Source organism: Salvia miltiorrhiza, chromosome 4 (genome assembly GCF_028751815.1).
Source record: "Salvia miltiorrhiza cultivar Shanhuang (shh) chromosome 4, IMPLAD_Smil_shh, whole genome shotgun sequence".
Classification (NCBI taxonomy): domain Eukaryota; kingdom Viridiplantae; phylum Streptophyta; class Magnoliopsida; order Lamiales; family Lamiaceae; genus Salvia; species Salvia miltiorrhiza.
The window spans coordinates 6,519,171-6,663,349 of NC_080390.1; the positions used below are offsets into that span (position 1 = coordinate 6,519,171).

The window sequence follows — 144,179 nt, forward strand, 5'->3', positions numbered from 1 at the left end:
CTCTTAACATACAAGCTACAAACTTCTTGCACTTAATCTATAAAATAACTGTACTTGACTTATAAAGCATCTTACTTTAGTGGTCTTGGGTTTGAATTCCAAAAGTAGCATAATTACAGAATAATTTATTACCACGAAAATGCATGCAGTTACTTTATACGTTAATTGCAATAACTCTATAGGTCAAGTGCAAGGTTCTTAGCTAGTTTTTATTTGTATTGAAACTCAACCTTATATATATATATATATGTGTGTGTGTGTGTATATGTATGTTTGTAGGGAGAGGTTCAAATGAGAACCATTATATAAAATGAGAGCAAAGAAATTATTCTCAATCATTTGATCGTGAAGATCAATGGTGTAGATAAATGCAGCGGCATATGAGTTCGAATCTTAGAGCGAGTGGAAATTTTATTGTTTTCGACTGCATTAAATTAATTAAATGTTAGTGCATGCATTCATTTTATAGAGAAAAACATTGTTCTCACGTTCTCATATATGATAACCATAACCTATGTTTGTATATATAGAGTTTGTATATATAGAGTTGAAATCTAGTGAAAATTATACATGAACAATTCTACGAACTCGACATGAACAATCATTTAATTAGTTGAATGTGTTCATGTGTTATATTGATATGTTTATATCGGATTTTATTGATTTATTTGTATATTTTTATTTCTAACAGAGGAAGAATGAGGAGACGGTGGAAGCTGATGATGTGAAGGAGTCGTTGCTGGAGCTGACGAGAAATCCGTCGGGAATGTGGGGTGGTCACGGCGGAGCTGCAGAATCGGAAACCAACAATGACGAGATGCACCACTCCTTGTGCACTTCCCACCATCATCAACACTAACCACTACGAGCCTCTCTCTTTTTTTTTCTTTTTTTTTTTTCACTTTTTTAATTACACACACTCAGATATGTCTTGAATTATAATAATTAAAAAGATTATCGCCTTGATGCAAGTTTAGGCGAATCATAACTGCCGATGGGTTTATCCTTGGCCATGCAATTAATAGTTATAGTGTCGTTGTGCTAACTACTAACCATCCATCACCAATTTCAGATTTTCTACGTAATTGGTATTTAATTTAAATAGCATTTGCACCCCGTGCAAAGCACATGATTTTTTTTTATTTATATAAAATTGATACAACTCAATTATTATATTTATAAATATAATAAAAAAATTAATTTTAACTGAATATATTTGAGCTGAATATTGAAAAAAAAAATTCACAATAGTGAAAACTGATATTATGAAAATAAGAAATAAAAATAAATAATTTTAAAAATAGACCTATTTAAAAAGGATGAGAGAGGAGAGAGATTTTTTTTTTAAATTTTAGTCTTTAAATAAATATAATTTTAACATTTTAAATCAAATATTTGCATAAAATATATCAAATTAAAGCTCTTATCGTGATCTTTAATTTGATATGCATATTAAATATTGTTAGTAGTGAATTCGCGTGAATTCACAACCAGTCGAATTCGCGTGAATTCACAACCAGTCGAATTCACAACTAGGGCTGTAAACGAGCCGAGCCGAGCCGAATACAAGCAGGCTCGAGCTCGGTTCGTTTAAATATTCGGGTGTTCGAGCTCAGCTCGAGCTCGATTCGAGCTTTTATCTTGTTGATCGAGCTCGGCTCGTAATCCACTTACCAAGCTCGAGCTCGGTTCGAACTCGGCTCGGGTGATGCTCGATAATGTCGAATTCGAGCTTGAGTTCGAGCTCGACTCGTTAAATGTTTGTATATGTGATATTCGAGCTCGAATTCCTTATAAATTTGGGAAAAGCTTCTTAATTAATGTTATTCAAGCTCGAGTTCGATTCGTTTAAGGCTCGTACAATAGCTCGATTGAAGGCTCGACTGAAGGTTCATGAATAGGCTCGCAAACATGTTCGCGAGCTCAACGAGCCAAGTACTATCAGGCTCGAGCTCGGCTCGATAAAAAATTCGAGCTCGAAATCAGGCTCAAGCTCGGCTCGTTTACTATCGAATCGAGCTCCGAACGAGCTTTTTTCGAGCCGAATCTCGAATAGCTTGCGAGTAGCTCTGTTCATTTACAGCCCTATTCGCAACCAGTCGAATTCACAACTATCATTAATTTTGGTTGTGAATTCAAACTTTAAAACTCGAATTCACAACTGAATAACTAGTATTGATTGTGAATTCAAGTTTTAAAGATTGAATTCACGACTAAAAATAGTGTTAGTCGTGAATTCGAGTTTTAAAACGTAGTCGTGAATTCAATCTTTAAAACTTGAATTCACAACTATAAAAAGTGTTAGTCGTGAATTTGCGTGAATTCACAACTAGAAATATTATTAGTAGTGAATTCGCGTGAATTCACAACTATAATTAAATACTATTAGTCGTGGATTCAAGTTTCAAATGAATTCACAACTAAAATATTGTTAGTCGTGAATTCAAGCTTTAAAACTTAAATTCACGACTAGCATTATTTCTAGTTGTGAATTATCAATCTTTTTGATCAAGAAAATAGCTTTTATTAAGAATGCTTGGTACCAGAGGTACCCAACATAAGCTACACAATAAGAGACGCAATGTTTCTAGAACACCAGGAGGAGGAGGAGCTTGGCTCCAAATCTAACAATTTAAAGCTTTTGTTCCAACTCCACATTCTAGCTTTAATCTCGAGTATCGGTTTCTTAGACTCCCACGACTTACCTTCAAATCTACTGTCGTTACGCCTCTTCCACAGTTGCCATATAGTACACATCCAGAGTGTCGTGAATTATCATCAAACTAATTGTGAATTAATAGATTTGGTTGTGAATTCAAGAACATTAAGTTGTGAATTCATAGATCTGGTCGTGAATTCAAGAATATTAAGTTATGAATTCATAGATCTGGTAACGAATTCAAAAACTCTAGTGATAATCAAATATTATGTCCAACCAAACAGTGTTTAATATTCAAAAATCATGAGAAAGCAAACAAAAAACTTTGAAAAAATAACTTAAAAGATTTTACACAAACACTAGAGTTTCCAAATTTACACCAATACTATTGCCCCAGTGATGAACAAAAGCATGATAGGTGCAATAAATGTTGTGAAAATTTTGTGAGCAGTTTTGATCACTATTTTATTAGCGATAAAAATACCGCAACTAACACGGTATAATCATAGCATAAATAGTAAGTAGAGTATCGTATCCACGAGAACTGATAAACGAAAATACTTTAAGTAATCCTATCAAGACCCTACCAATATCCAGGAAAAACACTAAAATGAATGAATGAGTAATAAACAGAGCAAATCAGAATCAAATATAAAATTAGATAAAAAACGACCCCCCTAGGGATGTAAATCCATCAATCGAATTCACATAATCAACCTATTAATCATAATTACCAGTTTAATCCAGCTATGATGAGAGATCACACAAATAATCAATTACTCGATCTCGCTAGAGCAGCAATGACAGTAGATTAGTAAATTATCTATTTCTGTTAGGTCTCAAGAAAATCTACTAACTCTCAATAGCACCTAAGAATAACTCCCTATGATTCACCTATCTCCGTTAGGTCTCAAGGTTAAAATCATATCATACATTCCTGAATCCGCTAAACAGTTATCTCCGTTAGGTCTCAAACCGAATAGCTACACATGCAAAATATTGGCCAGATAATCCACAAGAAATCAAGCACCAATAATTATGAATCATAAACTGAAAGACAAAAAGGTATTAACAAGTTAATCACATGAATTCAATTAATTATTTACAAACCCTAGAATCAGATGAAGAACTTAGCCAGACATAGCAAAATAAAACATAAACATAATTATAAAGTCAGCAATTGTAAAAACTGAATTATATAAAAACCCGTAATAAAACCAAAGTAACAATCTTGAATCTTCAATCCTTGCAGAAATCCAATTCAAGCTCTAAATTCTAGAAAGCAAAGAAAACTAAAAGCTATAAAATTAAATAATAAAGTCTGGACCCCTAAATAGGTCAATAATGAGCCCTATTTATAGGCTCAGGGAAAAACCCAACTTAAACTCGAAAATACAATAAAAAAAACGCAAAAACTAGAAAACGCGGACGAAACGACGACCAGAACGGCGGGCGCTATTTGGGTCGCCGTTTTCCTTCATAAAAAAGTCCAAAAACGGCGGGCGTCGTTTTTCAGTTTCCAAGTACAAAATCCGGACAGCAGGATCGGCGGTCGCCGTTTTGACCACCGTTCTTCTTCATCAAAATGCCCAAAATTGGCGACCTCTCCCAGTGGTCGCCGTTTCATCCCTGAACTCGGTTCTTCCTCATTTTCTTCATCTTGTTTTAATATCTTGGGCCGTTTCTGGTCCATCTCTTCCCTTAGACACATCCTCTCATCATCAATGCTCCAATAACACTAATTCCTGCATCAAATTGGCGCAAACTATACCTAAACGTGAAATCATGAAATAATATGAAATAAACTCTAAATGATAACACAACGGGCCCAACTTCGACACAATTCACAGAATATAAGCCATAAAAACCATGCAAAATGAGGGTTTATCAAGTTCATCTCCATTGAAGTAAATCTTCTTCGAAAACGCCCATCCCTGTTTCAGAGTAAACGTATCCCTATCCTTCTTCAATAGTATCTTAGTCTACACATTCCCAAACTCCCCTGCCTCCATCTAAATATCTCACGCCAACGATGAGAGAGAGAGAGAGAGAGAGAGAGTACATGAGAGAAAAAGATGAGAGAGATAGAGAGTACATGAGAGAAAAAGATGAGAGAGATAGAGAGACAAATAAGTGAGAGAAAGATGATAGAGAGAGAGAGAGAGAGTGTGTGTCTGTGTAAGAAAAAGAGAGATGAGATCTGTTGTGATATTTTTTTTTGAAAATATGTAGTGTATTTGTGATGATATATTTGTGGGTAATTTTTTAATTTTAATCTTAGGGATAATTTAGTCATTTAACATAAAAATTGGCTATTTTTTAAATTTTTTATTTGAGTGAGTATTTTTTTTAATTTACTATAAGAAATAGACTAGTTTGATATATTGACTCATTTAATTATTCATTAATTTGTAATTTGGTATATATAGTGGTGAAATCTGTCTATGATGATCTAATTTCTTAATTATAATGACATTTTAGAAGAAACTTTTTTTGGGGAACAAATAAAATAGGGAGCTCTATAAATAAATTTGTAGATACTATGTCCATTACATGTATTTGTTCATCACAAATATTATATATTTTCTTTCGTCCCATTACAAATGTCCCACTTTTTATAATGAGATGCCTCATTACAAATGTCTAATTCATTTTTTGGCAATATATTCTATACCTAATATTTAAATAATCTCCACCAACCCATTTTATCTACTTTTTACACAATTCTTAATCTTCGTGCCCAAAAGTAATGTGACATTTGTAATGGGATGGAGGGTGGTGAAGCAGAAAATAACACCCAATAATAAAATAATAATCGAGACAAGATTTACGTGGTTCGGTCATTAAGACCTACGTCCACAGGAGTTCTTCGATTTTCACTATACTTCGATATAATTACATTTTACAAGTGTTGCTCTGAAATAAACCATGATCCTCCAATGCTAATGCTAAATTTTTATTTATAGATGTGAGAGTGAGCCCTAAAGGCCTTAGGCCCATGAACTCTAATAATTGGATTTAGGCCCTTTAATGCCTTAATACACTTAACTTTAGTCTTGGTTTGACCCATCCGCGTAGGGATGGCAACGGGCCGGATCTGGACCGGATCTCATCAATACCAGATCTAGATCCGTTTTAATCTATCAGATCCAGATCCGAATCCAGATCCGCGGATCTGAAAATTTTGGATCCAGATTCAAATCCGTCAGATCCACGGGTTTGCGGGTCCAGATCCATGGATCTTCTATTTTTAAATTAAATTTAAAAAAAAGTTACAAAATGAACATCTAATTTTAATCATGAAAAATATTGCACAAAATACATTCATGCAATACAAAGATAAAATAAATTTTTAATTCTTAATTCTAATTCTAAATGATAGTGTATTGTTTATAATTTTTAATATATTTAATATTATTTATAAAATAAATACAAAATATAAAAAATATATATTAAATAAAACGAATCCATGGGTCGGATCTGGGTCGGATCCGGATCTGAAATTTTTAGATCCGGATCCAGATCCGTTTTTAAAATTGAGATCCAGATTTTTAGATCCGAATCCAGATCCGTTTTTAAAATTGAGATCCAGATCCGTTGGGTCCAAAAAGTTGAGATCCAGACCCTGAAAAATGGATCTGGACCGAGTCCAAGATCCATTGCCATCCCTACATCCGCGCTTGTTTGACGGCGCCGAAAGCTTCGCTATCTTATGACTGCGCCGAGACTTCAAGTTCTTTATACTGCGCAGGTGCTTCGAGCTCTTTAGGTTGCGCAAGCACCTTGACTTCTTCGGCTGGTTCGGGTAATGATAATAGAATTCCCTCGTTGCCCGTGCTAAGTAGTCCCCTTGAGCTGCGCAGGCGAGTCGTCCCTTTATTATCCGAGGTCTTCAATTAAACCTGCGCTGGTTGGCTTCTTCAATAATAATAATAATAATAATAATAATAATAATAATAATAGTAATCAAGTAAGATGTTCTTGTATTGCTAAGCACATCGCTGATGAGTATTACAGTCCTCATCAACTACTCCCTCCTAGTCTGGTTGAACTGTGTCATTTTTGTGTTCAACCAGTGGTGCGTGGTGTAGAGTCGACGCTATGATGTTCTCCCAAGTCAACTAAGCATATATAATTCCTTCCGACTTATTAGATAAAAATTGTCAATCTTTGCAAGATAAAGACAAAATATTTTAGTACTACAAATGAACTAAAATGAACGAGATAGTAATTTTTCCTTTTGATTCTTTGAATATCATCAAAGATGACCGACTTAAAGCTCTAATACCCGCAAAGCGGCTGATTTGCCACTTAAGGCTCAAATACCCGCAAAGCGGCTGAGTTGCCACTTAAGGCTCATCCCCTGTCTAACTTTCACGGCTTACGATATTCCTGCGCGGACCGGAGCATAGACATTGAGGCCTACCATGAAGGCCTAAGTTTTGCAATTGATGTTTGAGTTTTGCAATTAATGCCTGAGTTTTGCAATTTATGCCTGAGTTTTGCAATTGATGCCTTAGTTTTGAAACTAATGCCTGAGTTTTGCAATTAATGTCTTAGTTAAGATAACTTAGACGATCTGCGCCGAAGATGACTTAGGTAATCTGTGGTAGTCTAGACTAGACAATCACACTGACTCCGCTGAGATAGCCACACTGGCTGCGCTGATACAATCACCCTGATTGCGTTGAGATAATCGCACTGACTGCGTTGAGATAATCGCATTGATTGTGTTGAGATAATTGCATTGACAGCGCTGAGACAATTTATGCAATCTACGTTGCAGTTGCAGATGACTTAGATGAAGATGACTGCATAGGCTGAGATGACTGAGATAGTTACGCTGATAATGTGAGCACTGATTGTACTGAGATAACTGAGATAGTTCCACCAGCCAAGATAACTGAAATAACTGAGATGGTTGCGCAGGCTGAGATAACTGAAATAACTGAGATAGTTGCGCAGGCTGAGATAACTGAAATAACTGAGATAGCTGAGTAGGCTGATAATTGAGATAACTGAAATAATTGAGATTGCTGCGCAGGCTGATAACTGAGATAGCTGCGTAGGCTGAGATAACTGAAATAACTGAGATAACTGCACTGAGAAAGCTCAGATAAATTCTGAAGCTTACAGTTCCGGATCGTGGCTAAGTTACCATTTAAGGTTTTAATATCCGCTACGCGGCTGAGTTGCCGTTAAGGCTCAAATATCCTGCTAAGTTTTTTTGAGAAAATACACATGGTGGCATATACTCCACTTCCCCCCTTAGTAACATGTGCATGATTAAACTAAACATGTTATGTGTATACTTGTGCTTGGTGTCCTTACTTGTGATGCTAGTGGCAGCGCCGACATGATTATAGTCCCGAAGTAAGTTATTCAAATTATGTTTCAAGCCCTAGCATATATGCAGAAGGTATGCAGCTTCATGTACTTAGTCAATTTATATTTCAAGTCTAGGCACATATGCAGAAGTTGTGCAGCTTCCAAGACATAATTATTATAATTTCATAAGTACTATCAAGGACAATATAAGTCATGATTTTACCCAAGTGTTAAAGTGTAATATCTCCTAAATCTCAATCATGTTCATATGCTGAGATGAAAATCATGTAGTGGTAAACTTCAATTCTGCGAAGTACCTGAGTCGCCACTGGTTAGTGGGTTACCCTTTCGTGATATGATATTTATCATATTTGTTTAAGTATTTCTCCAAAATCTGTTTATCATGTGCTGTAAGAATTCTTAAATACAAAGATTAGTAAAAAATGAGAGGCTCTTTTAACAGGATCGTAAACTTATTGCGAAGATAATCCAAAACTTTGACCGTGTAAATCATTGCCACACCTTTGTTCACGATAAAATAACTAAGATCATGTAATGACAAGTTTTCATTCTGCAAAGTACCTGAGTCACCACTTGTTAGTGGATTAGCTTTCAAGTGATGGTGTTTATCATCTTGACTTTCCTCAAATCTGTTTATCTTGTGTTGTATGGTTTCTTAAGCACAAACGTTAGAAAAATATATGAGCCCTTAATGACAGGGCTGAAGAACTCATTTCTCAACGTCATGCTTGGCCAAGAGTTCATATTTAAGAAAATCATTTTCATCAAATAGCAGATCATTCTTTAATTCCCGTTTCAAATATATATTATATACACATTGTCTGATTGAACTCGTGGATGAGATTAGTCAAGCGAGCTAGATTATCAATCGGTTCCCAAACATTTCGTCCAATCAATATTTTTAAATAAAGGTTATCAAAGCTTCTTAAACTTAATAACACAATCCCCAATACAATCATTAAAATTCAGAACCCGTTTTATTCAATCCCACATTGTTGTTGCACATGCAAAAAATGATATTCCCAATAAAAGTAAAAACAACTCAGGAAGTTAAAGAGTGATACAACAGTACCCGAATCATGAATTGGACATGTACATTATCAACGCACCTTGTAGGTCTTCCAATCATATCGGATATTCAAAGGAATGGCGTTTCTTTCTCTAGTCACTCCCCAATGCCTTCATGTTCCATGCAGAAGAATATCTTGCAACTGCGCTGCAGTCAGCTTCTATGTCGATCCTGAAGACGAGAAGGAGTACTCCACTTGCACGAAGTACCTGCGCTGCCTTGGTGTCTTCACCGAGAGCTTAATCAGGGCGGCTGCGCAGATCGCTTGAACTTGATCAGGGATCCAGAGGAGAGGGGCGAGCCAGAGCTGGCTGTGCGGCTGAACAACAACAGAGGAAAAGGGCGAGCCAGAGCTGGCTGCGCAGCTAAATAACCATAGAGGAGAAGGGCGGGCCAGAGCTGGCTGCGCAGCTAACTAACAATAGAGGAGCAGGGCGGGCCAGAGCTGGCTGCGCAGCTGAACAACAAAAGAGGATAGGGGCGGGCCAGAGTTGACTGCGCAGCTGAGCAACAACAGAGGAGAAGGCGAGCCAGAGCTGGCTGCGCAACTAAATAACCATAGAGGAAGGGCGGGCCAGAGCTGTCTGCGCAGCTGAACAACAATAGAGGAGAGGGAGGGCCAGAGCTGACTGCGCAGCTGAACAAGGCCCCTATTGCAACATGTTGTACCCTGCTTGAAGTCTTTGTGATCGGCTGTGAAGGCCGAGTCAGGCTATATGGGATCAGGTGATAATGTCGTCGCCTGAAATCGGAGAAACAATAGAAGTGCCTTAACCCAAAAATAATTTTCGAAACTTAAGAGATCGGATTAAGGTGATTTCGAGTTGGTCGAAGATTGAGGGGATGAATTACGAGATTCACCCAATCCCAAGTGCATTTAGAGAAATAATCACAAAATGCCATTTCGATTTTCATTTTCCCTAATTAATTTGATACCAGATCAAATTCAAAGAAAGACAGTGATAACTTAGCTTCGATTGGATCTGAATTGGGAATTTCTTTCTTCATTCCCTCTCGTGGGTTTCAACGATCGGAGATGGTGATGGGAAACGACGAGCTCCTATTGTTGTTGGGGCAGAATCGCGCAGAGCGCAAAATGGTACGACGATTTGGAGTTCTCCTGTCGACAGTGGATGAAGACCTTCGATGGGCTGCGTGGTGGTTCCGGTCGTGACGACGGCGCAAAATGGGTTTCGGGGTTGTTATGGCGAGATCTTCGCCCAGGTTTCTACAGCTGGAATTTCTGAGATCGAAGTTAGGGCTCGATCCCTGCTTCGATTGTGTATGCCCCGAGAGAACTGAGACAGGCCAGTGGTGATAGAGCCCGATTCAGACCTTCACTGGAGTTGGATGTTGGTGGCCGATGGCACGTCGTTGATGACGTTGCTGTGAGGCGGCGGTGCACGGCCCTTGCCTCCAAATGAGTTGATCCCCCATCTTTTTTTTTATCGAAAGCCCCCCTCTTTCCCTTCTTCATTTTTTCTTTGATGATGAACAATGATCTAGCTTCCAATCCCCCTCGATGAACAATGATGAATAGTGACCCAAATCCCCAATTTTCCATTTTTATTCGATGAACAGTAATCTCAATCTGAAAATTCCGAAAATCGAGAAAAATGTAAGATCGAAACTCACGCCTTAAGCTCAATTTCCCACAGACGGCGCCAATTGCCACTAAAGGCTCATCCCCTGTCTAACTTTCGTGGCTTACAATATTCCTGCACGGAGCATAGACAATAAAAGAACTCTGTCTAACTTTCGCGGCTCATCAGAGGAAGTATTTGATACATAGGTTAATTAACTAAGTCCTTCTCCTCCTCCTTAATTTAAAAAAAAAGCAAAAAAAAAACAAACAAACAAACAAACTAACTTTTATTTTGATTGTAAAATTTTCATTGAAAATCGATGAATAAGAAAATATTATCTTTTCATCCCTTTTTATCATATGTTTATTAGAGATAAAAATTTGAAAAATGTTGAAAATATTTCACACCACTACCTAAAGATAATATTATCAAATATTAAAGAAAAATAAATTATCATAATAAATATGTGAAAATGATGAAAACAAATGTATTTTCTTATTTTTCTTAAAGTAAACACACCCTGAGAAAATAAAAACAGAAACAAAACTAACCTCTTCTAGACTTGTGGGGGTCGAACCAATTATCTTGAATCACAAAAATAGATTTTGGGCCTTGTTAGTAAAGGGCCCATTAATTTTTATATATTTTTTTTGAATTAAGGGTCCATTAATTTTAATATTTAAATTTGCATCATAAATAGCTCGTGTTTAAGGAAAGTATAATATTTTTTTAGGGAATACACACAAAAACAGATCTAAAAAACAATCTTTGTGAAATTTGAATTTATGTAGACCTTAATTTTGTCCGGGCAGCTACCTCTAATTTTTTTTTTGTCCGGGCAGCATTGTTTTGTAAAATTCCAACCCGCTGGAGCTTTTATTTTCTGAATAAAATAAAATTAGTAGCAATCGAGCTTAGATGGAGATTCACTTTACCATGATTGATAACAGCATTTGACGTGCTATATATGTACTACTACTATTTTATTTGGGGAATAGTTCGTATTATACACTTGAGAAATTTGTAAAATAACTCATTAATGGCTTCATTTCATTGTACACTTGAAATTGGAACGTCACACGTGATCCATGTGTTACGTTTTCAGTATATAGCATGTCAAATGCTACACCTAACTTTTCTTTATTAATTACATAGAGGAATAGTAATAGTAATTTTTATTTACTTCCGTGATTATTCGAATTTTGACTTAATGAACCGTACAATAAACTAGATTTGTCATATCGGAAAAACTAGATTTGTATGGTTTGATTTATCATACGTTTCAAGCATACGATTTGATTAATAATTTTAATAAATTACTATATGATTTATTATTAGATTTATTTTTCAAAAAATTATACCGTAATATAATGTATTTATTATTGATTTATTTATTATCATTATTTATAACATATAAAATTTAGAGTTCGGAATATTTAAGAAAATAAAATTTAATACATCGGTTGTATATGTATATAGTTTTTATTTTGTTAGGGCTTTGCTACGTGGTATGGAATAAGACATAATATCATTGACTGCGATATCTAATATATCATGTTTGGTAAGATATATTCACTTCCGTCCCATTATTCATGGCACGTGCCTTTTTGGCATGAAGATTAGAGTTAATTAAGGAAAATTACATGTTTAGTATATTTTTTTAATTAAACTTAAATCCACACCCAAAGAGCAAATCAAAAGAATCCCTCAATCCCTAAATCCACAAATTCCTAAATCCACAAACCAAAAAAATCAAATCTAGTGTAGGATGGAGTCCTACGGGCCCAACCAAACTGCTATGAGCTCCACGAAAATCAAATCAAAGCCGCCGAGCCATTGCTACGAGCCACGTGGAGTCTGTGAAGAAGAAGCGGCAGCGTCAGCTTCTAACTGCCGTTCGCCGGAAATCAAGAGATTAAGAGGGAGGCGATGGCGTGGGTGCTCAACTTGAGGAGAGGGGAGATGGCGAAGACGAGCAGAGGAGAAAAGGGGCCGGAAGAGCCGTAGACACCAGCGCGCACGACATCTGGCGCGGCGTGGAACAGGGGTGGTGGGGACTGTTCAAGATGGAGAAGATAACGACGAGGTTGGAGCAAGGGCGGTGACAAAAGAGACAGAAGAGAAGACGAAAGCAGGGGTGAGGCGGCAATATGTTTAGTGAGAGAGAGTGAAAGAGCGTGACTTTGAAAAAATAGTAGGGTTTAGGTTTAAATAGTTAGTTTATTTAAATTTTTAATTAAATTTTAATTATAGTAAAAAAAAGAAACAAGTCATGTTACTTGGGGCAGCTCAAAAAGGAATATATCCGATAAATAATGGGATAAAGAGAGTATAAAATAGATTTTACGCTATTACACCTCTCAGGTGTGATACAGAATCCAAAAGACACATATATTAAATAACATACCATTAATTTATAAAAAACTTTGAATGACGATAAAGCGCAGTCTGTTGGTAAGATGTTTCTCCTCCAACCAATAGGTCGAGGGTTCGAGTCACCCTAGGAACTAGAGTGTGAGTGGGTTTTTTCCTTTCTTTGGTTGTAACAAATATCATGGATAATAAAGGACTTTGAATTTTGAGGCAAATATAATAAATTAGAGTGTTATGGGTAGGGCTGTCTAAATGGTTATCGGGTTTTGGGTATCCAATTAACCGAACCGAAATTCCCGGGTTTAGATATCCAATAACCGAAAATTTCGGGTAATGGATCGGTTTCGGTTATTATTTTTTTGGAAATTTCGGTTATCGGTTAACCCGAAAAACCGATCGGGTTAACCGAATAACCGAAAATTATTTTATTAATTATTTAATATATATATTATCAATATATCATATATAATATATTATAAATTTGTAAATTTATAATATATATTGGTAAATTTACAGATATATTATATATATAATATATATTATATATTTACAAATATATTATATTTGTAAATTTACAAATAATTTACATATATATTATAATATATTTGTAAATTTACATATATAATATATATTTGTAAATGATTTAATATATATATAATATATATTTGTAAATATATATTATATATTTGTAATTTCTTTTAGAGTAGATAGAGCAAAAATTATTTGAATTTTATTTTTTAAATGAGTATTTCGGATACCCAAATAACCCAATTGGTTAACCGAAGCGGGTATTGGGTAACCGAACTTCTAAAACGGTTCGGGAACGGTTATTGAAATTTGGCAATTTCGGATTCGGGTAACCGAACCCGAACCGATCGACAGCCCTAGTTATGGGTATCTGTCTCACATTTATTATACATAGTAAACTAGCCCTTAATTTATAAATATCGGGTGTCAATTAAACTCATGGACATAAAAAGCTTAAAACACTTGATGATTTTTTTTTGAAGTATGATTTTTTTTTATAAACTGCAAACCAAACTGTTACTACGATTTGATTTGGTCCAACTTGGATACATATCCAATTTAAAATGGATCTCATTAAATCATCAAATCATATTTTATAATTTAGTTTGATTTTAATAATATCACGCCACGTCGCGAGCACTCCTAGCTTTTTTTAGTCAAAGAAGAAAATTTCAACACCGCAAAATAGAAAGTCACAAGAGCTCGAGGGTAAGACTCGGTGTATGTTCCTGCTGGTTCAATTACAAGAGCTCGAGCCAAGAAGTTCAAGCATAATTTGATGATCTTAGTTGAAGAAGTTTGGAAGTCAGAGTTGATGAAGAAGCCAATCGGAGATTGTGGAGTTGGCGAATTGAGCCCATGTTTGATTAATCTTATTACATGCGAGTGGGCCGAAGTTTGAAGACTTTTATTTATTTTTTGAAGACTTTATTTAGTTGTTTTAGGCCCATTAGTTTGCAGCCTTGTTTAATTTTTGAAATTAATTAAGAGAAATAAGGGCTTTGTTTGGCTGATTAGGGTTTGTTTAAGTTTGTTTTCTTATTAGATTAGGTTTAGTCTTTGCCTATATATATGGCATATTTTTGTTGGACGAAAATTCAGCTTTTATCATTAATCAAATTGTGAGTTTGTTTCTCTCTTGAGAGTTTTCGAATTTCTCTTGATTTTTTCAAGACGAGTTCAATTATCCAGCGTAACGGCGAGTCAACCAACCCTCGTCGGGTGTCATCCATCGTCCCCGAGTTGCTGCGTCAACGTCACGTTGGGATATAGGGAAGTCATTCGCCTATATAATTTCATGGGTTAGATTAATAGGTTTTGGGATTCCATAGTTTGTTTGTTTCAGTCTTCCGTTTGCGTATCGTTCGATCGGTCTGGCAAGGATTGTATCATTTGGCACCAGAGTCACGTTTCGTATCCAGGTTTCGTTTTCGCGTTCTTTCCTTGGTCAAGGGTAGACGACATCATTAGGGTTTCGTTTTTGTTCCGTCTGCTGCGTTTGGTTTCGTTTCGTTTTTCTGTTCCGTGCTATTCCAGTTGTTAGGGTTTCTGTTCTTGAATATTTTTCGTGTTTCCATATATATTTTCTGTTTGTTTTCGGTTTCATATATCTCATATATATCTTCCGTCTGTCTGTTGGAGTGCCATAACATACACGCCCATACACATCCATACACGCCCATACACATCTATACACGTCCATATACATCCATTCATATCCAACATCCGAAATTTTTGTTTCGTTCTTGATTTTTTTCTGAATCCATGTTCTGTAAGGGTTGAAAAAAAAGAAAAAAAGAGTAAAGAAATTTCCGAAAATCATCTTGTGCAGTTTTTGTTCCTTGATTCCTTGGGTAAAATAGAGCCTTTTGGGGCAGTTTCTGTGTGCACCATTTCTGACTTTCGATTAAATCTCGTTGTGTTTTCTGAGTTCCTTGGGTAGTATAGAACGTTTTGAGCCTGTTTCTACGCAACACTTTTTGGGTTTTTCAGTCTGCATTTCTTTGAGTTTAAAGTCTTCGTTAGGTAGCATAGATCATTTTAGAGTCTGTTTTGTTGCTGTGGTGTCTTGCGGGATGTTTCGTTGAGTGCTCTCGTTGAGTCAGTTTGGTGGTTTCGTTTGTTTTTGTTGGTGATTGAATTCAAGTGGTAGATTGAGGGAATTTGATTCGAGAGAGAACTTGAGTGGAAAAAGGCAAGAGAGAGTGAGATTATTATAGTGAAAAGAGCCATAGTTTGAGTGATACACGAGTGCTGAGTGAATCATTATTGAGTGATATACACGAGTGCTTGTAAGGTGGTGAGGTTCCTACTTTGTTTTTACTAACCGTTTCTTATTTTCTATGTCAATATGTCAAAGAAAGATGATCAGGGTTCGAATTTGGAGGATCAACCTGTCACTGATCCAAAGGCGAAGTTCATGATGGAGGCAATGAGATTAGAATTGGGAAAGATTCTGAGGTCCGAATTGGAAGGGGTGTATGAGAGGATCGATCAGATCGAGCAGTCTCAGTCCAATTCCGCTCGAGGAGGATGTGGTGATCGAGGAGGACGTGGTGGTAGAGGAGTTCGCCAGCAGTTTCGACATACTCACCATCATGAGGAGTATGTAGAGAATTCTGAGTATGAAGAAGAAGACGATGGGAACTGGCGTAGAGATGGTGGACAGAATTATCAAGATAACAATTTGGGCAACATCAAGATGAACATTCCCTCATTCCAAGGGAAAAACGATCCAGAATTGTATCTTGAATGGGAGAGAAAGAAGGAGCTATTGTTTGACTGTCATAACTATTCCGAGCTCAAGAAGGTGAAGTTGGCGGCAATAGAGTTCTCAGATTATGCACTTGTTTGGTGGGATCAGATGGTGACGAGTAGGAGGAAAAACGGTGAACCACCTATTCAGACTTGGCATGAGATGAAGGCTGTGATGACGAAGCGTTTTGTGCCTAATCATTACTACCGAGAGCTTTTCAACAAGTTGCAGAATTTGAAGCAAGGGAGTATGAGTGTGGATGAGTATTATAAGGAGATGGAGGTTGTCATGATCCGAGCTAACATAGTGGAGGAGCGTGAGACGACCATGGCGAGATTCTTAGCTGGTTTGCCTTGGGATATTCGTGATAAGGTGGAGTTGCAACACTATGTTGAGTTGGAAGATATGGTCCACATGGCTATCAAGATAGAGAATCAACTCAAGAGGAGGGGCAACAACAACAACAATCAAAGGCAGGCCAATTGGAGGCAATCCCAACCAGCTTCTAGTGGTTCCTCGTTCAAAGGGAATCAATGAAAAAAGGACGCGCCGCCGAGAGACGAGAAGAAGCCGTTTTTTAAGTCCCGAGTAGAGACTTCGAGTTCAGCAAATCAGGCCAGTCCAGCAGTTCCCGATGGTCGAAATTGAGATAAGAGGTGTTTCAAGTGTCAAGGATTTGAGCATATTATGAGTGAGTGTCCAAACACGAGAGTTATGATCATGCGAGATGACGGTGAAGTTGTTACGGATGGTGAGGAGACCAATTCGGAGATGCCATCGGAGATTGTGGAGTTGGCGAATTGAGCCCATGTTTGATTAATCTTATTACGTGCGAGCGGGCCGAAGTTTGAAGACTTTCATTTATTTTTTGAAGACTTTATTTAGTTGTTTTAGGCCCATTAGTTTGCAGCCTTGTTTAATTTTCAAAATTAAGAGAATAACAGCCTTGTTTGGCTGACTAGGGTTTGTTTAAGTTTGTTTTCTTATTAGATTATGTTTAGTCTTTGCCTATATATATAGCATATCTTTGTTGGACGAAAATTCAGCTTTTATCATTAATCAAATTGTGAGTTTATTTCTCTCTTGAGAGTTTTCGAATTTCTCTTGATTTTTCCAAGACGAGTTCAATTATTCGACGTAACGGCAAGTCAACCAATCCTCATCGGGTGTCATTCATCGTCCCCGAGTTGCTGTGTCCACGTCATGTTGGGATATAGGGAAGTCATTCGCCTATATAATTTTGTAGGTTAGATTCAGAGGTTTTGAGATTTCATTGTTCATTTGTTTTAGTCTTCCATTTGCGTATCGTTCGATCTGTCTGGCAAGGATCGTATCAACTTATGTGAACTTTGACAAGAGGTTGGAGATCTCATTCAATTAATATTTTTCAATAGATAACATAATATTTGAGTTTGGAATTTATGTATTTAATAATCTATATGTACACATATATATTTACATTAAGTTTTTATATATACTTCGAGAATATTCAAAACAAGGAAACTCATCTGTATAAAGAGTGAGGTCAAAGATTTAAACTTCATGGTCCCTCTTTCCCTTAATAAAAAAAAATGCTATATGTGCGTGTGTGTACACTCCAAAATACTACTTTTGGGACAGAAATAGGTGGATTATTACTTTTTTATTATTTTTCTTTTTAGTTCTATCAAAAATTTCATCTAATTTAAAATGGCCACATCGGATTGAATGCATGGACATCCAATGGAACACGTCAAAAATAAGCATTGGAAAATTCTGAAGGGTCATAAATAAGAAAAAATAATTATAATAATTTATTTTGTAATTATCCTTAGATTGAGATAGTTTTTAAAAAAATATTAAAATGATAGATTATAAAGAAATATTTCCCCTTTATCTTATGATGTGTTTCGATTTAGCTCTACATTGCAAATGAAGTTTTGTGGGGGATCGTGACGGATGAAGTGGAGATCCACAACCTTGATTAATTTGGGATTAATATATCGTATTATTGTACAACTTTTAATATATTTATAGAAATAGAAAAGGTAGACGTGCCCTTAAAAAACTCACAAAAACTTGCAGTAAAAAAAAAAATAGAAATAAAAATCACACAAACCACCAAAACATTCAAAAATTAATAATGCATGAGTAATAAATTGCATATTTAATTATTAATATTCAAACTCTAAACAATAACTCAAGAGAGGGACTTGCAGGTCCGAAGCTGAATTAAAATTTATTGAGAAATAAAAAACTTATAAATCCATTGATAGCAGAGAGACGCTAACTAAGGAACGAAGAGTAGATAGATGGTATATGGATTAGAAATCAAGTGAGCAATCTTCCGAATCGCACATATACAAATTAATGACATTCAAATAAAATTATTATTTTAATTAATTCGTTGCGATTAATAAGTAAGAGAAATAATAACCCGATCGATTAAGCTAATCTTACTGTTTTTAATTAAGTATTTACTCTTTCCGTCCCCCAAACTGCATCTTTCTAAGAGACGGTGACACGAGTTTTAATAAAAGTTAATTGTGTATTTGGTGAGTGGAGAATGAATATTATTTTCAAAATAGGTTAGGAAGATGTTTTGAAAACGACTCAACATAGAAAGAGAGAAAAATGTTTGATGGGCACAGCAAGTACCAGCTACTTTGATTTCCTCATGAACTCAGTTAATCAAGCTACATCGTTTTCTATTTTTCAATTAATAATACACACATTACAACTATATATAAGAACACAAAACAAAAGGTCCTTATTTAATTTTATTTTTTTTAGTTGGATTTATGGTAGATTGGTTTATTAATCATTAATCACTCACCACTAATTCGATGAACTAACCACTAATTATCAGCACATCACCGTATATTTGTTTTTACCAACCAGCGCATTGTCAAAATACTTCCTATGTAAAAAGCACCATTTGATTTATTTTTTTAATTAGAATTATAAGAGGGACGTAAATATAATTAAATAAACAATCCACACAAAGGTTAGAAAAATAATCGCATACAGATGAAATCATTATCCACACAAAGGTGAAACACTACCCATATAAAAGTGAAAAAACTACACCGCATGCAGGCAAAATTGAACCAAAGACCTCTCAGTGCTCTCACAATAGAGAGACTTTGAGTGCCTCAACTTTGCCACTTGAACTAGGCCTTATTGGCGCACCCTTTGACTTTCATTTGGACGAAGTAAAAGACCACTTTTTTTTAAGGGTGCATTTACTTTGATGGAAAATGAGAGAAAATGTATGTTTTCATCTATTTTATATCATTTTCACATATTTACTATGATGAAAAATTTTCTCTGGGCAGAGTGAATGTATTCTCGGACAACTCTTTTTCACTTATTTTCTCTTCAATGTAGGATAATATTATCTTAAGGTAGGAGTGTAAAAATATTTTCATATATTTTTTTTAATTTTTTCATCTCTAATAAATATATAATAAAAAAATAAAATAATAATTTTTTTAAAATTTTTTCTTATTCATCATTTTTGAATGAAAATTTTATAAGACACACGTGGACTTTTCATGAATCACGGGTTTCTCGGGCATTATTTTATTTTAACAAAACATTTGTCGTGCGTTATATTATGCATGTGGTCAGCTTAATTTGACCCCGCACGCTGTACACACACAAAGTGCTATAAATGGATCTCCATATTTCTTGATTTTTGCATCACATTGAGAAGAAAAAAAATAAAGAAAGAAGAATCTTGGAAAAATGGGCATCACCAAAATCCTAGAAAACCAACCCAACACACGATCACCAGCTGAGCTAGATGAAGTAACCCAAGAATGCAGAGAATTGCTCATCACACTCCCAAAAGAGAGAGGTTGGAGAACTTCAAATATCTATCTGTATCAAAAATTTTGGTGCCAACCAAAAGAAATCGAAGCCATCATCTCCATGCAAAAGCACTATATTGCGGAAGACTCCGATATCATAGTCTCCACCATCCCGAAATCCGGCACCACGTGGCTGAAAGCATTGTGCTTCGCGGTGGCCAATAGGTGCCTCTACGCCGGCCACAACACCACCCACCCCTTGCTCACTTTCAACTCCCACATGCTTGTCCCTTTCCTCGAGTATAAACTATTTGCAAATCAGGAGATCCCTGACATGTCGCGTCTGCCAAGGCCCCACCTCGTGGGGACCCACGTGCCTGTAGGGGCCTTGCCAGACTCTGTCAGGGAATCCCAGTGCAAGATTGTGTACATGGTGAGGAATCCTTTTGACACATTTGTTTCCATATGGCACTTCATGAGTAAGCTGAGGCCCGATTCTATGGGCCCGTTATCATTCCAGGAGGTTTTCGACATGTACTGCCGGGGAACCATAGGGTTCGGCCCGTACTGGGACCACATGTTAGGGTATTGGCACGAGAGCCTAAGAAACCCTAACAAGGTTCTATTCCTGAGGTATGAGGAGATGAAGGAAAATGCGGGGTTCCACCTGAGGAAGCTCGCGAATTTCCTAGGGTTTCCTTTCAGTGCTGAGGAAGAGGAAGATGGCGTGGTGGATGAGATAATTAAGATGTGCAGCTTTGAGCAGATGAAAGAGCTAGATGTGAACAAGAAAGGGAAGGGAGCCATTGTTGATTTTGAGAACAAGAATTTGTTTAGAAAAGGTGTGGTCGGAGATTGGATGAACCATTTTAGTCCAGAAATGGTGGAGAGATTGAGCAAGATCATGGAGGAAAAGCTAGCTGGTTCTGGTTTGTCCTTCAAGATTAATTGAGTACAATGTATTGTATACTCCATCTGTCTCATAAATACATGAACATTTGTAAGTGACACGAGTTTTAAAAAATGTTAGATAAAAATGTATTGTGAGTGAAAAAAGGGTGACACTTTATAAAAAGTAGAGATGAAAAATAAAGGGATTGTGGTGGGATAATGTACCAAAATAAAAATGTTTATGTTTTTGTGAGACAACCCAAAATGGTAAAATGTTCATGTTTTTGTGAGACGAAGGAAATATTATATATAGGGATCAAACTCAAATTGATTATCATCAAGCATAAAATAACAAACATCTATGTGTGGTGCATGCTTATGATCATATATATATATGTGTGATATTAAATGCATAATATTGTTATACATATTATACGCGAGTTAGATTATACCGAGAATTAATGACTATTTTCATGAAAAATAAGAATAATAAATAAGTCAATATAAATTAAGCTGCTTATAATGCACAAATAGCGTATTCAATTAATATGATAAAATTTTTGTCTCCTCCAAAATTTGAATCCAGGTTTGAACAACTATTCATACATTACGAACAACTTATTCGTTATTTTTTTTGCACGATAAATTTGAATAAATTAATATTAACAATAGAATTTGAATATTTAACGTTTCAAATTCATTCTCATTTCCCACCACATTCGATCATTCTCACTGAATCCTTACTCTATTATACATATATATGTATCGTATATGTAATCGACCGGGGTGATTCATCATATCGTCTATCATATAATTAATCAAAAATAAAATCATTCTCTTTCTAGCTGTCACGAGTTGTAAGATCAGAAAGGAAATACTGTATTTTTTTCTCTATTTGATTAGTTCTTATGTATTATTGTTTTCCATGTGCAGACTTGTGCATATCGTGAATTTTGTACAAAATGAATATAGCCAAAATCTAGTTGATAAATAAACTATAGAAAATTCGTTTCGATTAAGTTAAATCTCAAAGCTACGACTTAACTTCATAAATTAATTAATCTCCTAATCCTTGCTTAGGATCAAAACATGATGAAATTTGCAATTTAATTTTTGGCCAAACATAGAGTGAAAATGGCATTCCTGGAGGCTGGAGATATATTTTTTTTGAAGCAGGAGGCTGGAGATATATACTATAGCTAAATTCAAAAAATTATACTAATTAATATTGTTGTGAAAGGTGGCTTCGAATTTTGCTGCAATTTCGATTCCTCTGGCGGTCGATTCCTCTGGCGGACGATTCCTCTGGCGGATGATTCCTCTGGCGGTCGATTCCTCTGGAAGATGATTTCTCTGGCGTCATTCCTCTGGAGTCATTTCTCTGCTCTGGAAACTTTTCCACGTTGGTCAGAGGAATAGCATGAGTTGTGCAGATGAAGTATTATAAGTCGTGTTTCTTATTTACTTCATGTATTACGTTTCTGATGAAGCGGTGTCGTTTCTAGCTCAATGTTAAGTGAGTTAGTTAGGGTTATAAATTCGATCTTTCACAGTAGTTATGTACTGTAACAAGAAAGAAATGAGTGTAGTTGGTGTGAGTGCTGTGTAATCTTCTTGAGTTGCGTTTCTCAAGATTTCCGGTCACGTTCTGTAATTCCGGCGAGCTCTCAAATCTGTCAATAAAATTTCTCTTCACCCTCCGTGGACGTAGGTCGTTAGTGGCCGAACCACGTAAATCTTCTTCTTCGTTGCATTCTGTTATTCTCTGTTTTGATCTTACATTTGGCGCCGTCTGTGCACTACAAGAAAACTGGTCGAACACCGACGGATATCACCGACGGACTATTTTCCGTCGGTATCTACCGACGGATCACCGACGGACCGTCTTCCGGCAACATCGCCGGAGCCGGCATCTATTTCCGATGAAAATACCACGGACTACCGACGGAATCACGACCGACGGACAATATCCGTCGGTAAATTGGGTATTTTCGATTTTAATAATTATTTTTATTTTTTACCGACGGAAGACCGACGGAATCTCTACCGACGGATTAAACTCCGTCGGAAAATTGGGTAATTTCGAATTTAATAATTATTTTTATGTTTTACCGACGGATTACCGACGGAATATTCCGTCGGTAATTTCAATAAATATTATTATTTTATTTTTATTATTATTTTTTTATTTTTTTATTTTTTTATTTTTTTTAATTATTTTAAAAATTATTACCGACGGATAAAGTCCGTCGGTAAATTATTTTTTTATTATTTTATTTTTTTTATTTTTTATTTCTTATTTTTTATTATTTATTTTTTTATTTTAAATTATTTTAAATTGATTTTCTATATTATTATTATTTTTAAATTATTGAAAATATTGTTAAAATTATTTTTCTCTTTTTAATAAACGATAATATTAATTTTTTTTATTATCTTAAATTCGATCATATATTTACCGTCATTTTTTTGCCGGCACCACAAGTCTTAGATATCATCTCGACATATTCTAAGATTATGAATAAATGATATTGTATATTGAAATAGAGTTTAAATGAATTAATAGGTGCTAGTTATATCAATAATACGCGTGTTCTCTACTGGCGACCACTCGAAAGAAACTTTAAGGTTAAGCGTGCTTGACTCAGAGCACTAGTAAGATGGGTGACCCACTGGGAAGTTGGCCAAATCATATGCAATTAAGTTCAAAATACATTAGAAATATGAAATACTTGTAGAATACGAAGATAGGTTGATAAAAAAAAAATTAAAATTAAAATTTAAAATTTAAAATAATAATTAATTTACCGACGGAATTTTCCGTCGGTAATCCGTCGGTAAACGCGCCACCTACCACAGCCAACGCCGGCGCCGGAGACTTACCGACGGCTAATCCGTCGGTATCCACCGACGGACAGAAAAAATCCGTCGGTAAATCATTTACCGACGAGCGTTTTCACGACGGGTAAAATCCGTCGGTAATCCGTCGGTATCTCCATTTACCGACGGAATTTTGATTCTTACCGACGGAATATTCCGTCGGTGTTCGGCCAGATTCTGGTTGTGGTGGGAAGCTGATACACAACGATGACTTCGACTCGATTTGATTTCGAGAAGTTCAATGGGAAAAATGATTTTTCCATATGGAAGATCAAGATGGAAGCTACGCTCATTCATCAGGGATTGGATGATGCATTGAATGCCAAATTGGTGGATTCCAAGGAAGATGAAAAGGGAGGCAGGATGAGTCGTCAAGAGATGGACAAGAAAGCCCGCATCGCGATCCTCCTATGTCTTGGCGATCGAGTTTTACGTGAGGTGTCAAGGGAAGATACCTCAATCAAGGTATGGAAGAAACTCAATTCTCTCTATATGGCTAAAACCATGGCGAATAGATTGTTTGTTAAACAACATCTATTTCAGTTCAAAATCTTGGATGATAAGGATTTATCTGAACAACTTGATGATTTTCAAAAATCGTTGGATGATTTTGAATGTGTTGATGGAGAGATGAAGGATGAGGATAAGGCATTGTTATTACTGAATGCATTGCCTAAATCCTATGAGCATCTGAAAGATGCTCTGTTGATTGCCAAGGAGGATCTGATTACACTGGAAGATGTTCTTGGAGTTCTCAAAGGAAAGGAAAAGAACAAGAGTGCAGTAGATAAGCAATCTTCTCAGCATGAAAGCCTAAACATTCAGAAGGGAAAGCCCACTAAATTCAAGAAAGCAAATTCTCAGGGAAAGAAAGGTGCTCAACAGAAACACAAGGATGGTGATGGAGAAGATGTGAAAATATATTTTCACTGCAAGAAACCGGGGCACATCAAGAAGAATTGCTATTCTTGAAAAAGAAAATGCAACAACAGGGCACAAATCAGAACCAGAATTCTGCAGATGTGGCTGAGGAGACAGAAAACAATGAAGCTCTGAATGTGATGAAATCTACTGTGGGAGATTCTTGGATTCTGGATTCTGGATGTTCCTTCCACATGTCACCCAACAAAGAATCGTTCATCGACTTGAAAGAGGAGATCATGGGAACAGTCATTTTGGGGAATGATCAGATTTGTCAAGTCAGAGGCATTGGGAGTATCAAGATAAGAGTTCACAACAATTCTATAAGGACCTTAACCGATGTTAGGTATATCCCTCAGATCAAAAGGAATCTGATATCCTTGGGAATTCTAGAAAAGAAAGGTTTTGATTTCAAGTCACATGCTGGATCCATCCTTGTTTTGAATGGATCAAATGTGATACTGAAAGGCATAAGGAGAAATGGCCTTTATCATATGGATGGAAGCACCATTGTTGGAGAATCAGCAATAGCATCTCATGACAAAGGGAAGCTATGGCATGGCAGGCTGGGGCATTTAAGTGAGAGTGGCATGAATCATCTGGCTAAGAGAGGAATTCTTAATGAAGGTGGAGCATTCAAACTTGAAAGCTGTGAATACTGCACTCTGGCTAAGAGCAAGAAGCTCCCATACCCTGAAGGCAAGCATATTTCAAACAAACCTCTTGAATATGTTCATGCTGACTTGTGGGGCCCCAGCAGAACTGCCACGATTGGAGGAGGAAGGTATTTCCTATCCTTAATAGATGACTTCTCTAGAAAACTGTGGTTGTATGTGATGAAGTCAAAGGATGAGACCTTTGTGAAGTTTAAGATATGGAATAAATCTGTTGAAATAGAAAAGGAGTTGAAGTTGAAATGTCTGAGAACAGACAATGGTCTTGAATTCTTATCAAATGAGTTCAAGACCTACTGTGATGCAAAAGGGATCAAAAGGCATACTACCGTTCCAAGGAACCCTCAACAAAATGGGGTAATTAAAAGGATGAACAGAACAGTCTTAGAGAGAGTAAGATGCATGTTGCTGTCAGCAGGACTACCAAAGACATTTTGGGGGGAAGCTGCATCTACTGCGGCCTATCTAATAAATAGATGTTCTTCCTCTGCCATCAACCATGAAGTACCAGAAGAGAAATGGTCAGGGAGATCAGTAAACTACAGCTATCTCAGAACTTTTGGATGTCTTGCCTATGCTCACATTAAGCAAGACAAGCTGGAAGTAAGAGCAAAAAGATGCTTATTTCTGGGATATCCTGAAGGTACAAAAGGGTACAGACTGTGGTGTTTAGAGCAGGGAGAAGGAAAGATCATTATAAGCAGGGATGTAACTTTTGATGAAGGGAAGATGCCCTATCAAAAATTGACTGATATTCTCCCTGAAAGACAGACAGAGGTAAAGCAAAGGTGGAGGTGGAGCTGAATCCACAGCCTGATGATCCTCAACTCCAACGTTCCTCAGATGATGAAGATCAGGGATATGAGTCAGATATCCCAACAAGTCAAGAGCAGCAGGATCTTGGTCAATACCAATTGGCCAGAGACAGGGTGAGAAGAACAACTCAACCACCTATCAGGTTCAGAGATGAAAGTCTCACAGCATATGCACTAATGGTTGCATCTGATACTTTGCATTCAGAACCAAACAATTATTCTGAAGCAATTAAGAGTCCAGATAAAGAGAGGTGGCTGAAGGCCATGAAAGAAGAGATAGATTCTTTGATGAAAAACTTTACATGGATTCTTGTGAACAGACCACTTGATCAGAAAACAATAGGATGCAAGTGGATATTCAAAAGAAAGATTGAGATGCTGAAACAAGAGATACTAAGATTCAAAGCCAGATTAGTGGCAAAAGGATACACACAGAAGGAAGGGATAGACTACAATGAAGTTTTTTCACCTGTAGTCAAGCACAACTCAATAAGAATACTGTTGTCCTTGGTTGCTCAGTTTGATCTGGAATTAGAACAGTTAGATGTTAAAACTGCTTTTCTTCATGGAGACCTTGAAGAAACCATCTACATGGAGCAGCCTGAAGGTTTCATCCTTCCTGAAAACAAAGACAAAGTATGCTTGTTGAAGAAGAGTCTCTATGGTCTGAAACAAAGCAGCGGGCAATGGTACTTGAAGTTTGACAGCCATATGAGGAAAATTGGATATTCTAGATCTCAATATGACAACTGTGTATATATAAAGAATGCTGGACAAGATACAGTATCTTACTTATTGCTTTATGTTGATGACATGCTTATAGCAAGTAAGAGCAAAAGGGAAATTCAGATTTTGAAGAAAGATCTTGAATCTATATTTGAGATGAAGCAGCTTGGTGATGCCAGGAGAATATTAGGGATGGATATCAAGAGAGACAGAAAGAATGGGAAGCTGTGGCTGGTGCAGGAAGCTTATGCTCAGAAAGTTGTGAAAAGATTCAACATGCATGAAGCAAAAGTGGTCAGCATTCCTCTGGGGCCTCAGTTCAAATTAACTGAAAAGCAGAAGCCTAAAGATCAGAAACAAAAGCCTGAAATGGATAAAATTCCATATGCGAGTGCAGTGGGTAGTATCATGTATACTATGGTCTGTACAAGACCTGATCTTGGTCATGCTATCAGTGTTCTTAGCAGATATATGGCAGATCCAGATTCATGTCATTGGGAAGCCATGAAATGGATTATGAGATTTCTGAAAGGTTCTTCATCAACTGGTATTCTGTTTGAAAGGATAAAGGACTTCAATGGGGAAGCTCTAGAGGGATTTGTAGATTCTGACTATGCTGCAAATGTTGGCAGCAGGAGATCACAAACTGGCTATGTATTTTTACTATATGGTTCTGCAATATCTTGGAAATCCAGTCTGCAAAGTGTAGTATCTTTGTCTACAACAGAATCTGAGTACATGGCTCTCACAGAGGCAGTAAAGGAGTCAATATGGCTTAAAGGAATACTAAAGGAATTTGGGATTCGGCAGAAATCAGTGAATGTCTATTGTGACAGTCAGAGTGCCATATGTTTGATGAAACATAGCGTATTCCATGAAAGATCAAAGCATATAGATGTCCGACATCATTTTGTCAAAGACATTGTTGCTAAAGGGTTGGTCAAAGTTCTTAAGATTGGAACAGAAGATAATCCAGCTGATATGTTAACCAAGGTTCTTCCTTCTACCAAATTTAACCACTGTAGAAGATTGATCAACTTGGTGTCATGCTCTGATCTCTAAAGTGGAAGGGATGCCCTGTAGTGGGGCATGGTTTTGAGGGGAAGGAGATACATATTTTTGTTGGCAGCAATTTCTTGCCAAGGTGGAGATTGTTGTGAAAGGTGGCTTCGAATTTGGCTGCAATTTCGATTCCTCTGGCGGTCGATTCCTCTGGCGGACGATTCCTCTGGCGGATGATTCCTCTGGCGGTCGATTCCTCTGGAAGATGATTTCTCTGGCGTCATTCCTCTGGAGTCATTTCTCTGCTCTGGAAACTTTTCCACGCTGGTCAGAGGAATAGCATGAGTTGTGCAGATGAAGTATTATAAGTCGCGTTTCTTATTTACTTCATGTATTACGTTTCTGATGAAGCGGTGTCGTTTCTAGCTCAATGTTAAGTGAGTTAGTTAGGGTTATAAATTCGATCTTTCACAGTTAGTTATGTACTGTAACAAGAAAGAAAGGAGTGTAGTTGGTGTGAGTGCTGTGTAATCTTCTTGAGTTGCGTTTCTCAAGATTTCCGGTCACGTTCTGTAATTCCGGCGAGCTCTCAAATCTGTCAATAAAATTTCTCTTCACCCTCCGTGGACGTAGGTCGTTAGTGGCCGAACCACGTAAATCTTCTTCTTCGTTGCATTCTGTTATTCTCTGTTTTGATCTTACAAATATTCGTATTACTCACCTAGAAACTTGTATTATTGGCGTTAAATAATATATGTTGATAATATTTTCTGGAAAAATATTTATAAATTTAACTGAGACAGATTTGTTATAAATTAATAGTCGTTTAGTTTTCAATAGTGAAAAATAGATTAGCCACAAATGTAACTTATAAAGTTGGTTCTTCTGGAAAATAAACAATAATATCATTCAATAATGCAGGTGCAGAAAAAAAATAAAATTAATTGCATTATTGCACGACTATTGTTCATTCGTGCAATCTTCGTAATTTTTGCAATATTCATGCAAACATCTAGTCTTAGGTTTCAACCAAAACAAACACAACTAACAATATATACTCCTAAACCAAACTGTCTAAAGCAACTTTGCAGTGAATCAATTTTCTTTATTTAATAATTGCTAATTTATCAAAAAAAATAAAATACTTTCATAATTCAAATTGAGATAGTGGGAGGGAGGGGAACAAACGGGCCAGTGGTTCACTTACTAACTATTTATGTTTTATTTAATGAAAGATATTTTCAACAAAGAGTAACTAAAATACATATAAGTTTGTACCTAAGAAAATCATCACTATAGTCAATGAGGACTTGCTCTAGTGACAAAGTTGAGGCACCCAAAGACTCTTATTTGTGAGAGGCCTTAGGTTCAATCCAGCCTACGTGCGGTGATGTTTTTCCATTTTAGGTAGTGTTGTATTCCCGTCTAAGTACAGTGTAGTTTTCCCACAGTTGTGTGGTGTTGAGATTCCGCATGCATGTGAGTTGCATAATTGATTATATTCAGATACCTCTTATAATTATAATTCAAAAAAAAAAAAAATCATCACTATTCAAAATGATTACATTTTTTATATTATCTCAATTTAAATCTACAAGTCATACCTTTTGATTGGGATTACTATATTTGGTTAGGTAATAGGTATAATATACACTAAGAAACGTCACCTAATCCAACTAAAATATCTGTACAGATTCGATAGATAGTGTATAAATTTGGATAGAACGAAGTTAGAGGCTATTTTAATTAATTCAAATCCTCTATTACTTTCTAATGTGACATCTCTTATTGATTATTAATATACGTCAACACTACTCCTCAAAAAAAATATACGGCAATACTATTTAAAGGTTTAGGGTTTTTCCAATGAAAACAAAAGTTTAAGATTTAAGATCTATAAAGAAAAATATAAACCCAATATTCGGGACCAATCCAGAAATTGCTAGTAGGAGACTTTTAATCATGCCCAAGATATTGGATTTTTATCATGTACGCTGTGAGGCGAATAGAACGGCCCATGAGCTCGCTAAGTATGTTTTTTCCTGTCAGGATGTAATGATCTGAAAGTCCGACTTTCCTGTATAGCTCTTGGATATTGCTCTTTTCGATTCTGAGTAATATAAGTTCATTTTTTCCCCCTAAAAAAAGGTATTTGCACGGGGTTCGGGGGCGAAAGTTCTTGAGCAATTTTTTTTAGCATTTCATACAATTCATTTTTATGTTGAAATATAATCTTAATGCATTTAGAATTAGAATTTAGTTACTTACTATAGCAAATAATTGTTCGCATCCCATTAATTAAGCCCACATTTGGTTGGGTGTTTTTAGAGGTTGGAAAGAGAATCAAGTAAGTGAATCCATTACTTGTTGTTTGGTTTGGGTAATGAGTTAACCATTACCCTTACTTGAGGGTAACCCAATTACCCAATTTGTTACCCCTCAAAATAGAGGGGAAACAAAAGAAAATGAATCCCTTACAAATGATTCATTTCCATTGTTAAACCAAACACTCAATAAAAGTTATGGTAATTGTTACCATTCTACTCCTTTATTTGATTCCATTCCCTTTCCATTCCTCTACTTGAACCAAACGAGCACTAATTCAACAAATACATTAAAAATATATAAAAACATACCTCTATGCATTTTCTTATTTTTTTTTAAATAAACTATTTTTCATTATTAATAGTTCATAACTTTAATTTAACTTAAAAAGTGACTCAAATTCAACATTGAAAATTAATTAAAAAAGAGAAATGAGACAAAATAACACAAGTTTAACAAATTAATATAACAACTAGGCTCCACTAGGCTCAAGCCACCGCTAATATTGAACAATCTTAAACCGCTGGGAGATCATTGGTTTAATTATAACACTGAACAAATGGGTAAAAAAAAAAAAAAATAATAACACTGAACAAAGTTTGAGGCCCATAAAAAAATTTTACAACAAGATTATATAAAGTACAAGCTATTATTCACAAATAAATCGAATCATAAGAAACACTATAAAAAAAAAAAATTCGAATCATAAGAAACTAACAGCATAATCCTATGAAGATTGAGAACAAACATAAATACAAATACGTAATGTTTCATGACCGTTGGCATCAATGCCCCTTGCGACGCAGATTACAACAGACTTAGCCGGTTTTCTTCTGCAATGCAAATAAGCCATTTTCATCAACTTTCTAATGCATATATGTCTATGTAATGTTTCTATTTTCACACATACCATATTAAGAAGGCCAATCTTTTTAGTTTTTTGCTGAGCTTTAGCTGCTTCTTGATCCAAGAGTTCAAATTAAGCTCGTTTCGAAATATTGGAATTACATGAAGCATTAGAACCTCAAGGACCAAAACCGCTCTCCGATTGTATAGCTCATTTAGAAACTCCAGTGCTCATGGAAGGTTGCAGTTCTCAAGTATTGCACCTGTTGACAAAAAGCAGATTATCATTATTATCCTAGGATGTTAGCGTAAACATAAGTTGAGAACGTTGGAGCTTCAAACACGCACATATGATGCTAGTAAGGAATTTAGAGGAAATGGACATTGATTTCTTGGGTAATTGAGAAAGGGAAGGATAAAAAAGTTGTAAAGGTAACTCCAAATAGGTTGAGATAAACTCCAAATAGTTAAAAAAAAGAAAGAATTTAAGCAGTCTGGACAAACGCTCCACTAGGCTCATTGATTGATATAGAATTTGTAAATGGAACATAATTGGCTTCAACTATGCAAAGGATTTATATTGCAAAGATAACATCACGTACTTACAAGACCTCACAATGGCAAAGTTCATATTTCTTGACTTAATTCCATGGGTTCTAGGTGCCTTTGAAGCTGAATAGCAGGTGGACGCCATGAATTCCCTTTCTCCTCCAAAGGAATAAGATGTCCGGCGTATAAGCACTTTATGATCCAGTAAATTGACTGCATCAAATTCAAAAGTCTTGTGTCAGTATCCCTGAGAGCAGGAGATGTTCTCTACCATATTTATGATACCAGATCATTTCTTTCGTAGCATGTCTATTGTTTTTCAATTTTTCAAAGTTAAAATGAGTGTTCATTGCAGCATGAGAGTGATGACAGCAATAACTGACCGTTACATGTATATTCTGCTCCATGGCACAGTGTCTCAAGTGACGAGAAGCACAGGTCTCCTCCTCAGCAACAAGTACAGCCATTGAAATTCTCCCAGACTCAAGAGTCTGTATCAAACTTTGCAGAGTTTTGAAAACCTGCCCACCACCATGCTGACCAGGATACAGATAGAACCTTAAGTACATCATGAAAATGAGATAGCCAGATAGTATCTCAACAAAATGAATGGCGACATCTTATCATACGCGGGTGCCAAATTGTGAAGTTGAACAAATTTATGCGGTTTAAACCTCATGGACATATTATGAGTAAACAAGAAACAAAAAAGAATCTAATTCCAAGAATGAATATATAATTGTCTAGGCCTCTTAAAAATTATATGTGGGGGGCAATTACTTCACCATTCCCACCATCCAATTTTACAGGATGTCATCAGCAACAAAATGAGATAAAAATTACAAGAATCCCAATCTCTTTGGCATGCATTTCATTTTTTAAAATAATAGTCTACAAGCATATGTACCATACCTTGACAATGGTGGTAATGTTTGTAAAATATTTGGTCTTTCCATGAAGCATGACTCCAAGATTGTTAAAGACAAGAGAATGAATATTGTACTTGACAGCTGTATAAACTTGGTCATTTCTGCTAATATTTCTGGGTAGGATCATGTACCTGAGAATTTGAAACATCAGAAACATGATAAATGAGAAGCTGAGGGAAAATTTATGAAGCCTTAAACAAGACTCAGAAAATTTGGTTGCATGTCATAATTCATAGGATACATGAGGTCAAATTGATAAAGAGAAAAGGAAAAGATGCAAAAAATTTATTAGTTACAAAGCCAAAGCACTAGCTCCATGCAATAAGCTGGATCACCTGTCTTGGCTACAATTAGGCCATTTTAAGACTACTTATGTACAAAGAGGGCAGGGTTCAAAATAAATCAAGATGATAAAAGCAAAACCTTTTGAACATATGTATTAAGAGAAGGTATGAGATATATGGTCCTTCAAAAGATGGACCAAGTATAATTATGTCCACTGTTATTCATTGATAGGTATTAAGTTAGTGGAGTATTTTCTCAAGCAATGCACATAATGCATAGGGCTTGTAAGAAAAGTTGAAACATAACCTCATAGTAATCACTCGCTGTCCAATTGTGGACTGTCAAATTGCACAAGCTTTATTACGTGCAACAAGCTTCCTAGTAATTTAGAACGTGTAAGGTATTTTATGTCAATTTAATGATCAGACTTTGCCAATCACGAGTCTGTTATTAATTCTCCGGGCAACTTTCAGGATCAGAAAAATACATATACATGCAGCAATCATGTCAAATGTCAAGTTTATTGGTTATGCTCAAGGTATTTACCCAAAAGAGACATGAACGAAAATATCAGTACTAGCAAGATATGGCAACACGTCACAAGCATACCTGTTCGGCTGCAAGACAAAACCTGCTGCAATGGAATCAATAAGCCAATTAACTCTCAGTACATGTGCATTCACAGCACATCCGTACAAGAACTTGACTGATTGTATCTGAGTGGCAAAATAACAAGAATTAGACATTTCCACACTGCAAGAGAATATTAGCAATTAGTGTACCTCTTTTGGGTGTAGAATAGTGCCAAAATTTATAAAACAATGTAAAAAGAAGCTCAATATTTATGTTGGGTGTAGAATAGTGCCAAAATTTATAAAACAATGTAAAAAGAAGCTCAATATTTATGAAGGGAAATATCAGGTTTTGTCAAGTAGATACCTAATGTAGGAACATAGTCTTCTTTCAAATAAGTCTTGTATGCCATGTATTAAATGTCAAAAGACAATATACATAGTGTTGCATTCAAATTGTGTTCATTACTCCCATTTATTACTAAAATTTGCAATTAGGAAGAAATATCTAAATCCTCAGAGTGTAGAGAAACTAAGATGATCAAACAAAATAGAAGCAGGTGCTGCTCAACTGAAGTTCAGCAAACTCAACTTTCGCTATCTCTTCTGCTAATTCCAATGCAGGAAACATGATCTACATCTCCAGTTACCAATTGTAGCCCAAGACCTTTAAAGAAGCTACGAGCCTCTTCATTGGTCATGATCCTTATAGTTACACTTTTATTGAGTTTATAACTAATAAACTCCCCTAATAATCCTCCTAGACTCCTAGTGAAATGATAAGTCTACAAACCAAAAGATTGTTCATTGAAGTTTACCTTCTTTTCTTGATATTTGATGGGCAGCTTTCCAAAAGACGGGATAAAAATTGTGTAAAAAAATATAAACATGCATTAAATATACAACTGAAGATTGAAAAAAACATTTAAAATTGTCTCTGACCTTCTTTAAACATAAAACAATTGGAAGGCCCCGAGACTTAGACCTAGAGCTTCTCTTTCCCTTTGCGTTTGCAGATGGAATTTGAGGGAGGACTATGCCACCATATTTTCTAATGAGACTGTCAATTTCCTTTTCCTTTTGCTGAGAGAATCCAGTAAGCAAAAATTCCATGTATTGAAATATCAACCTTTTCTTCTTCTTATCCAAGTTCACTCTTAAAAATTTGTCCATCTGTTGAGCTCTAGACTCAAGATGAGCACTGGATCTAGTTAACCTTTTTGCAGCTCTAGTAGAATAGCCTGCAAAGATGTTCAAAGTCATTAATGTAGAACTATCAGCAAATCAAATTTATATGTCATGTGAAAGTTGGGATCTCTCTTACAAGGTTTTGATGCAGTTTGCAATTTCCAAGCTTTTTTGTTGTCTGGAATATTAGTTTCCTTTTCAGAAAAGTGAACTCGTTTCTGTGTTGGTTGCTTTTGGGCACTTTGATTTTCACATTGTAATAGCTTTGGCTGAAGGTTCTCACAGGGCAAGTGCTTCACCAAGTTTTCTGGTTGTGCTGTCCCAATTGGATTTTCTTCAACAAAATTTTGCTTACAATAAATAGAAGCATGGAAGTGGGACTCTGTTCTGTAGTTAACTACAGGAGATAGACTCCAAGCACTATTTTCTTTATTTAGAATTTGTAGTTCAGGCCCAGCCTTCACAGCTTCTTCCCTACTTCTAGAATTTGACTCCTGGAAAGTCAACTTAAAGTTCTTCTCCATCAGAAATGAATGTTTCTCATGACTATCTCTTCCAGAAAGCGTAGTGTGGCTGGGCAACAACACACTATAATCCCTAAGAGAAGCTGATCGCCTAGAAACTTTATTCCCTGAGTCATTGTTATCAGCTGTTTGCCTGGCAATATTTTCCTCTTCAGCTGGTATATTCTGAAAATAAGGGGCGCCCAGCACATTGTCTTTCTTATATTCAGTAGTTATAGGAACAACTGGGTCTCTGTAGTTTAGAGTTGGTGAGGAACATAGGTTTTCAGGAATACTAGATGGCACAACAGAGCAAAGGGGGTCCACCAAAGATTTGTCTTTCTTATATTCAATTGTAATAGGAACAATTGGGTCTCTGAGGTTTAGAGTTGGTGAGGAACATAGATTTTCAGGAATACTAGATGGCACAACAGAGCAAAGGGGGTCCACCAAAGATGCACTTGAAGATCCCACATCTTGAGAAAGTAACATCCCATCATTTCCTCGGTTAGAGAAATTTTCACTACGTATGCTCAGTTGAGAAGCTTTTACAGCCTGTTTATCATGATTCTGGACAAAGGAGTTCACATCTGGAGCAGTACATGCAGATTCTGAAAAAAAGCTTGTCTGACCAACAAAAGGTTTTGGAATGCTGTATTTCTTAGTGGCGCATATCACTTCATTCTGCAAACATAGATGTACATAAGAAAAGCAAAAGAGGGAAAGTTAAAACTAAGTTTAAGGAAGAAGAGATAAACAAAAGCACTAATTGTTAAGGAACAACATTCCCTATATATGAGAAAAAAAATGAGATGACTTGTCACTCTCCTCTTTCCAAATTGTTGCTTTAGTTTTACCAATGCATGTCTTAAGAATTTCAATTCAGATCAGTTAAAGCATTTCCTTGAGGCTATGAAGAGCCTGTACTTCTAATTCAATTCAGTTTTGTACTAGTAAACCATATGACAAGTTACTAATGAATACCGTAAGAGAAACTCAAATGATGGATTTTATGGTTAAACATATCAGAAGGTACTAAGTGAGAAAGAACTCCACAAAGTGCTTACTTGCTAAATTACGTTCAACTAAAAATTACGTAGTCAAGAGGTTTCTTGTGCAAAGATGTTCAAATTGTCAGAGACCATAATTCGATGATGATAGTTTGATAGGAAAAAAAATCCAACTTCAACTAATACTTACGTTGCTTGACCAACCACCAAGCCAGCGGCTCTGGAACCTTTGTCGAACTATATTTGGTTGACAATAATCTTTTTCTGCAAAGAGAAGAGAAATTGACTAGTTGTAATTCCTTTAGTATTTTTTTCTCAGATCAAATAAAAGAAAGGGAATAGGAAAATTGAACTGTACCCCCATCTCGAAGACTCATAATAGGAGAAGAGCTCACATAACTTTCACGTGGATTGTTTTCTGGTGTGACTGTGTTGACTTCCTGAAGATTGGAGGAAACAGTGATCAGTACATTGTACAAAACTAAAGATGCTGAAAGTTCTCCATTAAGCATTTGTATATTTAATAAATAGTCAAATCACAATAAAACAAAAGGAAAATTCTACATGCAATCAAAGTTTATTTAAAACTGCACCACAGAACTTTGAGGTTATCAGAAATAGGATATGCTTTCCACTCACTGAGTACAATTTTGTTCAAGCCTCATCAAACATTTGAGCTAGTCAACAATTTACTAATTAAAATGTACAAAGTACCTCTCAAAAAAAAAAAAATGTACGAAGTTACCATGTAACTCAATTCTGATGATTGCCATAGAAAACCAGGATAGCTGCAGCCAGTGGATTAAATAGCAACAGAGAAGCTAAGGTTTTACGATACATCGAATTTTTCAGAAGTGGCAACATTTGCTCAAAACTGAAACCTACTCCCCAGTGGCTGCAGATCAGAAAGAGAAAAGTAACACACACATCAACTGGATCTTGTGAGGCAGGATAACTTATATTGTCAGGGAAACTTTCAATGCTACACCAAGTGAATGTGCACCGGAGGCGTTTCACCAGAAATGGAATTCATGTACTCTGATATAATGTTTAATATGCATCTTGCCAACAATAAGCTAAGGTAAAAAATTGAAAGAACAGCCTGTGTATATGAATTCTTATCTAGATATCAAATTGCTTCATTGTACTATTGCCCTCCGGCCTCCCCTGAACTTTACAAATAAAAGCCTGCCTAACATGCAATGGACATGGTTTATTGAAACATACACAGCAAACTGTCAACAGAGAAATTTGAATTGGGATTAGAATTTTTCTAACCTCTTCTGAAACTGAAGGATGGCAGTGTGCCGGAAAATTAACAGCCCTCGAGCGATCATTGCAGTGTCCAGCATCAGTGCCCTGATCACAAGCTGGACTACAATCTACATTCTCTTGTGCATCACTGCCACTATATATGGCAGCCAAATCCTTTCTCAATTGTATGTCATTGTCAAAATTATAGATACCAGGATTGTCATAAATTCTGGCAGAAGCAATGGTATTCATATGTTCTACTTCTTCATTATGCTCAGATTCCAAAGTATCCTTAACATGAGATATACTTAACTCATTTCCAGGCAACTCACTTAAGTGAATCCCAGCATCTTCATACACACTTTCCATAGATATATCATCCAAGTCAGATAAATAATCCATATCACTTGTCACGGAAAATGAGTTAGCAAAGGTGTTTTTCCAGACTTCCAACCGTGCTTGTTTTAGCTTAAGAGAAGCTTCAAGTATGGCTGAAGCTGAGGAAGATTTTTCAAGTGAATCACTGTCGATCAATTCATTAATTACCAGTGCTTCAGATGCTGCAATACACAGCTCTACGGCATCAGAAGCAGCTCCAGAGAAATGTACATTGTCATTAAGCTTCAGCAATTCGATTTTTTTATCATCTCTCTCCAACTCTACCGTTTGAGTGCAGTTTACTGCACCAGCATGCGGATATGTACTTAAATTAGCATTCTTCTGAATTTTTAAAGTTCCGAGAGGTTGAGCCACAGCAGGATAATTAGGCTCTGTTTCACATGCATCATTACTTAGAGCTGCATTTTCTGAATCGCCATCTGACGACAGACAAAGATGAAAATGTACCACCTTCAGAAAGAAAAAAAAAAGAATGTAACGATTACGCACATAATATGTTTTTCACTGGGCAAAGAGTGTACTATGAAGCATAAATTTTCACAATAATGACCAAGAACAAAGTCCTAGAATACAGTCTAAAGGTGTCCAACAACCTATGGGACAATATGCGAAACATAGCATATTACCCCCAAACATAAAAATGTATGTGGCTTCAGCTTAATGGTTCCAAAGAAACTAATATAACTCAAATAGACAGAAGAAGACTGTCTATTAAGATTTAGCAGAACTAAAGTTTCTTGAATTTATTTTTTCACTAGAAACAGCAACATAACCTCATAAGCACGAACACTATTTTAGCAGTATGCCTGAGAATAATATAACGTCAGATGTATATACCAGTCTCAGTTACAGTTTAGAACCTTTATAATCATAAAATAAACACTCTAGATATCATCAAGCTTAAACAGGAGAAGAGCTAGGCACCTAACCTTTTCTGATCTATTAAAGCAGCCTAAAATAAGGCATCTTTTTAGGCATCAGTTAATGCTGGTGATATATTATAGGATAGATGGCATAACAGAGAAATAGAGGAAGAATGTGAGAATAAAAGTTCCAATGTAAGATCATCATTCTGCCATTAAATGCATACAAGGTCTACCTCTTTGTCACTCTCTTTAAATAGATTTCGAACATAAGATTGGGAACAGAAAAAACCCATAGTCACGGACAATCTCCACCCATCTATTGTAAGAAAGTTAAAGGAAAACTAAATCCAAATTACCGGAAGAAACTTACATCGTTAGCAGATTGAGCACAACTGAAGGGTGAACTGTCAGTCCCGGATATAAATAATTGACCAACATTACATCCACCTTTGTCCCTCAATGAATCTCCACTGTTAAAGTCTCTTAATTCCTGTTAAAATATATCGATGAGATTATGACTCCTGGAGATAAAGTTTCAAGTAGAATATGAGATAACTAATTTGCACTTCATAAATCAAAAGAGATCTGGCATTTGTCTGCAGCCGAAACAACAAGCTGAATTTGTGACATTACTTCTATTAAGTTGCCAGGATATAAAGAACACAACAAAACCATTTCATTCCTTTCCATGCTTTTGCAGCATCCCAATACTAACGCTGTCTAATCTTTCAAACTTCCATATTGCAACAGCTACTTCAACAAATAGTATTCACTTCACTACTCAAAGCCATAAACATCTTCATTTTAAAAGTTGTGCAGCTTGATCAATAGCACTAATTCGAGCTAGCATTGACCAAGTGAGAAATGTAGGCCGCTAAAGCATTCCTACATCTAAAAAAACAGAAACCGGCCAACTTCGAAAGTCGCAAACACCTAGTAAATGCAGCAATTAGTTTGACAAAACATATAACAGAAGTTCTTCTTTCACAGAACCTCAACACGCTTCTCAAATGTAATGTGATCTTCCTTCGTGCTCTCAACATCCAACCATTCGTCATTGCCTTGCTGAAGCCAACCAGGCAACCACGCATCCTCCTGCCAGAAGCCCGAAATAAGCCGCGAGTTTAGCATATGCCAAATACAAAGTGAATTTCTTCAGATTAGGAACAAGCATAAAAGCAGACTATAGAACGTAGTTATAGTCACGAATGGCGCACAGAAAGTTTAGAAACCGAGATACCTTAACCTGAACAAGAACTTACTTATCAAGAAAGAGAGATACAGATGCGACCACACAAAAAATTTCGCAATTTCACACGGTACATTGAAAACATAGGTAATAATGACGAGCAATATTTTGACGATACCAAAAAAATGGAATAAATCTTACCTCAGAGAATTGTGGAGGGCGAAAACCGGGTAATCTGCCCATAGGGTAGTTTGGGGGCAAATATAACTTAGTATGCCGTCGTTGAAGTGCAATTCCGGCGCCGGCGGGTGGTTTTAGGAGCGACGAATTTTGGCGCCAAGGTAAAGTTTCCCGGGAAACTGAAGTAGTGGAAGAAATATTTTCCTTTTTTCAGAAATGAAAAAACAGAAGAAAAATAAGGCCCAACCCAATAATCAATCAATCAATTTATAGAAAACAAATACCCTATTCTGTCTCTCCCGCCCCGCCACCTTTCTCAATCTCTCATTCTCTCTTCCGCCGTCCTCTCCTTCTCTCTCTGGGTATCAACAAGTTCGAGATGGTAGTGAGAGAAGACGACCCAGCTTTGTTCAATGATTTACTGGAGAAAGGGTATGCCAACTTATCGGTGCAAATGCTTCTTGTCTATTATGATTTCGATATTTGGTCACTTTAATTTTGTGTAACTAGACTGGGAATTGATAAACAAGCTCTTGCGGCCCCGGTGAAGAATGCAGTTGACAAGTTCCAATTAGTCCCTGAATTCTTGAAGGTATCATATTTTTTTTTCATTGTTTATGTTTGTAGTTGATGCTATTTTTACTATCCTAATTGAGGAAGTCAGGTATCTCGGTTCATATAAGCATGAATGATTTGGCAGAATGTGAGTGTGTTTATTTGTTCTTTTACCCCTCAATCTTATAACTTCCTAAAAAAGGTGAAAGTGTTAACTTTTTTATGATTCCTCCTCCTGTTGAAAATATTTATGAATTTCCTTTTTCTCGCACTTGCACCTCACAAAGTTCACTTGTTTCTTTTCAACTTATATTTAGTACTAGCTGAGCTTAAGAACACAGTAGAAATAGGCGGCTGTATAACAGGGGAAATGGTTGGTAATTCCTTGTGAAGGATTCTGTTTGTTCACCAAAAAATGCTTGTTTATGTGCATACGCTGGTGAGACGGCTAGTGAAATGACATTTTGACTCGTTTAATTACTTTTGAAGCATTTTATTTGTTTTGACTGCTGGTTTATGTGCATATCCAGGTGAGAGGTCTTGTCAAACAACATTTGGACTCCTTTAATTTCTTTGTACGGACGGGGATAAAAAAGATTGTTCAAGCCAATAATCTCATCACCTGCCGAGACCCAAATATTTATTTGAGGTGAAAAAATCATATTCAATAGTTTTATTTGCATTATGCTCCATGGAGCTATGCACATTAGTACATCGATTTACTAGAATTTGATCCTCTTTACCTTTATTTTAACAACCCTTTTTCATTAACTTTGTTGCAGATACAAAGATGTTCGCATTGGTGAACCATCAATGATGGGTGACACTGTCACTGATCTGCTTAATCCCCAGAAGTGCCGTCTCTATGACATCACGTGAGTCCTAGTTGTTGCACTTTTCTATCTCATATGCGTTGGAACTGGTGCAAGGAATCGTCGAAGTCACTTATCTGCTGCATATATTTTAAGCGTTAGATCTGTGTGACCGTCAAGTTCTGACATGACATTGAATAGTTATATGAGCCTTAAAATGTCCCTCATTTTCTATAAGGCAGTTTGATGTACAAGAAGAATCAAATACTATGTTAGGAAGTGCATCTTCTCAAAGCTAATTCTTAGTCTTTTCTTGCAACATAAAAGAAAAGGTGTAGTCCAGTATGAAGTTTTATGAGCAGGCTGGTTTATGAATTATTAGAGTGATAAGTTTATTATTAATCACAAAGAACAGGTATCATAGTCTTCCTTTTGCTATTCAGCTTGTAGCTCATCACTAAAAGTTTATGCATAGAATATGAGAAAGCAGTTTCCTTTAGTAATGACACCTTGAAGCTACCTTTTTGTCGCTGCAGCATAATCATGTAGACTATTAACTGCTCATATGCAACTTGGATGTAGCATTTGAGGTTCCCTTTTGCTCCATTATTCCATCTTCTATGCAAATTTCAATAATAGAAGGAGCTGATTTTAGACATTCGTTTGATACACTCTTTCATAGACTTTAAACACAATTTACTTTAGAGCATACCACACTTTTTGAAGTACGCATTTTATTTTCCAGCTATGCCGCTCCAATATACGTGAACATAGAATATTCGAATGGAAACTATGATGGAAACCGAATTCAAATGAAGGTGATTTAATATTTTATAATTGTACAGAAATGCGATTTGTGGACTAACGCTATACGCGCACTAAGTATTTGAGCTAAATTTTCCAGAAAAATGTCATTATTGGGAGATTGCCTATCATGTTAAAAAGTTGTTGTTGCGTATTGTATGGGAAGGATGAAGAAGAACTTGCCAGATATGGTATCTCCCTATGCTTTTGCAATTCAATTCTTTTGTATTTATGTCCACATTATATCACGGAGCAAGAACTATTTTCTTTGTTTCTTTGGTAGTGCTTTTCCCTCCTCATTATAATGAGTGCATCTGTTTCTTAGGTGAATGCCCACTTGATCCTGGAGGATATTTCATAGTTAAAGGGACGGAGAAGGTGACATTTTATCACATCATGGCTCTTCACTCTTGATTATGACAAGTAGACCAGTAATGACACGAATCCTTCGATTCGTGTCTATCAGCATGGCATGATCGTGGCTAAGGATTTATTTATTTATTTACTTGAGTCGGTTATTTTGTTGAGACTGGTATGTTAGAGAGTCTTAGGGTTCTTGAGTAGGATGGTAGGAGCCAAGCTATTTAGTATGCGAAAATTATGGTTTGAGGTGTTGCTATTCGCCTATTAGATTGTTTGTTTCCAGTTCAGTCTCCAATGATAGTTGTTCTTTTGTTTTTGGTGCATTATTTTGTTCTTGAGTGTCTCATGACTCTTACCAAGTAATGGCAGTTTTGATTGTGAACTTTTAATTATTTGTGTAAAACTCTGATGTGAACTACTGTGATAACCAATAATACACGCGGCATGCTGTATGTGCATTGAACTAGTTTGTTAAAAATTTAAAACTGTTATACTGAACAATTTGTAATGATGATTGAACTTCTGATTCTTGTCTGGAATTAAAGTTACTATTCACATTCACTTCAAGACATAGCTGGAACATAAGATTGGTACTTACTTTTACCTTCTTGGTTCACTTGTGCAGATTTCACTTAGACCTGAAAACCATTTAGCTTTACTTTTTGACACATGAGAGGTTTATGCATTAACTAGTTTTTTTTTTCTAAGAGGTCTAATTGTGTTGTCTGTGGCAATGCATCCCCCCCCCCCCAAAAAAAAAAAATAGCATTTGATAATGAAGTCTGTCATAATTCATTAATGCGAAGTGTTTGATTGCCCCTTGTAAGTTGCCAACAACGATGAGTGGGATTGTCTGGTTGGGACCTCGAACACAAAGTGACAGAGTGGCTCCCTATTCTGAATTATCCACCTGAACAAATTTTCTTAGGGTACTAATTAGGTGGTTAGTTGAGTTTTTTGTTAGGGTGGACAACCTTTACTTGAGTTTTGGCTCTGCACAGTAATGATGTTTGTATTATCTGAATCTTTACTTACACAGCAATCTTTATTGCTTATTTACAATTATTTCAACTCATGATCTCTGCCTACATCTCATTTTTCCATGATCATCAGTTTGTGAACTTTGTGTTTATTTTCCATCTATTCTTCCAGGTGATTTTGATGCAAGAACAACTTTCAAAGAACAGAATAATCATTGATGTTGATAAGAAAGGATGGTGAGATGTTTGGTTGTTGTCTTTCTTAAAGAACCCCTCATGTGCATTTTTATGCTTCAAGTTTATAAATGCACACTTTAGTAGTTTAAAGCAAAAAAGTTCATAAAGTTTCAGATTCCCTAACAAATTTGAACTGGGATAATAGCTAGCAGTCACTAAATATTGAAGAACTGGATCTTGTTGCAAGGTTCAGGATGCTCAATTCCATCAGTTGAATGAGAAAAATCTGATTCATTGGATCATATATGGAATAAAACTTGATACCCGTTTGTTCCACCCTTTTTTTCATATACTTGAGACAAAAGTGGACAAGTTAGAAAGAGAAATAGATCTTGGCAGTGAACTGCTCTTAGCTGCTTCCACAGAAATCAGCATGGTTTCTTGGTGCTTGTTAAAGACAATTAACTAATTACATATTGCAGTCCTTGGTTATCATGGGGAATTTATTGTGGGATGTTCTGAAAAATAGTTAAATGGGATCGACATATGTTGGTGGCTGGATTAAGAAAAGAAAGGGAAAAGCACAACAACTGAGCTTTGTGATAACTTTGATTTCTATCTTGTGATTGTTGCATTCTCTGACTGAATTCCTAGCTCCCACTCATTTCAGTGTGCAAGCATCTGTTACAAGCAGTTCAGAGATAAAAAAGAGTAAGACTGTCATAAGATTTGAGAAAGAGAAGATATATCTTCAGCTGACTGGGTTTACAAGCAAGGTTTGATTTTGCTGTTTGTCCATCCCTGCCACCATCTGAAATTTCTGTATCTTATGGTGTGTTTTACTTCCTAATTCATAATTCTAGGTTCCCATTATGATAGTCCTGAAAGCTATGGGTATGGAAAGTGATCAAGAGGTTGTCCAGATGATTGGAAGAGACCCTCGGTATAGTGAACTGCTATTGCCTTCAATTGAGGTATTGACCGAAGTATTTTGTGGTCTTTCTTAGCTTAATAAGACTCCAATGTACCTCTTAAATGAGAATCAGGATTGTTTTCAATGCAACAGAAAGGGGCTTTACAAGCCTTAAAACTACGAAGCATCAATGCACAGTAATGATGTTTGTATTATCTGAATCTTTACTTACATAAGTATCATGTCTTGATTTCAGGATTGTGTGAAGGAAGGTGTACATACAAAATATCAGGCCCTGGAATTCCTTGAGCGGAAGGTTTTGATCACTGAAGCTTTCATTTGTTTTTTTTTTTCCTTTCCCAAAAAACTGAGAAGAGAAAAATCTGAAGTGATAGGCTATCACTATATAAAAATCAGGAAGCACTTATATGAATGAATTAGAGTTTGTCACTGCCAAATTTTAGATTGATTATTTGATTTATTTCATTCAATTTTTCAACATAATAAGCCCTCCAAGAAGCAATGCTGGAAGTTATTCCAATGCAACGGCTTTCTTATTCTTTGAAGAGCCTTTGTCTTTGTTTTTGTTTTTGTTTTTGGTTTTGGTTTTGGTTTTGGTTTTGGTTTTGTTTTTCTTTTTCTTCTTTTGAGGTCCTTTTGAAGAGCGTTTGGATATTTACTAAAGGTTGAAACATAACAAGATGAATATCAATATGTGAATTGCCTTGACACACCTTAATGTTCTAATCATGGTGGTTCATCTAGCTGGTGGTTCATTCTAGAGTTGTAGATAGATATAAATCATATTTATTATTAATGATGCCAGATGCTGTAAAGACATAAGTATAGTGCCACATGTACATGTATGTATATTATACATTCACAGTCATATATTGCATGCAAAACAAAGTTTTGAATAGTTAAAACATGAAGGTGTCACATAGTAAACCCTAGGGCATTGGTGCAGCTTACTTCTATTTGTTATGTATGCATGCCATGTAAATGATCTGTAACGATTGCTCCTTTCTTAAAGGTATTATCTCTAAGGGGGTGTTTACTTTGGATTATTGATAAAATGCATGATTTGAGTATTTTTATCCCGAAGAGTAAGATTTATCCAATCCCACCCTTTCAATGGGATATGAATCAAGATTTCTCCAATCTCACCCTTTCAATGGGATATGAATCAAGCAAACTAGCTTAAATGATAGAATAATCAAGGGGCATTGGAATATTCCAAAGTTTCAATCCATCTAAGTAAACAAGGGTTTAGGCTTACTATTTTTATCTATCAAGGCTAATCCTCAAAAGTAAACGCCCCCTAAGATTTTTAGCACTGATATTATTGTTTTCTGTTGTAGACTCAGAAGTTCCAATATCCTACAGCAGTAGAGAAGGTTGGCTTACTCATTTCCTACTTTTGCCAGCAACTTTTTTCTTGTATATATTTTAAATACTTCTGGGATTCTTCTTTTGCCATTCAGGAAGGACGTGCTCTAAAAATTCTTCAGGATACATTTCTTGCCAACGTTCCTGTGAGTTCATTTCAAGGTTTTTCTGCCATTGACTTATTATAAATCTACTAATGAGATCCACCCACCTCCATGCCTCTCAAATCCAAAATATCTCATCTCTCAGGTGCATGAGAACAATTTTCGTCCAAAATGCATATATGTTGCTGTAATGTTGAGACGCATGATGGAAGCAATCTTAAACAAGGATACAATAGATGATAAGGTATTCTGTTCACCCCTACTGACTTGAGCTTAGTCTTTCTTCAGGTAATGACCATCATCAATCTACACAGTATTGCGGTTTTGAGTAACTTAAGCTTTGTGGTTGTGAAAGACAATGCTCGGGTGCATTCAAAGTTATTGCATCCTAGTTGTTCGCATGAGTGGGTCTTGCCAGAACATGAATTCTGACTCTGAGTTTCCTTGTCTGCATGCTTCAGTGTATTTATTTCCTCATCAAAGAACATTTTGTTTACCTTAGAAGTAATTTTCCCATTCACAAAATGCCACATGCCCAACCCTTATGTACCATCAGAGTTTCGGAAAGAAGTTCTTTAATGTTTGCTAAAAGTAAACTTGCAAAGTTGATATGATCTCTTTGCCTGCCATTTTGATGGAGAATCTCACCGCATCACAGATTTTCATGTGATACTTTTCTTCATGTTCATTCATCTTACATGACCTAGTTTTCTAGGTCATGTGCATTTTACTGTCAATGTTACCCTGTTAAAATATGGTCTTCTTAGCACTCTCCAGTTAGTCTTGTTTGGTTTGATCCTATCCCTTCATATTTGATCCTATCCCAGGTAGAGTGTGTTTTATTTTGTACGTATTCATTTATTAGAAATATGGGTTATGCTTATTATAACTAACTACTAAAAGAATAAATTGTGATTACAACACAGTGAAAATGGATGAATAAATATCTGCCCTGTTATTTCTTTTGCAAACACGTAACATTTTCTTATGTTGGATGGTGTGGGAGAAACCAAGAATATCTCACTCAGGCTTGCTCCACCTACAGAACTTCCTTCTATTTGTAATCTTAAAAGCCAATTATTCCCTAAAATATTGTTTCTCAAAGTACATCTACACTTTTACGTATTTCAGAGACCATCCAAGGTTTATGTCAAGGGCCAATATATGGTACCTATCATGGCTGCACTCCACCAATTATTCTTCACCCTTCGTACTGTCGTCTATCTTATACCTGTCATTTATTTTGTGAATCCTCTTAGTGGTTTTCCATATCTTATTTAGTTATTCTTTAGCAAAGACCTTACATTACGAAATTCTGGCAGCAAGAGGAGAAACCTTGGGAGCTAACAACATGCTGGCGTTTTCTGTTGTACTGGTTTGGGGGGAAAAACAAATTATTCAGTTTTCAGTTATCATATTTTAACTTGAATTCTGATTACTAGATTGGATGTTCTATTTTTGCTCAAACATTTCATCATCGAGAGACATACCCAGAGGAGCAATCAAGTTATTTGTATTTCTTGTTCAGTTGTTTGTATGACACATTGTTAGAGACTGGAGTCTGGCCATTTTTCTTTTCTGTTTTTCTTTGTTCATTGGAGCGGAAATCTATTCATGGAATGTAACCTTTATATTATCGTTCAATGATATGTTCTATTTCAGAAGAACCTCTATGCTTCTTTTGTCCATTTGTTAGGATTGTCATCTGTTCTTTATTTCAGGATTATGTTGGCAATAAAAGACTTGAGCTCTCTGGCCAAATGCTAGCGCTACTTTTTGAGGTATGTAAGTGGTCCTATTGTTAACATATTCCTTCTATGATAAGTTTGGTAAATTCTCTTTCTTTGCTTTGTATTTTAGGACTCATTCAAGACAATGAATGAGATGGCCCATAAAAACATTGAAGCCATCCTAAATAAGGCAGCTCGCTCTCGGTTTGACATTTCTGAGGTTTGTCCTGATGGCTTTAGTTAAGATATCATTACATTGTAGCAAGGTGGTGAGAAAAGGTTAAAACTTAACTTCTAATCCCAACCATTATATGCATCTAGAACATTCAACCCTAAATAGGAAGCATGAAGCTGAACGAGTTAGACAACTGATGGTGTTTATGTATATGATCCCAGTCTTTGTTAGATCAATGTTATCTTTTCTGGAGCTAATTCCTCCATCCCATTTCCTCTTTCGGTCTGTTTACTTTAAGGGCTCGATAAACCCCAGGCTGCAAGCTAAGAAAACCCGTCTCTTTAAGATAGATGACCAACTACTCTCTGAAGTAAAGAATCTCTCTTCTCCCTCTCTTTTGCTCTGCATTCCCTGTTTCACTTTCTTCTGCGTGGTGGACTTAGCACGCTACCTCCCATCTCTCTATTGTCCTTTTGCCAGTTGGGAGATTTCTTGCTCCAATTGCTCCATTTTCCACTAATGTCTGCTTCAGCTTCTTTTTGTTAAAGGAAACTTCTTGTTGTAAATTTAATTATATTGTATGCCTGCGGCCTGCCATTACTACAAGATAGTTAACATCTGAACCACTATCCTCTTTTATTCATTTGATAATTTGTTTTGTGTGCTTCTAGTATGTAACGAACGTTGTCATTACTAATGGTCTAGAAAGAGCCCTTGCTACTGGTAATTGGGATCTCCAAAGATTCAAGATGAACAGGAAAGGCATGACACAGGTGTGTATGACATTGCATGTTCATCTCTTTTCCTCTCAGGTCATTGTAATAAATATTGATATCTTTGTTTCTTTTGCTCGTTTTTACAGGCTGTAGCTAGACTCTCATACATAGGAACTGTAGGGCATATGACAAGGATTGCTCCGCAATTTGAAAAATCTAGAAAAGTCAGTGGGCCTAGAGCTTTACAGCCCAGCCAGGTAAACTGATTACATTCTCAGGGACATTCTTTATTTTGATTACCTAATATCGTGTTCGATACACTGAACCACTTCGTCTGCAGTGGGGAATGTTGTGTCCCTGTGATACTCCAGAAGGTGAATCTTGTGGATTGGTGAAGAATCTGGCATTGATGACGCATGTTACAACTGATGAAGATGAAGGCCCTCTCATTTCTCTGGTATTCAGCTTTAACTTGACCTGTGATTCAGTTTTGAATTTATTGTTGCAAAAGATCACAGCATATTCAGACGACCCCACCTAAACAATGACAGTTGATTTTTTTTCAGCGCCTTAGATGTGAAATAATTTATAGGAACTAGCGATATCTACAGGGACTTGTAACATTTCTTGCATTTGAATTTTTCATTAATTGAGGAGAGTTTTTATTTAAAACTACTGTAATGTAGCTCGTAAATCCCTAGGCTACCACTTCTATCCTAAACTTAACAAATTATATGGTGACAGAACCCAGAGCTATTAAAAGTTGTTTTACAGTAATCAAAATCCTATTTTAGGCCATACATCAGGCAGATATCTCTGAGACAGATTTTTCAAGCATAAGTCTATTGATTTGAAATTTGGTGTATTTGTTACTTATAGAGTTATAAGTACTTACTTAAATTCATGCAGAATATGCCAACACATAAAATGCAACTATTTTGCTACACATTTTCTTTTTTATCTTCTCTCTTCCTGGGCAGTGGAGAGATTCTTGCTCTAATTAGAATAAACTTCAAAGTAAAATGAGAAAGGAATGAATTTGATTTAAGCTTTAGGTTAAAGAAATTGAAGGATTTGATAAGAGGCACACACTAATTGGTTGCATCCAAATATATATCTTCTTCATATGCTTCTATTTTTCTCCTGCAAATTGAAACTAAGCCCACTGCATTACTTCTGTACTGCTGTTGCTGGATGACAATTGAGATTGTTGGCTTTATGTTCCAAACTATTTTAATGGTGCCATAACTTGATAACACTTGCATATTCATGTGATAGTGCTACACTCTTGGGGTGGAAGATATGGAGTTGCTTTCCGCTGAAGAACTTCCTATGCCAAATTCGTATTTAATTATATGCAATGGACGTATTCTTGGCAAGCACAGGAGGCCACAAGTATGATTCTACAAGCAAAATGTCCTTTTTTTTGTTATGTTTACTCAGGCATATTGTCATAACTTTTTCTCACCTTTTGATGCTAATTTGTATTATTTACTCTTTTTTTTTTAGAAATTTGCCAATTCGATGAGAAAATTGCGAAGAGCTGGGAAAATTGGCGAGTTTGTAAGCATTTTCGTGAATGAAAAGCAGGTTAGTCTTATCCTTTCAAACCCATGTCAATATACATGAGAACTCACCATCCTGATGCTGATGCTAGGCTGTCAATTGTATTTATCATTGAGCTCTGGTACATCTTTATGCTGTTGTCTCTTAAACTTAGGATGCCTTTGCCATGAATGCATAAGAATGAAATATAATTGCTTAAAGCCTTGGTTTCTATCTTTGAATTTTCTCTATATAATTAAAGGAATTTATTTGAAATACTTCAGAGCTACTATACACATTTATACATATTTGTGGCTGAAAGACTTTCCAAATCATGAATTGTGATTCATCAGAATCACTTCTACTGTTTGTTTCACTTTTTTTAGCAGATTATTACTTCTCAGTAAATATACTCTGTTAGGTTAGTTTGTGTTCCCAAAATGTGCTACTGGAGAATATCTCTTATGTTTTGATCGCATAATCTTTATCGTTCTGAAAAAGTGTTACTGTTCTAGACTTTTATAATTACTTTACTACTGTATGATCAATAGAATATATGCTCTTGCAGCGCTGTGTCTACATTGCTTCTGATGGTTGTCGTGTTTGTCGTCCACTTGTAATTGCTGACAAAGGTGTATCAAGAATTAAGGAGCACCATATGAAGGAGCTGAGGGTAACACCCACAGATGCTCTGTATATTTCTCATATCCACTTCTATCACTGTGCTGATAAATTTGTTTGCTTGAAGGATGGAGTTCGCACCTTTCAGAGTTTCCTGAAAGAAGGCTTGATTGAATACCTTGATGTCAATGAGGAGAACAATGCTTTGGTGCGCACCTGTCTTTTATAATTAGTTTTATTTAGCTATTAGATTCCCCATTGTAGCATGTCTTACCAATTACCATATACATCATTGTTAGATTGCCTTATATGAAGAGAATGCTAAAGAAGAAACGACCCATATTGAAATAGAGCCTTTTACCATATTGGGCGTGTGTGCTGGGTTGATTCCTTATCCTCATCATAACCAGTCACCAAGAAATACATATCAGGTACTTACTTTTCTTTCTTTCTTTCATTTTCTTTTGGGTGGGATGTGGTGTATCTTGACTTGGCAGCCCTGAAGCTTGATCTAACGTGTATTGTAACATTTTGAAGTGTGCTATGGGGAAGCAAGCTATGGGCAATATTGCATATAATCAGGCAAGTTACTTAACATGACTCGTCTCGTTATATTAAGCTGTATAATATTTGTATAATTTTTTGGAGATTAAGTGTTTTAACTGTTTATGACATAGGAATACGGGCTTTCTTTTTTGTTTATATTTTTCCTCATAATGGTTAGATATCATGATGGAAGTTATTGGTTCACTTGAAAGTTGTCATGCTCAGTTTTAAGGTGCTTGTTCAAGAAACTGAATAAGTGAGTAGCTGACAATTTCTGTTTGAGTGGCACGTTCATCAAACTCCTTGTATATGGAACTATATTGATCCCTGTAAACTCTGGACTGGAGAAGATTATCATAGCTTGAGCTTTTGCTATAAACAACGTCTACTGGTTGTCTTCTGGTGCTGGTGGAGTGACCCAGACACTCTGGACTAGGCATCTCAAATTATTCCACTAGCTCATGCAAAATCATCATCCCTTAAGCCTTCTGTTTTGATTGGTTGTTGGCTTCCAGTATGGAACAATTTAACTCATAAGGTGACAGTTTTGTTTAAAGCAACTTATTCATTGTCACCAGGCATTCATATTATCAAAGATTAAGCGATTGTCCAACCTATATCCTGAAAAGGAAAAAAACATGCTTGTCCAACATGTTATGTGAATGAAGTCGGTGCTCACCTTCTATTTCCACGAAAGAAGTAAAATGAAGTTGTCATACTGTAATTCATTCAAATTGAAGATGGTTAATTAGTGTATCCTTCACAACAGCACATTGAGAGTTCCAAATTCCTTCCCCCTTGCTGTGATTGTGTCATTCTTTTACCTTTTGGGGGCTATATTTCCCTATTGTGAGAAGTGTGAAAAAGTCTTTTGGGTATGTTAGCATTCTATCTTAATTGTCACTGTTGAAAATCATATACTCCCTCCGTCCGCGATATCGCTTCCACATTGTGGACGGCGCGGATTTTAAGAAAAGTGGTGAATAGTAGTAGATAGTAGTGGATATTATAGTGAGTGGAGTTTGGGTCCCACTATTGTTGTGAATGGAAGTTTCTGGACCCTACTTCTATAAATGGAAGTGGAAACGATATCGCAGATGGACCGAAATGGCAAATGTGGAAACGATATCGTGGACGGAGGGAGTATGTATTTTAAAAATAATGTCACTTGCATGGTCTTTTGATCCCGTGATAATGGCAATTATATGTTTGGCAAGTGTTAGTTACTATGAGATTTATGACATTTTCCTTGTTTGCTCAGAATGTAGAATATTGTTTTCAACCACTTACAAACATGTTTGTCATAAATATATGATTGACATTGTTTAGGTCTAACACCCAATTACAAATTTTCAGATTTGTTTAATGCAAGGAAAAAAGGGCAGTCTGTTGAACATGTATTGTACTGTCAAATTGAGATAAATGTTTGGGAGCTCCACAAACTTCTAATCCCCATTGTTCTTAAGGACTCATGGAGTCCAATTTTCTAAATTATATCCTGAAAATTTGCATTTAAGAATACACACTTCATCAAGATCTGTTGCTTAACAAGATATATTTCTAGGTCTTGCCATTTTTTTAGAATTCCTGATTAATATTGATATCACATTTCAGTTTTATACTCAGTTTCTGTACATTTTTAGTGAGCCTCTTCCTGATTTATATATAATCTCTTCTCCAATCTATCTTGAGATTGTTTGTTTTTGCAGTTGTGTAGGATGGACAGTTTAATCTACCTCTTAGTTTATCCACAACGACCGTTACTAACTACACGAACAATTGAGCTGGTTAGTGGATCCTATTGCCTTTTGTAATATGGAAGCAGTGAGCACATAACTAATGATATCTTCTCAGGTCTCCTATGACAAACTTGGAGCTGGACAGAATGCTAGTGTTGCAGTTATGAGCTATAGTGGATATGACATAGAGGATGCAATTGTAATGAATAAATCATCCTTGGATCGTGGTTTTGGTCGATGCATTGTAATGAAAAAGTACATGCCCATTTCCTTAATTAAATTTAATTTATCAGTTGAAAGTGTCTTTCCTGTGCTTTCTGTTGGCGATTCTGATATTTGTTCTGAATGTGTTCCGGTCAACAGAATGATAGCAGTTAACCAGAGGTATAGGAACGGCACAACTGATCGCATTATTAGACCCCAAAGAGACGGACCTGATGCTGAACAAACACAGGTATTACATCAATTGATGATTCTTCTGTAAACTGAACAGCAGAATAGGAAAGTTGGTTAAAGCTATATGCTCTGTAGTTTATTGGCAGCCCCCGGAAAAGATTATTTGAGAGGTCCTCTGAGTTAATGTGGTCTAAAAGCAGGTAACTGAACATGATCTTTAAGATGTTAGGTGGTCCTCTGATTTAATCATAATCTGATTCAGTAGCAGTTCATAATATTTTTCCGACTTAAGTTCATATAATTGCACTCCGGTACAGTATCTTATTGTCTAAAATTTGTCTATAATCAGCATCCGGAACCTTGCATCTGAATATTCTTCTGTGCCCAGATATTGGATGATGATGGAATAGCAGCTCCTGGAGAAATTATTCGTCCCCGTGATGTCTATATCAACAAGCAATCCCCCATAGACACACAAAATGGGGGAAATACCAGCAACACTGTCAAGCTTAAGGAGAGGTTCATTCTTAGCTCTCAGACAATATGGTTTGATTTTCTTCAGTCGAAACATACAGACTTATTTTGCATGTTGGTAAAATCAGTCAATATAAGTCGAGTAAACAAACATACAAAGGTCCTGAAGGGGAGACTCCTGTCGTGGATCGAGTGGCACTCTGCTCTGACAGGGATAGCAACTTATGTATCAAATTTATGATCCGTCATACTCGTAGACCAGAGGTAGTAAAACTGTTTGGCTTCAGACTGATTATCTTTTTAATCTCAAGTGTCTTCAGAGATCATCATTAAACAGAAATTCTTTTATATAGGTTGGTGACAAGTTTAGTAGCCGTCATGGCCAAAAAGGAGTTTGTGGCACCATCGTTCAGCAGGAAGATTTCCCATTTTCTGAACGCGGAGTATGTCCTGATTTAATCATGAATCCTCATGGATTTCCAAGGTAATAATTACTGTCTTCTTGAGCTCTTATATCTTGTACTTAAGTGTGACGAATGCTGAAGTGGAGCTTGTTGTATACCTCAATCCTCAAATAAAAGCAATGATGGTAAAAAAAAGTAAGCCTATGTGCTGTTATTATTGGAATGAAAAAAAAGTTCTGCTAGGCTATGAGTTCTATGAAGTTGGGCTATTCCCAAAATGAACGCGTTGAGCCTTCTTAATGTTGAGGTGTGGATAAGTGGTATGATACTTCTTTTGTGTGGGCTTCTTGTCCTTCTAGGCATGTGAAAATATTTAAGATGCATTTTTTTCGTTTTTCTTTCAAGGGGAAATAAACTAACTTTAGAAAGAGCATCTACCAATTGGGACAAGGTCGTCAAAGGCATGAGGCACACTCCAGTTTCAGTGTCCTTCATGCCCCCTGAGGTGCGAGGTGCAAAAATAGTGCTTGCCTATTGGAACCTGGCATATCATTTTTAAAACTATTATTTTTTGAATTATTCTTTTTTCTTTTTAATCCAACGATATCCTAGAAGAGATACTGGTCTACTATTAGAGCCATAGCATGTGCAAATATCTGGAGGATGCTAAATCCTACATCTATATATTGTGAATATCTTTCTTTGTGGATAGCTTGGTGATAGAAAATCAGTATCTCTAACCCCATAACAATCCACATTCTTATGTTGTGTACCATCAGCCGTATGACTGTCGGGAAGATGATAGAACTTCTTGGTAGCAAAGCTGGCGTTTCTTGTGGTAGGTTTCACTATGGCAGTGCATTTGGAGAGCCTAGTGGTCACGCAGATAAAGTCGAGGCTATAAGGTGCAAAATGTTGCTTACATATAAGACCTCCCTTTCACTTATCTTAAGATATTTTATCTGCATTTTCATTCATTTATTTCTCGTTTCACTCACCTTTTCTAATTTATCAGCGAAACCCTTGTGAAGCATGGTTTTAGCTACAACGGGAAGGACTTTATCTACTCAGGTACTTCTATTGTACATGTTCACATAACTGAATGAACAACTCATGTGACTTTATCTAATTAATATATGTATTGAGTTCCAACTTCCCAACTTTTTTGGAGGCAGAAGAATACGTACTTTACAGTGCATGGCCTATAGTTATGAACATGCTAATTGATATATGTACTGTATCCCACTTTCCCAACTTTTTCGGAAGCAGAGGAATACATACTTTACAAGGCATGGCATGGCATGGCATGTATAATGATTGTTACTGTAGTTTATGAAATATTAATGTGAACATATATGTTAGCATTTGATACTATCTTATGTCCATGACTGAATGCTCAAAAATGTTAAAAGAAGTTTGCTTCTAGATTAAGGTTGCTGTCGGTAATCTATATTTCTTTTGCAGGCATCACCGGTGAGCCACTGCAAGCATATATTTTCATGGGTCCCATCTACTACCAAAAGTTGAAACACATGGTAGGCTGTGATTCTTTTCTATGTACACATAGCCAAAATTATTAACGATAGCAGATGAAAAATTGTGAAATAGTAGGAGAAATTGCAGACTAGTTTCACTAAAAGGAATGGAAAAAGACGTGTGGTGGTGTTGTGTGCAAAAAAATATGAATGAATGTGCGGCTGATTGTGATGGAATGATGTATGGGAAGAAAAGAAAAACTGTTTGATGATGATGGGTTTTATGAAACCCTACTGGGACTGCGAAGTAAGCAGAGAGGGAACTTAGGGAACAGAATAATCCTTTTATAGATTTGAAACCACCTCCTGAGGAAATGATACACTTCTTCTGCCTTTCTGGACCATGCTATTATTTCTTTACACAAACAAATCTCAAATCAAAGATTAATATGCTTTTGTTTTCATTTTTGTTCTGAATTTGGCTTTAACAGAAGCTTTTAGAGTTTTTATATCGTAAATAAGCCAGAGACAGGAGGGGGTGGGGTCTTAGCTAGAATAGGTCAACTTCTGAAATTATCTAGGGGTTCTCTTTTCTTTCGTAAATGTTAAACTTCCTTGCATTTCCATCCTTGTTCTTTCTTTTCTGCATAGTCACGCCCAGTCCTGCTGTGAATTGAACCCGAGACCTCTTCCTTTTAAATGTGGATACGCTCCGATTTGGCATTATGTTTTAACATATGAATTGTCTGGACTTGAATAGAATAAATTATACTTGCTGCAAAGTGCAAACTATACGCATCCCTTGGATTTCTGCAAAGATGCCCATATCACCCATCATTCCGGGGAAAAAGCATCATACAACCTTTAATCTGGCTATTCTTTTAAGTGACTGTATTATTTAACTAGATCGAAGGCTTGGTTATGTATAATATGCTGATTATAGTTTCAAATACTTTGAAAGGTCCTAGATAAAATGCATGCTCGAGGTAATGGGCCGCGTGTTATGTTGACTAGACAGCCTACAGAAGGGAAGAGTAAAAATGGAGGTCTGAACGTCTGAGAAATAATTTTACTTTGATCAGTTCTAGCAGATGCTATTGTCTGACTGTTGAACTTTAACAGGCCTGCGGGTGGGGGAAATGGAGCGTGATTGCTTAATTGCATATGGAGCGAGTATGTTAATATATGAGCGCTTGATGGTCACCAGTGATCCTTTTGAAGTTCAGGTAAGTTTTATGTGGTAACACCTGCATGCCTTTTACGCATAAGAATGTTAATCTGGCTATTGCTTTCCCTGCATTCTGTCATTCAAAGATATATTTTAGTCTAATTGTGGATGCGGCTATCACCTAAGCTTACGTCATTTGAACTTTGAACACTGTTGACCAAAATTGGATGTATATTTATAATACTGTGCTAAATGCAATCCCTTAGTTACTCTCTTAGGCTGTTAAAGTGCATAAAATCTCATTTAATTTGTCTTTTTTCATAGAACAACGGATAGAGGAAATGCGATGGAAGCAGAAAGCAACCCAAAACAATTGAATAGAACTGAATAGGAATCCTCAAACGAGGCCTATGGATATTCTGTCTTGAACTCACAATGGTGAAAGACACGCTACTAACTTATTGAGGAACTGTAAATAATAAAACCCTAATCTCTTAAGCCCATGCACACGTTTGGCCTGACCTGACTTGTATTACAAAAACAGATAGATAATAGAAAGGGAAAATAAGGAAAATAATTAATAATCAACAACACGCTTCCCACGTGCATAAATCATCCATGGGCGGCGATGGCTATCAACAAGACTGTTAGTTTATTGATAATTTATCTAGGAATTGATTAAGGAATGCCCTATTGGAATGCACCAAATAAACTTTCATTTCAATGAAGACATCACTAAGGATATCAAAGACAGTTTTGGATGATGAAGACAGAGTTTATCGTATCTTGCTTCTCAATGCTATTTATGCCCATATGTGGTATAGTTGTTTTTTAATTATGTTGTTCAATTCTCAAAGTTATTGAAATATATTCCATGTGATAACAATCTAATAAATTTATCAATGTTAGTTTCTAATACTTGAAGAATATCGGACTTGTAGCGTGTGTTTTTAAATATCCTGAATGCTTAATGAAAAGGAAATGAAATTGCTTTCCCAAGACTCAAGGCAATTGCTTTTCAAGTGCAGTATATCCCAGAATTAGGGATGTATTTCGACTATCCTGCTGATTATATAATCTACCAAACATCTCCTGATGTTATTAACTGCTTGAATCAGAGCTGCTGTATCTTCACATACCTATCACCTTCTGTTCAAGTTTTACAAGAGAACATGATGACATCTCATTATCTCTTTAACCTATTTTCCTCATCCTGATGAGTCTTTACACTTAAAAACAATACTACTTGGAGACAATACACTGACTCTTTCTATTGCTATTGGTGCATATTTTTGGAAATGTTAGTTTGCATGGTTGTAGCTTAACCTCTGCCTAACTATGAAGAATTATATAGCTATGCTTAGGTTTGAATTAAACTATCTTCTTTTTAGGTATATTTTGAATTTATAGGACTAGATTAACACCCGTGCCATTCTATCAGTTGAGAGGCTGAAACTCAGTTTTTGTTTTTGTAATCCACTATTATATTTCATAGTTATCTACTTTTATTTTACATGACGGGACCAATCAATAATTAGATGACAAACGATGGCCTTTGAGCTGACTCAATCTATCTGAATGCACAATATTGCTCAAGTTGAGTGAAATTTTTCTGGCTTATACGGAATTTCGTCTGTTAATGATCAATCTCTGCTAAAAATATTTATGCTACGCTGTTGTCAAATTATGATGCAGGTATGCCGGAAGTGTGGGCTCTTGGGGTATTACCACGAGAAGTTCAAAACCGGAATCTGTTCGATGTGCAAGAATGGGGACAATATATCTACCATGAAAATGCCCTATGCATGCAAACTTCTATTCCAGGTAATAATGCTAATTGGTTTTGCTGTGAGTGTAATGCAGTAAGCAGGCTTCTAAATTTCACTCTGCATAATCTGAATAATAGTAGGACTAGATAGAAACTTTGCTGTTGCAAATATGATGAGCTATGAAGCCATTATTGTGATTTTGATCCGACTTACACTGCTGTGGATTTGTATGTGGCTCAGGAGCTCCAGGCGATGAACATCGTTCCTCGTTTGAAATTAACTGGGGCGGAGTGAACATGGCGTGCGGTGGATGGTGTTGCATCACTGTAAATAACAGTTTTGAGATGCAACTTGTGTTGGATCTTAGATAGGATTCCCTTTTCACCAATTTATGAAATAGTGAAGAATTAAATTATGTTATTGTGTTCATTGTTCATGGATTCCATAAGTTGTTTTTAATGTCTTTCTGCATTAGCCTCCTAAAACCCCCAAAAATTATGTTATTGTGTTCATTGTTCATGAATTTCATAGTTTTTATTGTCTCTGCATTAGCCTCATAAAACCCAAAAGCTGATTCAGAATAATGTATAGTGTGAGCTAATTTATGTATGTGGCCACCTCAAATATTTTTAGAAAAAATTAAATTTCCGACCTAATGATTGTAAGTGTTGTGCTTTATTATTTGTTTCTCACTGTTGGTTCCTATTAGATAACTACAGCGCATTCAATATCAGAAGTTTCTATAAATTGTCCTTGGATGCTACATTTTTAAAATTAATTAAATCAATTTAGTAAATTCTAGTATAATATTTATTAATTTTAGCAGAATTTTCCGACATTTGGTACCTTTAGTAGATAATGGAGGCCCCATTTCGGATTCAATTCCTTTACTATGGTTTGTCGTTTCAGGCTTTAAGATATTCTTTAAAAAAAAATGTGGCGTAATCATTCATAACTGGGTGTAAATATTCGCAAATTTATAGACATTATCGGAGCTAAACGGTATATGTATTTAATTATAAATATATTAGTCAAATAGAAGTTAATCAAGAGTTAATTATAATTTAAATGATATGTTATCAATTCAAAACTTATTAGTCTACTAGTATTAGATTTTTAAATTCATAACTAGAATTTGATTTTTTTTTCTCTCAGTTGAGAAATGGGTGAAATAATTTCATCATTTTTACATGTTTATTAAGATAGAAAATTTTCTCAAAGCATGATGAAATATTCTTTTGGACAGCTCCATTTCACTAATTTTCTCTCTAATATTGGATAATATAATCTTTAGGTATGATTAAAAAAGAGAAAAATATAATACTTTCTCATATTTTTTATCAATAATTTTTTAGTGAAAAATTTATACCAAAGTAAACGTGCTAGAGTCGAATTTGATTAAAGTGGTTGCAGCATGCGGCGTTCGCACGCTAGTGTTACTCATGTATATTAGAGGAATTACTAATATTTAAGGGTGGGTTATCAAAATGAAAGATGCAAGAAATTCTTTTTAAATTTCTCCCTCTTTTCTCTTTTACTTTTGATAAAAGAGAGTTTCAACTTTTCTCATTCTTCCTTTTCACTTCAAAGAAAAATAATATTATCAAATAAAAAATAGAGGTATAAAATAATCTCTCCTTAAAGTGAAAAGGTAGATGAAAAATGATGAAATTATCTTTTATAATAAATGATCGAAAAGAAATTCGAAATTTAAAGAAAAAAATTCTTTTTATTCCTCATTTTTTGTGATAAATTTACAATCAACAAATATAAATATGACTGACATGAAATAATCACGATTTCAAACTTAATTAGTGATGTAAATTTCTAGAATTAATTTAGTTTATTATACTCCCTCATAACTACGTCAACTATTAAAATTATCATTTGTTTTCTCCCTCAAATTCTAACGACAGGACAATTATAAGAATTCTTAGAGATGACGATCAATGTTAAAAATATGGCGTTAACAATTAAAATTTACGGTGAAAATCGATATTTAAAACAATCGAATTTTTAATCATTAATTTTACCGATCGAATTTTGGATCGTGAATTTTCGAAACAGTCAACGGATTACTATCCACCCCACATCCCACTTATTAGTGTCACTCGTGATACACATTTTGCCATTTTAATTGAGTATCTTAATTATGATAAGTTATTTACACTGTAAAAAGAGAAAATAAAATATGCTTTACTGATTAATTCAAAAAAAAAAGAAAAATGCTTTGCTGATGTGTGGACCTGCGGTTGGGATATATTTGACTATATATCTTTATTCTGTAATAAGCTCACTCCAATTACTAAGTGATTTTAAATTATTTTTAAGCGGTGGATCCACTATCAAAAGTTACAATTTTAATGACCAAAAATTTAATTGTTAAAAAATAATGGTGGTCAAAATAATTAACGATCGATTAAAGCATATTTTATTTTCTCTTTTTACAGTGTAAATAATTTATCATAATTAAGGTACTCAATTAAAATGGCAAAATGTGTATAACGACGAGTGAGAATAATAAGTGGAATGTGGGGTAGATAGTATTTTCGACCTTTTCGGCTTATGTCGGGCTTTTAAGTGACCAAACCACAAGTCTACATCAATTAATTAAACTTTTACCGAAAAATCGAATTATATAGTACTCCCTTCGTCCACGAAAAAACTTTCTATCTTTCTTTTTTGGGACGTCCACAAAAGAACTTCCTACCTATTTTTGGACTATACTCCATCACTTATAAGAGCATCCGCATTGGGGGTTCCTTGATAGCCTACTTGATAGTGTTTGTGTTATTGAATAGGTAGTGCTGCATTGGGGTTCCTTGATAGCCTACTTGATAATATTAGTTTTGATTTTATGTTTTTCATTTAAATTTTATTGCATAATTTAAATAGCATATTTTTGTAATAGTTAAATACTGGATTAAACATAAATTTAAAATTACTTAAAACATTAAAAAAAATACATAAAAATCGAGGAGGTGCAGTCAAAATTCGAATAAAATTCGAATTTTCCAATTTTTCCTTTTTTTTTTTAAATGCACGCGCCATCCATTCCCCCCTATCGAGCATACCCGATAACTCGGGTACTCCTCGAGGAGCTCCCCCCCGCATCGCCCTCCTCGACCGCCTCCCTCTCCTCGAGTACCCACTCGAGTACCCGCGTTGCGGGTGCTCTAATCCTCTTACTTTTTACTTTTTACAACTCCCAATATTAATTATAACACCTTTTCACCACTCTCAAAACACTCAACTACCTTTTATCCACTTTCAATACACTCAACAATATTTTTTCTTAAAATCCGTGCCACTCCCTCATAGGAAGTTCTTTCATGGACGGAGGGAGTATTTCACTATTTTGGCTTGACCCGATTCAATTATCACAAAAGTTTGGATTTTGATACAATCGTATGTACGGTACAATTAAGTTGATCTGTATTTAGATTTTAGGGTTAAAGTACATATCGACCTCTGAACTCCACACCCCTAGAGCGTTCCGCTCCCCACACTCGGCCCAGGTCCAAATAACTCCCCATAGCCCATAAAAAATATACACTTGAGCCCACCCGTTTGACGGCCCACAGACGTCGTTTTCTTAAAAAAAATAAAATTTTTGCTTGAGGGGCCCACCCGTGTGCCTGATGGCGCTGGCGGCGGAGATCCATCTCTCCAGCCTAAACTCCAAACAATCCTCCACCCATATCGATTCCATCCTCGCCATCGCAAACAATGAAAACATCAGCTTCACATCCGGCCCCACCAAATGCCCGCTCGGAAGAATATCCGATTCCAACGCCTCCTTGTGTTGGAACGGAGTGGGTTGAGGTTATACCTCAACGCTTCCAACACCGCGCCGTGAATGTACACCATTTTCTTCACCTCATCAACGCCAAAAACCCGCGTCCCTCTGCCCCCCCCGCCGAGCTGATCACCTCGTCCCTCATCTTTTCTTCCACCTCCAAATGCATGGAGACGAGCCACATGAGCCACGTCAGCGCAGAGCTCGTGGTATCACGCCCCGCTATCATTAGATTCAGCACAGTGTCTCTCAAGAATCTCGAATCTTGGTTCATATTCATATAAGACGACAACAAATCTTCACCTTCGTTATTCCGTTTCAAGGCGATGAGATTCCCTATTACGCCGTCCAGGATCTTCCGAGCTCGCATCAACTTCCTCTCCGATCCGACTCTGAACCACCTAAAGTTTCCAGACCCTCTCCGGCAGAACATGCCGCATGAAGATGGACTCTTCGGCAGCATCCATGGCTTCCGCGAAAGGAACGTGGGGGAGATCTGGAGATAGGCACCCGGGATCGTAGTCGGCGATCAATACACAGCTAGTGGCGAACGTGAGCCTCTGAAACAAGTCTTGCAAAACAATCACTGGTGCTGGAAGGTGGGCTCCCCACGCCAAAATTAAAATTTAATTTTTTTAAGAAAACGGCGTTTGCGGGCCGTCAAACGGGTGGGCTTAAGTGTATATTTTTTATAGGCTGTGGGGAGTTATTTGGGCATGGGCCGAGTGTGGGGAGCGGAACGCTCTAGGGGTGTGGAGTTCAGGAGCCGATATGTACTTTAACCCTAGATTTTAATATATACTTTGATTCAAATTTACATCTTGATTCAAATCGTATAAATAATATTATTCGATTATACAAATGACAATATCTATAAATGATACTATTTAGTTATATAAATGACATTGTAACATTTAAAATGTTATAATGTCATTTTAAATTTTATAGTGGCATTTAAAATACTATAATATCACTTACAATCTTATAGTGTCAATTACATAAAATATCATTTATATGTATGAATAATGTCAATTATACACAATGTCATTTTTAATATTATAGTGTCATTTATACGCAGCGTCATTTGTATAACAGAATAGTGTCAATTATATGCAGTGTCATTTGTATAATTGAATAGTGTTATTTATATGATTTTGGTTAGGATGCGGGTCAGGGTCTGGGTGCAGATCAATTCAATTGTACCAAAGACCATTTATTAAATTCTTCAGTTTTGAATATTTTGCTCATCCCTAAATAATTTGAACTAATTTAGAAATTCCACCCTCTTGTGGGTATTTTTACTATTTAATGGCCCTTTCTCTGCCACAAATTAATACGAGAATAAAAAAGCAAATTGGGCTATTAGCTAGCAAATGATATTTACGTTCTTATATTTATCATGTAACATCAGCTGCCTAATAATTTTATCGATGGATTCAATTACATATATTGTTACTACGTACATATATCAATTAATAAAATGAAATAAGATATTACTTCCATCGATCAGCATAAAATATTTCGAACACGTACATTAACGTGACGTGACCATCGATAAAGCAATAAAATCTAGCTGAAGTTATTGATCCAAAGCCTTAAGGCTTAAAAAGCCGAAATAAAACAAAATTAACTGTTTTTTTTAAATAAAATAAAATTATTAAGCGGTATCTAATAAAATTAATTAACTTTTTTTTTAAGAATGATAAGAGATATCTAATTTAATATATAATCAAATAAACAACTTGCATGCAGGCGAGACATCTACACACACTATCTGTATGCTGGCAGGATTAAAATCATGACCTCTCACAAATGAGAATTTTTTAATACTTCAGCTTCACCACTTTAGCTTGGTCTCGTTGCCAAAACAAAATTAACTGTTAAGGCTTAAGTTGATGAATTTCTCGAATCTCGATCAATTTAATATATGTTCCAAACAAGACGTTAACTCTCTTTCAAATCACATTGATCTTTACTTATATTTCCCAAATATTTTGTATCACGAAACGTCAAAATCGAAAAGGGACACAAGTGCGAAAGACTTCCATTTATTTTTTTAGGACTGATTAAGACAGGATTAAAAAAAAAAAAAGGGTTGGATTATAGTAGTTGTCTTTGATTATATTTCATATTTTATGTTTTATAAACAGGGTTGGTTTGGGTTGATAATCTTATTTGTACGTTTTAGGTTTAGTTTTTTATTCCCTTAAGTGAAGTAAGATAAGATGATGATCGATGTGAATGATTGATTACCTTCATTTTTCATTACTTAACCACAGTCTTGCGATTTAATTTATTTTTTAGTTAAAGGAATACAGAATTGAGATTCGCATCCATGAAACTCATCCTTATAAAGGTGAGAAATAGGATAGCACTAAGCTAGAGGACTTGGGTAGTGATTGTAAATTCTTAATTACAATTTATTTAATTGTTTTAAGACCGGAGGGTGATGGCGCTTGAATCCTAAACCTCTATAAATCTTTATTTATAGAGATTGTATTTAATATTTGGATGTGCCAAGATGTAATATCAATCTATATTATATTAAAAAGTTAATATTCAATTTGAAATCGGTGAAAATTTATAAATAAAATAAAATCAAAGTATTATTGATACGGTGGCAATTTTGCAATTATCATAAAATTTTAGGATTATTCGTATGCTCCTTTTATCTCTTTTTTTCTTTATATAGTGGATACTTGAAAGTTTTAATCTATCTAAATAAATAAGGGTTAATTGCATCAAAATACCTGACCTTTTCCCAAAATTTAGTTTTTTGACAAACTTTTTAATCGTAGCAAAATTTTTAGCTACGTTTCAATTTATTGCAATGTCCGTCCCGCGTATATTTCCGGCCAAATCCATTCATTTTCGGCCAATTTATTTTAGCTACGTTTCAATTTATTGCAATGGATTTGAGACGACAATGTTTCATTACCCGGCACGACATGCCACCTAAGCTTTACGGAGGTCCACCTCAGCATGGATTTGGCCGAAAATATACGCGGGACGGATATTGCAATAAATTGAAACGTAGCTAAAATTTTTGCTACAATTAAAAAGTTTGTCAAAAAACCAAATTTTGGAAAAAGGTCAGGTATTTTTATGCAATTAACCCAATAAATAAAGAATAATATTACTATTTTTATCTATCAAGACTAATTCTCTCAATACAAAAAAATCGCTAAATACCGACGGCAATTGCAGCCGGTAAACATCGGATTCCCACCGGTATACAAATCACCAGCGGCGAGGTGTCGCTGGTATTTTGCTCATCGGTGATACGTATACCGGCGGCAAATGACGGCCACCGGTAAATAACGGCGACGCCGCCACCGTTGAAAGTCGTCGTATATCGCCGGAGTTTTGCCGAAGTTTTACCGGCGGCATTGACCGCCGTTGATTAGCGGCGGCGCTACCGCCGCCAGTAATGTTGATCGGACGATGGTAGCCGCTCGCCGGACCCACCAGAGTATGTTCGTTTATTTTTCTACGAACATATCAACGAACATTAGTATGTTCATTAGTATTTTCTACGAACGTGTGGGAGAGAGAGAGAGAGCGTGAGTTTGGAGATAGGGACGGAACAGTGAGGGAGAGATTTGAGCATAAATAAAAGATTTGATTAGTTCAAGAAAGAACCACTAAATAAAAAAAGAACGGAGAACCATTTTCAGCCATTCGATCATCAAGATCTACGGTGGATGCATCATCTTGTTGGATGAATGCAGATCCTGGGTTCAAATCCTGAAGGGAGCAATTTTTTTATTTTTTTGAGTGCATTAATTTTAACAGCGAATGCATTAATTTTTACAGTGAATGCATTAGATTTGATGGTTCTCACGTTCTCACAAATAATGTAGTTCTCTCTAGAACCACACACTATATAGGTATATATATATAGGGTTGAGTTCAACAGAGAATTATCTTTTTCGAGAGAACGAACAAATCTATATATTTTACGAACAGATCAACATAAGTAATGAACAGACGTATTTAGTAAAAATATAGAAAAACTCGCCACCAGCAGGATTCGAACCCGGGGCAAATTGTTGTTCATGCGGTACATTGATCTGTTCATTAAAATTATAGATCTGTTCGTTTTTATTTTACGAATTCTCTATTCTCCACAATATTTAGCTTCTCTGTTGAACCCTTCTCTCTCTCTCTCTCTCTCTCTCTCTCTCTCTATATATATATATATATATATATATATATATATATATTACTTAAGAACTTAATTGATAATTACTAACCAGACTCTGGTGCAGGATACGAGTGGACTGAGACCCTCTAACGTGCTTGCTGATCCTTGTACCGGGTCCATCGAGCTCAGACATCCGGTTCGCACGCGCTCGCCGAAAAACCGCCCGAACATCCTCTCGCGCCCAATATTCCTTGGGCCCAGTCCAGAAATCGTCACTCATGCCCACGGGTCTATCCATCATCTCCCCTGCCTCGGTCTTCTGCCTGAGGCGACTCTTCAAATCGCACATGTTGTCACTGTACCTTTTGCGGGCATTTATCAACCACGCTCATCCTAAGGATCCCAAACATATTATTTATGTTGAAAAAAGTGGTTAATTTAATATATAACATTTTAACAATATATAATGATAAATTTTGTTGTACTAGAAATTCAATTACCTTGAATTCCTCAAAGTACGTGTCCTTCACCGTTTGCGGAGTCAACTTCCAAGAGACCTGCCTGAGTTCTGAATCCTCTTAAATGCTACGGAGCAGTTGGTTGAGATGCCCAGTGGCTCCTTCAACTCATTGTGGATATATTCCAATATGTAAAAATAATATAAGAAATTATTTGTTGTACGAGATATATTATTTAAATTAAAATACTTACCAAGTATCCATCCTCATAAAGATATACCTCCCTCTGTCGCCCCTAGGCCAATCACTCCTAATCTTGGCAATTGATCGGCCTCTGGGCCTTGTAGCCTGTGAACTAGAAGAGGCCTGGGGAGGGAGTGGAACCCTCAGGAGTCGTAGAAATGTGCGGCCCGGACCCTGAAGATGTCTGATCAGTTTGCTGCCCATCCTCTCGCCGAGCAAACATATGGAAATCTCTACGAATAGACATGTTACCTGTTTCATAAATTAATTAAATCAAACGAAATTTCGGCAGCATAACTCCACTATCCTAACTACCAAGTTCTCGACTCTACCAGCAGCTATGTTAACCATAGGTCCATAGTGGTTCTAATTTACTAGGTCTATCCGCTTCCCAATTGTTCAAGCAATACAATACAAAATAAGTAATAAAAAATAAAATTAAAAACAATCATTTGTTGGGAGAAGATCCTTAAGAAATAATCAATTTCTATCCCAAAGGGAGAAGATCCTTAAAAATTTGATTAAATCTATCCCACAATATATATAGTAGCATATCATTTCATCCTAAACACATACTAATATACTTAAACATTTATCAATATACTTATTCAACAAATTAATTTACTTAAAATTTACTTAATCTAACAAAATTATCTAAAATAAATAAATTAATCTAACAAATTCACACTTAAATTAAAACAATAGTGAATAAATTAAATCAATCAATCAAGTACGGTAGTGAATAAATTCATACTTAAATAAATTAATTAAAACAAATAGTGAACAAATTCATGCTTAAATTAATCTAAAATAAATCAATTTTAATCTAACAAAAACAATAGTGAATAAATTAAATAAAATAGCGAGAACGTACGGTAGTGGTCGGCAGCGGAGTGGAAGCTGTGGGCGGGAGCGGTGGCGCGGCGGGAGCAGAGCTAAAATGAGAGAGAGAGAGAGAGAGAGAGAGAGAGAGACACACACACACAAAAGGAAGGGTGGGAGCTTACCTGGACAGGGCGGACGGCGACGGCGGCGAGCGGCGAAGGCGAGAGGGGGTTGGAGAGAGGCGAAATTGTGTGCTGCTGGCTAGGGCACTGCTCGATTGGGCATAAAAATTAGCAACGACATGTAGCCGACCCGCATCAATTTTAGTGGTGGTGTCGAGTCTCGTCGCTAATCAGCGGCGGCTCATGCCGCCGGTAATATTAATATATATATATATATATATTAGCGGCGGCGTTCTTGTTTATCGGCGGTACTGCCGCCGGTGATCACCGGCGGCACCCTTGCCGCCGATATTTTTGCCGCTATTTTAAACAACACATGTCGTTTCCTCCGCTGTCGCTAGGCCGCCGGTAATTCTGGCCGGTAAACATGCGTTTTTTTGTAGTGTTTAAAGTAAACATCTCCTTATTGTAAAGTCTTTTCTCAATCCTTAATGAGGTGGTCTTGTATACAATCGAGTATACCGTATAATCGGATTGCACCCGTATTTAGACCTATTCTAATTTGAACACGTATCCTGATCCGAACCATATAAATAACATTATTACGGGTGCCGATCAATCCGATTATACGATACACCCGATTGTACCCAAGTTTTTATGATCCCAAATTAAATGATTAAGAAATTGAGAACATAGATTGAATCACCCCTTCTCCATTTTCACTTCTCATATCGAATCTCTTCCTTCCGATTACAACAATAAAAGAATGTTGTACAATGTTAACAAATAAGCATATAAAATTTGCAAATTCATTTTCCTATGTGAAGTCACTAGTTTTACAATACATCATAAAAATTATAATTTTATTATTACTTTCCTTCATTCAAAAAAAAATATAATTTTATCTTTTTCTAAAGTTATCTTCTAGTATATTTTAAACTTCATCCATACTCAATATTTACAAAATATTCAATAATCTAACATATCATCTTTAGTTTTTTGTTTTTTTTTATTGGGGGTATGGGGGAGGCGGAGCAGTGGGGTTCGAACTCTAGACCTCATTGTTCGTAGACAAGAAGTCGCACTGCTTGGTGTCCCCTTGGGAACAACATATCATCTTCAGTAGATTTTTTTCTTCACTCAATTTTGATGGGATCTCTTCTATATTTTATACACATCTTATGACTATTAATTATTAATTAAACTCATTCCCTTGAAATTGCACTACTCCCTCCGTCCTTGAAATAAGTTCATCTTTTTCCTTTTTGGGACGTCCCCCAAATAAGTTCCACTTTCTTTCTTTCCATTTTTGGACAACTACCTCACCACTAATAATACTTTATTTATTCTTACTTTTCACTTTTTCACCACTCCCAATACTAATTATAACACTTTTTCATCTTTTTACCACTCTCAATACTAATTATAACATATTTTTCTCCACTATCAATACACTTTATCACTTTTTTTTTAAAATCCGTGCCGTCCCCAAAGAGGAACTTATTTTGGGGACGGAGGGAGTATAATTTATATGAATAGAGGGAGTAATAAATTACATATGTTGTACTCTCTTCGTCCATCAAATGAGTACCTATTTAGGAAAAACACATAGTATTTAAGAAATTGATTAAGAGTGTGTGAATGAAATAAGAGTTTCACGTACTTTTATTATGAATGAGCTGTACGGGGTACTATACTTATCAAAAATAAAAGTGAATATTTATTTGGTGAACGAATCAAAAAAACAATATGAATAATCATTTGGTGGACGGAGCGGCTAGTATTTAACATATTAATAGAATCATCCTTTATTAATTCCACTTCACATTTTTTTCATACATATAACGAACTCAAACAGTTTTTTTCATTTATCCAGACCCACAAGAAGTTGGTTTCCCAATCCAATACAATAAGCTTAGCTAATGACGTGGATTTATTTGTATAAGCTGTAGATTAGTCTTACTTTCGAAATCATGTGTCATGTGAGACTACATTCTTAATTAAGTGCTGATTCACATTACTAATATAATAATCACATGCTCTTATGTCACTATAAGTTTCATACACTAAATTTGAATTCTCAAGTAAAATACATTATTTACCAAAAATTTGATGTAATTCAGCTATTCAAAGATATAAATTTTAATAAATAATTAGAAAATATATATAAAATGTAGAAAAAACAAAGTTGAGTTGCTAAACAATTAATTAGTAAATGATTTTGATTTGCCAAATAGATTTTTTTTTTTTTAAATATTGAGTGTGAATGAAATTGATAATATAAGAGTATGTGTACTAAAATAGAAACATAAATTGTCATATTACGAATGACATAGATTTTAATAAAATATAAATGAAATTGTGAGTGAAATAAGAGTTTCATTTTTAATTTAAATGGAACCGTGTGACCTTATAAATATGAATAGAAGTGACAAATTTTTGTGAACAGATGATCAAAAAGAAATAAAACAGTAAATAGACTAAAATAACAAAAAGATTATAAGAATGAAATATATTTTAACAATAATACAATATTAATATAATAGTACAAAAATACAACGAACATTATCGTCGTATATCTCAAGTCATAATCTCCTATAAATTGTGGATCACAGCCTCTAGCCAAAAAAAAAACACCAAATTTCTTCACTATCTAAGCTTCGAAAACTGAATTTGCAATGTCGCAAGAAAAGAAAGTGGTCGAAAGAGTTTCCGGTTGGCTCAGAGTGTTCGACGATGGCTCGGTGGACCGGACCTGGACCGGACCGCCCGAGGTCAAGTTCATGATGGACCCGGTTCCGCCGCACGACGACTTCATAGACGGCGTCGCCGTCGCCGACGCCACCACCGACGCCGGCCTCAAAATCCGTATCTACTCCCCCGAAAGACGAGACGCCGACCCCAAAAAACTCCCCGTCCTCGTCCACTTCCACGGCGGCGGCTTCTGCCTCAGCGACGCCGACTGGCACATGTACTACACCGTCTACACGCGCCTCTCGCGTGAGGCACGCGCCATCGTGGTGTCGCCCTACCTCCGCCAGGCCCCCGAGCACCGCCTCCCCGCCGCGTGCGACGATGGCTTCGCCGCCCTCGTGTGGCTGAGCTCCGTCGCCCGGGGCGGGGCCGGGCACCCCTGGCTCGACGGCGCCGCCGACTTCGGCAGGGTGTTCCTGATCGGCGACAGCTCCGGCGGCAACATAGTCCACCAGGTGGCGGCGCGTGCTGGCGACGAGGACCTGAGCCCGCTGAAGCTGGCCGGCGCGGTGCCGATCCACACGGATTTCTGCCGCACGCAGCGGAGCAAGTCGGAGATGGAGAAGGCGGAGACGCCGTTCCTGACGCCGGAGATGATGGACAAGCTGTTCGCGATGGCGCTGCCGGAGGGGGCGACGAAGGAGCACCCGATCACGTGCCCGATGGGGGAGGCGGCGGCGCCGCTGGAGACGCTGAAGCTGCCGCCGTATCTATACTGCATGGCGGATCACGATTTGGTGAGAGATAGGGAGTTGGAGTTCTATGAGGCGATGAAGAAGGCTGGTAAAGAGGTGGAGCTGTTGACCAGCCACGACGTCGGCCATAGCTTCTACCTCAACAAGATCGCCGTCGATTGCAACCCCAAAGTGGCGGAGGAGACTAACAAACTGTTTCAAGGGATAATACACTTCATCAACAACCATTAATTGACTTTTCTTAATTATGTGTCTTTTTCTTTTTCTTTTTGAGTGTTTTTTTAGTGTGTGTGTGTGTGTGTTTTTAATATATCTGCATTAATTTGGTGTTGATTGTTGAAGAAATTAAGAAGGATGTTCGTTGTAATGCATGCAGGTGTGAGAGCATGCATATATGAAACTACTTATTGTGATTCTAATGTTTTTAGAATTGATGGTATGTGTATGTATAGCAATATTATCTTATTTCATAATTTTTCATGTTATTTAACTAATTCGTCATCACTCATGTCCCTCGCAACTCCGCCACTGCCATGAAGTGAAATTCGAGGCTGAGAATATATAGCAATGTGTTCTAGACGAAGCCAACACTGGTAAAGTTGAAGTATATGTAGCTACATTGTGTGTATAAGTATAAAATGAGAGCAATTGAATTCAAGTAGTCCCTCCTCCCACCAAAAATATGTCTAATTAATATGGCTCCAGAATACGCAATTTTTTGAAAAATCTGATGTTTTTAGCTTCGGAGTAGATGTGCTAGAGATCATAAGCTAGCGGGAGAGGACACGAGCTTCTACAACAAAGAACTCTCTTTACGGATATGTAAGCCGAGGTTCGTGTTTGATTTTACTCTGCTCTTCACTCCACTTGTTGAGTTGGGTTCAGGCGTGGAAGTTGTGGAATCAAGGGAATGTGAAGGATTTCATTCATATGAAAATGATGAGACTGCAATATGCAAAAACTGCAATAAAGACATTATTGAAACGTTGCCCGGGTAATTATTAGATTTAAAACTTCTCCTAATTCAAAATGATACAGTGTAGAAAAATATAATGTCTTCTTTCTTTTTTAAAAATTGAAGACAAATTTTTAGAATAGTCAATTATTGATATTACCATATATATATATATGAAAATTAATTATAGACACAATAATCATTGAGAAAAGAAATTCTCATCTTCAAACAATTCCTTTGATTTTCTGCTTCATTTATGTTATAATTAAGATTTTAATTGAGCGGTATTTTTCCTTTGCGGAGGATTTTTTTACATCAAAATAAGAGCTTGAGATCAATCGTCATCCGTCCTTAGTCATCATTGTTGTTTGGGTTCTGTTGCCGTTACTTCATGAGTTCATTTGAGTTCTTTTAATGTTGTCATTGCACTAACACTACAAAAAAACATGTGATTACCGGCGGCGATTGCCGTCGGTAATTATAGGGCGGCCGCCAGCAAAACAAATATCGGCGGCGACACGCCGTCGGTAAATTTCTTGTCGATAACACAATTACCGGCGGCAAAAAAACACGGCGGGTATTACCGCCGTTATAGTGCGTCGATGAACGGCGGAGAACTACCGGCGGCACCTTGCCGCCGGTAATCACCGGCGGCGTTTTTGCCGCCGGCAATCTTCACCGGACGGCGGCGGTGTTTTCCTGCCGGAGACTATTTCATTACCGGCGGCAAAACGCCGCCGCTAATTACCGGCAGCATGGTGCCGCCGGTAATTGTTTTTGAAATTTAATTAATTAATTAATTAATTTTATTTATTATTTATTTATTTATTTCATAAGTTAGACGAACTTCCCAGTCGATCACCCATCTTAGTTGTGCTCTAAGTCAAGCACGCTTAACTTTGAAGTTCCTTTCGAATGGTCACCAGTACAGAACACTCGTATTATTGATATATATATTACCTATTAATTCATTTAAAGTCTAATTCAATATACAAAATCATATATTCATAACCTTATAATATATCGAGATGGTATCCATGAGATGCTGTTAATTACGGATCGAACTCGTAAAAATGCTTCATTGTTACACTTCTTACACGGGCACCTAATGTTACCTACTCCATCTGTATACGCCGTTTGATTTATCGCATAATCAAGGAAATTCTCCAGCCCCGTTTCAAATGCAGAACGATCATTGTATCTCGCGTACATCCACATGCGATTATCACTCATTCTTGCAAATTCTAATTGAAAAAAATAAATAAAAGATCATAAATTACTTGAATCAAACAAAATTTCGACAGCATAACCCCACTATCCTAACTACCAAGTGCTTGACTCTACCAGCAGCTATAGTGACCATAGTGGTCCTAATTTACTAAGCCTATACTAGGTCTACCCGGCCCCCCAATGTCGAAGCAATAATACAATACATAAAAAGCAATAAAAAAACAAAGTAATTAAATTTAAAACAATCATTTGTTGGGAGAAGATCCTTAAGAAATAATCAATTTATATCCCAAATGGAGAAGATCCTTAAGAAATTGATTAAATCTATCCCACAATATATAATATCATATCATTTCATGATAAACACATACTAGCATACTTCAATTAATCATACTTCATTTAACAAAATTATTTAACATAAATAAATTCTAACAAATTCATACTTAAAATTAATCATGCTTTATAATTAATCAAACTTTAATTTAAAATTAATCAAACTCCAACAAATTATTAATTAGATTGTAAAAATAAATTTAAAATTAATCTAACTAATTAAAACTAATCATACTTCACATATTATAAATAAATTAAAATTAATCAAATTAACATTAATTAGATTCTAACAAAATAATAGTAAAAAAAAATTAAAATTAATCTAACTTCACATATTATAAATTAATTAAAATTAATCTAATTAACATTAATTTTAATCTAACAAAATAATTAATAAATAAATAAAATAGCGAGAACGAGAGCGTACGGTAGTGGTCGGCGGCGGAGCGGTGGCGATGGCGGCAGCGACGTCGTTGAACTGAGATGTTAAAGAAAGAAAATGAGATGTGAAAGTGAGAGAGAAAGAGAAAGAGAAAGAGAAAGAGAGAGAGAGAGAAATAAGACCTGCAGGGGTGGCTGGCCGGCGGCGGTGGCTTGACGGCGGCAGCGGCGACGGCTGGGGGTGGGGCGAGGCGGCGACTTGGGGTGGAGGTGCGGCAGGGAGCGGGGGGCAGGGGCAGGGGGGAGGGGAAAGGGTTGCGTGCGTGAAAAGGGGATTTGGGCTTAATTTAATTTCACAATTACCGGCGGCATTTTGCCGCCGCTAATTACCGACGGCGTTGCCGCCGGTAATGAGTATATATAGTTAAAATTAAACTTAAATTAAAGTATTTTATAAATACCAGCGGCAATTCGCCGGTAATTACCGGCGGCATTGTCGCCGCCGGTAAATATAAAAAAACGACCCGCATTGTTTGTCGTCGTTGGGCCGCCGGTAATTACCAGTGGGAGATCCGCCGCCGATAATTCCGCCGGTATTTCGGCGTTTTTTTGTAGTGTAAGCACATCATCTTCATACGAGTAACTACTTCGATTGGAGCTTTCCAAGTGGTGGTGGACATATTTCTTAAGGTCTAATTCCTTTTCATTGGCATGCTTATGAAGAACTCCAAAAATTGTTAGATTTATTTTCCTTATGGCCAGCAATTGGACGAATATTCAACTGCAATGATACATATGTTACTTTATTTTATTTTCTTATACATGTTTATTACTTCATAGTCATACTATGTATATCGACTAAGTTGTGGTATGTCATATATACTAGAACGATCTCCCGCGCGATGCATGGCGAGTATCGAAATTAAACGACATCAATTACTCAATAAAATTTTGGATTTGAAAACGTAAATTTTCAACCTTGTATAAAGTGTAATGACAATTATAGTTATTAAATAATTAATAATCATTTGATAATGAAAATTAGCATTATATTTTATTATAATTATAAAGTATGATGCATCATAATAAATAAATAATTCACAAATATAAAAAAAAAATAATTTAAAATTATATTTTTTAATATATATACTAATTTCATCTACAAAGTTAAATTAAAATTAATACAAAAAAATTATTTTAAAAAAAGAGTTATAAAATGAACCAATATATATTCATTCACCTCTATTACATTTAAACTATTATAATTAAAAAAATATATGTAAACACAAACACATGATATTTACTTATTTTTATCTAAAAATACAAAAAAAAAATATAATAGAAAAAAGTAAACTTGTCATTAAAGAGAAAATTAACACTCATTAAAGTAGAGAGGAAAGAACAAAATACTAATATTTTAAAACTTTAAATATTCATAACTTATTCATTCTAAATTAATTTTTTTATCAAAAGATGAAAGATAAGAGATAAATTTTGTAGTAAAGAGAGAGAGAGAGAAAAAATATATAATAACAACAATTATTAAATTACAATAAAATAATTTCCATATAATATTAATAACAACAATAATAATAGTGCAAAAAAAGGAAGAGATAAAAATATAAAAGAATAGAGAAAAAGAAATAGGAGAGAGAAAAATAATTACCATAAATTTTTTAATTACAATAACTTATTTGTTTCAAATTCATATTTTATGATTTTTATACCAAATTAAAGATCTTATCATTATCTTTAATTTAAGATACATATAGAATATCTTTCCATATATCAATTTAATTTTTTTTAAGAAAATCACTAAAGTATGAAAGAGAGAGTAGAAGAGAGAGAAATTGTATGAAAAAAATAGTGAAAAAAACGTGTGATACAGAGAGGAGAGAGAAAATGTGAAAAATGCATAGTGGAAGGAAAGAGAAAAATTGGCGGAAACAAAAACTGGTGTTTCATATATATATAGATATAGATATATATATAGGGAGAGGTTCAAAAAAGAACGGAGAACCATTTTCAGCCATTCGATCATAAAGATCTATGGTGGATGCATCATCTTGTTGGATGAATATAGAACCTGGGTTCGAATCGTGAAGGGAGCATTTTTTTTAAATTTTTTTAGTGCATTAATTTTAACAGCGAATGTGTCACACCCCAATTCTTGAATGAATAAATATAATCGAGGTGTGAATAATTCATAGAAATAAACAAGGGAAAATCCTTGTTAAAAACCGAAATAGGATAGAAAGTCGGGCTATGCCCCTTTGGATCACAAGTTTTGTTTCATGCTTCTGACAACCAACATTCATTAGCATAAATTTAGTAGTGAAGAGTCTAAACTCGATCAGGTATATCATTTGAAATTTAACATGAAGATCTTAAGTTGGGAAAACAAAAGACCAAATATTATCTACTGCTACAGCGGAAGTCTTAAAAGGAAGTTGAACCCTAGCCTCAGCTCACTCCCGTCAACATCAGCCAGCCAACCTGAAAACATTTGAAAGTATATTTGGGCTAAGTACTAATGTACTCAGTGGGCATGCATTTTCTGAAACATTTCATATTTTCGTAAATACAGTTTATCCAATTATACTTGACATAACTTAGAAGGTTTTAAATTGAAAGAACTTCTAAGCATGTTAAAACATTTTTCATTTGTGCGCACATGTCACACTCCATTTTCGTTACTCGCTGTGATCCCGGACCTTTTAACCACCGACGGATCCATTTCTCCCATTGCACTTGCCCTGAGGACGTAACTCAGACAAGTTGAATTGACCTCGGGACGCTACCCAGGCAGGCCTTACATGATACATGCTCCGGAACACATCCCGTCGAGCACCCTTATAACGCCTCTGGCCAGTGCCCGATGGAGATCAACCCACCAGGTCAACAAGCATGTGTACACGATTCTCAGACAACGTGTTAGGTCATAAGAGAACCTCAATTGATTAACTTTGCGAGCCTTAAACAGAGCAAAGTGCACAAAATATTTTATTGGATAAACAGTTTGCATTTAATTGAATAAACAATTTGCATTTCATTGAAACATTTAGAGCTTAATAACTCAATCATACTTTATACATTTGGAAAGTAAGCCCACCTGGTTAGGCAAAGCCTGAAGATCATAATCACATAAACTCGTCTTGGAAAAACAGCGCTAGTTCCCTTGGTTCATAAAGCCTACAAGAAATTCTATTCTTAATAGGTCTCGTGAAGCTAACTTAAAGTCTTAGTGGATGTACTAAACATACTTGATTCATCACGCCGTATTTCCAAAATTTAGTAAATAAATAATTGAAAACTAAATTATTGAGTTAAGGACACCAACAATATCCTTACTCGATTTTCTTAAATAAATGGATTTAATGAAAACCAATTTAAATCATGAATAATTTTATTTGTAGAAATGCATATGCAAATTCGTTTCATGCTTATTCATATAATAAGTAATTACGTTCAATATATGCACATAATAATATCATAATTATCATGCATCAACCCTAAAATAATTAAATGAAGGCCCATTTTCCTTATGAAATTCACAGCCCAAATATTAAAAGCAAAATGACCCAATTGATTAAGTAAGGGCAGCCCAGACTTAAATAAATGAATGTGGCCCAACCAAATTAATAGCTAAAACCCAGCCCAATACTGACTTGGCCCAAAGACTCAAGCCCATACTCAAACCCATCACTCTAGCCCTAAATTCTTTTTCCTCCTTCCCTTCTTCTCAAACACACGCACACACGCACACGACTCACACACACAAACACACACACATACTCACACCTCAGCGGCGCAGCAGCACCCTTCCCCCCTTCTTCCTTCTCCGACGGCGGTAGAGTCGCCGACCGCCGGCCGCTCGCTCCTTAAACATCCCCCCCTATTTCTCTCTCTCTCTCACGACAGCACACACACACTGAAATATGCCGCCGCCGCCTCCTCTCTCAAAATTTCCGGCGACAGCCATCACCATCTCCCTCTTCCTCACCAAATCGCGCCGCCGCGATTCCTCTCTGGAACTCCGGTGAGTCAGCAGCGAGAAGCCACTGCCGCCGCGCCCCCTCTCCAATTTCAGGCGACGATGACGACTCCTCGCCGCCACCGTGCCCTAGCCTCCCTTGCTCAACCTTGGCCGACGGCAGCAGCTTCCTGCCGCTACCATCGCCGCCCTCTATCTCTCCCTCTCGACTAGCTCAACACAACAACCTCTCTCTCTTCTCCAGCCAGACCCTGTCCTCTCAGAAGCCACCCTCACCGAGCTCCGGCAACCGCGGCGGTGCCACGGTCGCCACCCTCACCGCCGACTCGATTCGACAGCAGCTTACACCAGACCCGACTCGACTCAGACAACACCACCAGCTCAAAACAGAGACCGAAAAAGAAATCAACTTCAAAAATTCTACTTCTTCTATCTTCTTTGCAACAAAATTAGTTTTCTTGAAATCGAAATAGCTCGTTTAAAAACATGAACTTTATGATCTGCCATCATGTATATATATATATATATATATATAGATATATATATATATATGCATGTATCATGTATGCACTTCTGTAAATGATGGGGTGAATTTATGAGAATGTTTCTCTGTCCTAGCTCGGTTGAGGCTTTAAGGAAATTGACGTACTAAATGAGTTGAAGATGAAACCTTTTATGAAAGATCCTGTTGTTAGTTTGATGGATGATGGAAGCTCGGATCAGCCAGCTGATGAAATTCTTGGGGTTCTTTCTTGCGAGAGAAAACTTATGAATTATTTGTAAAATTGTGATAAATGGAATATAGATTGGCATACATGTATTGTGTAAAAGCATGGAGTAGGCACTATTGCTTGTACTTGGAAGTATGGCTTTGTTGCAGTTGATGGGGAGAAAGGGCATGGTATAAAGTGGTAGATGGGATGTGGCTGAAACGTTGAGGTGAGGGAGTGATATGACAAATAAAAAATACCAGACTTGAATTATCGGAACTGTAATATTTCTTCAGGGTTCGCTAAATATATGGTTCGTGTAAATGCTCAATTTAAATAATTATGCAATGCACAAAAATTTAAATAACTAAATATTTACAAAAGCTTTTGTAAATCATTTTTGTTGGAATTAAATAAATTCATTTTCTTTATTCGGCGTGAATCATCTTACTTTCTACGTTCAAAATTATTCTAAACTTAGCTAAGGAAAAACGGGGTATTACAGAATGCATTAATTTTTACAGTGAATGCATTAGATTTGATGGTTCTCTCGTTCTCACAAATAATGTAGTTATCTCTACTATCACACCCTATATATATATATATATAGGGGGCCGCTATTCAGTAAACTGCCCTTAGTCTATAAAATAAGACTAGTTTCTGATCATAGATCATAAGGGAGTTAACGGCTGTGATCAAAATTTTGAATAATATGTAGTTCATGATACAAATTCATATAATTCGTACACATTCACAGCTGGAGGGTATAATTGAGAAATGATTTTGACCTTCCATATCTACAACTACATAATTCCAATTTTCGCGCCTATTAATTATGGAATTTAAGATTTAAAATGATTTACGCTCAGTTTCTGCACGCAATTGACGCTAGTGAAAATTAAATGAATTGAAACAAAAATTGAACACAATCAATTTGAAGATATACAGGGGATTACGATTATGATTTAGTACTTCTATTAGAAGTACATCAAACCTTCTTAACCAAAAATATGATATATTTGTTGCATGAATTATTTTTGGTTTATGTATGAATTTTTATCTGTTGCATGAATTATTTTTGGTTATGTATGAATTTTTACATTTTTTGGATAATCTGATTGCATTAATTTTTTTTGTTTATGTATGAATTTTTATTTGTTGGATGAATTATTTTTGGTTTATGTATGAATTTTTACTTTTTGAAATAATCTGATTGCATGAATTATTTTTGGTCTATGTATGAATTATTTTGTATGAATTATGGAATGTGGGATAATGGTTGAAACGCAATCCATTAATTAAGGAAAGATTAGTTATTAAAATATTGAAATTACTTTTATATCCTAATACAAATCTAGCGTTACTTTTATGATCAAGATCAGACCGTTGAATTAAGAAAATCTAATGGTCTATATTTAGTCTTATTTTATAGGTTATACTTTGCTTTTATTTTAGCGCAACCCTATATATATATATATATATATATATATATATATATATATATATATATAGGGTGCGGTTATAGTGAGAACCACACTTATCGTGAGAACATAAGAACCATTAAAATCAATGCATCTACTATATAAATTAATGCATTCGCTATTAAATTTAATGCATCCGAAAATAATAAATTTTTTGCTCCCTTCAGGATTCGAACCCAGGATCTGCATTCATCCACCAAAATGATGCATCCACCGTAGATCTTGATGATCGAATGGCTTAAAATGGTTCTCTGTTCTAATTTTATTTAGTGGTTCTTATTTGAACCTCTCCCTATATATATATATATATATATATATATATATATATATATATATATATAGGGAAGAGATCATATAGAACCCCTTCCCTTAGGTAGTATATAGGTATCTATCATGGCCATTTATGATTTTGATCTAATGGCTGAGATTGAACCCATTTTTTTACGGGTTAAGGTGCAGATAGGCCCCTCAAGTGAAGGCCCTTAGAGCATTTCAGTCCTCTTACTAACTGTGTGTGCAGATTGGCCCTCGAACTCAAAAAAATGGTGCAGATCGCCCCCTCTGACTTAACACTGTTATGGGCCGTTAGTCAGAGGGGGCGATCTGCACCGTTTTTTTGGAGTTCAGGGGCTAATCTGCATATTTTCCCTTTTTGGAGTTCGGGGGCTAATCTGCACACCGTTCATTAAAAAAAATTCACATCTCATCTTCACCGACCAACTTTTCCGGCGTCAATCGCCGTCAGATGAGGAAAATCACGAAATCAAGTTCCCAAGCCCCAAATCGGGAATTCCAAATCGGCGTCATTGCTCCCGAAAATCACATAATCGAAATGAAAACTCGAATTCTCCCTCGAACGTCACCGCCCCCAATTGCAGAATCACCCCCAACGAATCGAACTTCGCCTCGCCGTAGGCGGTGATCGTGACCCCAATCGAGATCGAGATCATGTTGGCCATGGTCTCTGATTTGAAGGCGTCCTTCTTCAACAGCACGCCGATAGTGTAGATGGCGATGGGCATCATCGACCTTTATCACCGGATTTCGCCGGATTTGAGAGAAAGAGACGACTCCTTATCGAGAAAAGCTAGGCGACTCCTCATCGAGAAAAGCCAGGCGGCGGGTTCACAGGATATTGCGGCGGCGATTTCCGACGGAATGGGAGAATTAGGGCTCGTCCTTGACGCTAAGCGTGTGCAGTCAAGTGAGCTCCGAGATTTAGGGCCCAAGAGAGAAAGAAAGGGGCGGCGCCCTCCGCCGGCCTCGCCGGAGCTTGAATCAGCGACAACGACGATCAAATTTTGAGCGAGAGAGATGAATTAATTAAAAACTTAAAAGGTGCAGATTAGCCCCTGAACTCCGAAAAAACGGTGCAGATCGCCCCCTTGACTAACGGCCCATAACGGTGTTAAGTCAGAGGGGCCGATCTGCACCGTTTTTTTTAGTTCAGGGGCTAATTTTCACACACAGTTAGTAAGGGGACTGAAACGCTCTAAGGGCCTCCACTTGAGGGGCCTATCTGCACCTTAACCATTTTTTTACCCACTGTTCACGCTAAATATGCTTAGTAAGGGTAGTTTAGTCATTTCATTTTTTAATTTTACCTTCTGCATGTTACGTGCTTGTTAACATCTTAACATATTTACAAAAATTCGATTCCCTTTCAGATTTTGTTTCCTTTTTTTACGTGATTCATTTTCCTTCTCGATTCTTGCAACTACAATACTTATGCGTGATTGCTTCTCAATTTTTCTCTGTAATTCTTATCGATTCGTTGAGATTTAATTTCTTCTGAATTGTTCTCTGCTATTCTTCGATTGCTTCAATTATTGTTTTGATGGATCAAGTTACTGAAATTCTGCATCCAGGTACTGAAATTCTTCGATTGCTTCAGTTATAATTTGCAATTCAGTTTGATTGAGTTTGGGTGATGAATTTTTATATGTTTTTTCTATTGATATTTTGAAATATTATCGTTCGAATCTTATACTGTTAGGTCCGGAGGGTCTCGAATAGGTGTATGGGGGGAATACACCTATGGGCTATTTTTCTCCTCTAAAACAGAGGGATCTCAAGATAGAGATCAAAACGAAACTTTACAAGCAAACTAAGACACCTGTTAACAGAAAGGAGTTTTGACCAAACAGGGTTAACGACTGATACTGAAAAACTCTTCAATAAGGAGTTATCAGTTAAGTTTCTGGAACTTAACTGATGCACGTAAAGGCTTCAACTGAGTCCATGCGGCACGCATTAAGTAATCAGTTCCGAACTGATTCTTCAACTGATACTTCAGTTGGTATCTTCAGTCTTCAGTCCTTCGTCCTTCAGTCTTCAGTCTTCAGAACCGCAAGCTAAACTAGAAACGAACTCTAACACTTGAGTTCAAACAGTTCTAGTCTATTACAATTAAGACCTATGAATTTTGGAATCATCAAAACAAGGATTAGGATATTCCATAAAGTTTCCAACAATTTTCCCCTTTTTGATGATGCCAAAACCACACAACAGTTCTAGACAAACAAAAAGACTGAACTCAGAGCACAAGTTCTAAAACAGGGTGAATATTATTCCCCTTAACAATATAACCTAAAAACTTGTACCGTCCTTCATCCTTATCGTAGTCTCTTCTCTACTATGAAAATGGCGTATGGTTTGGAGTTTGGGATTTGGATTTCACAACACTTCGAATAGAGGCAGTTTAAGGATTCATCTTCTTCAAACTTTTTTCCTTGGATTTGAATGCTTCTGGAATGGATATTTGCAATAATGGATTACCTTGAATGTTTTTGAACTGATCAGTGGCTGTTGAGTTGAATTTATTGTGGAGTTACTTGAAGTTGCTTGGTTGAGAGTTTTTCCTATTTCATTGACCGGAGAGAATGAGTCGCGAGGAGGTTTGGAGGGTGGTGAGGAGAAGGGGGCACGAGAGGACAAGAGCAGAAGGCAATGAGGTGTATCAACGGAGCAATAACTTTCATAGACAGCCGAAGACTTGGAGGACTGGAGCTGGTCGATCCACTGGAGAGGTTAAACCTCCTCCGAGATCACAGAGAGTCACCTTCTTCTTCAACAACATCCCCGAACATTGCAGCTTTGATTTCTTAAGAAGGAAGTTTGGTGCCGTCCGCGTTCCGACTGACATTTTCTGTCCCAATAAGAGAGATAAAAAAGGGAAGCCTTTCGGCTTTGTCCGATTCGAAGGTGTCGAGGATACGGAAGGTTTGCTTGAACAGTTGAATCAACTTTGGATTGGAAGCTACAAAATTAGAGTTTTTAAACCAAGGTTTGAGAGGGTGGTGAGGGATGCAGAAAAAAAGGGGTTCGACGCCAAAAGAGATATTGGAAAGAAACCGGACTATTTCCATTTTTTGGATTCTGCAAAGAAGAAGCCGGGAGTTTGCTTTAAAGAAGTTCTCACTGGAGTCTCTGAAGGAGAACCCAGCACAAGAGAAAAGCTACAATTCAAAACTTCGGAGGAGGATTCAAAGTGGCTTGAAGGAACATTCACAGGTTTCATCAAAGATGATTTCTTCTGGGATGAAATCAAAGAAGAAATCAACAGCGAATGTGCCGGGAAACTGAAAGTTTCGACGATGGGGGGAAGTTTGGTGCTCATCCGAAGTATTTGCGAACTGACAACACAAGAAGTTCTCACGGAGTTAGATGAATGGAGTGACTTCTGGTTTCTTTGGAAGAGGAAATGGAACTTCGTGGATGTTCACCAGCAGCGATCTATTTGGACGAAATGGATTGGGATCCCGCTTCATGCATGGAACTCTCGTTTCTTTGATTCGGTGACGGCAAAATTTGGGCGGGTTTTGAAAATTCACGAACTCACGAAAGAAAGAGAGAAATTGGACGAAGCTTTGATCCAAATCTCTACAGGTCTCAAATCCATTGAGCAAGTAGTGGAGTGCTGCATTGATGGAGCTAGTTTCACACTACGCATTGAAGAAATTCAGGATAACCCACTCTCGTCCTTATTCGGAGTACCGGATTTAGACGAGTCGGAATCAGAATCGGATCCAGGATGGTCGGATGGAGTGGAATCCATGGATCAGGCTATCGCTACCATTGGAATGATGGATGGCATCGGTGTGGAAGATGGAGACGTTTCGGTTCTCCAAGAATTGAACTCTTCGATTCCTTAGCAAGACGTCTCAATTCTCCAAGAATTGAACTCTCCGATTCCTTCGCAACAAACCGTTGCAGATACGTCAGTCGAGGTTACCAATCATGAGGAGACAACGTTGGGAGGCTCGAGACTGCTTTTGAATGCGATTGCTGCCGCAGTTTTAAGCCAGTCTTCTTGTAGGGCCGAGCAGGCCACTCTTTGCGAGGTACCTAATTCCTTGCCCACGGTTCCTGCTGTGAGAGAAAAGAGAGAAAAGGAACCCATTCTTCTACAAGGGGGTATTGATGTTCTGGAAGATAACAGTGAGAGTCTCGACGTGAATGTTTTTGTAGAAGAAAACAACCATTCTGAGGGAGTGTCTAGGACCGAAAAGGATGATTCTTCGGGCTCCCAAGCAGGGGAAGTTAGGCTGCCTTCCAACAACAAAAGGTCTGATCACCGATGCACAAAAGGAAAAAAAGGTAAAAGGAAAAAGAAGAATAGAGCGAGGGAGAAGGAGAATTGGGGGCGTTTCATCTCTGAAATAGAACCACTAAATGGGAGAGAGGAGGAGGCCGCAGAGGAGGAAGACATTGGGGAGAGACAAAAAGGGTTGCTTTTGACAGAGAAGGGGGGAATTTCAGGTCAGAAAATCTGGGACTTTGGGAAGAAGTTAGGTCTTTCAAGTCAGACTGAAGAAGAGGTGATTATCCGCCAAATCGAGATGCAAGGTAACTTCCTTTCCTTCAATAATGCTGGGAGTCAGATGAATTGTCCATGAATTTACTGTCATACAACATTAGGGGCTTGGGGAGTATTGCGAAACAGCGAGATGTTATGGAACTTGTAAGAGGGCATAAGATTGATATTTGTTGTTTACAAGAGACAAAAATGGAGACTTTTAGTGATGTTTTTTGTAATTCTTGGTGGGGGTTTAATAACACAGATAAGGCAATCAGGAACTCTGAGGGGAGAGCTGGGGGAATTGCGTGTTTTTGGAATAGGGAGGTGTTCGAAGCATCTAGTTCTTGGGATTTACCGGGGGTCGTGGTTGTTAACGGTAGGTACAAGGAGGACGGTCTCTTGTGTTGCATTATCAATGTTTATGCGCCAACTGAATCAAAGGAAAAGAGGATTCTCTGGGATGCAATTGGTTCTATTGTTGAACAGAATGCGGATCGAAGAGTGTGTATTTTGGGAGATTTTAACGCAGTCAGGAGAAGAGAAGAGAGGGTGGGCAGCGGGGAGACGTTTCGAGCGTCGGATGCGAGGTTTTTCGAGGATTTTATTAGGGGGAACGATCTGAAGGAAATTCATACACAAGGTCGAAAGTACACTTGGTACAAGCCCAATGGCAAATGTAAGAGCAAGATCGATCGTTTCCTTGTTAACGAAACTTGGATGCTTACTTGGGAAGGAAGTTCTGCACGCGGTCTTCAGCGTTCGATCTCGGATCACTGCCCAATTGTTCTCACTACTAGAACGGAGGATTGGGGACCAAGACCTTTTAGGTTCCTAAATGCTTGGACGAATCACCCGGAGTTTGAAGATGTTGTAAAGAAAGTGTGGACGGGGACTGACTGTCAGGGATGGAGCTTTTTCGTGGTTAAGGAGAAATTGAAGAAACTTCGCGAGGCTTTAAAAGTTTGGAATCGTACTTCCTTTGGTGAGATTGATTCTAAAATTCACGAATTAAAGAAGGAGTTACAACAGAAAGATGAGCTTGACGAGCAGAGTTGTTTAGGCGAAGTGGATGTTATCAGGAGAAATGAGCTTCAAGCTCTCATTTCCCTTCAGATGAAGCATAAGCAGATGACTTTACAACAGAAGGCTAAACTGAAATGGCTTAAGGAGGGAGATGTGAATTCTGGCTTCTTCCATAAGGCGATTAAAGGGAGGCGGTTGAAGAATGACATAGGCGGACTGATCTTTGATAACTCATGGATCTCCAAACCGGAAGAGGTAAAAGCTAGGGTGAGAAATCATTTTGAAACCTTTTTCAAGCGGAAAGATAGACAGATGCCTGTTATTCCCATTGACTTTGTGAGAAGGAAAATCTCTGATGAGGAGAGAAATTGGCTGATTAGAGGTTTCGAACCCGAAGAAGTTAAAGAAGCGGTCTGGAGCTGCTCTAGCGATAAGAGTCCAGGACCTGATGGCTTTAACTTTTCATTCTGGAGATCGGCTTGGCATGTGGTTAAGGAGGATATCCTCCAGGTCTTGAAGGACTTCCACGCGAACGGTAAAATTCCTAAAGGAGGTAATGCTTCTTTCATAGTTTTAATACCGAAGAAAGAAGGGGCTGATTCGTTGAACGAATTTCGTCCAATCTCGCTCATTACCAGCTTGTATAAAATCATTGCAAAGATCTTGGCGGGGAGACTGACGAAGGTGATGGGGTCGATCATCTCTGATAATCAAAGCGCTTTCGTTAAAGGGCGGTTCATTCTCGATGGTGCGGTCATTTTGAATGAAGTTGTTGTTGAGTCAAAAAAGAAGCGACGAAGCCGGATATTCTTTAAGATTGACTTTGCCAAAGCTTTCGACTCAGTTCAATGGGATTTTTTGGATACTTTGCTGGATAGAATGAACTTCGATGGGATTTGGAGGAAATGGATTCAAGGGTGTCTACAGTCAGCCACGGCAAGTGTCCTTGTTAACGGATCATCAACGGGAGATTTCAAAATGGAGAGAGGCTTGAGACAGGGTGATCCGATGTCTCCCTTCTTATTCCTCATTGTTGAGGAAGGGTTGAATGCGCTTGTTGAGAGAGCAGTGGAACGACAGTTATTGTTTCCTATTAAGATTGGTAAGGATGAAGTGCCGATTACACATCTCCAGTACGCGGATGACACAATCTTTATTTTAGAGGCTGATGAGCGTAATGTGGAATCACTGAAAAGTCTGTTGCTTCTCTTTCATTTTGTCTCGGGTCTTGCTGTCAACTTCGCGAAGAGCAGCCTGATGACGGTGGGAGTGAATGTGTCAGTCGAGAGGACATGGGCTTCGTTTCTCAATTGCAAGATTGGTTACTTTCCGTGTCTTTACTTGGGAACCAAAATTGGAGGCCGAAGCAATGGTGTTAGCGAATGGAAGTTCTTGGTGGATAAAGTCTCAAACAAAATTGCAAGCTGGAGAAAAAGACCTCTTTCGTTGGCAGGGAGAATCACTCTTGTCAAAGCGGTGCTTCAATCTATTCCGGTATATCAACTGGCCTACGCTTTCATTCCCAAGAATGTGCTCAAGAACCTCAATTCCTTGTTTTCCAGATTTCTGTGGGGTGGAGACTCTCAGTCGAGAAGAATCACCTGGTTTAAATGGAGCTCCTTGTGTTCCAATAAGAAAACAGGAGGTCTTGGGTTTCGGGATGTGGAATTGTTTAATCATGTTCTGTTAATTAAATGGCTTTGGAGATTTTTGGTGGATGGGGGAGCTTTGTGGGCGAGAGTGATCAAATCGATTTATGGGGAACTTGTCTGGGGCGAAGAGGGGGATTGCTCGATGGTGGGAACAAGTGGGCAGTTGGGGTGGTGGGCGAAAATTGTGGAGAAAGGGGGAGGAAGAGACGATAGATGGTTCATTGATCACCTTCAACACAGTCTCGGGGATGGGATGAATACAATGTTCTGGGAGGACGTGTGGGCTGTTAACAAACCTCTCAAGTTCTCTTTCCCGAGATTGTATAACTTGTGCTCGAATAAGAAAGCCCTTGTCGGAGAGAGTGGGTTTTGGGAAGGAGAAGAGTGGGTGTGGTCGGTGAATTGGAGGAGGGATTTGAGGGAAAGAGATAATGGACAGGTGGAGGAACTTTTGAGACTTGTTGCTGCTTTTGTCCCTTCTACAGGTTTAACTGATGGATGGAGTTGGAGGGCAACTACGGACGGTAAATTCTCAACAAAGTCGGCTTATGATTTGGTGGCGGCTTCCAGAGAGGCGCAACAAACTCAACCGACTGAGATGGCTATGGTTTGGGAGGCTCCAACATCGCACAAAGCCAAGGTGACAGCGTGGAGATGTCTTAGAAATCGTTTGGCTACCTGTGACAACTTAAGAAGACGACAAATTCAAATTAGCTGGGAAGAGAGAGGATGCAACGCCTGCGTCGCTGGAGAGGAGACGACGGAACATCTGTTTCTTCATTGCCCGAAAGCTGCGGCGGTGTGGGACCAAATCTTCCAATGGTTACACATCAAAACGGCAAATCCTAGAGGTATTCTCCATCATTTCACTTCCTTCATATCTGCTGCCAAAAAGAAGAAAGGAAGAAGATTGCTAAATGCGTTATGGGTGGGAACGGTTTGGACACTATGGGAAAAAAGAAACGAGAGTCGTTTTCAAGGAAAGATTTGGGATATTGAGAGACTTGTTTTACAGATCAAGGGTAGACTTTGGAGTTGGAATGAGGTCTATAAAGTTTTGGAGTTGAGAATCCCTTTCACCATGTGGTGCTCAAAGGGTTTCAATCTTTCCTTCTTGTTTTGATTGGCATCCCTGGTGCCTTGCTTTTTATCTTAATAAAATTTTAATTTTACCGATCAAAAAAAAAAAAAATAACCTAAAAACTTGTACTTACAGCCAAGAACACAATAGTTCTAACACAGAACAAGGAGAAGACAGTAAAACTGTAATGACCCGCTCTTTTATATATACTTAAATCTAGTAATGCGTGTTATTTTTTTCATCAGTGAATGAACCCCGATTATTATCCTGTTATGAATTCAGCTTATGATCCTGAATTTATAATATTGAAGCAGTCAACGATATTAATTCAAAAAGTTATAACTGACTTAGCAAAGTCATGTTATTTAAGCGAGATGGGACTATCGATTCTATTATTTATAATTACTTAAGTCGTGAATTATTTCCGACTCGTGAGTTAATTAAATTTGCGGATTTAATTTAGATATCAGAACAATGAATGGATTAAATCTACGGATTTAATTTAGATTCATCTTACAACCTGTCGATTCTAGCAAGGCAGGAAATCATATGTCGAAACACGGGATTTATTTAAATAGATAGACAGTATCAAGCAGATACGAGCACGCGATTCATATTACAATTTCAGAAGCACCGAGACATAAGAAAATACTGCGTTTATTCACCACAATATCATTATCAAACTTTGCAACCTTTTGCTCACAATCAACTTTCATTCATATCTTCCTAAGTACACCATAATCTAGCAAGTACAAAAAGAAAGAGAAAAAGGGAGGTGGGAGCGTGAGCTGCAAGAGGGCAGCCTCTCTCCACCCTTCCCCTCTGCTGCCAAGTACAGCAGGTATGGCTGCCCCCATCCCTCTGCACCCTTCTCCCTAGCTCACTCAAGTGTGCATTCCACACCCAACAACTTCCTTTTGTTTCAAACTGCAGCAGCAAGTAACCTTCATTCGTTCCATTCCACACTTAATATTTCTAGCAAAAACAGGAAGGATTGCACTGCTCTTCATTTGGTGCCCTGCCAAGTTCAAGGTGAAATCTTGTGTAAATTCATCCACCTCTTTCTCGGGTATCTGCATTCATTTGTAGTAACATTAAAGATTGAACCAGTTCTTGTTCCAGCTATCCTAGTGTATTGAATATCTCCCCAATCGAAGAAGTAGGAGGGAGCATACCTTCATTGCTTTCTGCCAAATCCTTAAGGTAAGCTTGGCTTTACTCCTTCCATCTTCTTCCATTGATCACCTGCAATTGCTGAAACAACAACACCAATTTTCAGTTCTAGTTCATTCGACACGCCATACCCGAAAAGCAAGATAAACCACGCATTCATTGCTCTGCCAAACTTTAAGGTAAGAGTAGCTTTGATTCGTCATCTCCTTCCCATTTGCAACTTACATTTATTGAAAGGAACAAGTTCGATCTTTTCAGAACAGTTATCCCAGTTCCTCTAATACCTCAACAGCAACCAATCAATTTGAACATATTCAAGGTATTTCACTATCCCTAGTATTCAATCCAGTTCGCATTCATTTCAAAGCATGACTAGTCTCGATTGATAAATGACTATAAGCATGTTAAACTTAGCAAAGTTACATGTTCTCTAAGGGATAACATCAGTAGACTTAAGGACTAATAGAAAATAGAGGGAGACGAGAACTTAGCTTTTAGAAAAGAGGGGCGCTGCCCTGCTTAGTCCGGCCGAGAGACGACGTCTGGGCGGTAACTCCGAGAACAGCAGCGTCGACAGCGTCGACCGGTGGAGGGCAGACGACTCCCGACCCCAGCGATGGCTCCTCGCCGATTCTGGAATAGCAGCAGCGGCTCGGTGCGCGGCAGCGGTAGAGTTTTAGGCGGAGCGACGCCGGCTTGAGGTGACAATGTCGCGGAGATTTCAGGGGCGGCGGAGACTATTTCTGACTGAGGAACTCGGGTTTCTTCCCTTTTTAATTTCACTCGACTTTGAAAGAAAGGTAGTAAGGTGAGGAGGGAGCAGTCGAGGATCGGCGGCCTGATGACCAGCGGCTGCCGCCGAGAGCGCAGCGGCGCGGCGAAGTCGGCCTTCCAGTTGCAGCGGCGGCGGTATCCTTGTCTCCGGCAGAAATTAAGGCTTCTTCTTCGTTCCTTCAATAGATTCGAGGGAGAGAAGGACGATTGAAGCCGAGAGGAGATGGGCGAAGGGAGCGTCCGAGTCAGGTAGAGCAACGACCAGCGACCGTTCGCCGTTCTTCCATAGGTGGCGGCGACGGCGATTTCTAATTTGGGAGAGCTAGGGCTCGATTTTGAAAGGAGGAAGAAACGAGACGAATGGAGGAGGCTCGGCTAGCCGTCGTCCTCGCCGGAGCAGTTCGCGGCGGAGCTCGCGAGGAGCAAGATACGGTGGCGGCGGAGACCGCGACTGATGAGAGAGAGGGAGAGAAAGAGCTCAACTGATATGAGAGAGAGCTCGACTGATTGAGAGAAAGAGAGAGATCCAATTGGGCCTTGTTTTATTTTATTTGGGCCTGCTTCACTTTATTTTTCATTGGGCCGAGGGTTCTTTAAATTGCAGCTGGGCCTTGCATACTTTATTTAACTTAGCCCAGCTGTTCATTATTTATTCGTTGGGCCAAGATTTATTTAATTATTGGTGATTCTATTCATAGCCCCATTTTACTCCTTACAGCCCATCTTGTAAAATATTAATAATAATTAATTAGAAAATTACTATTTTACCCTATATTTTATTACTTCAAATTAAATCAAATTAATAATTTCATCTATCATAATCTGTTATAATAAATACGTTTATGCTTATACAAACTCTGAAAAAAAACTGCATAGCCCCAACTCAAAAATTTGAGAACTACATGAAACAAACAAAATTGATACCATCTTCGATTAATTTTCTTAATTTTTTTTGTAGTTTGAACCTTTTTTTTTTGGAGTGAAAAGCAGTAACCGCGGCAACGATCCAACTGAGTGGAGAACAATGCGAGTGTTCTTCCCTGCACTCTGCACCATATTCCACCTCCAAAACTATCGATTCTCTCATGATCACCCAACAACACTCGTGTCCCTCATTAGTTAGCCATGAGTCTCTTGCAACATCAGAGTCACTCGAGAACGTGCGGCCTTGATATACTACTTGTGAAAGAAGCGAGTAATTGTTGTTTGGAAGTATTGGAAAATTGAATATAAAGCAGATAAATAGCCAGAATAATTGGCACGAACTGTGCTCTTTATGTAGCCATTATATAAGATTGGATTATTCTTGGTTGTGTAATTGAGATCAAGCACAACGTCGAGAATGATGGGCTTGCCCTCAACCACCCAAGGAGCAGATCCGACCATCAGAAGAGATTCGGCAGAAACTGGAGGGCGCCGCCTCTGTCCACCTTCGATTCCCGGCGGTATCGCCTCCCTCGGCCACCACTTTGTTCAAGGACGATCTCTAGGAGCCCATCATAATTAATATTTTTGAACTGAAATTGATAAGTTTTATGTTGCACTGTACGCTGTTAGCTTTAATGCATTTTGCCAACAATGTAGAGAGACACACTAATATGCAGTTTGCCATTATTTGGTTCATCTAAAAACTTTTGTTATCCTAATATGAAAGTACTAGCTCATACATGTTGTAGCAGCAGCTGGTAGCGTTACTATCTCGCTGAAAATTGTGCTGCTGATTCTTGAGCCTATCACGCTGCTCAGCTGCTCCATCTTGGCTCTCATCGTCTCAGCCACTAAGGTCGCTGCAGAAGCAACAACGCAAGATTCGTCTCTCTCACCATGTTTTGAGTTCTCTGTTGTTAATGCAGCAAGACCAGCTGCAACACCTTCTGTAATCTCCTTTTTTCCACCATGATCTGCAAGACATATAGCCTAACAAATCATTGAGTTTCCTGTTGTCCTCGCTATCCTGCCATATGAGATAAAAACGACTATTCATGATAGTTGATGGAAGATCCTTAAACTCATTTCATGCGCACAAAGACATCACGGATTTTAAGTTGCTAGAAACGTGGCAATAGCGTAATCTTTTTCTGGGGCTTGGCATCATAATATGTGTGGTATTTAGGAATCCATTGTATGAGAAACTAAAAAGAATATGTTAACTAAACATAAAACCAAACTAACAGACTTATTAGTCCTGCTAAATTAACTATAATTCACATAGCATGTTCCATTATCTTCATCAATCTAAGTAGAAGAATAAAACCTAGAGTTGGATTCTGCTAGAGAGCAGCTAAAAGATACGCAGAAATACACCAAAGAGGCAGACCTAAAATCAAAATCAGATGTTAAAGCACATTGAGAGAATTTGCATCTTAACCTAATATGATCATGATATGCTTAAGGCCTATCCCTTTGTTTTCCATTGTATATGTTGACTGTCGTGGTCTTCTATGACCTTGGTCACATTAATGCAAAATAATGGATAATGCTAATATTCTTCTCTATAGACAAGCCTACAAAAGGAAAGGACGAAAAGGGATTGTATTGATGCTGGCAACAGAAAGTTGCTGCATGAATGTGAAATTCTTCGTAGTCTGCTCAAAGAATGTGGGGCTAAGTTTCTGGTTGAGCATGAATATAAGTTAAAGATGGAGTCACCACCTGATGCTATGGATGTACTAGCAACTTCTGAAAACCGTATTGGTCTTCTTCATGACCAACTGCACTCTGTTCAGATGATTGGTGAAATGAAGTGCTAGTTTTAAGATGGCTGGAACGCATAACCTATATTAACGATGTATATTGCTAAACAGGCACAACTTCTTGCACAAGATTTTCATATGAAAATTTTGTGCAAGGAGATAGCACAGCCACCGACCACACACAACATAACTTCTGATATGAATAAGCTCCCCATACACCAATACAAGCTTACTAGAAAGAAATGCAGAAAATTATTTCATTTATATATAAACGATGTAATTTTCCGTACCTTTAGACAACTAAAAACCAAGCTGGCACGAGCAATTTTAGACTTAAAAAGTTCTCCAATAAATCGTATATCCATTATTTGTTTCAATATTCATTTGATCCTGCAATATGATAAATAAAAATAAGTGATAAATTGTATGTGAGGTAAGAACACAACGTGTGTTCAAACTAAATACATGTGAATCTGTTTAGATCACCTTCTTATTAATTAAAGTATTGAACTCTTCCTCCAACAACTGTAAGAGCATCGATGATATTGCCATCACTATTGAGGTGTAAAAGAAACTCATTTCATTCCATAAAGTTATCAATTAATTACAATATACAATCTGCTATAACAAAATTGACAATACATAAGAGTAATAGCTTCTCATTAATACTTCAAAAAAAAGGGACTTCCAATAACTAAGATAAAGCAACCAATATTGAAACAAGAAAACATAAAATAGGGAAATGTTTACTAGAATTCCTGAAATGCATATACAATCGGTTCATCCCCGAAATATATATTACGATCGAAACCGGAAGCCTCTTGATTCTCGAAGACTTGAACAAGACAACAACCAAATATGAAATATATATTTTATAGCCCCTTCATTCTTCTTTTGCGACTCCCCTTCGATCTAGTTGTCGCTCACAACACACGGCGGCTCTGAATTTCATACCGAGGTGGTCCCGACGAAGAGGAAGACTGACGAACAATGAGTAATTAGAAGAAAAACTCCAGCAGCAACATGTAAGACTCTGAACAATGAGCAATCAGAAGAAAAACTCTAGCAGCATCAGGTAAGACTAAAAATCGGGCTATAAAATAAATTTCTCAAAAATCTGTCGTTAAAAAGAAATTGAAATGAGGAATCATTTGCAATTAAATTAATTTGGGGCTATAAAAAATAGGGTAAAATAGTAAATATATAATTAATTATTATTATTATTTTATAAAAGAGGCTATAAGGAGTAAAATGGGGGTTATGAATAGAATCACCCTTTAATTATTTAAGCCAATGAATTATTTCAATTGGACCTTTCATTTTAGCTATCCAGGCCCATTTCTGCTTAATTAATTATTAGGCTGCCTTATGTTGAACCTTTTAATTATTCGAACTTATAACACTACTTTTTCTCATTATTAAACCGATTAATTATGAAGTTATAAAGTGAATAAGCCGAAGTATTTATTTATTTTCTAACGACTACGAGGAGCGGGATTTATTTAATTGACGGATTAGAACACCCCGAAGAGAACGGATTAATTTTAGTTAATTATCCGGCTTCATGAGACGAGACTTAACTTTTGTTTAAATCCGATAGCCTGGATTAACAATAGAAATTCCCTGATTATTATCTCAGAATAATAGTTCATGCATAGTTAAATTACGCATTCTCATTTAATTGAGAATTTTCCCTCGATTTAAAGTCTTACGTTATTTTCTCGGATTAAAGGTCGAGTGCAAGAATAAGAGCTCGTCAAGGAGTCACTAATCTGTAGCAAAGCTTTGCTATCAGGTGGGTTTACTTTCATATATATATCAAATGAGTTTAATGTTACATTTGAGCAAGTTATTTCGTACAAAATCTTTGAACTGAAAATTATTTCAACTGTTGTCTTGCCATAAATGTTTCAGTGTTGGTATGATATCTATCTGATGTGGCTTTGCCAGTTATTATGCAATCGAATTCGGGTCCTGAGCAGTTGATAGCTATCCTGCTAGGGCTAGTGTACACGTGTGACCGTGAGTCATCGAGCGGGTTGGCCGGTCAGGTGTCCGTGAGAGGTGGCCACCTCTCCGGCACAAAGTTCCAGATATGATAGATTACAAGAGAACTTAGTCTGCAGACGAACTTTAGGAATCACAAATGAATTTAGTAAGCTTGGGCCTTTTTAGCGAAAAACCCCATTGCTGTACTGTTTATGATGGCATGACAATTTAAATCTTTACGAAGTATGTTATATTTCATAGTAGGCATATGTGCCCACTGAGTACCTTTGTACTCAGCCCTGCATGTGTTTCTAAATGTGCAGGTTGAGCAATAGATGATGGTGATGAAGTGACGGTCAGAATCCTCTTTTATCGCAATATTATATGTTATGAAAAAAACTCTTGGGTACATGTCCTCATACATGTAATCAGACCCTTATTCCGCTGCGTACTCAAAGAAGTCTTATGTTATTTTGGCTAAGTCGGAGATATCCGAACTTACTAGTTCAATTGAATCATTGCAACTAAACCTCCGTTATATATATTAGATGTTTCCTTCGTTATCAATGAAAAGTACGATCCTTCTCTATTTATTCACTCCCCTCTTCTATCCCCGCTTCTTGTCTCCCTCCCTTGGTCATGGTTTCCCCGGTTTAATTATCCTTAATTAAGGTCGGTCGTGACAAAAACATTAATCAGAGCCTGGACAAAGAGTCATTGTCTTCAGGTTGAGATCAAAAGAAGTTCTTTTTCATTAAAAGTAAGACTGATAAGTCATCAGTCGAGGTACAGAGCAAGACTTACATTGGAGTAAAAAGAAAAATAAAAAAACATCATGGAAAACCCATGGACTCCAGCAGTCTGCATCGCTGCACCTTGAACTTCTTGATCTTCATCTTCTGTCTTCGTGTTCCTAAGCTTGTTCCACTCTCACTTGTTTTCCGTTGATTTGAGGTCCTCCTGGCTAATCTTCCTCATGATCATCGTGATGATCATTTTACTTAATCGACTTTAGTCTTTTGACTTTTTTCCCTTTTTGGCAACATCAAAAATGTAGAATTGACTGAAGGATGAAGCTAAGACCTTATACGGAAATAGAATCGCAGAAGGTCCAGAGAATGATGCCTCGGGTAAGATAGAGGTGGAGAACGCGGAGGTTTAGAGAAAGAAAGAAGTGAAAGAGGAGGGAGAAAATGAGAATGGGGAGACGAAGAAAGGGGCAGGGGTTGATTTGCATGGCTCTCCAGAATGGGAAGAGAAGAGAGCGATTATCATGCAAACCAAAGGAGGTTGAGGAGAGGATTTTTGAGGAAGAGAAAGAGGCATATGAGGAGAGGTGTGTGGGTAAGGAAAATCGAATCAGTGACTATCGTGAGGATAAACACTGTCGATGTTGCGCCGGTTGACAACGAGCTCCTGCTCATTGCTGTTGCACCACACGAAAGCTTCACAAGAAGGTGAGAAGCTCGCCTGAGAAACATGTGAAGTCCGTGTTCTTGAGACAGGTACTTCAAACCGTATGGTCCGGGCATGAGGATGGAAGATGCTCGCGTCGATGGATACACGTGAGAATAGGGCAAGCTTTGACGTCGGAGAGACGGTGAGATCCAGTGGAAGGGTCCGGTGAAGACCAAGTATGTGAGCGTCATTCTTCCACTCCATGACTTTGCAGTCATTGAATTCTCCTGTTGTCGGAACAAATTTTTCTGTAACTTTGGAAAGATTGGAAATTTTTCTCACAGTGAAGGCTGTGGAGAGTTGTTAGTTAATGCAGAAAATATGTGAAGACATCATGGTATAAATACACAAATTTTACCAAGTAAGAAGATGAAAAGTTTTTCGAAAACTGTGCCTAAAATATTTTTGAAATAAAAGTTCACGTCCGCCGTCACTGTAGGGGACGAAAGCTTCAAAAAGGTGAGAGATATCATTGTATTATGTCATGTCAATGAGATTCTCAAGAAATTTGATCACAGAGGCAAAATGTTGGAAAGATTTTTAGAGAAGATCAGGACAAGTTCAATCAAATACGAATTTTCCTTTTTTTAAAAAAAGTACTTGTCATTCTCGGATATTCCATTTTCCAACAATCAGTTAAAGTTTTTGAAAGAAACTTATCAGTTAGAGAAAGATTTTGAATTTAAAACACAAAGCTCTTAACTGAAGTAACTGATTTTAAATAGTAAGCTTAAAAATACTTACTGATCGACTGATCATTGTAGTCAGTCGATGCCACTTGATCCTGGTTGACTTATCAGGATGAGTTTCCTTCAGATGAGCGCTTGTCTTCATTGCTTTCCACGTCAGCGGTCGTAGAACAGCAGTTGGTTGACCACCAGTCAGCATAACTGTTTGAGAAAATCTTCAAACACAGCATCACTCTTCTGGGTTGATGAGGCCGATCCTTCCACACAGATCGTTGAACCTTTCTTCTGGAAGAGCCTTGGTCAGCAAGTCCGCTCTCTGAACAGCAGTTGGAATCCATTCTACAGAGATATCCTTCTTTTCGACGTGATCACGAATAAAGTGATGTCGAATGGCGATATGCTTGACTCTGGTGTGATGAACTGGATTCTGGGAGATTGCAATAGCACTGGAGCTGTCGCAATAGATTGGGACTTCCTTTTCGTCTATCCCATAGTCCTTCAACTGTTGGACTAACCATAGGAGTTGTGAACAGCAGCTTCCAGCAGCAACATATTCAGCTTCAGTTATGGAGGTGGCGACTGAAGTCTGCTTCTTTGAAAACCATGAGATGAGCTTGTTGCCTAGGAATTGACAGGTTCCAGAGGTTGATTTGCGATCAATTTTGCATCCTGCAAAATTCGAGTCTGAGTATCCGGTGAGCTTGAAGTCGTCGTCATCTGGGTACCACAATCCTAAATTGGGTGTGCCTTTGAGATATCGTAAAATTCTCTTTGCTGCATCCATATGAGCTTCCTTTAGATCTGACTGATATCTCGCACAAACTCTGACTGCATATGCGATATCTGGTCTGCTCGCAGTCAAATACAACAATGATCCAATGATTTCTCTGTACTTGGTTGAAGATACATATTTCTCTTCTGATCCTGGATCAACTTTCCAGTTTGTATTCATTGGGATCTTGACTGATTTCATGTGCTGAATACCGAACTTGGCTATCAGTTCCTTGGCATACTTGGACTGATTGATCAGTATTCCTTCGCTGGTCTGCTTGACTTGCAATCCTAGAAAGAAATTCATTTCTCCCATCATGGACATCTGGAATTTGTTAGTCATGATATCAATGAACTTCTTGCACATGCGTTCGGATTTGGATCTGAAAATTATGTCATCGACATAAATCTGAACAAGTAGAAGATCTTCTCATTCTTTGAGGGTGAACAACGTTCTATCCACAGATCCTTTCTTGAAACCTTGTTCAACAAGATACTTAGAGAGAGTATCATACCATGCTCTTGGAGCTTGCTTCAATCCATAGAGCGCTTTCTTCAGCTTGTACACCTTTTCTGGTCCTGCAACCTCAAAGCCTGGAGGTTGTTCCACGTAGACTTCATCGGTGAGCACTCCATTGAGAAATGCACACTTCACATCCATTTGGTGTACGTTGAATCCTTTGTGAGCTGCGAAGGCTAAGAAGAGTCTGACTGCTTCCAATCTGGCAACTGGGGCAAACGTCTCATCGTAGTCGATACCTTCTTCTTGACTGTAACCTTTTGCTACAAGCCTTGCTTTGTTTCTCACAACATTTCCTTCTTCGTCTTTCTTGTTTTTGAAGATCCATTTCAAACCAATCACCTTTGCATCGTCTGGTCGATCCACAAGCTCCAAACTAAATTCCGATTGAATTCATTGAGTTCTTCTTGCATTGCGATGACCCATTGAGTGGACTTTAGAGCTTCTTCGACATCCTTGGGCTCTGTAGATGATAAGAAACAGCTAAAATTCTTATCTTCGTTGATGCAGTTCTGGTTTATATCAAAGACGAGGTTGCACATTGATCTTCGAGTCTTGACACCGTCTGATGATGTTCTTCTTTGAATGGAGTTCAAACCATCTTCGATACTTCTTGATATCTTCTGGTGATGGTGGGGCTTCTTCAGTCAGAATGGTTCTGAAGTGTTGAGCACCTTCTGGAGCAGGGGAGAGTTGAGCTGGAGCTGCTTCAGCATGATCAACTCGTTCTTCAGCAATTGGAGTTCCCCCTTCACTGATGACATCTGCATTGGCTCCAATCTGAGCTTCAGACCTTTGGCTGATCTTCTGATACTGAAGCTTTTTAGTATCTTCATCTTTTTCAGGTCCCCACACCAAGACAGTAGAAGGCTCGGTGTTGTCGATTTCAGTCTTGGAAACTTCAGTGTTCTCAACACTTCTTTCAGTTTCCTGTTTCTTGAAATCATCTGTAGACTCATCAAAGACAACATGTGGTGTTTATTCAACACAAAGAGTTTGAGAGTCAAACACTCGATAGGCTTTGCTGGATCATTCTGTTCTAGAGTATCCAAGAAAAATTCCTGGATCAGCCTTGCTATCAAATGTGTTTAACCTCTTCTTATCATTGTTGTGGATGAAACACCTAGAACCGAAAGCATGAAAATATGCAATTGAAGGCTTCCTGTTCTTCCATAGCTCGTATGGAGTTTTTCCATGTCTTTGAGTGAGGAAGGAGCGATTTTACGTGTAGCATGCGTTGTTGACTGCTTCGGCCCAAAACTTTAATGGGAGTTTTGATTCGGCTAGCATCGTCCTTGCTGCTTCCTTCAAAGACCTGTTTCTTCTTTCTGCAACTCCGTTCTGTTGATGATCCTTGCTGCAGAAGTTTGATGACTGATTCCTTGTTCCTCACAATACTCACGAATGACAGTATTGAGGAATTCAGTCCCACGATCTGATCTGATGTTGATGATGTTGACTTTTTTTTCAACGCTCAGTCTTCTCAGTAGCTTTGGCAATTCCAGCAGTGTCTCTCTCTTATTCCAGAGAAAGATAACCCAAGTATATCGTGAATAATCATCCACAATAACTAAGGTGTACTTCCTACCGTTGTAGCTTTTTGGAGAGATTGGGCTAAACAGATCCATGTGAAGTAGTTGAAGAATCCTTGCAGAGGAGTGTCCTGACTTTGACTTGAATGACGTCCTTGTCTGCTTTCCTCTTTGACATGCTTCACATTCTTGCTTCTTCTGGAATACAATAGAAGGCAAACCTTCTACCAGTTGATGTTTAGCAAGCTTGTTGATCGTCTTGAAGTTGAGGTGGTTGAGTCTCCTGTGCCACAGCCAGTTGAGCTCCGAGCTGCTTTTGCTGATGAGACACGTTTCTGGAGGGCTGTCTTTCCATGAGACGACGTAGAGACTTCCTTGTCTGAATCCTTTCAGAACCACCTTCCTTTGATTGTTTCTAACAGTAAATTCATCATTTTTTATCTTCACTGTGAAACCGCTGTCACAAAATTGACTCACAGACAACAAATTATGTTTAAGACCAGAAACAAAGCTAACATTACTAATACAAGCGTTACCCATGTCGAGCACACCATAGCCTTTTGTTTCTCCGATTGAGTTGTCTCCGAATGCAACTTTGGATCCAACTTTCTCAACATACTGAGATAGATATTCTTTGTAGCCCGTCATGTGCTTCGAGCAGCCGCTATCCAGATACCATGTTCTGATTGAAGCTTTAACTTCTTCCTTCTTTTTATGTTTCCTATTTTTGACCTGCAAGGAAGAGTTAATTTAGGTACCCAATCAAGGTTTGGGTCCTTCAATGTTAACTCGAGTTCCATTTGGAACCCATATCTGCTTCAGAACTGGTCTTGATGATCTCTTGCGCTTTGCTGGTCGTCTGACTAGAGTAATTGGTGCTTCAGTTGGCACATGAGTAATCTTCTGTTGAGCTTTCCTTTTGAAGGCCTCACTCTTGTAGGAGTTCTGTCTGATGAGTTGTTGAGGTCTTCTTTGCTTGACGAAGTATCTTCCTTGAGATACTCGAGTCATTTTAGACTGATGTAGACTTGACTGATGTCGTGGGACATGAGTCATCTGATGTCCAGTCGCTTGTCGTCGTGGATATCGCTTGACTCATCTGGACCCATTATTGCTTTGTCTCCATGGATGTTGTTCTTTCTGAAACTGAATTGATTTCAGTTTCTGACTGATGTTGTTGTTCTTCCCCCTGGACCGGTGAGGAAGATTCTTCTTGATTCCTGATGTTCCTTCCCAGATCTTTGACTGAAATCTACTTTCCAGTCTTCTCAGTAGGATGATCTGGTTGGGGGCCTCCTTTGCTCGTCTGTAGCTTTGTGGAGGAGGAACATTAGTCATTGCCATCAGTTTGCGTTTGCGAACTTCATCCATGTCATGATCTCTTGATTCTTCTGATGTGTTGTTTTCAGAAGTATCGTCCTTTGCATTGATCATGACATTCTTTCCTTTATCAGCAGCAACAACCTTTCCCTCCAATGATTTCAACGAGGCCTTTTGATTGAAAGTTGCTCATCATGGGAGACTTCATCATGCAGTCCTTGACTGTTTCTTCCAGTTTGTGATTGAGCCTCTTGATTTCATGAGATGCTCTGTCACATTCTGAGTTGGAGATTCTGAGCTTTTCTTCTAGTCGACTGTTCGCCATGATCAACTGATCAAGACAAGTTTCATCCGGAAAGTAGATGATTGTCTGATTCTTGGCTCATTCATCTTTGATCTCCTTTTCCATTTTCTGATTCTGCTTGAGGAGATCTTCAAACAATTTCCTCAACTGACAGTGATCAGTCATGAACTGATCGAACTCGTCAGTTTCATCGGCAGAGCTTTTTCCAGATTCTGAGTGGTCTCCTGAAAACATCAGGAAGTTATCAGTATAAGGAGTCTTTGAATGAGAGATTACCTCTGAGCCATTCATTCCATTGTCGTAGCTGTTGTCGGCCACGCTTTCAGTTTCATTGGCCATCAGGGCTTGGCTCTCATCATCTGAGCTGGTAGAGTTGAAGTCGGATGATTATGATGTGTCTTCGGAAGATTCAGCATCGTCAGCAACCATCGCTTTCTTCTTCGCATAACTGCGATCCTTCTTGGCTTTCAGCTCTTTGCGCTCAGATTGAGTCAGTTCAGGGCATTCATTCGAAAGTGCCATTTCTTTCTGCCTCCAAAGCATTCCATATCTTTGATGTCGTAGGCGGCTGACTTTCTTTCTCCGCTTCGATCAGTGGAATGTCTGGAGTTGTTTTCTCTTTCCTTTCCTTTGTAGTGCTGCTTGTGGAACCTTCTGTACTTGCGGAATTTGGACTCCATCTTGTTGAATCTTTCAGTCAACAAAGCGTATTGACTGAAGAAGTCCTCGGGCGTGAGTTCCGCTGGTTCCTTCGTTTGCTTCTTGCTTTCTCTCACTGAAGCTTTCAGTGCTGCTCCTCTTGAGGTTGATGGACCATCTTCGTCTGATCCTCCAGCCTTCTTGATTCCAAGATTTCTCTGGATGTCGAACTCATTTGCCAAGAGATCAGAGAAAAGCTTGTTTGTCGGGAGCTGACTAAATCCGGGCTTATTCTGATGAGCGACTGAGTAGATCTGCCATTCTCCTTGTGGCAGTGCTCGAAGAATCTTCAAGTTGATTTCTCGTTGAGTGTACTTGTCCTTCGAGATGGATTGAACTTCATTCAGGATTTGATTGAATTTGAGTTCCATCTCGTCGACAGATTCATTCTTGAGCATGAGGAAGGAGTCGAACTTCTGGCAAGCTATGGATAGCTTATTCTTCTTGATTTCCTCGGATCCTACGCACATTCTTTCAAGAATGCCCCATATCTCCTTTGCAGTTCCACACTTGATGATCTTGGTGACATGCTTGTTAGGAACGGTGCCGGAGATGTTGCTTTTGGCGAGGTTGTCTAGCTTATCTTGCTTCCTTTCTTCTGTGGTGAAGTCTGCATTTTTCTTGTTCTGGACCTCATCGTATGGATCCTGATTTGGATCTACGGGAACTCTTTTGACGATTTCGGTGATGGTGATTGGTCCGTTGGTGATGACTTCCCACATTCGGCAATGTTGGGCGGTGAGGAAGCTTTCAAGCCGAAACTTCCATATGTCGTATTTTTCAATACTAAACATAGGTAGAGAGGATAATCTGTTGTGATTAGTCTCCATCAAAAAAGAGAGAATAGATAACAATAGATAGAGCAAATAGCAAGCACCTTTTTGAAAGAGAAAACTTTTTCGAGACCTTTGAGAAAAAGGATCTAGTTCAATTAGAACCTAATCAGAAACAGAATGTTCTTGCGAACAACCTGCTCTGATACCAATTGTTAGGTCCGGAGGGTCTCGAATAGGTGTATGGGGGGGGAGGAATACACCTATGGGCTATTTTTCTCCTCTAAAACAAAGGGATCTCAAGATAGAGATCAAAACAAAATTTTACAAGCAAACTAAGACACCTGTTAACAGAAAGGAGTTTTGACGAAACATGGTTAACGACTGATACTAAAAAACTCTTCAGTAAGGAGTTATCAGTTAAGTTTCTGGAACTTAACTGATGCACGTAAAGGCTTCAGTCGAGTTTGCTAAAACAGAGATGATATCACTCTTCCTGACTATCAGAGGATAGATCAGTCAGACTAATATCATACGCAGCGAAAATAACTTTGTTTCGTAATAGCCTCGGTTGAGCACGTTGTTAGTCTTAGGTTTCTCTTTGCAGTTAATCAGAATTCAGCTTATCAAATGAAAGAACACAAGTAAGAATGTAAAACTGAAAGCTGTAAATAACACAGAGACTTTTATGTGGTTCGGAAAACACTTTCTACATCCACGGTCGGTTGATCAGACCAACAATCCACTCCGTAAGTGCTTAACTGGTGCACTGCAAACCGAACCGTGTGCTTACCGGGTGCACACAACCGTACCACTGAAGCTTCCACTCTTCAGTACCAACACTTCACTCGCGTTGGATTTCTCACTCCTAGCACGACCTTGTACTAGGATCTCACGGAGTCAGAGTACCTTCCTGAACTCCTTTATCACTCAAACACTCGATTCTATCTCTCGAAATGAAGTTTGAAAACTTGCCAACTATACTTCAAAGAACAAGTTCTTTGGAGCAAGTTTGACCTAGGCTTCTGGGTAAACAAGGGTTTGCCGAAGGTCTAAGAGAATGTGTGTAATCAACAGTGACTGATTTTTGGCTTTGGAATTCTCTTCTTCGATTCAAGCTTTGGGGAGGTTAAGCTTTTGGCTGAGAAACTATTTTGGCAGAGTTTCAGCTTATGTCATTGAATCGATGAAGATTGAAGTGATCCTCGAGCGTTATTTATAGGAGAGGTCTTGAATAGATCCGTTGGCGGAGAACGTCTTCAAGATTTTTTCCGTTGGAGAGCTTTTCGAATTTGGGTGGAGGCTTCAATCTTCGAGGTTCCTTGTTTGGTGGGAACGGCTATGTTGAAGAGCAGGAGATGTGACGTCTCTGATAAAGTAGCCACCAAATAGGAATGACCTCTGCAGAGAGGGATGATCCTGAGATCTCTGCATTTAATGCGGCTGTACTTTTGGAGTACGTGGCTTCCTTTGAACTTTGGAAGTTTTCAGTCCGAGGAAGAATGTTTATTTGATACTTGACTTTAGTATCAGTCCGCTGAGTCCATGCGGCACGCATTAAGTAATAAGTTCCGAACTGATTCTTCAACTGATACTTCAGTTGGTATCTTCAGTCTTCAGTCCTTCGTCCTTCAGTCTTCAGAACCGCAAGCTAAACTAGAAACAAAGTCTAACACTTGAGTTCAAACAGTTCTAGTCTATTACAATTAAGACCTATGGATTTTGGTATCATCAAAACAAGGATTAGGATATTCCATAAAGTTCCCAACATATACTTCAAAATATTGTTGTTCAATTGATGTTTATATTCATGATTGAGTTTCTGGGTATATGCATTGTTGAATCTGTACTGATTTTTGATGTTATACTTGTTTCTGAATTATGCTTTAGCTTTTTCGAATCTATTGTTGAATTTCTGGTGATCTTTATTGTTTTATAATCATACATTTTTTTTTCTAACAGAACTATGTATATTTCAACGTGCAACTATATTTATAATCATACTTTTCACCGTACATGTTTTATGACTTTAACATGCAACTTGTTTAACAGTACCCTACATATTGTGATACTGAATCATGCATGTGTTTATAAGTATAATATGCACCGTGTTTAATGGTATCCTGCATGTTTTTATACTAAACCATGCATTTTTTTGCAGATGAATCATCTTAGAGTAGTATCAATCCAGAAGTGGAGTATATACCTCAGTGTGAAGATGATATGAAACCTCGTGTTGGAATGATATTTCCAACATTAGCTGATGGTTAAAAGTTTTATTTCGATTATGCGATTCGTTGTGGGTTTCAGGGGCGGCTTGGTCCCATTAAATGGTCCAAGAGTGGTGTTATTACACATAGGATTGTGCTTTGTAGTCGGGATGGCTATAAATAAGATACTGATCATAAGAATAAGATATTAAGGATGGTTACTAGATGATGTGTGTATTTTAGTTGCTTAGTTTAGTGTGTGTTTTGCTATGGTTTTATATGGGTTTTACATGATTTGTGATGTTTTGGCACGGGAATTAGATGGATTGGAGATGGATGCTCGTGAATGGAGGAAGTCGGAGAAAGTTAAAGATTTGATGAAGATTAGAGTTGATTGTGGAGGAGTTTAGAGATTGGCCTTGGAGTTAATTATTTTACATTTAATTAAGCCCAAAACTCTTATTTTAATTATTTTGGGAGCTTATATTTTTGTTAAGGACCGATTAAGCCCATTATATAGTGTAGGGCGGCTAGGGATGGCAATGGATCTTGGACCCGGTCCAGATCCGTTTTTACGGATCTGGATCTCATTTTTTTGGACCCGCGGATCTGGATCTGGATCTGGATCTCAATTTTAAAAATGGATCTGGATCTGGATCTTGAAATTTGAGATCCGGATCCGACCCAGATCCGACCCGTGGATCCGTTTTATTTAATATATGTTATTTTATTTTTTATATTTATTTTATTAATAGTATTAAATATATTAAAATTAAAAATATTACACAAATTAAAAATAATATACAAACCCTAGTTTCTAAATTCATTCTCCAACATCTGACTCCCCTTCTTGTTCCCTCTCTCCCTCTCCACTCTCTAATCTCGCTCGCCGCCCTCAGCCCATCCTCCCCTTCAGTTCGCCCGCTGCCGCCTCTCCAGTTCGCCGGCGAAGGCGGGGACAACAGTATAGCCCGAACCTTGCTCATCTCCAGTTCTCCAGTTCGCCTGCCCGCCGCCCTCAGCCCATCTCCCTCCCTCCAGTTGGGCGCTCTCGATCCAGTTCGCCGGTGAAGGCGGGGACAACAGCACACGTCCATCCTCCTCTCCACTTCGCGCGCCCGCCCCCTCTCTCTTTTACAGCCTCGCAAGACTCCGCGTGCTGCCCATCTCCATCTTCGATCGTCGCTTGCCATTTCCACCGTTCGCCGCCAGACTCCACCACCGCCGCCGCCGGATCTGGATCTCGATTTTGGACTAATTTGATTGTGATTGATTCTTTCTTTATTTTTTAAACAATTTTTCCCCCATATTTTCAACGTTTTCCTCTCTCTATATATACAGAGACTTCTCTCCCTGCATTTTACAGAAGTTGAAATACTCAAAGATTTGATTTCATTTTGTGGGATAGTTGTTATATCGGTGAGTAGTCGTCCATCTCCATAATTTGTGAGATTTCTTGAATTTTGTACTGAGTTCGTGGGCTGCTTTTGATTCTTGATTTTGTTTTGCATCTTAATTTCTTGATTTGGTCAGCCATTGATAGATTCGATTTGGAATTTTGGACTGATTCTGTTAGCTTCTATAAGTTGGACTGATTATTGATTTGAAGCTTATTGTTAGTCTATAAGTTGTTAGATGTTGTAAATTTTTTGATTTTTTCATGATAAACATTATCATGCTGTTGATTTTGTGATTTTTTTTAATTTAATTTAAAAATAGTAGATCCATGGATCTGGACCCGCGGACCCGCGGATCTTACGGATCTGGATCTGGATCCAAAATTTTCAGATCCACGGATCTGGATCCGGATCTGGATCTGGTATATGAAAACGGATCTGGATCTGGTATTGGCCAGACCCGGTCCAGATCCGGCCCGTTGCCATCCCTAAGGGGGGCTGCATTAAGAGATTTGGAGGAATTTGATTACCTTAGGTATATATATGGCAGCCGCCACTTTTAATATAAGGAATAGACTAGGTTGACTTGGGAATCACTTTTAATTTCCTAGGCAGTAGACGTGTTATTGCTTAAGTTTTAGAAGATTTTACTTTTCATAACTTTTGATTGCTTAATTTTCTAGCACCTGCGTATTACTACTTAGTTGATTAGGTGTTAATTTTTGTTTTAGCTTTTGGGATTGAAGTTGGTGGCTATTTGAATATTTTGCAGCAGATAGTTTATTTGTTATTTTTAATTCAAGTGGTGATATTATTTTATTCGCAATTCAATTTATATTCTTGTTCTATGTTTGCTTTTATTTATTTGATTGTTTATAGTTTGATTATGAGTAGCTAAACTTTTAATTCGGCGAGAATAATGAAATACTAATTTATTAATCTGTGAGACCTAATTGAGCATATAATTGGTTTCTATTGATTCCGATTAATTCCTTGTGTTTAAAGATAATTCTGATTTTATTTAAGCCTGATCAACTTAGATTTAATTGGATTACAGTCAATTAGCACCTCCAATCCGTAATTGTTGGAATATGGCTGATTAGTGATAAAACTACCATGTTCGTAGTAGGAATAAATTGGTGGATTAATTATTACTAGCGTATCTAGGATAATTGATCTAAACTGGGTTTCTTCTTCTTAATGCTATTAGAATATTAAATCTAGGTCTGGCATCTCCAGCTAGGTTATATTTTAATAAGGGAAATAGGCAGGATTGGCGTATCCAGCCGTCTATCGACACAGTAAGTAGGAATTAGGGTATGTGAGCGCATATCACACTACAAGAAACTGCGCGACTCCGTCGCTAATCGCCAAAAATCCGTCTCTAATTTCGATCACCGATGGATCAACAACAGCCACCGTGTGTCGCTGTAAAAGTGATCGGTAAAAAAATTATCGACGGAATTTCGCATCCGTCGCTAATTACAGACGGAAATACCGACGGACCGTCCGTAGGTAAGCACACGACGACGCAGGCGTCGTCTGAAATCAGCGACGGAAAATTCCGTCGATTTTAGCGACGGAAATGAATTTCATCGCTATTTATTTTTACGAAAAATAATATATATATATATATATATATTATATCAATCTAGCTTTATTCTCCAAAGTATTTTGGTATTTCTAATGTATTTTGAACTTAATTCCATACGTTAAGACGAACTTCCCAGTGGGTCACCCATCTTAGTTGTGCACTAATTCAAAAGCGCTTAAGCTTGAAGTTTTTTCGAGTGGTCACCAGTACAGAACACGCGTATTATTGATATAACTATCACCTATTAATTCATTTAAACTCTATTTTAATATACAATATCATTTATTCATAACCTTAGAATATGCTGAAGTCATATCTAAGACTTGTGGTGCCGACGAAAGAATGACGGTAAATATACGATCGAATTTAAAATAATAAAAAATATTAATATTATTTTTATTAAATGTGATTTTATTAGAAAAAAGAAAAGAAAAAACCTAAAAGAAACCCTTGAAAGCACAAGAAAAGCAGACTAAGGGCCGAGCCTCATTAAAACCTTTTCACGGAAAACCCAGTGGGAAAAACCGTGAAAAGGGAAAAGAGTACCCGTCTAAAAACGAAAGCAAAAGAGGAGAAAAGCGGAAGGGAAAGTTTCCGGAACTCCGGCCTAACCATCGTCCCCAAACAATCCCGGCTTTTCCCCCCAAAACGACCAAAGAGCAGAGGCAAATGGCCGGAGTAATGCCGTCGCCAAAGTGCCAACCAAGAAAGGCTACACGGCCGGAAAGACGTCGTCGTCGTGAGCCCGAAAAGAACAAAACCAGAGAACGAAAGAAAGCTACATGGCCGGTTATACGCCGTCGCCATGATCTCTCTACAACTACCAACACGGTAAAGCACATCCAGAGTATAGAAACACGGCCGGTGAGACGCCGTCGCCGGTAATACCCTACGAACAAGAACATCCAAAAGAAACAAAAGGCTGCAAGCATCGGCCGGTGTGACTCCGTCGCCGGATACTAAACAGCCCGTAGAAGCACCAGAAAAGTCGGTCCGACTACCCCTCATTCTTCCACCTCCAGATCCGCCAAAAGCTCAGACGTCCACAGCCCCGAGCACTGCCAGAACCGCTGCCCGACCCAGCCACCAGCAGCAGCAAATATTCCAAAGCAATACTATTGTATCCAGGAACCCGAAAACCAGAACACCAAGTGTTCGAAGAAAAACCCCAGTGAATCTTCAACTTATATCGAGGTCGATCCACCCAAAACCCATCAACACAACGCCCCAAAATCGTTCTCCAACATAAGAAAATGAACCCGTCAAGCACATGACATGCGCAACTAAACAGCCATCTGCAAAAAGAACCCACCCAACCGAGAGCACCACAGAGAGCACCAGGTGTTCGAAAAAAGTTCCCAACGGAACAAGAAAACCAAAACCGCAGCATTATAATTTAATACGGACCCTGCTATGCGTGGCCATATCAAGAGCCACGGCATCCTTAATTTCATCAATCGCAAACGGCCACCAGCCCTCCAAACGATTTTGATTTGCCAAAAAAATATTAATATTATAGTTAGTTAAAAAATATATATATTATTATTGAAAATAACAATAAATTTAAAATATTCTCAATAATTTAAAAATAAGAATAAATTAGAATATTAATTAAAAAATAATAAAAATATTTTATAAAAAATTAAAAATAACAAAAAAAATTAATAATATTTACCGACGGAATTACCGACGGATTATTAATTAAAAAAATAAATAAAAAATAAATAAATCATATTTAGCGATAGAATGTTTTCCGTCGCTATTTCCGTCGGTAAATTAAAAAAATAATTTAAAAATAAATTAAAAATAATGAATAATATTTAATGACGGATTATTTTTCGTCGCTAATAATTCCGTCGTTATTCCGTCGGTAATCCATCGGTAAAATTTTGAAAACATCTTCATCGGAATTCCGTCGCTGTTCCGTCGGTGATTACCAACGGATTATTTTTCGTCGGTAATTCCGTCGGTGTCCGATATATTTTTTTGTAGTGCCACGGTATCCTATAACTAGTTGGTTGATAGGGATTAATTAATCTTTGCGTCGATGATCAGAGCTTTGAATTAGTATGGATTTATTCGAGCCGAGTTACCTTTTTATTGATTTATTTCAAGAGTTATTTTATTTGATTTAATTTGCTTTCTTAGTTTTAATTAATTTTCTCTCAATTTAAGGCGTGGTGGCTACACCAAAAATATAGATTTTAGGGAATTGAATGATTTTACCTGCTCTCTGTGGGATCGACCCTGCTTATCATTATACTAATTAGTTTTGATAATTCCGCAGGAATTATTTGGTGGAAAACGACGTCCACCACTAGAGTTGGTTGTAAGGCTCGTGCTATTTTATGTCTTATGGATTGTGGTGGTGGTTATGTTTGTATAGATTTTGTTGAGCCTCATAATCATTTGTTTATGTCAGATAACCATAGGCATTTTATGCGCTATAATAGAAATTTGAATGATGGGCATAAGAAGTTTGTTTTAAATTATTTAAGAGCAAACATAGGTCCAATCAAGTCTTTTCGTTTGTTTAAGGAGTTGGTTGGTGGGTATGATAAGGTTGGGTGTACTATTGTCGACTTCAAGAATTTTGCTCGTAATTTGAGGGCTCATATTGTTGGTGTGCATGCATAGATTTTGTTGAGTAATTTGCACAATAAGCAAGAAATTTGTGCTGATTTTAGGTTTTATTATAGCGCAGATTCATCTGACATATTGTTGGTGTGCATGCATAGGTTTTATAGGTACAATATGATTTTTGTGCCTTTTATCGAGAAGGATAACCATGGAAGGTGTGTGATGTTCGGTGCTGGTTTGATATCGCATGAAGATGAAGAATCCTATTCATGGGTTCTTCAAAAGTTTGTTGAGTGCATAGAGACAAACCTAGGATGATTATTACTGATCAAGATCCAGCTTTGAAGAAGTCAGTTAAAGATGTGTTAGACGGTACGCGCCACAGATTGTGTATGTGGCATATTTTATGTAAGGTAGCTGATAAGGTTCCATTGTCTCTTAGGAATTATCCAAATTTTAAGAAAGATTTTCATTCCTTGGTTTGGTGTGAACATATTGATGTGCTTAGTTTTGAAAAGAAGTAGTAGGATTTTATGGAGCAGTATGGTTTAGTTAGACATAAATGGTTTGATACTATATTTGGTACTCGTAGCTATTGGATTCCTGCATTTTTTAGGGACTTTGAAATGAGTGGCTTGTTTAGGACGACATCTATGTCGGAGAATGAGGATGGTTTCTTCCGGCGATACTTCAATAAAGGTTCGAACCTCGTGGAGTTTTTTATGCACTTTGAATGTGCTTTGGAGGCTCAAAGGAATAAGTTTGATCTCTTAAACAGTGCCGATGAGTCATGTTTTCCGAAGTTGGTGACTGAACTTCCTATTGAAAGGCATGCAACAAGTATTTATACTAAAAACATATTTCTTGAGGTACAAAAGTATATTTTGTTGTCTGTCAATTCTTGCAATATTTTGGATATTAGGAGTGGTGTATATGTTGTTGATGATGGTAATGGTCATAAGTTTAATGTTGGGTATAGTGTTGTTGACTCTAGTTTGTTGTTGTGATTGCATATTTTTTGTGAGGCATGGGATGCTAAGTTGTCATGTTTTATGTGTTTACAAGAATTTGAACATTAAGAGTATTCCGGACAAGTATATTGCAAGCCATTGGAGGAAGTTTGTTGATATTAAGAAAACAGATTCTATTGGTGGAAGTGTTGTTGTTGTCGACAATGATATCATTTCTCGACCGTATGCTAAGGCTAATGGTTGTATTGCTTTGGTTCATGGAGATTCTGTGAGGATGAAGGAATTATTGCAGGCTTTTGAAGTGTTGCATGATTCATTTATAGTTTCTACTGGTAGCAAGTCAAATAGCGAAATGTTTGATGAGTTTTATGGTTGCCCAGTCCCTGAGGAAATTGATATTTGTTCTCCGGATGTTGTGAAGACAAAAGGAAGTGGAAGAAGAATCAAGTCCAGCAAAGAGAAGGCAATTAGCAAGGCTGAGAAGCCAAAGAGGAGATGCAGCAAATGTAAACAAATGCGGCATCATGATGCGCGAAACTGTGATGAAGAACCTGCATTAGATTAGAAGCATTTTTATATATTTTTCGTACTTAGTCGTATATAACATTTAGAATATTGAGTCATGCAGATTTCTTATGTTACATATGCATTGTTGGATATTATATATTGCAGATTACTTTTATATGATATGCAGTGTCCTTTTCTAATTGATGTTGATTTCTTTTTTACCTTATACAACGCTCATCGTTTATTGATGCATGCTTTTTAGATAAATTATGCATTGTTCTTAATAATCATATGCAGGTTTTGTTTCCAATACTTCTATTGTTGTATTTTTATTATGGGTGATTGACTTCTTGACATTAATCATGTTTCAGTGCTAAAATCTGCATTGTTCGTGTTCAATACTTGCATTTTTATTTTTTTGAAGAAGTTATAAAATTGCTATTGACGAAAATATATTGCACAAAGCTTACTATATGCATTTGACCATATCATACTTACCATTGATACCATTCAAACATTGTTCAGACAAAAAAACACATAAAAACCATCCCATCATTGTTTGTTTTCATGCATGCACCAGCATAAAATAAAATAAAAAGCTAGAAATTGTTTTGTTTCCATCCATCCATAAACACATCAAATTTTCAGAATATATGCCAGGTTGAGTGGCCCATCTGTGTATCCCCTTCTGTAGTGGAGTTCTGACTCTGTGATGTTTTCATCTTTGAGTTCGTTGCACTCTGCTTTCAGAATGTCTGCACAGTACTTCATTCGCATTCTTCTCAGCTGCTTCTTGACATTTTTCTCTTGGTAAAATGACCCTTGATACCAGATCGGACCAGCGCCTAGCCCTAGTCTCTTAGTCAGCTGGCGAAACATATTTAAGCAGTGGATGCTTTGTATAGGCCCAGACCTGAAACAATCGTACCAGAGCAGGAGAATACAGATGAAAAAGTGATATATACAGAAAAGCGAGAGGTGCACCTGCAAGTACTTGATGCAACTGAATCATAGGTAGTCATTTTCCCCTTTATACAGGGACCGTTTTTTCAAGTAACATATTGTCGGCTGACGTGGAAGATGTTGTTGAGTATGAAAGACCATCTTACCTTTACCCATAATGAAAAAGAAAGATAAGAGGTCGGAAATACCCCTCCGTATCCGGAGGGCAAAGTTACTGAAATACCCTTCGGGTCATGCACTCTATATATAGTAGGAAAACCTGTCTTTGAAAAGGAGAAGTTCAAATTTTTACCTAAATTCACTTGAAAACAAAAAGAATGACCGGTTATAGTTTGAAATACTCGACCATTGAGGAAGAAAAAGAAGAACCTAACAGTTGAGATCGTGAAGAGGAAGAGCACCACCGTAACAACCTTCATTTTTGTCTCATTTCATTTTCTCGAAACTAGGTAAGGTGAAAAATACATTATAAATTAGTGTTGGTAAAAACCACCTTCACAACATACTATATTAAATTTTGAAACAATAGGGCCGAATGGCCCTATTCAACATACAACATCAAATTTTGTCCACCATTTGAAAAAACATAAATTTTGGTCATTTTTTGTATGTCATGACTATTCCACCCTTCTCTCTCTCTCCTCTCTCTTTCTCATCTCCCTCTCTCTCTCCAGCGGCTCCTCTCTCTTTCTCATCTCCCTCTCTCTCTCTCTCTCCAGCGGCTGCGCGGCAGCAGCGCCGAGCTTGGAGAATTCGTCGGAGCTCTCGCGGCGGTGGTGGAGGAGATCCTCCCTCTCTCTCTCTCCAGCGGCTGCCGCTCTCTCCTCTCTCTTTCTCATCTCTATTTCTCTCTCTTTCTCATCTCCCTTTCTGTCTCTCCAGCGCGCGGCGGTGGCAGATCTGGTCTGATGAGGCGGCGGCGGTGGATCTGATCTGATCGTTGCGCCGCCTCCTCCATCGGCAGATCTGATCTCCGCCTCCTTCGATTTCAGCCATGGCAGATCTGATCTGATCTGTGTGCTTGTAACAACCCGCTCTTTTATTATATTTTTAAATCCAGTAATATGATATTATTATTTCATCTTTTAGTAAATCAAGCCCAGTAATTATTTATGATTTAAATTCAGCTTATGACCTTGGATTATATTCAATTAAGCAGGATTATTATTTTATTACCAAGTCAGTAGCTTCGCGTAAATAAAACCGCGATGAGAATTATTGAGTAAGCCAATAATTATTTATTTCAGATTCATAACTGACTTAGTTAAGTCACGTTATTTATTAATCACAATAGAATTATTTTTCTATTTTTATTATTATTTCTTGAGTCGTGAATTTATTCCGGTTTATGAAGAATTAAATCTACGGATTTAATTTAGAATTTATTCTAGCTAAGAAAGGAAGCAGATATCGAGTAGTTTTATAAACACGCGATATTAACAAAACCCGGTAGTTGGTTTTTATTTAAAAAAAAAAAGATGCAATACAATATTACAGATATAGAAATTCCAAGACAAGAATTATTGCTTCTGTTTATACTTCACTTTACAAACCCCTATTTTTCTATCTATCTACCAACATTAAAAAAAAAATGGAATAGTGTATATGTGTGAAGAAAATCTGCAGATATCCTTTAAGCATGCTCAAGCATGCTCAGCCATCTATTGAAATATTCTTCTTTGACTCCAACTCCAGCAGCATATCTGCAAAATTTTCACACCCGAACACCTTCACTGGTTTCAGTTTGCAGCAAGCTAAATCTCAAGCATTCAACAGACAAATCTAATTTGTCAGCAGCAAATCTAATCTCATTAATTCTTCAACCAAAATCTCAAGTATTCAACAGACAAATCTAATTTGTCAGCAGCAAATATAATCTCATTGAATTCTTCAACCACGCCTAAACTTAGCCGCACTATTCACCATATTTTTCACACTAGCAGCTTCAGTATTTACTCCCTATAAAAGGCATCCTCACTTACCTAAAATCCTTAGCAGCTGCAAAGAATTTTAGACGAAACAAGATCACCATATATAACTCAGCAACAACAACCAACAAACAAAACTTTCAAGGTATTCACTATCTCATTTGCACGCTTCGGTTTAATTAGGAATACAGAATGGTAGAGAACCTACATATGCATAAATGGACATAGCAAATATAGCAAACCATTCATTTCTGTGATACATAATGAGCTATGATATGTTGTATAAATAAGAATACAGAAAACCAAGTTTTCATTCCAAAATCAAGTCTTTATACAAAGTTGAATTTTCTGTAAATTATTCAAATTTACGAACCTATCGTGAGTGATAAAACGAGAGAGAAAGGATGGTGGATTGTCGGAGCTCTGCGACTCACGGCGACGGCGACTCCAGGAGAGGCGGCTGCCGGATTCTTGCTGCCAACGGCAGCGGCTGACGGCGGCGCTCCTCCAGCGAGCTGCTGGCCGTCGATCGCAGGCCAGCCAGCGGCGACTCCCGGCGAAGCAGCAGCGGACTCCAGCGGCTCACTCCAGCGGCTCCCAGTCGACGGTTTCAGGCGAGAAGCTCGCCTTGGTGCTCCACGAGCAGTCAGCGGCAGCAGCTCCACGCGGCGGCCTCGCTGGCGACCGGAACGGCCAGGACGCAGGGAGGAGATGGCCGGATTTCGGAGCTCTGCAACTCCAGGCCGCGATTCCGGGAACAGCAGCAGTCGACGGCGAGTTCCTCGGCGACGGCTGGAACGTCCAGAGGGCGGAGCGACGATGACTCCCGGTCGACGATGTTCGCTGGAACCGTCCGCGGTGGAGCTCGTGAGGAGGCGGCCGGAGGAGAATCGAGCGAGAGAGAGAGATGATGAACAGTGTTCTTTCTTGATTGAGAGAGAGAGAGCCGAGCGGCTGATAATTGAGAGAGAGAGAGAGTGTTTCTTCCTTAATAATTGAGAGAGAGGGAGTGTATGCTTTAAAAAAAAAAAAGGGAAGAATCGATGATGATGGTGATTAAAGAAAATGGTGGGTTATGCTTTTAAAGAAAATGGGGAACCGATGATAGTGAAAAAAAAGAGAGAGAGAACGTGTCCTGCTTGGAGAGAAAGGGATAACCGAGAATTAATGGGAGAATGGGCTTTGATTATTTTCAGTATGGACTTTTCTTTTAATTTATTTTGGGCCTAGTTTATTTTATTGGGCCGGAGATTAATTCAATTGGGCTTTGCTTATTTTATTTCCATTGGGCTAATATATATATTGTTTGGACTCTATTATTTTTATAAATGGGCTCTTATTATTTATTTTGATTGGGCTTCTATTAATTGTTAATAATGAATTTATTATTTTTATTAATTGAACTCCTACGATTTAATTGATTAAGTCCAATGAAATTTATTTATTTAACCCAATAAGAGTTATTATTTTAGGCTTCTTTATTAACCCTAATTATTTTTAATTAGTGATTAATATTAAAATTTACTAATTTTTTTAAGGGTGATGATGGGCTCACTTATTGGGCTTCATGATTTTTATCTTGGGCCTCATTTGTTGGGCTCTAGAAATTAATTGATGTTGGGCTTAATATTATTAATGCACTGGGCTTCGAATTTATTCATTTGGGCTCGAATTAAATTCCTATCGGGCCATCATAATTATTCTATTAAGTTTAATTAGAGAAGATTTTAAGACTTACTAATTATTAATTAGTAAGTGAATTAGATTATTTTTAAAATGAGTAGATTATTAAAGATTAATAATCCGACCTCATAAGACGAGCTTTAATTCCTTAAATAGGATTAGCATCTCATAATTTAATTAAAGGAATATGAGTCATGCATAATCATTTCACGCATCCTCATTTATTGAGATTTTTCGAGAATTAGAATCTTATTTTATTTTCTCGGATTAAAGGTCAAGCACCAGAGTTAGAGCTAAACCGTGAGTCTGCTATTCAGGTAGGCTTTCTATGTATAAACTAAAATTATATATTAGAATTGTTAAGACTTTATGCTTATGAATTTAAATGATATTGTCAATGCCTAAATGCTTTATGTTTTATTATTAATTGCCTATCTGATGTTAATCGAATTCGGATTCTGGATGGGACCGCAAATCCCTTCGGAATTAGTGTACACCTTGTGATCGTGAGTCATCTAGCGGGTTGGCCGATCATAGTGTCCGTAGAGGGAGGCCTCCCTCTCGGCACGAGTTATTGATATGGTGATTAATGATATAAAATACCTGCGCGGGTTATTGATGAAAGAAATGATATTATGTTTGGTAAATACGAGTCTTTAAAGGAAAACCCTCGTATCTTACTACTGTTGAAAGGCTTGACAATAAAATATTATGCATGTATGTAAATTTCGGCAAGTGTCCACTAAGTACTTTTGTACTTAGCCCTGCATGTATTTTTAAATGTGCAGGTTGAGCGATGATCGAGGATGTAGTGTGCAAGCGGAGCTTTGTCAAACTAGGATGATTACCTCAGAGTAGAGTATATGTCTTCATACATATACTCAAGTTATTGTTATTCCGCTGCGAACACTGATTATGTTAAGATATTATGTCAAACAATATGTATTATTTAATAATGTACTAAAACTATTGAGTACCCCGTTTTGGGATATTATTATGTACGGTCCCTTCCTTCGTTGATATCTAGATATTTCGATTGATTTCTTTATACAAGTTGAGTCATCAAGAAAACGATTATGCCCTTTCTAAATCCCGCTCCTAAATTCCCTCCCTTAGTCGCGGTTTTCCCGAATTTGCTATCCTTAGCAAGTGCGGTCGTGACAGAATGGTATCAGAGCATTTCTTTTGCTCTGAGTACTACTCATTCCTTCTAAGTTGAGTCTAGATTAAGTAAGTAAATATACTTTGAACTAGTTGACAAAAGCTTGGCACTACATCTCGTCACGCTCAACGGAGGTTATGGTAAGTACTTTCAAGTTTTAATTAAGTTAATTTCTTGAAATGTATGAAGCATGAATAAGTATGACTATGGTATGAATCACAAGAACTTAGAACTGTTAAGTTATATATGCTCACTCTCACGACGGAACATAGAAGAGAACTTAGGGAGATGCCTTAACTTTTTCTTCATGTTACGATGACATCGACAATGATGGTCGAAATAGAGAAAGAAGAATCACACGAAGGGTCGCATGATGAAACCACGAGCATGAAGATTGAGCAGCGTAACGAACGCCAATAATACGTTGATGGCAAGGGCATAATTTAAATATTCGAGTGTTTTTCTACGATGAGATCTCGAATTAGCTTGGCCTTTTGAACTTATTTTGTTGAAACTTTTAGTGCTCGTTGCTAGATTTAAGAAAATATCATCATCACATAACAAGCCCTAAGTTCGGTAAACAACGACACTAGAACTATATGATAGTCGAATTAGGTAATCTGTAATTAAGTATTAAGAACCTGTATGACTTGTGTAAATGCTAGATTTAGATGATGAGGTGTTTTTGCACGTTATGGTTATTGAACCGAACTTGTTTTCCGATTTTAGATATTTAGAACCTTATCGCCTTAAGTTACTTGTCGTGTGCTACTTTTGACGATAGAATTTCCTTTGTTAGATGGCGAGAACTGTTTTCACCCGACGACGACCACTGCCCCCATGGGCTAGTCCAGAGGAAGTCGAGCGGTCCTACCGCACCTATGCTCCATGTCACGGGGATAACCTCGGACAGTTCCTCGCAGGTTTTCACAGACACTGGGTCGAGGCGAGTGCACATGGAGTATCAGGGTATGACGGTATCCAGAGGTTGATCTTACTGTTACCTTCCGAGTGGCAGGGATGGGCTAGACAGATTTCTGCCCACTACATCTTTCGCCGAGAAGATTACCACGACCTCATGGGAGACTTCCCTAGCTTTATTGCAGAGCTTCAGATCTGTTTCACTTTATGGGGCCGTGCTCCTCTAGGGCCCTACATCCTTCCGGGAGACTACATACAAGTGGGGACGCCCTTGCCAACGGAGACACCCGCTACTGCCCCTGAATCTCCGATGGCCTTGCCACGAGATTCTCCACCACGAGCCTCAGTTCTAGGGCGTCGTGGTAGGCACGATGACGAGGCAGGCCCTTCTCGTCCACGGACTCGTAGAGATTTCCCATCGCCTCCTGACTCAGCGATCCGAGCTACTACTCCTCCACCACCACTGATACCTACGATAGACGCAAGGTTTGAGGCTGCCATGGCAGATGTCGACAGGGTCATGGCCAACATGAGGGAGTTTCTAGATAGGGGCAAATACCCTATGCAGGAGGATGACGATACAGCGCAGTATGGTACGATAAGGATTACTCGTCCTGAACCCGTGCCAACTCCAGCTCCAATCAAGCCTCGTGCCACGGCCAGGATCAGCACCAGAGACGATCCGATCCGTGAGATTGTGGACGATATCTTCCGCTCAGCCCAGATCATGCAGGAGACAGGCGAGGGCCAGGGAGAGACTCCGTTGCCCAGCTGGGAGCCGGGCGAGGATGAGGAGGAGGACCCCGAGGAGGATGAGGAGGAAGACCCCGAGGAGGATCCAGAAGAGGACCCCCTGGCGTCACCGAGGAGCAGTCATACCGCGACTCAGAGTTCACATAATTGATAGTTTTAGCTTGTGGATGTACTCCGGAAACGATGATTCGTTCCAATGACTATGATTTTATTTATGTTGTTTCTAGCTAGCATTTGTACGGAAATGTTGATCTCTAGGACGTTCCGTGAATAAAAACCCTTTTGTGATTGCTTAACTAGTAAGCCGATACATCATAGGGAGTACTAGATAGACTTTACTTACATTTTTGGGTTGACGATGTAAAAGCCCTCGATGAGGCAATATTCCATATATATATATGACCCTAGCATGGGTTTTCTACGACGATCTCGTGTATGTTTTATGTTTCTCTACGGGTTTTATTCTTCACGAGTCAGTTAAGAATGTAGTAACTTTGAATAATGTGACTTGTGTATACAACAGTTCTTGTTAATATCTTAGTTTTGGAGTTATGATAAGTTAAATTTAACAAACAGTTCTTAATTAATTGCCTTAGAGATTCCTGTATAGAATGTATTAAAAAGGGTGTTTGTAATTTGCAGAATGCCGCCTAAACGAGGTCGCCCCCCTAGGAGAAACGTTAACAATGATGGAAATCGCGATGAAATACCTGAAGGGCGGCGAAACGACAGAGAACCTACCCCACCCCCTCCACCCCCTGCTAGAAGGACTGAAGAACTGTTTCTTCGACAGAATCCGCCCACATTCACTGGGACAGGCGACCCAGCCGAGGCCGAAGCTTGGATACGCGCCTTGGAGCGTATCTTCACTTTCCTACACTGCACGGAAGAGGAGCGACTCTCGTGTATGTCTTTCCAACTAGCCGGATCGGCTGACTTTTGGTGGGAAGCCCGCCGAAAGACTCTGACTCCCGAACAATGGGCAGCATACACTTGGGAAGACTTTAAGACGGGATTATATGATAAGTATATTCCCAAGAGCTACAGAAAGAAGAAGGAGGCTGAGTTTTATAGCCTGAAACAAGGGAAGAAGACGGTGACCGAGTATGACAGAGAGTTCTGCGATCTATCGCGTTATGCTCCACAACAGGTGGATACTGATGAGAAAATGGCGGAGAAATTTTGTGCTGGTCTGAGGCACGAGATTCGGATGACTCTAGCTAGTCATGGTGGACTCTCATACACTGAGTCTTTGAACAGGGCACTGGACATCGAAGCTGCGATGCCAGTAGAAAGGTTGGCTCCATCACAGACCCCAGCGCCAGCCAACCCACCTGCACGCCCTCAGAACTTTAAAGGGAAGCGCAACTGGAACGACCATAGAGGAAATGAAAACCAGACTAACAAGAGGCCATGGCAAGGAAATGCGCCGTTTGGACAATATCAGCAACAAGGACAAGGGAAGCAACAGGGTCCTGCCCCAGCTGGAGGCAGCCAAAGACAAAATGAAGTTCCCCTTTGTCCAAAATGCCACAAACCACATCGTGGTGTCTGTAAGGCTGGAACTGACAGTTGCTACACGTGTGGCCAGAAGGGCCACTACTCCTCACAATGCCCCAACAAACAGCAGGGCGCGTCAATCAGGGCCACTTATGCCCAGCCCCTGCAAGCAGTTCAAGGGCAACACCAGCCCCGCCAACAACAGCCATACCAGCAGCAATACCAATACCAGCCCCGCCAACAACAGCCATACCAGCAGCAATACCAACACAAGAACCAACAGCGCCAGCAGCAACAGAGGCGGCAACAACCATTGCCGCAGCAGGCGAGAGCCTTTGCTCTCACCCAAAACCAGCCCGAGAAAAACCAAGGAAACCTGGCAGGTATGGGCAAGCTTAAAGGTTTTTCCATAATGATTCTGTTCGATACTGGTGCCTCGCATTCTTTTATATCTGCCCCTTGCGTAGATACCTTAGAAATCGAATCAGAACGAGCTAAGTGTGCCTTAAAAATCACTACACCCTCAGGAGAAAGATCTACCACCACACATGTTTGCTCGAACGTAGAATTTGAAATAGGAGAACTTAAGATGGTAGCGAACAATCTTAATATTCTGCTCATGTGGGACGTAGATATGATCTTAGGAATGGACTGGCTAGCTGAGAATCACGCCACCATCCTTTGTAGTGAACGAAAAATTTCTCTTCGACCACCTGGAAAGGAACCGACGGAATTTCACGGCATAGGTATGAAGAAAAGAGTACCAGTAATATCCGCATTACAAGCCAGAAAAGAGATGATGAAGGAAGGAAGCACAGCTTATCTCGTCTACCTAAACGGGGAAGCTAGTGAAGACAAGAAGGTGGAAGATGTGGCAATAGTACGAGACTTTCCAGAAGTTTTTCCTGAAATATTGCCAGGACTACCTCCAGACAGGCAACTAGATTTCACCATTGATCTAGAACCTGGATCTGCCCCAGTATCAAAGGCACCGTACAGGATGGCCCCAAAGGAACTACAAGAATTAAAGGTGCAACTACAGGAACTCTTGGACTTGGGTTTCATCAGGCCCAGTGTCTCGCCTTGGGGAGCGCCTGTACTCTTTGTCAAGAAGAAAGATGGAACCATGAGAATGTGCATTGATTATCGAGAGTTGAACAAACTGACGCTTAAAAACAAATACCCTCTTCCAAGGATAGATGATTTGTTCGATCAACTCAAAGGAGCCAGTGTATTCTCAAAAATAGATTTAAGGTCTGGGTATCATCAACTGAAGATCAGACCAGATGATATATCTAAGACCGCTTTCCGCACAAGATATGGTCACTATGAATTCGTTGTCATGCCATTTGGTCTAACCAATGCACCGGCAGTATTCATGGACCTCATGAATCGAGTTTTCCATCCATACTTAGACAAATTTGTCTTAGTATTTATAGATGATATCCTCATCTATTCTAAGAATGACCAAGAACATGAAAATCATTTAAGAATCATCCTGGAGACATTAAAGACGGAGAAGTTGTTCGCCAAATTCAGCAAGTGCGAATTTTGGTTGAAAGAAGTAATGTTTCTAGGGCACATCGTATCAGCAGATGGAATCAAGGTGGACCCCGCCAAGGTGCAAGCAGTGCGCGAGTGGAAATCACCAACCACACCTAATGAAATCCGAAGTTTCTTAGGTTTGGCAGGATACTACCGGAGATTCATCGAAGGATTCTCTAAAATAGCGAGACCAATGACGCAATTACTTCGCAAAGGAATCAAGTATAAGTGGAACGAAGAGTGTGAAGCCAGCTTCCAAGAACTGAAGAAGAAATTGACAACTGCACCAGTGCTAGCAGTTCCAGCAGCCGATAAAGAATACGTGATCTTCACGGACGCATCCAAAAATGGGCTAGGTTGTGTGTTGATGCAAGAAGGAAAGGTCATTGCCTACGCCTCGCGACAACTACGGCCACATGAATTGAACTACCCCACTCATGATCTGGAACTGGCAGCAATTGTGCATGCTTTGAAAATTTGGAGACACCATCTATACGGAGTTAGATGTGAAATCTTCACTGATCACAAAAGCCTTAAGTATTTTTTCGAGCAGAAAGACTTGAATATGAGACAGAGGAGATGGCTCGAACTCGTAAAGGATTACGACTGCGGTATCAACTACCACCCGGGAAAAGCTAATGTAGTAGCTGATGCTTTAAGTCGTAAAACTCAATCCGAGTTAGGACTTCTTCTCACTCAAGAGGACACGCTTGTAAGGGATTTTGACAAATTGAAGATAGAAGTGGTTCAGCCACCGGCAACGACAAGAGCAATTATTGCAACTCTAATAGCCGTCCCAGACCTCAGAGAAAGGATCGTCAGTGCCCAGAGAGCGGATGAAAGCTTGGAAAAAGTTCGTCTCAAGATCCGAACAGGCACGCCAGGAGGCTACCAAGAGGCAACGGATAACGCAGTTCTTTTTGAAGGAAGATTGTGTGTTCCCCATAACGAGGAACTCAGAAACGAGATCATGAGTGAAGCTCATGACACGCCCTATACCGCTCATCCCGGAAGTACCAAAATGTACCAAGATCTAAAACAGAAGTTTTGGTGGGACGGGATGAAACGAGATATAGCCTCGTTTGTAGAGCGTTGCCTTGCATGCCAGCAAGTGAAAGCTTTACATCAACGACCATATGGGAAATTACAGCCATTGGAAATCCCAGAATGGAAGTGGGAGCACATAGCGATGGATTTCGTGACGGGTCTACCCAAGACAAATAGGGGCAACACATCTATTTGGGTAATAGTAGACCGTCTCACAAAGAGCGCTCATTTTATACCGATTCCAATTACCCATGGATCGGAGAAACTAGCCCAACTGTACATTCGTGAGATTGTACGGCTACATGGAATACCAATATCCATTACTTCAGATAGAGATTCAAAATTTACTTCTAGATTTTGGATCAGTTTGCAGAAAGAGTTGGGAACGAGATTAAACTTTAGCACCGCCTTTCACCCTCAAACAGATGGACAATCAGAAAGGACAATTCAGACCCTTGAAGATATGTTGAGGACAGTGGTGCTAGACCGAGGAGGAAGTTGGGAATCAGTGCTGCCGTTAATCGAATTCGCCTACAACAATAGTTACCAGGCAACCATTGATATGGCACCTTATGAGGCGCTGTATGGAAGGAAGTGTAGATCACCACTTTACTGGGATGAAGTGGGTGAAAGAAAAATCCTTGGGCCAGATGCAGTAAGCGAGATGATTGAGACCATCCGCCAGATTAGAGCAAGAATTAAAGAGGCCCAGGACAGACAGAAGTCTTATGCTGATACCCGACGAACTGAACTACAATTTCAGATTGGAGACAAGGTTTTCCTTAAAATATCACCCTCGAAAGGGATCGTTAGATTCGGTGTTAAGGGTAAGTTGAGACCCCGTTTTGTAGGACCTTATGAGATCCTTGAAAGAATAGGTCCCGTAGCGTATAGGTTGGCACTGCCACCTAGCTTTGGAAACGTCCACAATGTGTTCCACGTGTCACAGCTGAGACGGTACGTGTTTGACCCCAAACACGTGATTCACCAAGATGAAATGATTCTTAACCCAGACTTGACGTACGAGGAAAAACCTGAAGCCATTTTGGACCGAAAGGTGCAAGAGTTAAGGAATAAATCGATCGCGTCAGTCAAAATACTGTGGAGACACCATGGACCGGAAGAAGCAACGTGGGAACTTGAGGACCAAATGAAAGAAAAATACCCAGAACTTTTCACATAGGTATACAAATTTCGGGACGAAATTTTTGTTAAGAGGGGTAGTATGTAACAACCCGCTCTTTTATTATATTTTTAAATCCAGTAATATGATATTATTATTTCATCTTTTAGTAAATCAAGCCCAGTAATTATTTATGATTTAAATTCAGCTTATGACCTTGGATTATATTCAATTAAGCAGGATTATTATTTTATTACCAAGTCAGTAGCTTCGCGTAAATAAAACCGCGATGAGAATTATTGAGTAAGCCAATAATTATTTATTTCAGATTCATAACTGACTTAGTTAAGTCACGTTATTTATTAATCACAATAGAATTATTTTTCTATTTTTATTATTATTTCTTGAGTCGTGAATTTATTCCGGTTTATGAAGAATTAAATCTACGGATTTAATTTAGAATTTATTCTAGCTAAGAAAGGAAGCAGATATCGAGTAGTTTTATAAACACGCGATATTAACAAAACCCGGTAGTTGGTTTTTATTTAAAAAAAAAAAGATGCAATACAATATTACAGATATAGAAATTCCAAGACAAGAATTATTGCTTCTGTTTATACTTCACTTTACAAACCCCTATTTTTCTATCTATCTACCAACATTAAAAAAAAAATGGAATAGTGTATATGTGTGAAGAAAATCTGCAGATATCCTTTAAGCATGCTCAAGCATGCTCAGCCATCTATTGAAATATTCTTCTTTGACTCCAACTCCAGCAGCATATCTGCAAAATTTTCACACCCGAACACCTTCACTGGTTTCAGTTTGCAGCAAGCTAAATCTCAAGCATTCAACAGACAAATCTAATTTGTCAGCAGCAAATCTAATCTCATTAATTCTTCAACCAAAATCTCAAGTATTCAACAGACAAATCTAATTTGTCAGCAGCAAATATAATCTCATTGAATTCTTCAACCACGCCTAAACTTAGCCGCACTATTCACCATATTTTTCACACTAGCAGCTTCAGTATTTACTCCCTATAAAAGGCATCCTCACTTACCTAAAATCCTTAGCAGCTGCAAAGAATTTTAGACGAAACAAGATCACCATATATAACTCAGCAACAACAACCAACAAACAAAACTTTCAAGGTATTCACTATCTCATTTGCACGCTTCGGTTTAATTAGGAATACAGAATGGTAGAGAACCTACATATGCATAAATGGACATAGCAAATATAGCAAACCATTCATTTCTGTGATACATAATGAGCTATGATATGTTGTATAAATAAGAATACAGAAAACCAAGTTTTCATTCCAAAATCAAGTCTTTATACAAAGTTGAATTTTCTGTAAATTATTCAAATTTACGAACCTATCGTGAGTGATAAAACGAGAGAGAAAGGATGGTGGATTGTCGGAGCTCTGCGACTCACGGCGACGGCGACTCCAGGAGAGGCGGCTGCCGGATTCTTGCTGCCAACGGCAGCGGCTGACGGCGGCGCTCCTCCAGCGAGCTGCTGGCCGTCGATCGCAGGCCAGCCAGCGGCGACTCCCGGCGAAGCAGCAGCGGACTCCAGCGGCTCACTCCAGCGGCTCCCAGTCGACGGTTTCAGGCGAGAAGCTCGCCTTGGTGCTCCACGAGCAGTCAGCGGCAGCAGCTCCACGCGGCGGCCTCGCTGGCGACCGGAACGGCCAGGACGCAGGGAGGAGATGGCCGGATTTCGGAGCTCTGCAACTCCAGGCCGCGATTCCGGGAACAGCAGCAGTCGACGGCGAGTTCCTCGGCGACGGCTGGAACGTCCAGAGGGCGGAGCGACGATGACTCCCGGTCGACGATGTTCGCTGGAACCGTCCGCGGTGGAGCTCGTGAGGAGGCGGCCGGAGGAGAATCGAGCGAGAGAGAGAGATGATGAACAGTGTTCTTTCTTGATTGAGAGAGAGAGCCGAGCGGCTGATAATTGAGAGAGAGAGAGAGTGTTTCTTCCTTAATAATTGAGAGAGAGGGAGTGTATGCTTTAAAAAAAAAAAAGGGAAGAATCGATGATGATGGTGATTAAAGAAAATGGTGGGTTATGCTTTTAAAGAAAATGGGGAACCGATGATAGTGAAAAAAAAAGAGAGAGAGAACGTGTCCTGCTTGGAGAGAAAGGGATAACCGAGAATTAATGGGAGAATGGGCTTTGATTATTTTCAGTATGGACTTTTCTTTTAATTTATTTTGGGCCTAGTTTATTTTATTGGGCCGGAGATTAATTCAATTGGGCTTTGCTTATTTTATTTCCATTGGGCTAATATATATATTGTTTGGACTCTATTATTTTTATAAATGGGCTCTTATTATTTATTTTGATTGGGCTTCTATTAATTGTTAATAATGAATTTATTATTTTTATTAATTGAACTCCTACGATTTAATTGATTAAGTCCAATGAAATTTATTTATTTAACCCAATAAGAGTTATTATTTTAGGCTTCTTTATTAACCCTAATTATTTTTAATTAGTGATTAATATTAAAATTTACTAATTTTTTTAAGGGTGATGATGGGCTCACTTATTGGGCTTCATGATTTTTATCTTGGGCCTCATTTGTTGGGCTCTAGAAATTAATTGATGTTGGGCTTAATATTATTAATGCACTGGGCTTCGAATTTATTCATTTGGGCTCGAATTAAATTCCTATCGGGCCATCATAATTATTCTATTAAGTTTAATTAGAGAAGATTTTAAGACTTACTAATTATTAATTAGTAAGTGAATTAGATTATTTTTAAAATGAGTAGATTATTAAAGATTAATAATCCGACCTCATAAGACGAGCTTTAATTCCTTAAATAGGATTAGCATCTCATAATTTAATTAAAGGAATATGAGTCATGCATAATCATTTCACGCATCCTCATTTATTGAGATTTTTCGAGAATTAGAATCTTATTTTATTTTCTCGGATTAAAGGTCAAGCACCAGAGTTAGAGCTAAACCGTGAGTCTGCTATTCAGGTAGGCTTTCTATGTATAAACTAAAATTATATATTAGAATTGTTAAGACTTTATGCTTATGAATTTAAATGATATTGTCAATGCCTAAATGCTTTATGTTTTATTATTAATTGCCTATCTGATGTTAATCGAATTCGGATTCTGGATGGGACCGCAAATCCCTTCGGAATTAGTGTACACCTTGTGATCGTGAGTCATCTAGCGGGTTGGCCGATCATAGTGTCCGTAGAGGGAGGCCTCCCTCTCGGCACGAGTTATTGATATGGTGATTAATGATATAAAATACCTGCGCGGGTTATTGATGAAAGAAATGATATTATGTTTGGTAAATACGAGTCTTTAAAGGAAAACCCTCGTATCTTACTACTGTTGAAAGGCTTGACAATAAAATATTATGCATGTATGTAAATTTCGGCAAGTGTCCACTAAGTACTTTTGTACTTAGCCCTGCATGTATTTTTAAATGTGCAGGTTGAGCGATGATCGAGGATGTAGTGTGCAAGCGGAGCTTTGTCAAACTAGGATGATTACCTCAGAGTAGAGTATATGTCTTCATACATATACTCAAGTTATTGTTATTCCGCTGCGAACACTGATTATGTTAAGATATTATGTCAAACAATATGTATTATTTAATAATGTACTAAAACTATTGAGTACCCCGTTTTGGGATATTATTATGTACGGTCCCTTCCTTCGTTGATATCTAGATATTTCGATTGATTTCTTTATACAAGTTGAGTCATCAAGAAAACGATTATGCCCTTTCTAAATCCCGCTCCTAAATTCCCTCCCTTAGTCGCGGTTTTCCCGAATTTGCTATCCTTAGCAAGTGCGGTCGTGACAGTGCTGCACGTATGGCACTTATGGCACTATTAGTGCCATAAGTGCACACTTTCCCCTAGGGTTTAGATATTCCATTTAGGGTTTAGATTATCCATTTGAGGTTTAGATGTTCCATTTAGGGTTTAGATTATCCATTTAAGGTTTAGATGTTTCATTTAGGGTTTAAATGATGTTGTTGTTTCTGTATTTGTGTTGCACGTATGGCACTTATGACACTATTAGTGCCATAAGTGCCCAAAATGATTATTTTACTTGGTTTTATTTTGGATTTCCGTTGGCACTTATGGCACTATAGTGCCATAAGTGCCAACGGAAATCCAAAATAAAACCAAAGTAAAATCTTGGCACTTATGGCACTTATAGTGCCATAAGTGCCTAACCCGACCCGGCACGCGACCCGCGTGCCTGATCCTACCCGGTCCGCCTCTTTAAGGGTAAAAGCGTCCAAATCAATAAAAATAGCCAAAATTTGTGTTTTTTCAATGTGTGGCCATAAATTGTGTTTTATGCTTCATTTTGGCTACTTCAAAATTTTACTCTTAAATTTTTCTAATTTCTCGACACAATAAATAAAATTGAATTATCATTAATTATAACCAATTGCAATACAAACTGATTGAGAAATATGAGCGAAATGAATTGCGGAAAAAATTAAATTTCATGGGAAAAATCAAAAGAGTATTAAGTAAGTTCATGAGAAAAATTAGAAAATGTTGAAAGTTCGTATATTTACACGCTGATAATTCAGATTAAAAATTAACCACATAGACAATAATATGCAATGTAAAAGCTAAATCAGTTACAATTCGACCTAAATTGTTCGGCGTGAGAAAAATCAGACAAGCACAAAATTCATATATTTAAATTTAAAAACTAAATTTATATAAAAAAATACTGAAATTATTTACACATAAATAACTCTTTTATATTTGTGGCATATTGATGCGATGTAAAACAAATAGTCTTATTGAGAATCACTAGTTTGAGGAAAAAAGTTAAATTTTATTGAGCACAATATCGGCCCACGCAGCAACAATAATTGTTCGCACTTTCCTCTCAAAAAAAAAATGTTGTAACTTTAATTGTCCTTGAAAAATGACTAACTGGAGTTGTTTGCTCACTTAAAATCCCATTATTAGTATCTTATTTATCTGTATTGGATTATACATTTTGATTTAATATTTAATTATTAATTATAATTTAATTTAATTATGATTTGTAATTATTTTTTCAAAATTAATATGCAAGTTTAAGGTAATAAATAAATATTAGAATTGATTATTTCATTATTTAATTAATAAAGAATTTATTAGAATTAATTTCAGATCATCAATTTTTAAAATAAATATTATTCATTATATTATATTTATTTTCTATTTTTATTAAAAGTATTATTAAAATAATAAATCTAATAATGATTATAGAGGATCATAAACACTCAGTTTAAGTTTAAATAGAATCTAACCGAAGTGATACAAAAATTTAGATGACGAAATATAGTAATATTTATTTATGATACATATGATACATGCATTAAAAAATATAGTGATCATGATTGAATATTATGTACTCCTTTAACTTGGTTTGTATTACTTTGCAAACGATCCCACTTGAATTGGTTTTTTTTTTTCCCTTCCAGATAATCACCTTATTACACTTTAATTTTACTCTCTGCCGTTCCAATTTTTAGTATCCATTTAAAAGTGATACGAATTTTAATAAAGTGATTGAATGTATCGTGAATCGAATAAGGATCTCATTTTTTATGTGAGTTCTAAAATAATTAAAATAAAGTAAGGGTCCCATCTATTTTTATCAAAAATAAAAATGAATACTAAAATGCGGGACAGACTAAAATGAAAATATGAATACTAAAAATTGGAACGGAGGAAATACTGTGCTGTTAAAAAATAGGCCAAATTGAGTGATACAAAAGGAGTACTGCTTGAGAAAATTTCTTTATTTATTCATGATTATAAAAAACCCTATTTATTTATTATTAAAATTTAATATATTACATAGGTAATGTAAACATTAGTAATAGTTATTGATCGAAACTAAACATAATGGTAGTGGATGAACTGTTTGATTCGTTGAAACAATTCGTGTGTCTGGGTGGCCGTGGTGTGGTCCATGTCAACGGCGATCTTGTTAAGGTAGAAGCTATGGCCGACGCCGCTGCTGACGACCAGCTCCACCTCCTTCTTCGCCCTCTTCATCGCCTCGTAGAACTCCATCTCCGTATCCCACATCAGATCCTGCTCCGCCACGCAGTACAGGTACGGCGGCAGCTTCATCCCCTCCAGCGGCGGCGCCGCCTCCCCCATCGGACACGTGATCGGGTGGTCCTTCGTCGCCCCCGCCGGCAGCGCCAGCGCCAGGAACTTATCCATCATGTCCAGCGTCAGGAACGGCGTCTCCGGATTCTCCACCTCCGACCTGCTCCGCCGCTGCCGGCAGAACCCCGGGTGCACCGGGATGGCGCCGGCGACACGCAGCCCCTCCCCACCGGCCATCGCCGCCACCTGGTGGACGATGTTGCCGCCGGAGCTGTCGCCAATTAGAAACACGCGGCCCATGTCCGCGTGCTCGTGCAGCCAGGGCTCCCCGCCGGCGCCGGCGGAGAGCCACCGGAGGGCGGCGAGGCCGTCGTCGATGGCGGCGGGGAGGTGGTGATCGGGGGCGAGGCGGAGGTAGGGCGACACCACGATGGCCCGGGCCTCACGTGCGAGGCGCGTGTAGACGGCGTAGTACATGTACCAATTGGCCTCGCTGATGCAGAAGCCGCCGCCGTGGAAGTGGAGGAGCACGGGGAGCTTCTCGGCGTCGGTTTCTTGCTTCTCCGGTAGGTATATGCGGAGCTTGAGGTTTTTGGAGGCGGCGACGTCGGCGGTGGCGACGCCCTCTACGAAGTGGTGGTGGGGCGGCACGGCGTCGGTCATGAACTTGACCTCCGGCGGGCCGGCCCATGTGCGGTCGACGGAGCCGTCGTCGAAGAGTGTCAGCCAACCGGAAACTTGGTCGATCACTTTCTTTTCTTGGACCATTTTTGGGCTATTTTTTTTTTTTTTATGTGAAGCTCTAATTATGGTTGTTTGTTACAAAGTTGTGTGTAGTTACAAAGTTGAATGAAAATATGCTGCATTATATAGTTGGTTTTTGAGGCTCCTTTGATGGGATTAGGAATGTGAATTAAAATTAGATGGAGAAAATGATTTGTACCAACACCGAAATTTCACGATAGTTACGCTTGTGAAAATTCAACCTTTTTTTTTGAGAGAGAGAAGAAATTCAACCTTTTTTTTGAGAGAGAGAAGAAATTCAACCTTTTGTTCCTTTACGTTCTTTCGCTTTCACTCCAACATCGCCACAATTTCACTTAAATTGTCATATGATTTCTTTATTATTTCATATGTTCGTGAATTATCTTATTCAATTTTAAATTTAATTGTGTATTTAGTGGGTGAGGAATGAGTTCCATAATTTAAAAATAATGATAATAGACTTAATAGTTAATGAGTTTAAATGGATTCATCTATTATATAATAGGATTAAGCCTTAACCTATGTGGCATCCCTCATATCTCACCATTTCAAAATTTACCATATATAATCTTCATCATTTATTAATTAATTAACTATTACATTCTATATAAAGATTCATTAATCATAATAAATATAATTAATAATATATATATATATATATATATAATATTAACATTACATATAATCTAAATTAATAGATTTTATTATTTATTTTTTCTAGATAAAAATTAGATTTACATGTCTGATAAGAAAAAAATTATAATCTATATACGATAAATTATTTTAATTGAATGTTAGTGATTAGATGTATATTTGTTATTAATTTTATATTTCTCAATAGCGTACAAATTATATGTATATGTTGCAATATATTATATTGTATATATATATATAATATTTATATTCTTAATTTTCAATAAAATTAATTTTGAATTAAGTTTGAATTGAGACATGCACGTAAATGTAAATTATAAACGGGTCCGGTCATTGATTTACATGTTTGCATAATAAGGCACAAATTCTATAAACTGATTACTTTAAAACAAAATCTTATTATATGTCTATCAAAATAATTAAAATTTTATTTTTATTTTTTATAAAATAAATCCATACATTTTATTTATATAGGGAAGAAAAATATATTTTTCATTTCTGCAAACTTTATTTGCTTCTGTTCGTCCATTACTACAACAACAACAACAACAACAACAACAACAACAACAACAACAATAATAATAATAATAATAATAATAATAATAATAATAATAATAATAATAATAATAATAATAATAATATCTATTCTATAATACGATTAGGCCTTAGCCTACGTGGCAGGCCTCAAATTCTTTCTTTTCAATCTCAATCTGCAACGTGGCATTTGAGAATCCAATTTATATATTCTCATTCTCACTTTTAAAGCAAAAGTCAGGCCTCCCTCTTCCTCACGCCTCCATTTTCCTCACCCCATCGCCGCCGTCCCTGAATCAGGTCGGCGTCGTCTCCCCCTTCATTGTCTCTCTCTTCTCTCAATCCTTTTCTCTCTCTAAAGTCGATTGCACACTCAAATTGAGCCCTAATTCCCCCCTTAAATTGCCCGCCTCTCTCTCCCTCTAAATTCAGGCGTCGCCGCCGTCCTAAGGGCGGCGTTGCTCCGCCTCATCTCTGACTCCCTCTTCCATTCCTTAATTAGTTCGATTCTGATTCCATTTCTTAAACCCATGAGAATTCTCCATTCAAAGCAATTAATACAAGAGCCCTAAGATTTCTTTTTCCTATAACCCATTGCCGTTCATTCTTCTAAACTCCGGCAAAATAGTCGCCGCTGAGCTTGCGGTTCGTCCGCTGCCGAGTCACCGCTGAGTTGAGCTGCCAGAGCAGAGATGCCAGAGCCAGAGCTAGCCAGAGCAGAGATGCCAGAGCCAGAGCTAACCAGAGCAGAGATGCCAGATCAAAGCTTCCAGAGCAAAGCTGCCAGAGCCAGAGCTAACCAGAGCAGAGCTTCCAGAGGGCCAGAGCCAAGTTGCCAGAGCAGAGCTGCCAGAGCAGAGATGCCAGAGCTAAGTCATTAAAGTCAGAGCCAGAGCCAAGTCGCCAGATCCAGAGTCAGAGCTAAGTCGTTAGAGTCAGAGCCAGAGCCAAATCGCCAGATCCGAGTCAGAGCTACGCTATTGGAGCCAGAGCGCGGAGCCACACCAGAGACAATTCGCCAGAAGGCGGAGCTATTTAGCAGAGCGGAGCCAAAGAGTAAAAGTCTGCCCCAAGGAAGGAAATCCAGAGCTACTAGACAGAGCGGGATGATGAGGACAGAATCCAGCTCTGTAATTAGGGGACAACGACCTGACAAGTTATAATCTAATAATAGCCTTAATTAGTTTAATGGCGAGCATGCGGAATAGATGACCAAACGAATTTACTACTTTACCCCGACTGTAATGCCTATAAATACCTACGATGATGAAATAAAGCACACGCTCTCTCTTTTACTGCTTTAAGATCTCTTCTCTTTCATTTCTCTCTAGAGTTTGAACTAATAAAATTATATATATAAATAAAATATCTAAATTGTTAGAGTTATGTTTGTTAGATAGTTGACAATTGGAGTCATGGTTGAATATAATTTCATATTTGATGATGCTCTCTCATACTCTAGATGAGATGATGCTCAAAACTCCGGACGAGATGATGCTCTTTCAAGTTTTAGACGAGATGATTCTCTTTCAAGTTTCAGACAAGATAATGCTCAGAAGTTAGAGATGATCTGTCAAGTTTGCGACGAGATGATGCTCACAACTTGGTTGGTCTTAAAACTCCAAATGATATGATGTTCGATAAATCAATTATGGTCTTTTAAATATCAGGCGAGATTATTTTCATAATTAGTTATGCTTTTAGAAGTTCGGAATTATATGATACTCACAATTCAATTATGATTTTTCAAACTCCATATAAAATTATGGTCAAAAGGCAAAATAAAAAAAATTTGAACAAAATTAATAAATCTTGTAACAACAAATGCAACAAATCAATCCGCCATCATACCTATGTCAAATTTATATGTATTTCTACTCTTTTTTTTTTTCTTATGCGTTAACTTTTTATAAAATTTCATATGAAAACTAATGGGTATTTTTATGATCTCAACAAAATTAATAATTTAATTGCTAAAAGTTGTTGAGATTAATATAATTTAAAATGTATTACTAATTTAATTTAATTTAATTAATTATATAAATAATTTACATAAAAATTATTTTATATAATTATCATAAGAATAACATAAAATATATAAATTACAAAAAATATGTACCCGTCGAATTTCGACGGGTAATACACTAGTTGATAATATATATATATATATATATATATATATATATATATATATATATATATATATATATAGGGGAGGACTACAGTGAAAACACTTCTTAAAATATAAATATAAACATTTTTTAATGTACGAATTTTATCCAACAAGGTTACGAATTGTAAAAAAATAAATTTTTGTTACCTTTGGGATTCGAACCCAGGACCACGAATTCATTCAAAAGGGTTACAAATCAACCGTAGATCTTGATGATTTAAGGGCTGAAAATTGTTTATATTTTATATTTTAAGAAGTGTTTTTATTTTAGCTCTCCCCTATATATATATATATATATATATATAGGGTTGGGTTCCGGTGGATCCCTATGCTTATAATAGATCCGTAGATTCAAATCTAGACCACACATTTATGACATGTGGCGCATCAAGATGGTGACACGTGGCAAGGCATTTCAAGGCAAAATCTGGAGAGGGGTAAAATTGGAATGTAATTTTCGAAATTCAAAAAAAAAAAATTATATTTTCTCAAAATATGTATATTTTAGATGCATAAAGTTTCATACGAAATGCATGAACTTTCATATAAAAATGCATAAAGTTTCATATAAATATGCATAAGATTTCACCCCACCCCCCACAACCCAGAACCCCACTCCCACCCACCCCCTACCCCCCACCACCCCAAAAAAAAAAAAAAAATTTATTTTTTTAAAAACTGATTTTCTGACCACTGACCCACCCCCACCCCCACCCACCCACCCACCCCCCCCACCAAATTTTTTTTTTTTTTTTCTCAAAAAATGATTTTCTGACCACTGACCCCCCCACCCACCCACCCCCAAAAAAAAAATTTTTTTTTTGAAAATCAGTTTTTAAAAAAATAAAAAAAATTTTTTTGGGGGGGGTGGGGGGGGGGGGTGGGGGTGGGCCAGCAATTAGAAAATCAGTTTTTGAAAAAAAAAAAAAAAAATTTGGGGGGGGGTGGGTGGGGTGGGGGGGCAGGGGGCAGGGGCAGGGGTGGGGTGGCGAAACTACCAGATTTATTAAAATGAAATGCATTTTTTGTATAATTTAATGCATTTTTATGTGAAAACTTTATGCATTTTTGTTTGATTTTATATGCATGTGAAACATGCATATTTTTGGGGGGTGGTAATGGGGAGGGTTGGGGGGTGGTGTGGGCTGGATTGGGGGGTGGTATGGGGTGGGGTGGTGAAAATACCAAAACTGAAAAAATTAAATGCAATTTTCTGTTCAAAGTTATGCATTTCATGTGAAAACTTTATGCATCTTTGTGTGAAACTATATGCATCTAAAATATATCTATTTTGAGAAAATCTAAAAAAATATATATATATTTTTAATTATTAAATCCGAAAATTACATTCCAATTTTACCCCTCCAGATTTTGCCATGGAATCCTTGCCACGTGTCACCATCTTGATGCGCCACATGTCATAAATGTGTGGTCAAGATTTGGATCTAGGGATCTATTATAAGCATTGGGATCTATATGATCTCATTCCTATATATATATATATATATATATATATATATATATATATATATATGTTAAAAATTTTAAGAGGTGGACACGGGTCACTGAATTGCCTGAGATTTTTAAAAAAGTAGAGGTATTTTTTTAATTTTATAAATTTATTATAAAAAATAAAATAATACTCGTAAGATTTTTATCTTCACTGTTATCAAATTGAGTTATTTTACACTGTGATTGACATGCACGTTTTAGAGTTGAATCGATATACACATAATTAATTTATGCATATCATGCTTGAATTTTAGAGTTTTATTTTTTGAATTTGATATTAAAAATTACTTTATCTCGCAAAGTTTTATCCATCTTAATTTTTCATAGTTGTTGTGTGAACTTGAATTTGAAAACTACTTTTTATAATTTAAAATGATATTATAATTTTGTTAATGATTATTATTATTTATTTTTAATTTAATTAATTTTTATTTTAAGTCTAATTATTAATTTTATTAAAAAGAAAAATTGGACCCCTAAATCAAAAGTCTAACTCCACCACTAATAATTAGTGAAAAGATGTTTCATGAACAAATAAAAAAGGAGCATAGTTGAACATACATATAAGGGCGTGTTTGAGAGCATGCCCCATAAATGAAGATATTAATTACATATAGATAATTAATCTATATTTTAAGATTTTTAATTATATATACCATTGTTTGAGTGCCACAAAATAAAGCCTGTATAACTTGAAAAGAATGTTTGATAGGTTCTATCATAATAATTTTACAGCCATATTAAACTGTGAAATGACATGAATACCCTCAACTAACAAATCAAAATAACCAGGTGCCCTTGGAGTAATTGGGGGGAAATCAGCAAAACTTTTACCGCGAAATGTGTAGATGATACTCTGCAATATAAAAGAGACGAGCTCCTTCTTTTTTATCGTCTTTCCGTCTTCTTCACCATCTAAATTCGGTGCTATTGCAAGCCAGGGTTTCACATCTTTTAAGACCATTCGACACTTGTTGCAGTTCATTTCATCGACGCGATTCGAAGGTATAAGCACCATGAGTAACTTCCAAGGTATGATTTTTCTCTGCATTATGAAGTATATTCGTTAGGCATTTAGAATACCTTCCGTTTATGCTTCCAGTTTTTATCTTGGATTTAAACGCATGTGGTCAGGCGAGGTTCTTGTTTTTTCATGACTAATAGGTGTATGAGATTTTTCGATTATGTTTTGTTGTTGTTTCATTAGTTTCCTGAAATCATATCCCCCCTCCCTTTTCATTGTTGTTACTCATTAGTTTCCTCAAATCATATCTCTAATCGTATGCGGCTGCGCTCTTGTTAATTCTCTGTATTTTTGTATGGTCGAGCAGATTCGGCGAGCAACGAAAACTGCCGTGGCAAAACTAACAAAAGCAGCAAGACCCGGCGTAGTTGGTCAGTGAGGGAAGAGGAGGTCCTTCTTGCTTCTTTGAAAGAACTAGTAGTTCAAGGATGGAAATCGGATAACGGATTTAGGGCTGGATATCTTGGAAAGCTAGAGGACGCAATCAAGAATGTGTGGCCGGGGACGGATCTCAAAGGCACGCCTCATATTCATTCGAGGATCTCAACGTGGAAAAGGAACTACAATTCGCTAACGACTATGTTGGGTGATAGCGGAATTGGTTTCAACGTGGATGGGAAATATATGATTGATTGTGATAATGAGCAATGGGAGAACATTGTAGCGGTAGCCATATTTTATAAGTTTGTAGCTAAGTTTCGTTATGCTTTTTCATTGATACCTTGTTGACATGCTGTTGTTTACTATGTGTGTAGCGTGACCCCAATGCACTGAACATGCGGACGAAGAGTTGGCCCTACTTGGATGATTGGAAGGAGATATTCGGAAAAGACCGTGCTACTGGCATAGCGGCGGAAGATGCTGCTGATGCAGTCAACAATTTGCACGATGTTGACAACTTTGATAACGATGGTGGGCAAGGTGATTACCATCCCCACTTTGAAACTGATGAGGCCGGCGACGACAGTGTGTGTCAGCCTCCAACGAATGATGCAGGTGCTGCACGAGTATTGGGCCGCAAACGCAAAGCTAGTGATGAGTTTGGCAAACTTTGCGAGATCATGAGAGAGATGAGCAAGACCTCCAATGAAAGAATGGACAAATTCACATCTGTTCTTGGCTATAAGCAAGACTTGAGTAAAGCAAGAAAGGAAGTTTATGATCACCTAAGCAATATGCCTACTTTGACAATGAGTGACAAGTTTGATGCATATGAGATTTTGGCAGGTGATAAGCAGGGATTGGAATTGTTCATGGGGCTTCCGGATGAGGCGAAACCGCATTTCGTCTTGAGGATACTAATGTCAAAGAAACTCTAGCCTTTCTACTCGTATAGCAAATCTATTTTGGTGTGTTATTATGAAGCACATAGATGCTCTATTATGTTTTAAATATGGAGATGGAAAATTTGTTTTGCTATGGCTTCTAATTTAAGGGAAAATTGTACATGATCTCCAATCTATTTTGGTGTGTAAAAATTATAAATTGCCTTTGTAAGTGCTTTCGAATTGTAAATGATGACAGACTTCTATTTGTATCTTATCTTTGTCATGTTGTAGCTTCGAGGATAACTTTATTGTATTTGTGTTTGTTACTTGAATTGTTGTGATTTAATGAATGTGTGGCAGCCCTATGTTTTTCGAGACATAAAATTGCACAGTAATGCAAGCATAATATTCACATAGCAAGAGTAGTTTACTACAAATCCCATCTTATATTAGATGGTTTACCATGTCTACTACTTCATCATAAGGCCATATGTGGCATTGTCATCCTCCTAGCCTAATTCATGGTAGTATCAAAAGCCTAATTCATCATAAGTGGGGAGTACATCCACAGCAGCACGACATAAACATCAAAAGTCTAATAGTAGCTTCTAGTTCAAAATAACATAAGACCTACATATTTACCATCATTCATCAACAAAAGAGGGAAGCTTACATAGCTTGGCATGAGTCTTAATTATGCGGGCTAGACGATGCACACGAGCTCATTTCAATTCCTTCATCTTTGCCTTCCATATTATTAGGCCCGATGCTCGACTCGGCATCATCGTTGAAACTTAGTTTACGTGCTGCAGGTACTTTGATGAGATGAGACGTCACCTCGTCGTCCGATATTATAACGCATTTGTTTGTGGCTGAAGCAACGAACTCATTAGGCGAGTCACTTATAAGAATGACAGTGGGAGAAGCCTCAATCTTGATGTCATTGTAGCCGAATAGCCTGAACAACTGCTTCCACAACGGATCACCATGCTTGTAGTATGCACGAGCAAAGTCATCCTCCTACACGTAAGAACGAGCAAATTAAATGACATCGAAAAAAATAAGATCTGTATGTGGCGATGCTTTGCTGGTACAGTTGCATTAAGAGAATATAAATGAAAAACATAGCTTTCCCAAGAAATTACCTCGAAGATTTTCTTCCAAACTTTGTCATCCGTTGTCACCTGATTTTTCGCCTCATCCCAAACCGTTTCAACACGAGCAGTGAGCTTCTTGAAGCATTTGTATCGCTTTCTCAAGAAGTTCACACGGTCGAGGACGTCGCTATACGTGACATCGGCATTGACCTCCTTGTTCAATGCCTCCATAGCACATATGAGTGCATGAGGTGAATCTGCGGGTTCTGTTGGTTTGCATTCAGCTTCTCGCTCCACAAGCCTCCTTATAAGGTATGAGTCACGAGCAATGTTCCAGCCACCATTATAGAGAAACCAGTCTTGGGATGGCTCGCCGCTTGGTTTCATGGTCGCTGCGCTATGATGTTCTGTAAAATTTACTTGGACTTCTTCAATTTCTATAAGCAGAAACATTCATATAAGTGGAAGTTGATGTGTAGTTAATGGTGGTTGTTGGGGGTTGCTTTGGTATAACTTGAGTTGACAACTGCAAGCTATCTATATTCACACATTGCGCAGCCAAAATGGTATATGCCTACATTTGGGATATGGGTGATAGCATTAAATGATGCATCATTAACCTTGATGAAGTCACTATCAAAATTGCATCAAAAATGGGTCTGACATTGATTTTTAATTATTTAATTTGTTTTTTCTGCTCAACATTTGGGAAATTGCATAAAAAATGAGTGTCTGTGCTTGTCAAATGGCTCAGCTGGGAACTACAGTTTAGCAAGTTCTTCTGCTGCTATTAGTTCAAAAAAAAAAGTTCGTTTGCTGCTATGTGTACTACAGATTTTGAGCTATGTGATGAGTATTTATTAATTGTTGCAACTATGTTTTAAGGTTGGATTTGGAGAGAGTACACAAAGAAATTGAATTATTTATTTTGAGCTATGTGATGAGTATTTATTAATTTTGAGCTATGTGATGAGTATTTATTAATTATTTATGTTTTGAGCTATGTGATGAGTATTTATTAATTTTTGCAGGAATGAATTCTAACAAATTCTTTAAGTACATTTATTATGTGACTTGTTAATAATAAAGTTTCTTAAATCCAAAATAATTATTCAATATTTTTCAAATAGGCAAAATCAAAGTTCAACTAATTAAAAGAGCCCATAATAATAATTAATTAAGCTTAAATTATAAGCCTTTTAACTACAGCCCAAATATTTACTGAATGGAAAGCCCAACATAAATAAATCAAAGATGGCCCAGAGTATTAAATAAACTAAGGCCAAAAATCATAGGCCCAAATCTTGAAACTAGAGAGGGAGAATAACCAACAGTGGCTTTACATTGAGAGAGTCATCATGCTTCCTGCTCGGATGACGAAGTACAAACTAGTAGGAATAAATTCTTAGATATGAATCACTACTACAAAATACTAGGTCCGGAGATGCCTACTTTAAGAAGTACTAATGCTGCTAAATCACATTACATATTTTATACATCTAGAACAACTTCCCAATTACAATGCCCAACACTACCGTGATAGCCAACAATAGAAATAGAGGAATTTGGACTTCATTATCACGTGTCCATTGCATGTGATTGTGTGTCGCCGGTATTGGAGAATCCACAACTGCAGAGGATGATGCGTGCTCCGACAATCGTGGCTGGTAGTTCGGAGCAGAGTAGGGAGATGCATTCGACACTTCTTGATGCCAAGAGGGATGGTACTCATCGCACCATATGAAAGATGCTACGTGATCTAACTTTGCAGGGCACTTGTAATACCATCTACCTGGGTGTTGAGCCCTCGGTCCGGCACACATCAAAAGCATTCGCCCACGTCCACAACAACAAGATGGTGTTATCTGCCTATCCATGGCCTGAAATATGAAACACATATCAATACAATAGAGTAGGGAGATGCACACCTAGCACTTATACTCAGTTCATATACTTTCCAATACAACAGCAACAACCAATCTCAATATTCACACCACAAGATAAATTCCACCAAGAAAATAACTCATATCCCACCAAGCAAAATAGCATAGCAACTTCACACCAATCTCAATATCAATCTCAATACAATCACAATCTAAATAACATACGATCTCAATCTCAATACAATCTCAATCTCAATCTAAATAAATTCCACCAAGAAAAGCACAGAAAATAAAAGAAATAACAGAAATTCACACCACAAGATAAATTCACAGCACAATATTCACATACAATCTCAATCTCAGTAATCACATCAATATTCACATACAATTCAAATTCCAGAGTTGCATAACATAAATAAAAGCTAAATAAAACAAGATAAAGAAACATTCGAGAGTTAACATCGCAGCATCAAAAGTAGTTCCCAATTCACAGCAATTCTACAACTAGTAGCAATATCAAATGTTGTTCAAATAGTTGAGCCACATGGCTTGAGCAATTGCATCTCGCTCGGCATTCCAAACGGGAGAAGAGTCTATCCCATCTATGAATTCACCATCTCCATCGCCATCCACCTGCTCGTTCGTACACGACTGGTCAAATTCTTGCTCGATGGGATCTAAAGGCATCTCTGCTCGGATGAAGTTATTTAAAATAAAACAACAATGGATTAGACGGTTTTGGGTCTTCACAGGATAGAAAGTCGAGCTTCTCAATATCCCCCATCGCATTTTCATGATTCCGAAAGCACGTTCAATAACGTTTCGGGCCTTTGAATGGCGTAGGTTGAACAACTCCATTGCATTTTGCGGTCGAGCAGTGTTCGGGCCCCACTCCTTCAAA

General features: G+C 37.6%; 8 protein-coding genes, 2 long non-coding RNA genes and 1 pseudogene across 13 annotated transcripts in view; 5 read left to right on the plus strand and 6 right to left on the minus strand.

Moving 5' to 3' along the window:
• LOC131022468 (transcription factor ABORTED MICROSPORES) overlaps positions 1 to 988 on the plus strand; it is a 4,333-nt gene extending 3,345 nt beyond the window's left edge. The window contains exon 8 of the mRNA XM_057951960.1: positions 692 to 988. Coding sequence (XP_057807943.1) covers positions 692 to 859 — 168 coding nt within the window. The 3' untranslated portion in view covers positions 860 to 988. The remainder of the gene's footprint in view (positions 1 to 691) is intronic.
• An 18,986-nt stretch (positions 989 to 19,974) lies between these two features.
• Positions 19,975 to 21,294, plus strand: LOC131022469 (cytosolic sulfotransferase 15-like). Its single transcript, XM_057951962.1, has one exon. It carries the CDS (start codon positions 20,049 to 20,051, stop codon positions 21,063 to 21,065), a length of 1,017 nt encoding a protein of 338 aa, XP_057807945.1. The 5' UTR covers positions 19,975 to 20,048; the 3' UTR covers positions 21,066 to 21,294.
• Positions 21,295 to 31,257: 9,963 nt separating this feature from the next.
• LOC131022471 (uncharacterized) lies at positions 31,258 to 40,540 on the minus strand. Of its 4 annotated transcripts, none has more exons than XM_057951964.1 (14): positions 40,402 to 40,540; positions 40,139 to 40,321; positions 39,742 to 39,843; positions 39,119 to 39,238; positions 37,508 to 38,332; positions 36,588 to 36,669; positions 36,420 to 36,493; positions 34,853 to 35,903; positions 34,471 to 34,769; positions 33,566 to 33,672; positions 32,655 to 32,802; positions 32,126 to 32,278; positions 31,800 to 31,955; positions 31,258 to 31,456 (listed from the first exon to the last, which is right to left on the minus strand). In XM_057951964.1, exons 2-13 carry the CDS (start codon positions 40,178 to 40,180, stop codon positions 31,821 to 31,823), a joined length of 3,138 nt encoding a protein of 1,045 aa, XP_057807947.1. In that variant the 5' UTR covers positions 40,181 to 40,321; positions 40,402 to 40,540; the 3' UTR covers positions 31,258 to 31,456; positions 31,800 to 31,820. The 4 variants fall into 4 exon arrangements, with proteins under 4 accessions (XP_057807947.1, XP_057807948.1, XP_057807949.1 ...); XM_057951965.1 differs by having other exon boundaries at positions 31,796 to 31,955; XM_057951966.1 differs by having other exon boundaries at positions 40,139 to 40,296; positions 40,402 to 40,539.
• Positions 40,416 to 59,516, plus strand: LOC131022470 (DNA-directed RNA polymerase III subunit 2-like). The gene is made up of 38 exons (XM_057951963.1): positions 40,416 to 40,549; positions 40,628 to 40,709; positions 41,203 to 41,321; positions 41,455 to 41,547; positions 42,230 to 42,302; positions 42,389 to 42,479; positions 42,614 to 42,666; positions 43,804 to 43,868; positions 44,479 to 44,584; positions 44,672 to 44,782; positions 44,978 to 45,037; positions 46,083 to 46,118; positions 46,206 to 46,256; positions 46,360 to 46,458; positions 47,936 to 47,995; positions 48,075 to 48,164; positions 48,791 to 48,892; positions 48,982 to 49,092; positions 49,176 to 49,292; positions 50,114 to 50,230; positions 50,345 to 50,425; positions 50,949 to 51,053; positions 51,129 to 51,209; positions 51,301 to 51,432; positions 51,539 to 51,583; positions 53,257 to 53,334; positions 53,402 to 53,541; positions 53,650 to 53,740; positions 54,071 to 54,201; positions 54,285 to 54,420; positions 54,510 to 54,640; positions 55,340 to 55,465; positions 55,576 to 55,631; positions 56,025 to 56,095; positions 56,997 to 57,081; positions 57,158 to 57,261; positions 58,899 to 59,027; positions 59,213 to 59,516. The coding sequence occupies exons 1-38, from the start codon at positions 40,497 to 40,499 to the stop codon at positions 59,264 to 59,266; spliced, it is 3,465 nt and encodes a 1,154-aa protein (XP_057807946.1). The 5' UTR covers positions 40,416 to 40,496; the 3' UTR covers positions 59,267 to 59,516.
• A 3,051-nt stretch (positions 59,517 to 62,567) lies between these two features.
• On the minus strand, positions 62,568 to 65,037 carry LOC131022907 (alkane hydroxylase MAH1-like; annotated as a pseudogene).
• A 6,099-nt stretch (positions 65,038 to 71,136) lies between these two features.
• LOC131022472 (probable carboxylesterase 17) lies at positions 71,137 to 72,488 on the plus strand. The gene has a single exon (XM_057951968.1). The coding sequence runs from the start codon at positions 71,245 to 71,247 to the stop codon at positions 72,244 to 72,246; it is 1,002 nt and encodes a 333-aa protein (XP_057807951.1). The 5' UTR covers positions 71,137 to 71,244; the 3' UTR covers positions 72,247 to 72,488.
• Positions 72,489 to 90,297: 17,809 nt separating this feature from the next.
• On the minus strand, positions 90,298 to 92,101 carry LOC131022517 (uncharacterized). The gene is made up of 2 exons (XR_009101311.1): positions 90,832 to 92,101; positions 90,298 to 90,729 (listed from the first exon to the last, which is right to left on the minus strand). It is a non-coding gene; the product is annotated as an uncharacterized LOC131022517 (long non-coding RNA).
• Positions 92,102 to 93,090: 989 nt separating this feature from the next.
• LOC131022525 (uncharacterized) lies at positions 93,091 to 95,513 on the minus strand. The gene is made up of 3 exons (XR_009101321.1): positions 94,783 to 95,513; positions 94,587 to 94,686; positions 93,091 to 93,557 (listed from the first exon to the last, which is right to left on the minus strand). It is a non-coding gene; the product is annotated as an uncharacterized LOC131022525 (long non-coding RNA).
• A 1,971-nt stretch (positions 95,514 to 97,484) lies between these two features.
• LOC131022908 (uncharacterized) lies at positions 97,485 to 113,668 on the plus strand. Its single transcript, XM_057952450.1, has 5 exons — positions 97,485 to 97,621; positions 112,291 to 112,416; positions 112,749 to 112,961; positions 113,055 to 113,112; positions 113,198 to 113,668. The coding sequence occupies exons 1-5, from the start codon at positions 97,485 to 97,487 to the stop codon at positions 113,666 to 113,668; spliced, it is 1,005 nt and encodes a 334-aa protein (XP_057808433.1).
• An 18,363-nt stretch (positions 113,669 to 132,031) lies between these two features.
• LOC131022494 (probable carboxylesterase 17) lies at positions 132,032 to 133,259 on the minus strand. The gene has a single exon (XM_057952003.1). It carries the CDS (start codon positions 133,134 to 133,136, stop codon positions 132,147 to 132,149), a length of 990 nt encoding a protein of 329 aa, XP_057807986.1. The 5' UTR covers positions 133,137 to 133,259; the 3' UTR covers positions 132,032 to 132,146.
• Positions 133,260 to 143,699: 10,440 nt separating this feature from the next.
• LOC131022489 (protein ALP1-like) overlaps positions 143,700 to 144,179 on the minus strand; it is a 2,068-nt gene continuing 1,588 nt past the window's right edge. Inside the window, exon 4 of the mRNA XM_057951997.1 lies at positions 143,700 to 144,179. This exon is cut by the window's right edge and continues 76 nt beyond it. Coding sequence (XP_057807980.1) covers positions 143,795 to 144,179 — 385 coding nt within the window. The 3' untranslated portion in view covers positions 143,700 to 143,794.

Excerpts from the sequence above, each read along its gene's own strand:
- LOC131022469 (XM_057951962.1), top strand. The coding sequence starts at position 20,049 with ATGGGCATCACCAAAATCCTAGAAAACCAACCCAACACACGATCACCA.
- LOC131022471 (XM_057951964.1), bottom strand. The coding sequence starts at position 40,180 with ATGGGCAGATTACCCGGTTTTCGCCCTCCACAATTCTCTGAG. Across the intron at positions 39,844-40,138 it reads GCCCTCCACAATTCTCTGAG|GAGGATGCGTGGTTGCCTGG; the intron begins GTAAGATTTATT and ends GGCTTCTGGCAG. Across the intron at positions 36,670-37,507 it reads ATCCTTCAGTTTCAGAAGAG|GAAGTCAACACAGTCACACC; the intron begins GTTAGAAAAATT and ends TCCAATCTTCAG.
- LOC131022470 (XM_057951963.1), top strand. The coding sequence starts at position 40,497 with ATGGTAGTGAGAGAAGACGACCCAGCTTTGTTCAATGATTTACTGGAG. Across the intron at positions 45,038-46,082 it reads TGGAATTCCTTGAGCGGAAG|ACTCAGAAGTTCCAATATCC; the intron begins GTTTTGATCACT and ends TTTCTGTTGTAG. Across the intron at positions 48,893-48,981 it reads ACAGGAAAGGCATGACACAG|GCTGTAGCTAGACTCTCATA; the intron begins GTGTGTATGACA and ends TCGTTTTTACAG.
- LOC131022472 (XM_057951968.1), top strand. The coding sequence starts at position 71,245 with ATGTCGCAAGAAAAGAAAGTGGTCGAAAGAGTTTCCGGTTGGCTCAGA.
- LOC131022908 (XM_057952450.1), top strand. The coding sequence starts at position 97,485 with ATGGGGAGACGAAGAAAGGGGCAGGGGTTGATTTGCATGGCTCTCCAG. Across the intron at positions 97,622-112,290 it reads AAAGAGGCATATGAGGAGAG|GTTTTATAGGTACAATATGA; the intron begins GTGTGTGGGTAA and ends GTGCATGCATAG. Across the intron at positions 112,417-112,748 it reads TATTCATGGGTTCTTCAAAA|GGACTTTGAAATGAGTGGCT; the intron begins GTTTGTTGAGTG and ends TGCATTTTTTAG.
- LOC131022494 (XM_057952003.1), bottom strand. The coding sequence starts at position 133,136 with ATGGTCCAAGAAAAGAAAGTGATCGACCAAGTTTCCGGTTGGCTGACA.